We start from the raw sequence: 121,896 nt of genomic DNA, 5'->3' as shown, positions 1-121,896 counted from the left end.
CAATGTGTACTGTTTGAAAGACATTTCCCCCCTCTCCCCCTTGTCTAAATCAGTTTAAAATACTGTTCTCCCTCATTATAAGGTGACCCTTTATACCACTGAACAGGTTATAAGGTGCTATGGTCATGGCTTTCATTTGACGCATAGTGCCAATACACTGGCACTTCCAATGCAATGTTAAGTGGAACACAAATTGCATGGTCTCTTATCTGTGGCTTTTCATCGGACATGAATCTACAACATTGAAACTGAACTATCATTAAACATCTAAATTTCCAAGAAAGCCTTAGATAGATTGCAAGGACAGGGCAGCCAGTCAGTCATTCATAAACAAGGCTCTATTTCAGTGTGTATATCCACGGTATTCATTACCTGCTTTAGTAATTGACTGGAAAGAACCCCCCCCCCCCCCCCATGCAATTTAATAAACAGGCAAGAAAGTAGCAACAATCTACAGGTAAAAAGCAAGTAGAAAACAAATCACTTAAAATGCACTGGAACTACCACATAACAGCGTGCTAGATCTGCCAGTTACAGACTGGCAGTACTGTATAGCACCCCCCCCCCCGCCCCCGCCCCCGCCCCCACAACACCCCCCAATTGCATTATCAAGGGTAGGCATTGAGATTGTCCTTTGTCTTAACATCTGCTGATGAGATCCCAACACCACTGGCAACAACAATACCCGTTACGACATTCAAATGAAAACCGTTATTGTTTTCTACGCGAAAAAAAAGAGATCTGCTACACACACTGGTTACCGAGCCATCTTTTATATCTATTAAAAAAAATATCCCCCTGCAGTCTAAAATTCAAATCTTTAATGTATACAGTGCTCTTAAATATATTTTTACTTGGTTTCAGATATTTATTAAATCACTATTGCTTTTTGGGTACCCTCATACAATATCCAATACTGTGGGTATTACTGGTCATCTATAAAAACATTTGGGTTTGAGGTAGTACCTTCGTGAAGACTGATACATAAACAGTCTACATACAGAACATGACAGATAAGACTGTTGTAAGCAGAACTGGAGAGCCTACCTGTCCAACAGAACATTCAGTTAAACATAGGAACAGCAAATCTTATTTCCAAGTCAAGAGAAATTGCAATTGCTTTTACCCCATTGCACATCACCACACAAGCAGCAAAAAAACAACCTCAACACAGAAAAATCATCTCAAACTGCTTTTTATTACATCTTAAATAACAGTACATTTTAATATAGTATCTATCTTGCATCCAGCTTTCTGTAGTACACTGACTGACTTTAAAATTAAATACAAAAGGTGAAAAGGGAACAGTGGGGTGCAGAGAGATCTACAGTTATTTCATGGAGAGAGATAGAGTACGTTTTATTTTTTATATTTTTTTTTTGCCAAGTCCAGGCCTAACGCACAATTACAGCACATTTTTTTGTACAGTATGTCGCAGAGAAAAAAACAGAATGAAAAAAAGAAAAAGCCACTATTGCTAAGGAAAGAGCGTTTCAGTGAAAAGGGACTAACAGAAAACTCTGCCATCCAAACGCTGCAGGTTTTTTTTTTTTTGTTGTTTTAATTTTTTATATTAAAAGAAAGCCAGAAAACCTGTTCATTACAAAATGATTCTAGCATTTAGGTATTGGAAATCTTTCACTACAGCAGGAATTGGATTATATTCCCCAAGTTCTGTTACAAACAGGATGGACTTTCATCATTTCTTTAAGAATCATTCCGTAGGTGTCGATCATAAGAACAGGCTTGTATGTTTCAGGGTTTTTTTTTTTTGTATATACGGTGCTTCTCCTTGGTGCATAGCTTTCCATTTTAAATTTAAAGGATGTATGCACAGAGTAGCCAAAATATGAGTACAGCGGCAATGGTTACAGTTTTAACAGGTTATTGTCTTAAAGAAAAACATCTAAGGACTTAGTTTCATATGCACTTTTTTCTTTTTTTTTCTTTTTTTTTATTAGCAATTCTACAGCATGCAATTCTAAGAGTAAACCCACCCATGGCAAACAACCAAAAGTTTTTTTTTTTTTAAACTTAGAAAGTTCAAGATCATTATTTTCAAACATTGATTTATACAACATTTCATACAATGAGTATTAACTGCATTTCCAAGCACGGAACCGGCACCTCTGTTAAAAACAGGAAACTCCAGGAGAGTAAACTAGGGTAAAAATGTAACCCCCTCCCCCTCCCAAAACAAAAGGAAAACCAACACAAAAGAAAACAAAACAAATTGAGGGGTTCATCTTCATTTAGTTATTCTACATTACCCAACAACAGAAAAAAGGTGAAGAAATTTTTTTAAAAACGAGCATTCATTACCACAAACAGCATGTGCTTGGTTAGTTTACGTTTTCAACATTATTCTACATTACGCAAAGTTTCTTTGTGCAAAACAAAGATCTGTGACAAGACAGAAAAGAAATCTGGGACTAAATATACAACTCTGAATGCTGGGCTTGGACTCCCTTGTGTTTGTTTTCAAGTGGATTTAAAAAAAAAAAAAAAAAGAGACAGGTAACTTATTTTTATTTTAAACTCAGCTGCAAACAGGATTCTAAAATCCTAGACTGTGATAAAACAAAGCTTTCATTATAAATGTTAAACAAGCCAACAAGTTCACGGATCTAAAATTTAAAATGAAACTAGCAAGAGTTAGATCATTTCATGATTAGGCTCAAACATTTGTTTCCTAGTTACATTTTGTATGGGATGATAGTGTTTTTTTTTTTTCTCTCAAAACAGAAACATAAAATGGTCCCAAAAGAAATGCACAATCTTTTGTTTTGCTTTAAAATACCACAGGAATTCTTCTTTTGTTAGGTGATAGTTGTGCTCTTCTTTTTAACGAGAGAAGGAAAGGTAACATTTTGCCCTTTGTAGTTTTGGGGGTGTTTGAGTCAGTATGAGTGGATTGGATATGCAATGATTTTTAATTTTATGTCGGAATGGTCTTCCAGCCACGTTGGAGTCCGAATGCCATCTGAAAAAGAAAACAAAAAACTTAAAGCGAGTCAAAAAATAAATTAAAAAACCCACAATAGAGGTAAATAAACTTTTTTTTTTTAATGTTTCAAAATACTACCTTCAGGCTTTTTAGTTCCAGATCTTGAGGAAGCTGTCCCATGATCCTGTTGCAACAGCCATGCCATCATCAGTTACTCCCAAGCAGCTGACTCTGTTATCGTGCCCAGCAAGAACACCTATAAAAAGATCAAATACAGCAACTGATTAATCACACACAGTGGCAGCTCTAATATAGATTATTTACCCCCAAGTTTGATCTTAACCTTTAAATTAGAAATAAGAATTACATTTCACATCTTGTCATCCTGCTTCATAAAGTGTTGTGGTGAACAGTCCTACATCTGTACAGATGTCAAATATAAAAGCAGTTAAAGATTATTTTAAATTAAATGTCTGCATGTTTTTGTAAGATGATGCAAGCCCAGGTTTCAGGGTGTGTGCAACAATCAGGGTGTTCATTTCTGTTGTCTGCTGTAATGCCTTCACTTCACAAACGCAGTCAATAGTGCATTTAAAAATGAATGCCGCCGTCGGAAGCCTTCCCCTGCACCAGATGCTGAAACGGCTGGAAGCGGTTCCAGAGTGAATTAGAAGCCCCAGTCTGTGGTTCTTTGAAAGCAGAGTGCTCTTAATTTAATGGTGCTCCATCAGACCTGCAACATTTTCTTTATTCACCCCTTCCACCACGCCTGAGGAGAAAGATGCCTTTAACCCAACACTTCATAGGCCAACAGGACCAACACAGACGATTGTGCAAGCACACGCAACACTCCAGCAACGTGGCCCGGTTTATTTATATGCCACCGAAATTAGAACAGAATTGTTAGAAGCCAGCTTGAACAAGAAGAATGACTTTGTTTATCCTCCGTTTAATATTGAACTAAGCTGCTATACTGGGGTACTAGAAAACGTTTATGCAACAAAATATTAGGCTGCCAATGTCCTTATGACAGTTTTTTTGCTATCCTTACAAAGGTTTTTATGGATGTAAATATTTGATGTCCATTATATTACTGACTATTGCACGCTTTCCTCAGTATGCTCACTGTCATGACTATCCTTTAAACACATCCACCATAGTTGCCATTACTACTCGTTCATCCACTAAGCAACCTGCAGGAACCAATTCTGGATTCTTTTTGGGCCATTGCATCCTGCATTAGGTACCAGTTATGTGCTATCTATTGCTGTACTCCAACACTGTTGGTCTCCATATTTTATTTTATTTTTTTTACATTTCACAGCAATGTATAGATAAAGCTATTTGTTTATTTTCTTTGTAATCTTGCACCAGTGTAACACACACACACACAAATCACTTTCTGTATGAAAAGGTCTTTGCGCTCAGATGATTTGTGTCGAACTATTCTGGTGCACCAGTACGCTTACCTGCACGGTCAGCTTTGAGGGAGTCCCAGACGTTGCAGTTGAAGTCGTCATATCCAGCTAGCAGCAGACGGCCGCTCTTGGAGAATGCTACAGAAGTGATTCCACAGATGATGTTATCGTGAGAGTAAACCATCAACTCCTGGTCAGCACGCAGATCAAACAGCCTGCAGGTGGCGTCGTCTGAGCCCGTTGCGAATGCATTGCCATTAGGAAAGAACTAGAAATAGAGAAAGATATTAATAATATCACTTTGCCTAGTTATGATGCAATCTTAGATTTGGCTACTTACATAATATTTTCATCACTATTGCCACTTATTGTAAAAATTATAAATAAAACGTTTAAAAAAAATCCAAATGTTCTGCGTTGCCATTGCCAACAGTGGCTCTTACTTACGCAGATGGCATTGATGTCGGACTCGTGTCCGGTGAAAGTTTGTCGGCACATTCCTTCTCTGACATCCCAAAGCTTGGCGGAGGCATCGCAAGCACCAGAGACAAAGCACCTGGTATCAGGTGCAAGCGAGAGACTCATGACGTCCCCAGTGTGGCCAGCAAATGTGGTCGTCTGCTGGCCAGTTTCAATATCCCACAGAGCACTACAAACAAAAGGGAACATATTTTATTTAAAAAATAAAATAAAAAAAAGGTATGAAAGTCTCTCAAAGCCAGTTAGGCTACAAACTAAACAAGTGAAAATATTTGGTCATGTGGAAGTGTCATTTGAAAGATTTGCATGAGTGATTTTATAGTCATTAACTTGCCTTCAGGCAACCCCTGGAGTTTAAATATGACACTAACAGTGTCAAATGATTTTTGGTAGGTCATGTGCAACAAGGACTTTCAGTTCCTGATTCCTTACATGGAACTTTGATTCCTTACAACATGCATCCACAGCATGCTTATTTTCTAAACCTGTTCATTATAATTATTCTTTTGCATTCAAATCGTTTTATAAAATAGCAGCTCTTAATTGTCATCTCCCAGTAACCTATTCTATTCATAGTGCACTCGTACTTTACAAAGAATGACAGATTACTGAAACAAAGCAGTAGAAAACTTCACTGAATTTCACTGGAAACTTCTGCCTCTTCCTCAGGTCAGAAAACAGTCTGCTTTGTTTGTGATGAGTCTCTCCCACGCATCTAATTCTCACATATAACAAAAACCTATGTACAGTTTGAGTAGACAGAAGGTATTCATTGATTTAAAGTAATGCAACGGCCTATGGTTTCCCATGTAGCGTTGGTTCAAGAAAAAACATTTACAATTTTGCTCCATTACAGTATAAATCTCTGCAGTAGACAATATAATTTTTTTATTTTCAGCCATCAGAATAAGATTACTAGGAGGTTTCCGCCCTGCTGCTCAGAGGGGAATTTGACATCGCTCAGGATTCTACTGCAGTTCCCCTTACTCACCAGGTGGTGTCTCCAGAACTGGTTACAATCTGGTTATCATCCAGGAAACGACAGCAAGACAGGTAACCTGCAAATTAAACAGACCAAGGAGGAAAAAAAATAAAAAATCACATCGGTCCTAATTTCTCATGATCATACATAAGCTAGAATGCAAAACACACAGGTATGCATATACAGGTTTAATTTTTTTTTTTCAAATAAAAATCAGCAATGATGCAGAATGTGGGATTCTGCATCAAAGAGTATATCCTGAAAACTGCAGTGATTAAATGCTGGCTAGGTTTGGGATATTAAAAGGTTCTTAAAAAAGGGGAATATTGAGCTCTTGCAAACTTGCACTTTAGTAGAAATAATACTAATATAATATAATACTCCTTACCTGTGTGTCCAGCCAGCTCACGGCTCACACGGACATTTCCTTCACGCGTTTTCAGGTTGTAAATTGAACAGACGTTATCAAGTCCACCACAAGCTACGTAGTTTCCAGAAGGAGCATATGCACAGGTCATGACCCAGGAGGAGCGCAGAGGGATGGCGTGAACCTGGGGACAGATACAAATCCAGTGACTCAAGACTGCTCAAAACGTTTTAAGATTCCAGTACAATTAAATTATGCAGTCCTTGTCGATAGAAGCCATATTTTTGTACTGCAAAGCTTCTCAATGCACATTGTTTTGGAAGCTCTACGTCACATAAAATCATGCAGTCATCTCCGGTCCCTCCCTCCATCTCTGGGATGTGCCCTAAATTTGCACAGCACCATGCATTCTGTCTTGAATTCTGTATAATGGTGCACTTGCAGTTTTAAATTCTGATAACTACTGCCGTGGATTTCAAATTAAAACTTCAGTGAAGATGCATAACGATGAGCTAAATCAGTTTTGGTTCAGATGAATTTACCTCAATTATAAGCTGAACCCCCCCCCACATCAGTGTGTCATTATATGGTTATGAATTTAGGAAGAATATTTTCAGTACACTTCCACTCTATATAAAGTTGTATGCTACAGTACAGCTGTTAGGGTGCTATAGAATACATGGTGCTACATTAGATCTTGTAAATACTGTGGCTACATTTTGTTGCACCCGATTGACAGTCATAGTTTTTTGGTTTTTCTATTCCACACTGTAAAAGTGAGCAATGCTAACAGTGGTCTCACCTTGTTTGTGGTGTAGCTGTCCCAGATGATGAGTTTACCATCCTGGGAGGCACTCACCAGCAGTCTGGGGAGAGAGACGAGAAAACATTGATGGTGATGGCAGGACTGGTGCTGGTCCAATGAGCTTTCAGGCAACATCCCAACCTAGTACAGAACTGGGAACCATATAAATTGGAAGAACTTCCCCTAAATAATAATTGAAAAGGACATGAAGTCAACCCAGAGCAAGTACAGGCAAATTTGAGAAGATATTTTTGGTTTTGTGGACAACAGCGCCATTGTACATAAACAAAAAAGTTTCTAAATGAAGGTGGGGAGCAAGTCATTATTAATGCGCAATTAGTTTAAAAGAATACAAATGAACAGATGTTTAATATAATCACTTGTTTACTGGAGAGACTGTTGCAATGTTGCTCTTGTCTAACTCAAGAGATTAACTCAATGTTTTGAATAACTACTACTTTGAATGTCGGCAAACCCTAACAAGTTGATGTTTTCTCTGAATGGATACAATGTTTTCTTTTTCAATGAGACATCACAGGCTACAAAATTGTAGGGAAAGTATAAGCAGGTTTGTAGTGGTAGCATAAAATACTTCCTAATTTACCATTGGTTATAAACTTTAGGTAAAAGGAACAGAAAGGACACCTTCCAAAATTGATAGCCTGTGCACAGAATCTTCTTGTGTTTTAGATCTGTTCAGTTCTTGCCAAAGGCAGAAAGCAGCAGTTCATAAAACGCCATCATTTCTGCAAAATACCTTAGTTGGTTGAATGTACACCTCTAGGGAAACCATTAACCTTAATACTAAAAATAGTTATTTTAATGAAGACCAACCTATTTTAGTCATAAAATGATTGCCTTGGTTATATAAAAAAGTCAAGGGAATTTTACGTCACTGCATTCATGACCATATTACCAAAGTCGCCAATCACACTCCATAAGTGGAAATGTGAGCAGTATTTAAATTGATACAGAATGCACCACCAATTCATTTTTTTTTTTTTTTACCCCTTTACGAGAGCACAGTCCTAAAAATGTTGAAAGCTTAGTCAATTATATCTTTATATCAAATCAAAAGCTAATATTTGTACAGCCTGTCAGATTATAGACTGCACACCTCACATATTAGCCTTATTTCCCGGACCCTGAAATAAACTAATGCAAATCCTGGCACTGCAACAATCTTTAATTGATGTCTTCTGTTTGCACTTATTGAATGCAGCTTGCAAGAGACAGTGTGGTAAAAATTGCATATCCTTTGAACAGAGTATTGACTAGCAAAATTTGTTTGCCACTGGCTGAACATTGTCTGGGTGTGGCCCCTGGGAGGGATCGTAACTCCAGCGAAGCAAGCTTCTATTCTTGGATGAAATAAGCCCAACTGTACGTAACATGGCTTTTATATTTCTACAGGTCTTTATGCGGATTGTTCTGTTTGGAAACACACACACAGGATCAATGTACATATTTGATAATGATCGACTTTCCTCTTATAATGTTAAAGGCTAAATAACTCTCTCATTCCCCAGACAGATGCAATCACACCTTTGAACATATGTCCTCAGCACCTGTAACGTGGCAACCCCACATCCTTTATTCACTGTAAGATACTTAACAGGGATTGTCCAGTATTATCTCAGTTCACAGACAGACTGTATTAGAGATACAGGAATTAACTACCTCTCTTTCATTAGATTAACCAGCTGCGTTTTAATTTAATTTACTGATTAATGCATTAACACTAGGATACTCTCGTTTTTTATTTCAGGTAAACATTTGCACTTACTTATCTTGCGTTGAAACAATGTGAAAATTCAGGTGAAGTACAGCAGAAAAGAGTAAAATGAAAACACACACCCCTAACCATGACCTACAAGCTTTAAGATCTTATTGTAAAAGTGGCTTAAATGCAAAAAGCCTTTGTCTAGTTCCATGGGCTACAACACTAAAAATAACTGAGAACATAGCTTGTGTAAAAATAAAATGCAATTTAGAGTATTAACATTTCTGTTTTCCCCTCTAACAATGTAAAATCAATTTCATCATATGAAATACACCCCTTAAGACAGTAACCTAGCTTTTTCTCCCCCCCCCCTTTCTTTTAGAAAGTGCAGAAGTTGAGCAGAGCACCTTGACAAATCTGTTTCATTTCCTTGATGGCTTGCTGCTCCACGTAAATTGCTAGTTCATTAGTTTTTCAGGGAGTTCACTTCAGTCAGTTATGTGAACCACAAGTGCCATACATTAACCAGAAGGACCAATCTGTCAAATTCTCTTCCCGTCACCATTGTTCACTACACAGCATCATATGGTTAACAAAACTGGTTTATATCATTCTTTCACAAACTCTTGCGCCCCTTTAGCATCCCTTTCCTCAGTATTACTTTAAACCAGCTGATACTCACCTGGAGTCAGTGCCCCAATGCATGGCATAAATTTTAGCCAGATGACCCCTCAGTGTTCGTCTAGTGCGCATCTGAATTCTACCGACAGGATCAATATTAGCTGTGACCTAAAAAAACAAAAAGCAAGTGCCAACAAGTCATAGCATGTACACAATTGGAATGATCTGGTCTCATTAGAACATAAATGCACTGCAGTGATCGAAGTGCAACAATTTTACCCAGAAAAGGTAAGCTTTCTGTATTTCAGTGGGGGTTTGGGTTAAGATATTTGTTGCTACCCCCTCGCCCCTCTCTAATTCTGGATGCTGAAACACTTCAAATTTTAGACGAACCATGCTTCAATCATAAGCTTCAAGTAGCTTTGTAGGATTCCTTTTTTCTCCCCGTCATCTTTAGAGCTGGATTCCAATCGCTGTGTCTCCCATAGCCCCAACATACACCCCTCTCCCTTTCCCAAAAATAAATAGTGGAGGTCATTACCGTGGTCAAGGTGGCATCTGCACAGGATTTCCTGGCATCCTGGAAGAAAAAGAGGAATATAAGACCAGGAATGCTTTAAACTTTTGAAATATTGCAGAATTTGCCAAACTTCATGAACTGAGGCCCACTTTGATGTTCATTAGACAGAGTTGTCTACTCTATAGCACTAAAACTTGAATGTGAAAACAGTCCACCTTTGGGCCCGGGCCCACCAGTCTGGAAACCGCTTGTTTATAATACATGCACTTTACTATCGTTTTACACATCCTGTTTCACAGCGATGAAGCACAATACATATTAAAAGAACTTCAGTGAGCTTAAACTGTATTGGAAGTTTACTTCTCCTTTCAAGCTAACTGTACCAAGCTAGGTTTTCTTGCCAAACTGTTGTATAAATGAGTAAGTGCTGGAGGGAGAACTGCCAAAAGTAGAACGTACACAGGTTTGGAATTGAAATTTTCATGCAAAATGGAGATGAAAAACGGGTTTTAAATGTGGCACATTCATCCCAGCAAAGTACCTACATGCAATAATCTCTAGAACATAAAAAGTGATTAAAGTCCTGAGACATTGGAGTAAACAGGTTAGCAAGATCTCTAAACAAGAGATAATAAAATCTAAAAAAAGCAATGTACATTTTGGAGAGAAATATTTGATCAAAACCAAAGAAAAGTTGAATACGAGCGCTGAACAATCATCTCCTGTAAACCTGGTCTTTGTTCTATTAACACAGGGCAGGTCCCTCATCCTGTTTGGGCCATTTCCAGGCTCAAGTACACAACAGGATCTGGTTTAAATCACTCTCCTGTAAAGTTTGTTTAGATTCCTTCTCCAAAAAGTCCTTTTCAAATCTATATCCAGCATTCTGCTCACAGTAACACAAACCTAAAAGACAAAGGACGCATCTACATGAACTCTCCTTCACTCCTATAAATCTGGTCATGTTTGGATTAGCAAGTCTTTTTTCCCCCCCCATTTAAGAAAGCGTACTGGCTCCCTTTTATTGGCAGATGCAATACACAAGTGAATACATACTCTGATCTGGTTCCTGAGCTGCTCAGACTCCTGGCGTAACTGGTCAAGTTCACTCATTTTGCTGTGCTGAAGGTGCGCGCGTCACTTCTGCTGTCGGGACACTCAGATCTGAAAGAGACGACCCAGTCTTGATAAATATTGTTGCAATGTCACATTTCTACAGTTTCGGTGTTGGTATTATTTTGACCAATCACATATACCTTATACACAATTACAATTTTTTTTTTCTTCATGAAGTTCCATAGAAGTGCATAACCCTATCGGAAACAGACACAAATCCAAATTTGGTGGGATTGTTAAAATGTTCATAAAAAAAGTTATTGGACAGACCATTTAAAGCGGTCTTGTAGGGAAAGTATAGAATTACCAGAGTTTACAATAAAATGAACGTTGCTAAATTAACAATATAAAACAATGAAGGGTTTAAAGTGCTGTCTTGGTATACACAAAAATGTAATGGTCAGCTGCTCCAAGTTGAGACCTCTTTACATTTTTCTAATAGGTCTCAACTTCACAAATGGTTTCATAGCTTACAGGGCACTCAGCTGCATTTGCTCATGAATGACAGAAGAGTTTGCTACATTACTGCAGTGCTGAATCCCCACAATAGGATCTGCTCGTTTTGGATCACCACAATTTACAAGCACATAAAAATAAGTCACTTCACAAACATCACAACTACAGTCAATTTATAATACAATCAAATTAATTACATTATGCATTAAAAAGAAACAAACCCTAAGACCTACTGTAGTAAAAAATAGCAAATCTTACCATTTTTTTCTACACAAATACATTACTTCTATCTGTCACAAGTTGGCAAAAGTAGTTTGAAAACCATCATCCAAGTCAAAAACAAAACATTTACAGTACCTTATTCCTCTCAACTATGTTATAAGCAGAATCTGCTTGCTGCCTCCAAGTCTAGTATGCTCCAAAATTCAAGTGTCTAGTGCTAGTTTGCTAGTGGCCAGTCCTCTCTTTCTGCATCTTGTCCCAATGTCATCCATAATCCCTGGGACAGCGTTGAGGTCAGCTCCTCAGCTAAATCCAGTTAAGACAAAACCTGCTGATAAGCCTAAAGCAAAGAAATGATCCTTCTGACCCCAATCCTCCAACACGGTCTCAGCCCCAACACTCTCACACACTCCAGTGAAACCTTCTATGATAAAGAAAAACAAAACAAAACAAAAAAAGCCTCAAATATGGAGATAGGGAAATACTCTGTTACTGTAAAACTTTGATCTATCTATCTCTGTCTATACAAGGTAGAACTTAAATCAAGCACAGAATTGTTTCAACTGGGGTCATCAGTGAACTACACTAGCTGAATAATTGTAACTATTTTACCTTTCAAATATTAGTAAACCACATAATCTGCAGCAAAAATACAAGCCAGGAGGGTGGTTTTCCATATGCACAAATTGCATGTTTAGAACAGCTGCATTTGCTACAAATTGCGTAGACACAGAGCTGACTAGCCTTAGGTCATGTATCGGGATAAAAACACACATCATCTTCATACAGACTTCATACTGAGGAGCACTTAAAAGTACAGAAGCCAGGGTGATGCACTGTGGCACAACAGCCCACTCAACTAGGAAAAACACACCCAGTGTAAAACAGGGAGAAGTACCACCACCCCATCCCCTTTCCTTATAATCCAAAGCCACAAGAACAAGCACCTCTTTAACAGTACTTGCTAATAGGAGCCTGCAGTCTTGTGCCAGTCTTCAGACCCAACACTGAAGCCAAATTTTGTTTCACTATTATTCACTGGTGATGGTGGAATCTACAAGCTGATCAGAACTCAAACAAGACGAGGCACAGAATCTATGTTTTAGTTTATACCATCACTATCAACTACAAGCAAAACAGGCCTGGGATACATGAAGCAGGAGGAAGAAAGATTGTGGCAAAAGAACAAATAGCCAACTGGAGGTCTAAAATGTCAAAGCAGGACATATAAAAACACCAAGGCAGCTCCTGGAGCCCTTTTCAAAACCCAACAGAAGAAAATAAATCTATTCAGGTCCCTTACTTTACAGTGCCTTTTGAAACAGTTGCTCTCCTTGGCTGGGAACCTGAATGACCAGGTTCTCCTGCACACAATCTGCCTGTTCTACAGCTAACTGGGTCTATATCTGTGCAATGAGCCTAGACCTCCTAATCTTGTTGATAAAAAAATATATGCCACAGTATGTAGGTAATTCCCTCTCTCTCACCTTGCATTAAACAGAGGTGTGCTATGCTGTCAGGACCATTTATCAGGACCTTGTAAACGGAATGACCTGGATATTGCTTTAATCTCATCCCTAAGTGCACTGATACAGTACGCTGGTAATTAATACAAACTTTAGAATTTAGCTAGAACCTTGTTGCACTTTCTCAAAGTCAAGCCTTTGATGTCAACATCGAAAGATATTCACAGCTGTTCGGTCATGCTTACTACACAATCCTCAAATATTTCTTCATGGGGGAATTGTTTTTGGCATAATAATGCCCAAATACTGAATTTAAATACCAAAGAAACCTATTGCTTTAAAACTGGGAGACAGTGCCTTAAAACACAACCCATTTGTAAATAGACTTGCTCTGAAATTTAATACAGAGTGTTTAACATGGATTTAAAAACCCACACAGTAAAGCTCTACTGATACAGTGCAAGAAAGGAAGTTACACCAAATGCATGAAATGGATGCAGTTCAGTAAACCATGCTGATATGCACATGGAGACCTCCCTATTCTATGGTCAAGTTTTACATGATATTTCAGTGTTCTCGTTTATAAAATAAACGATTGCACCAGCTTACATAATATGTAGCATCATGTGTCACAATGCCCTTCTTAATGATAGCCATTTCACAACCTTAGTGTTGGGACGGACCCTACAAATCTTCCCACAACAGCCTTTAAAAAAATAAAGCAAGCAAGCTGATTTTTTTCTTCCCTTCCTATAGTTACCTTTAGTCTCCCAGAGTGCTGTGCAGTATGCAAACTGTCAAAAGTATGAGGCTTTTACTGTAAAGTCATAAGGGAAATTCTTAAACTTCTGGCTACCCTGTATCATCTAACACATTTTTATGTGCGTTCACAATTGAGGAACAGCTTTGTTTTAGTGCAATGCAAAACACAGAATTATTTCAACATTGGTTGTGCGGAACTAAAGAGAAATACTGGAAGATCCAATTCTATCCAAGATGATTTGTGTGTGTTTGTGGTGTTTTTTTTGTTGTTTTTTTTTTTTTAATTTTAAACTTCCTCCAGTTTTTAAACAATACATTTCCTGGCACCTTGAAAATGTGTCGAAAGAGGACAGGGAGATTTGTACTTTTTTTTTTTTTTTTTTACTAAAGTGATGAAGATCCGAGATCTCGCGGTGTCAGGGGACAGCACAAGATTAAACTAATGAGACTGAACTAGTTAAAGCCACTGGAGAGAAGGAGGCGGATAGCTAATTAACTACCAATTAAAAAGGTTAAATTGGGTTCAAAATGAATAGAATTTTGTATCGATTCAAACATGGACTATACAACCAATAAAGACGTATTGTTTTCACCATTTCTGGTTTACCATTATTCTGTTCCAACAAGCATTATCTTGGCGAAAGCCTAGTCCAATATTACCATGAAGTAAACAGATACAAATCTGATGGTACTGTTTTGTCTATTTCTGAATTACATCTGGTAGCGTTTATGACAAATATCCAGCATGCAGGGTCAGATCAAGCCAGGTCTGGCTGTAGTACACATTATTAACACACGTACCACGATATAAAATGTTCAAGTAGAATATTCCTAATACTTTCACTCAACGTATTTCAGAAGAATGGGTTATACAAGAAGTAACGAGGATAGTGTAGCCTCCATAATGACCATCATGAGCATTTCCTGGATTTAAAATGAATGACATAAAGTAGCCCTGTGTGTAATTTTACCCAGTTTCTCATATCTAAAGCGAATTTCTGCAAAAAAAAAAAAAAAAAGAAAAAAAAAACAGCTAAGCATTGAAGAAACTCTGCCTTCTCCCATACTGTGCCATTTATAAAACATGAAACCCCTGATTCTAGAGAGGAATTAATAATTAAATGGTCCCCTTCCTCCCTCCCAGCTGCCCGCCATCTACAATAAAAGCTGCTTTAACTGCTTTCTAAAATGTTCAAAGAGATGTACAGTACATCTAGTGTGTGTGTCTATGTCTATATATATATATATATATATATATATATATATATATATATATATAGACACACACACATAATTACAGTGTAATAACTGACAATAGGTTGACCACAAGATGTCCCTGATCCCCAGTTTAGTCAAAAGGTGCCTAGAGCTTTTGTCAGCGCTGCATCCGTTTTATATACCTGCCACCCGGGTCTTCCATGTGGTGGAACCTCAACCTTTCGCTCTCTCGTCTAAATCGGACAAAAAACAAAACACTGTGTTGCTTATTGTATTTAAATAGATGCTTTACATGAAAATCTGATCAGTTAAGGAGAGTCAGATCCACTGGCATTCCAGTACCATTAGAGTTAACACATTAGAGATGTATTGTTTTTAACGCAGCAGTGTTCCTCCACTCACTAGCGTGTTGCTATTCCTAGTCTCCTCTCTATATATAAGCACCACGCCGCAGTATCAGCCCACAAACTACAAACAGGAAGCTGTGGCAAAGACCTGGGTGTGGCTTGTTACAGCGCAGTGCTCAGAATCCACCTTCCAGTGAATCTCCCTACGATATGTTATTTCACCCCCCTTCTGTTGACTGAATTCTGTTCACCCCATTCCATCTCAAGTTAACCGTAGTACCGACACTAAAATGCACTGTTAACAGTGCACCACCTTTCAGCAAGGTAATCTGTATTACAAAGCTTTTTTTTCTACTTCCATTAATATATATATATTACACACACACAAAATACATAGGTTTGTGCCCTCTTAAACACTGTATTAAAGAATTGTGCAGTTCCTGGTATATACAGTAGCTGTATTGCACAAACTGTTTAACTAAAAAAATTATTATTCCAGCACAAAATCTAGGTGACCCTCCAGACACTAAAGTATCAATCTACCTGGATAAACATTGAGACAATTTTTCCTGCAACCCAGATTACTGGTGTCTCTTACTAATAAAGCTTTCTCAGCAAAAGCCTTCAGTACTTCAGGATATCTCGCATCAGTGTGCTGGGTTAACACCGACCTTACACAAAAGCATGTGTGGCTGGTGCTACCAGTCTCTAGGGTTGATGAGTGAAGAAATGCCCTACTGTATACACAGTGTGTCAATCTGTGTACACAAAGTCTTTTCTACTGTCTGCAAATCATTTTAAAAGATCACACTGCTGTATTCTAAACCACGGCTGGTTTGGAGACAATGCCAAAGTTATTATTACTTATCACTAGGTTATAAACTGTGTCCCGCACAGGTGCCTTTCTTGGAAATCTGCCATTGATTCACTTATGTAGCATTTCTGTTGTGGCATTGTATTGTATACTGTAGTTTATTCTGGGAGAATATTCCACACAGTCGATTTGGCTATTGTAAAGTTTGCCAAGTCATATAACATTGCCTGTGCGGTTACACTATGGCATTTGCCAAATGCGTTAAGGTGGTCTTAGCTTGACAACCACCGTTAACAACCACACACTGCAAAACCTCCATGAACAAACAGCGTTTCATTCGAGGCAGCCTAAGGAAACGAGCTATGTGAATAAGAACAAGGCAGAGGAACAGTTGGAAGGCAGGGTTTGGCTCCAAGCAATTTCCTTCATTTTGTTCTGCAACGCATATTGACAATAAAATGCAAACAAGCATGGCTGCTGTAATCACATGAATTGTGTTACTGACGTACTTTAAGCAGGAATCCAGAAGCTTGAAGTGTCAAGCATTCCACTGAAATGAGCAGCGCTACCAGGTAGGATTTGTATTGAATTTTTTTAACCTGAAACCTTATTGGTGGTTTTCTGGTCTAACGGATATATTTTTGTACAAGTGCCTAACAATGTATCCTATCAGTTTAAGAATACTGTATGTTCTATTGGCAAGTTTAACATCTAGAAGAGCTCTCCATTACTCCAAATTACTATACCTATACATCAAATATCTGAACGGTTTAGATGCATTGATGATTAAAGTCAGTCTCCTCTTGGCAGTTCTCAGAGAGTGCTTTTCTTAATGTTTATGTAAAGCAAGCCATTATAATCGCTTCCATGCAGATATGCTGCAAAGGGGGGAAATCTCAGGGGGGTTTTCTACCAACAACAACAACACTTAACTCCTTGCCTTGGGAGGAAAAATGACAAATTAATCATAACACAAAACACCTGCTTACCTCTAAACCGAACTCAAGACAGGCATATAAAAGAAAGGGACACTTCCTTTTATTCCTCTTTGCACGCCCTAGATTCTTCACTATTGTTAATACAGGATTAATTTCACTCAGTGCAAACATATATGGGTCACTCTGATGCCCATTCAGCGGTGTCCCGTTAACCAGCCAATGTCTGCATCAGAGCACTCCACCTGGCAAGCTGTGAAAAAGCCGATACTCTTTCTCTATAGGACAAGCTACAGTGTTCACGGCTTTGGTGCCAGGGATCCAAGTCAATCATAACAATAAAAATCAAACAATCATTTTAATGGAAACAGGGACCAAGGAGGCTGACAGATGGGGAGACATTCACATGTACCAGCTTGTTTAAGGGCAGGCTAATTGTTGTAGGCCTATGCCATAGGGAAATCAAGGTGGTTATTTTTTTACCACCATACCAAAAAAAAATAAAGTGCTTACCTATATTCATTAACAGGTATTACTAAATCTTTATTTGCAGGAGCTTGAAAGTGAGATGTGAAAGAAGTCAAATCAAATAGACTGCAAGCCAAGCCTCACACCTTCTATCAAGACATTCAATAACTGCAACCAACACAATACAAAGTGAAGCTACTTTGTTTAAAGAAAAAAAATTAAAAAAGGTCTTGGCACTGTCAAACCAAGAACCATTAATACAGTAACAAAACAGTTATTATGCAACACCAGCAAATGTGCAAGATTAAAAACACAGGATATTATGAAATAGACATTAATGATATGATTTGCTGCATTTTTGTCAAGATCCTTGTGCATGTCAAAACCCCTGGATTTGAAACCTCGTAATACAAATCAGTGTTCCAGATAAGGTTTTGGGTCTGGGAGTAACTTACCCTCTAATTTTAACACAGAGTGTAGAATGTATTTTCAGGGGGTAAAATGCAACATTACCTTGAAGTCATAAGTTGGGGGAAGTAGGTTCTTAGAATACAAGGAGAAAAAGAAAAGCCACGCCTTAGGATTGCAGGCAGCTAAAAGCAGCAGCTGAACCTACTGTAGGGCTACTGATTTTCAGCGATCATGGAATTAGGCATTTTGGGAATAGAATTTTGCAGTTTGTCTTTTTCAACAAAAGACAGAGCTAAAACATTTTCTGATTATCTATAGGGGGATGGTAGGGTACTATTCTGCAAACGTTGCTGTAATTTGATCATGTACAGGTCAATACCATTAAGATAATATTGCCAGTCATAAACACGTAGAGAACAAGAAAGCCAAAGACAGTAACAAATGCAAAGCACTGCATTCTATGCTGAGAAATATAGACCCAAGGTACTGTGCTCAAGGCAGGGCTTTCCATAAGTAAGCTAAATTATTTGTGTATTTAATAAGTTTAGTTTAGTAGCAGCAGAAGACACAAGTCTCACACATCTATTACCAGAGAAAACAATAAATAAATTTACATTTTATATCCAGTAGCTTAAATGAGGTTGGGTAAAAAATAGTAAGCTGAAATGATTGTGAGCTCACTCACTGTACTGTTGTGTCTTGCATTTCCACCCAAACATGCACATTCATACACCAGCAATGCCTAACAAGCTACCTGCAGTAACAAACTCCACTGATACATTAGCATTACACTGAGGAAATTGCCTCAAATAGTGGAGCTAATGGAGCTTTGCGGCTGAGGCTGGATTCTGTACTTCCTGCCTGAAGGCTGGTTGGGGGTGGGGTGTGGAGAAATGTAATGTCTGGAGGATGACAATAGCTTTTCCTGATCCCAAAGGAAAAGCTGCATTAAAACAAGTGCGGCTCCCATTTCCGAGATGGAAGAAAAGGAAAAATTATATAAAAATCATAAAATATTTTAAATAAAATCTAATATTTTGTGGTGGAAAGAAAGAATGGAAATAAAGCATTAACGGATACAAGAATGACCATTTATATTGGCATTTAAATAACAAGCCGCAATCACTGACTGAAGAGGCATAGGAGTCTTTCAAAAGCTTGTTGCACGAAAGAGGGATTGCTTTTACTGTTAATTACATAGTTATCTAAATCAGGAGAAAATATTGAGATATGGAGGACCTGTGATGAAACACATGAGGTTAACGGAACACACAAATTGCATTTTAGATTATAAATTCATAGGTCACTTATTTTGCAAATCTTTGATTCTATATTTCTGAAATCAATGCATCAAACTGGTCCCCTCTGAAAAGTGTTCTTGTTGTTTAACTGAACAGTCACTTGTCCAGCGGTATCCCACAATACTATTCTCCTGTAACCAAGATACAAGGTACCTCAAAGGCAATGGTAACCAGGAAACAAGGGCAAAGTTTACATGTTGCAAACAGATCACAGCAGAGATTGCATCCAACAAATATAAATCGGTGTTCAGCAGTTATGTTCCATCTACTATATCTTTTCCAAAAGTCTTACAATATGTAGCTTTTTAATTTTTTCTTTTGGAAGGGCTTTGGACAATAGTGTTCACAGTGCAATCAGCACTCACCATTAGATCCTCCATGAATCTCCTTTGCACAGTATAACAAATATTCATTACATCAAACTGAGAAGCCGATTTAGGCATCCAACTTCAGATTTTATTTTCTTTCTGTACGGTTTAAAAAAAAAAACCCCACACACACACACACACACACACAATCCAACTATTGACTTCCAGTAAAGTGAACTCTTTCAGAGGTGGCTTCTTTGATCCCAGTCTAATAAAGTCTGGTTGACTCTTCACATGCAGTAAAAGCTCAGTGTATTCTCTCTGTGCAGGGCAGTGAATAGGAGTGATCTCACTATGGGTGTGGTCAAAACAGGCCAGCTGAGCACACTCAAGGAAGCCTTCCAGTTGTCAGAGTACAAGAACAATGATGGAGAAGAAAATTGAAGATAACCCAATTGAAGGTGGACCTATAATAATAATTATAATACTAATAATAATAATAATAATCAGTCACAAGGGATATTTTTTGTGAAGATCATTACCCCACAGTCTAGCCTTTTCCCTTTAAATCAGCATGTTTTTGCTCTGTATTTTTATTTGCTGTAGTCTTTTATAAACTAGGCCCATATAAGCTTGTGACCTCACCCGCTGGCAGGTGGCTACGGAGTGTGGATGACACAAGAATCCAGTAAAATCCATGATCTTAACAAAATTGAATATAAACTGGATCAGCATACAAAGCCTTTTTGCAGCTCAATTAGGTGTATTTTCTACTAAACCTCCACGGGGTGGCATATGGTATGGAACAGCGAGAGAGATTAGTTTTTATAGGGCCGTGACGCTGAAACAAGACAACAAATAAAACTATGCATACCTGTCTAGTCTGGGTCAATAACTTAATATTTATATGCAATTAGGTCGACATAAAACACCAATTGGGAACAGAATGTTTCTGAAAATTAAGCTTTTTTTTTTTTTTGCTCTTCAATTCAAAAGTTAGCAGCAGTTCTCTTCCAGAAATCTAGTATGGAAATATTAAGTTACAGTATCTCAGGAACAGGAAAGAAAACACTAACCTTTCCTGTTCAAAGCAAACTCCTTGCTTCAAATGCCAGCCCTGACTGGGATTCAGACCATAACCATGACAGTTAAGCACTACACTCTGTTAACACATTGCTGTCTAGTGTTGCAGCTACACTTCATCTTAAAGTTGACACATAACTATGGAAACCCAACGACGAGACACCAAGAGACGTGTAAGAGTCACTCCCCTTCACCTCTTCTTACCTAAAGCAAATAAGTTGAAAGACTTAGGCCTATACCAAGCTTCTGCAAGCCAGGCTTTTACAGAGGTGAGCCCAATTTCATTACGACATCTCTAGTATAGGTGTTAAGACCTATGAGTTTATAGTGCCATTTATCGAAGCAGTCTGTGAATTTGATGTCTTCGGTTTAAAGTGGAAAACTAAATTAGAATATTTTAGAAGTGGTTTCCTTGACGTTACAGGCGTCAAGCACCACCCATAATAAAGAAACTGATACCAGGCTTCAGACAAATAGACGAAGTTTAATTAATTTCACCAGAAACACTTCAAGTTAACAAATGTTTCAGCTAATGAAGGCAATAAATTATTAACCGAGTGACCATAGGTATCGGGGCTGCATTACAGATGTCCAGTCTTTGGATTAGTGTGTTTGTATGTGGGATTGTGGTAGTATTCACCTTGATACAAGCCTAAAAGTCATACTAAAACTGAAATGACAACCACCTGTCCACATGGATAACAGACAACGAATCCTACTTCACGAAAACGGTAACAAACATCTTATAAAGGCTGTATTTAGACAGCCAGTGGTAGAAAGTTGCAACGCCACAGATCAGATCTGGGAAATGCCAGAAATACATTTTTTTCTCCCCCTTTAAGGCTAAAGTCACTAACCTTCTTCAATGGTAAACATCAGGGTCTGGGGGTTGGGGTTTTTGCACATTGTCCAGCCACCAGCATAACATTAAGATAATGTTGGAGTACAATAGAAGAACTGTATGGATTATATTTATAAACCAGCTCCCATTCTCCTCTGCATGACAGTAAGACCTGGAGGGGGAGCACAGGGCTGAAACACAGCAATTACATCAAGACTCTTTGTAAAAAATAAGGACGACAAAAAACTAAACAGCAATGCTCAGATACCATGAACTAGTACCAACATCACACACCATGAATGAATTCCAGGTTAAACGTAGACTCAGTTAACAATTTATTCCCATCAATCCTTTGTATAAATTGCTAAATAATCTCAGAATTGAAAAGAGAACTGAAGACTGACCCAATAGGGATTGAAGACCAAATATATACAAGACTAAGGAAAATGTCCCAGCTTTTGACAAAACAAAAAGCCCTGCTATCATTTTCATACATTACTTGCATGTAAAACCTTGCATAATGTATCCTTGGTCCCTCCTTCCAGCAAAGCAGACTAGTCACCCCACTGGTTATGCATAGACTGCTGCGTCTAAATTTTTGTATTTTAAGCTTACTATGTTCACCGATAAATGGTAAAACTTTACAGCTAAAAGGGGAGCGGAAACAGACTGTGCTTTTAAAATTCACAAGGGTGGTGCTGCTGCAGGTAATCATGGATGCAAGGCAATTTGCTAGCAACTGTATGCATGGATACCAGCTATGAATTGCCCTGAAAGAAGTCCCTTCACAGGATCTCCCATGTGTGCCAGTTCTCAGCTGTAAAATCATACTTATTTTCCACTGGAATATCATGATGAAACAACTTGCCGCAGGATAACTATCAAGGTTTTTTTGTAGGAACTTGCATATTTGTCACCTGCTTATCACAAATAAGTTTGTTCAGCAGGACATGCTTTAACAAATCTTCAGATGTTACAGCGTAACCCTCATCGTACTGTGAACCACCTTGGAAAGTGACTAAACCTGCCTGAAGCAACCAAGTAGCAAAACCGGCAGAAATGCTGCTCAACTACAACACTACTTCTATATGTAAATGTCATTTCTAAGTACAGTAACTGCAATTGAAGGGGGTGAAGGGGCATTCGAAAAACAAAGTCTGGTTGAAGGGAAAAGGCACTAAACACTAAAATTAATACATTTGGACAATTTAAAACAGTGTCAAAGCAAAGATTACTTTGTCCTGAGAACACAGTATGGGTCACAAAATCATTTTCAGACAGATAGTACAAGCCATAGGGATGCATGGGAAAAGGCTCAGAGTAAACACTATTCAAACCAGAGGTCTGAGGTTTCACATGCAAAACAAGACATCCAGTTAGCATGCCACAGCTCTGCATGTTTAGTGTACTGTTGCCCCTCAGAGAAACAGTTAAATATACTCTACTTTCCAATTACTTTGCTTATTATTCAAAACAGGACACAAAGGCAGCATCGTTCTTTTACAGTAAAGCATTTGAAAAACAAACAGCTTACTATTAAGTTTTGACAGTATTGCGGTGCTTCCCAATACACACCAACAAACTAAATTCATGTTATTCTTTTCATCTTCAGTCTGCTTCCAGATTTAACTTGGATTAAACCAGGACAAGAAACTTGTGAATATCTATCCAATACAGAGCGCCAAACAAGTACAATACTCCCAAGGCAGCAGTCCATTAGACTAAGAACTTTAACGCAGAAATTCAAGGTGATAAATTTGTAATTTTGATTACACACTGCAACATTCAGTTGTGTAAAGATCCAACAATGCAAGCAAACAGATCAAATTTGAGGTCTTCTAGTCCTTCAGTTCAAAATTCAAGACACTAAAATTGCGATTCGCCAGTAAAACAAAGAACAATGTAATGATGAAATCCAAAATGTATTGGATCAGTACCAATCTGAGGAGTTTTTGGAGCCAGTTTTTACTCCTACAGTACCTAAAGTCTGAGAAAGAGGACACATGATATATTTCAGATGACCTAGACAGCCAGAATAGAGGGTCACTGACTAGCAAACTTAATCGAAGTCAGCTGTAACAACAATACACACCTAACACAGGGTCTGAAATAAACTACAGGTGTCTCAAAGTGCAGTGCAAAACAGGACAAAAGCATTCAGACCAGGTGGGTGGGTCACTCCAGCTCTTCAAAAATAGCAAGGCATGCAGGCATCCAGTTTGTTGTTTTTAGTTTGTTTGTTTAAGTGGTCCGCTAATTTAGCACATAGCCACGTTGTGACCATATTACTTATTCAGATACTTTGGGATCTAACAGATTTACCACAGAGGCGTGCGCTTTGTCTCTAATGGAAATACAGTGCTTTGCAGACAGGACAACACTAGAAAGGAAATACTATTAGTTCTACTAGTTTAGCACGAGTGTGGGTGAACATCTACTATCTCTTACAATATCCTGAATTCCTGCTGGCATCCACCCCTCAGAACAAAGATTTTAGTGGCTATTGAAGAAAACGGAAACTATAGTTTCAGGCTCTCAATGCAGAGATGCTTTTTATCGTCATCAGTTTTGCTTTTGTGGAGTCAAACCACAACCCTAGACAATCAAAAATCTGCACCACACCACAATTATTTAGGAACACATGTCAACAGCCCTAAGGTGGAACCCTTAGAGTTATTTTCTGATTGCAGGGGCAGGCAAGCCAGCGAGTCAACTCCTCACAGCCTGTGTGTAAAATCTCTCATCGTCTCTCTGAAAACCCAGCCCTGAAGGAATCACAAGGGATCGAGTTTCAGGAAAATGTTTACGCATACTCGTACGAAAAAATAATGCTAGGGTTCCATGGATTTTGTCTGTAGCCCAAGTGATCCTCCCTCACTTAAGTCATAAACCATTCTTTCCAGTCAATGAAGTGACCCAAGTTCTGTCCGAGTTCCTGTGGAAGCTAGTCCTCCCCCCTATTGTATAACAGACATATTACATTTAAATACCAATACCAATGATGAGAACAGTCCAAGCAAAAAACAAACTTAACATGTGAATAACCTGGAAATCTCCCCTGATTAGTCAAATTGTAACTAGAATGTATTTAGGTGTTACTTCCAAGCTTAAGGGTGTCACCAGAAGACTATCAAAAGCATGGCATTACAAAACAATTTTCCAATCAATATTCACCAATATTGATCCACAGAGCTGGAAAGAGTTTTATTTATGCAACTTAAGTCCATAAGCCCTTGATTATATGGATAGTACTACACCCAATGATTACACATTTCTTTTTGAGGAGCACGTGTCTAACACCTCTATGGAGGTGTTGCTGGTGGAGTATTTAAGAGCAGCATCGACACAAACAGACTTTGCATTCCAACTAAACCGTACAAAATCAGTTCTCCCAACATGTTAATTCCGATCTAAAAAAAATAGTTCTTCAAGAACTGGTTTGCCCACTTGCCTTTCTTTTAAAAGTATTGTGTATGCTGGACTCGTGCCTGTACTATCCACACACATCACCAGGCCACTGTACCTGCCCAACCTCTTGTCTCAAGACAAATAAATAACGAGGCTTGTTAGTAGGCCACTATTATTCACAATTCCATGTGACTGAAGCAGGATAGTGCTGTTTTACTCAAATAGTACTATCACTGACCAGTCCAGTAATCCTCAAATCTGAAATCCATGAGCAGTAAGACTTTAATCCAATTCAGAGACTGACAGCAAAGGCTGAACAATGGAATGTAGGGTCTCAGGTATGGGGCCCTATGCAGAAAACGAATGAATGTTTTAAAAATGTTGTTTTTAATGACCATTTTGATAAACTGCAAAGAATGTTAATAAAATGCTTCAACAATATTCTTTAACACGGTCCCTTAAGTTTTGGGTGTAGGACCGATGAAAATATATTTCCAAATAAAAGTGATGCTTCAAATCATTAGCCTACTCGTTAACTGGAATCTTGTATGAGTGTCCTCATTTTAACTCAGCCTCTTTGATCTCCTGATGCTTTCAAGCAGCAAAATATTTTTTAGAAGTTACAATTACAGTAAAAACACCATTAGTAACACCCAGAATGAACAGCTATTTTGAATAATGAGTATTCTTGCATAAATAGTGTAAAAAGAAAGAACAGTCCAAACTACAGTGATAATCTTTGTTTTCAAAGAAACATGGTGCTGTTAGTGACCCGTTTTCCTAAAAAATAAGCCTGCTTTCCACTCCCCCCAAAAAAGGAGCCTATATCTTGAAAAATTAGATCTGCAGAACATACAGCTGAAGATCAGAGTCCTCTGCAACATACAGATAGCAATACATAGAGACTATACCTCATATTTTACCACCTAATTAAATAACAAAAGGGTGTACCGTGACCAGAGAACAACATGGGGAATGTGGTGCTTTAGTGTGATCTGTATCCATCCAGTTACATACAACCACCCTGAGAAGATATGTGTTTAACCTTTTTATTTACAAAGAAAAAAAGATGCAAAAAAGAAATTACATATATATGATATTGCAATCAACCAAAGAATTTGGGTTGGAAAGGAAAAATAAATCCTCTTTGAAAAAACATAAAAAATAAGATGCAGTGGCCAAAAATAAATGTGAACCAATTAATAATCTTAAAATGAAGACAGGCTTTTGAGTGAGGCCTCCATACACAAATTACCCACAACCTGGTCAAGCACAGCCCACCTTTTCATTTACAATTAAACCTAAAATGAAATACCACACTCGCATCTAAAAGACTTCTACATCTCATCTTTGTTAAAACAAATAAGGATCTACTGATAACTGACTTACTGTTCCTCCCCTCCACCCACCCCGATATATACAGCAAGCCTTGCACTAAAAATAGCAAAAATAGAACTCAAAGCAGTGATTTTAAACCAGTGAAAACCAAGCGTGTCGTAAATTAGCTGTAAAAATCCAAAAACACACCGTTTAAATAATTAACGCTGTCGTTTCATGAAACCCCTGCCCAGCTCACTCCTCTTTCCTTAAGTGAGGATGTTGCTGATGGCTTGCACTGAAAAGAGGAAAACGATAAAAGCTGCAAACGCCATCTTGTGCATTGCAGCTGCTTGGGCCCGGAATAGAGAAACTCATTCATTCAAACAGAGAAGAACTTAACTGGATGCATTCAGCTTTGTAAAACTAAACAAAATAGCTAATTTCTCGAATTAAAATACAGCAAATCTCGCCCTGGATGCACAAACAAAAGTTGTTTGCGGTTTATAAATAAATAAATAAATAAAAAGGAGTAAAGGTATTTGCAGTCTACCGTTTCTATGTATGTAGTAAAATCAATATACATCCTGCTTGCTCTCTGCAACAATGTATGTATATGCAACATTAACAGCATCAAAAATAAATAAGCAGATTAACACCCGTGGAGATCGAACAGCGTTTTTTTTCATGCAGAAATCCCCTCCCCAGATTGATTCGTGTTTATGCAGCTGGAGTATTCACAGCTTCCTCATTTTAAAATGCATGTATTTCCTCTCCATATTTTATAAGCGTTACAATACTAAACAGCTAAAGGTAGGCTAACAATGTTCAGAAGTCAAGCCAAGATGACACCCCCCTCCCGTTACCTCCCCTCTATGACCGTAGCTGTATAAAATAATGTCAAAATCATTCTCTTATTGGCAGCTAATTAAAATCAGTATTCCTGGAATTAATATAGCTACATGAGTGGTAGAAAACACGCTCAGACACGCAGAGTCTGCAAATCCACACCGAACACTAGCAAATCGTGAAAACACCATCCCACTGTCATGAATATTAGGGTGCACAATATTTCTGTGGTGAAACTAAATCGTTAGACCCGAACGTGTACCAGTATGGGGGTGATTACACATATTCTTCCTGTTTGATCACAATGCTCTCATCATATTTGATTCAGAGGCCAGACAGTATGAGCACTGCCACTTCAGTTATTTTCTAACACAAAGCTAAAACGTATTTAATTACGCATTAACATCGGTTTACTAATACTATCAGCACACTCACTATTTTGCAGAAACTGACCCTCGCTCAGTCTAAAGTCGTTTCTCCATTTTTATGATTTTCTAGAATGCATTTCCCCCTTTCTACCTTAGATTTTAAACTTTCAGAGCCAATTAATTAAAATTCTAATTAAATCACAGCTGAACAGATTTTATAGTACACACCCAGGTAACCCAAGCAATTCTACGGAGCTGTAGTATAGTAAATAAGTATTTTGATACTATTCTCAATAACTGTCATATGTCCATTAATCTCCGTCATCAAGCATTTTTCAAATTAATAAAAATACAAACGAGTCTTACATTGCTGATATTAAGTAGATTATCAGACCATTTAAATAAAACAATTTAAAAATACAATAAAATGAGGAATCCGAACCAGCCACATTACAAATCAAGACATTTCTTTTCCGCTCTCTGGGTTAATACCACAATGCTTCAAAATCTAGTAGTAATAGGGTTTAAGTAAAACCCGTTAACGTTTTTGTATTAATTCAGTACGATTGTCAAGAAATGTATTTAAAACGGCAATATCACTAACCTACTACCGTAAACGCATCTACCACGTCTGTTATTTAAAATCACAGATCTCAACGAATAATTCGTTGTATATCAATAAAAAAATATTACTGCTGTTTTGTGGTACAGATTATTGGTTTTAAAACACCTTTTTTTAATGAAATCTCGTCGCAGCACACACCACAACGACCCGACCAACCAACCCAAAATTAACCCTTTCTCCAACAACCACATTATATCTCTATATATGCATTCTTTTAATTTTTTCTGTTTTCTTCGGTGTTATTTTCCTTACCTGTTCTCAGTCAGGGTGCCCGTTGTTTATATCGCATTGACTGGGAACAGCTATATCGGACTCTCCTCTCCACTCCGCTCCGACCGACACGACAGACAGACAACGCTCCCCGAACCGAGCTCTAGATACGCCAAGGGAAAAAACACCGGCACAGTGGCGCAGAGAAGGGCAGGGTTCACCGCAGCAAAGACAAAAATATATATGTTGGTTTGCTCTTCAAAACAACGCCGAATGCAGTTTTGTTTAGTTCGGTTTCGTTCAGCCCAGACCCCGCTTCTCTAGCCTTTCTTCCTTCCTCACTCGCTCTCTTCGCCACTCTTTCTCGGCTCTCTCAGGCACATCAGTCGCTTCCTCCGGCCATCAAACAGCAGAGATGGGCGCGGTAACCCTGCACTGAGCACCGGGAAACCCCACGCTGCGGTGGCGTCACCGCGCACTCGCGGAATCGTCAGCGCGCTCGCAGCTCGCTGCAATCCAAACGCAGCGCGGGAAACGGTGACCGTTGCACTATCACCACCAAATCAATGTGATTTTTTTTGTAAACCGATTTGAAAATGAAGGATGATAATTTGTTCATCAATACCAAAAAAAGTATTAGGTACATTTACTTATTTTTTAGTTCGAAACGTACACCAGATATACAGTAGCACGTGACTGAAGTTATTTCAATATTAAAACAAAGATAAACTACCACGACAAAACAATACGGTGCAGTTATTTATTTGAATAAACATAACCATTAAAGTAACAGCGTTACATAGCAACTAGAACAGGACAGGAAAACATCGAAAAGAACACGATGGAAAAGTCGCATATACCTGAATGAACATTTTAGTGGTTTACCTTTGTATTTCATCTATTTCCAACGAGAGAATTCATAATATATTTGATTTGACCTTAATGGAGTAGTGAGTGGAAAAAAATATATTACTATTAGATGAATTAATGCGACAATACTATACACGGTGGGGGGAGCAATATGGATCGGACTGAATTGCAGTAGAATGATACTTTAAAATGCCCTGCTACAAAACAAACAGCTAATCTGAAAACACGCCAAAACAGTCATGACAAAGGATTGCTGGCCATTTGAAACTGGAAACATGACTCATGGCGACTGTGTGAAAGACGTAAAGATAATACACTGGGTAGCCTATTTCTTCTAACTATTCATCAGGTTAATCAGTGAGGTATAGCTTTATAACAAATCAGCCATACACACAGTAAATGTTTGAAAATAAATAATACAACATTTAATGTTACAAGTCAGGTTTATGAACATTATCCAATTTTACTTGTTATGGTTCTCCGTTAAATCATAAAAACATAAAATGCTGGGCAGACAGGGCCCCTGCTGGAGGCCGGGAGATTGAAACAAGCTCTCAGGAGAACGCACAGAATTATAAGAGGTGCTCATTATCACGACAGCCAGCATGACGCCCTGTGCCAATGGACCAACATGGCACACTGGGGGCATCGTTACTTAGAGACGTGAAGACAACACTGCACTAGAAACCTCTGTAAAACAGCAGAGCAGGCACGCTCAGACCTTGCATAAGGGAGAATATGAACCCACTTACTACCTGACAGCTCACTTGGAAGTGTATTACACCTTTGCATTGAAGCTTGAAACCCAGCTGAGTAATACAGTGTCAGGATCAACTAAACAGATCCCAGGCTACACTTATGAAACACTGTGGGTGTGGTACGGACTTCCTGATTACTTCTACATGCTGTGAGGGGATAGATGGCTTCACCTGAGTAAACACCAGCACCAAGACCATGAAGGAATGTTTTTATGCTAAAAAAAAACAAAACAATTTTTTTTCCTTGGTTATATTACTACAAGAAAGGAGTGCAAACCAAAGTTTTAAACCCCCCTTTCCTACTTCCCTACTCTTTAGGTTTAAGATATTTTAGTTCACTGCTTGTTCTCTATACTTTAATTTGGGATACACAAATATTTGAAAGGAAGCGGTGTTGTTGAAAAGTTGTTCCTGCTTCCTGTTACGTTGCCGAAAATCACTTCACGTGTTCAGACTCACCCCACGTGCTGTAATCAGATCATGTGACCTACAGCAACGTTACCAGGTTGCCGCAATCGGTCTATTGCGTTGCATGTGAAATATGTGCTGAATTAACAAAAATAAAAGGTGGACCAGTAACAACGTTAATACAAAAGCAAACGAGGGATTTTAGAGCAATTGGCTAACTCTCTTAAAAGTGCAGATTTGAAATCCTGTTCGGCTGTTTAGGATCCCTGAGAATTGCAAGCAGTCTTGTTTGTTCTGCAATACTACCAGTAACTGTAAACATGGTTACTGTAGTGACGTCAGTGCGCACTGAAGGGGCCGAGTAAGAACTAGGTTGAAAACCAGATTTTCTAACCTGATACAGGTCACTAAATCACTGCCTGTTTCAAATGTTGTAACAGGATTACAATGTGTCTTTTTCCAAAGAACTAACAACCCAGTAGTCTTTTTTTTTATCTTAAAATTATGCCAATGATGTCTAGCCGTGTGACAGGAAAAGGACTAGGAGTGGCTTCTCTGTTTGTGTTTTATATTAACTGAGAAATAATAATTGTTATAAGATATTCCAAATGATTTTGTATGATTTTTTTTTCATCCTAGCCTTTGCCTAACCCAATAATTACTGTAAAACTGAGATTAAAAAAAAACAAAAAAAAAACTGGTATTTAAGCACGATATCTGTGTGTGTGTGTGTGTGTGTGTGAGTGTATATATATATATATATATATATATATATATATATATATATATATATATATATATTAAAGTGTGTGTTTCCTCATGAGCCTCCTTTTGAATGTTTCCCCAGTACAAGCTACCCACAAGGTTAGAAGGGGATGAATTGTTGACTTAGGTGACCTGCTATCACGAGAGTTTCTAAGAAACCAGCAGCTCCCCACAGAGCATATGTACTGGCGGTTTAGTGTTTTGCTAATTAACGCAGTTGGATGTAAACTGCGTTTCATAAACAAATCCTGGCCTGTTTACACACTGGCGTCTCCCTGGAATTTGGGCACAGTAGTTGCAATTTCTAAACCTTGAATTCTAGTATTTGCAATCCCCTTTAAAGCGGTCGTAGATAACGAACTGATCCCCTAAATTCTACCTACCAAGCGCTTCTTTTGTGTTATATTGGTCTAAATGTGTAGTTTTGAAAGAAACACATGATATGGGAAACCTGGTATCTGGTACTACACTAGATTCGAAATGATTTGTTTGCAGGCCAGAGTTGCACTTCCTTGGTCATTTCACCTGGTGGGTGAAATTGTCCCCACCCCTTCAACAGCTTCTTTCCTGTCATTAACCAATCAGCTGCTTCCTCTATTGACTGACATGTTTTCAGCCAGTAACATGCTTTGTCCCAGGACACACTGCTGAGGTGAACAGACATGGAATGATCCAAAAAACAATGGAAAAACAGTATTTCTAGGAAAAAAATCTAAACCAATTTGATGACAGTATATTAATATCAGCCTCTGATCATTAGAAAAAATAATAAAGAGGTTAATTTATATCTATACAGATGATCAATTGATGTATTGAAAACAAACAAACAAATCGGTTTTATTTTAATAGCAAAAAACAGCTTACACATAATCAGTAACAGCTCCAAGAATTAAAGGCAAATGGTTATCTCAACAGGTCAATTTATGATGAGTACATCTTGAATGTCAAGTACAGGGGTGTCCAATCCTGGTCCTGGAGGGCTATTCCGCTCCAGGTTTAACAGGTAAAATGCTATGATGAACTACGTCAGGTTCTGGATGGAGTTATAATTGGCTCAATTAAACAATTTAGATCAGGGTTGAAACAAAAACCAGGTCTGGAAAAGCCAACTTTGGCCACACCTAGCAAACTATAGAAGTTGCCTTTTGACTGGTAGGTAACAGGATGTGCTACAGTCACAGTTTGAGAGCGCTTGGCCTACATGTAAAGTTTTCCTAACTAGATGGCTTTATAAATGATTGACAATTGAGAATGGTCTCTGTTTGCATAAGTATTAATATTATCACCCTGTGATTGCAAAACTCTAGACATCACTGCATGATTCATATTAATCCTATAATTTATATTCCACATCCACTCATTTGTGTGCTATACAACGACAAAATAAACAACGCGTTCAACATTTTCGATAATGAAATAGTATGGCAGGGCTTTGGGCATCGTTTCATATTGTAAAGGGTTCATCCATTTGCAATCAGGAGAAAGTGTTCTGGAGAAGCCAGGGAGTTTATCCTCCCAGTGGCGAAAGGAAATACTGTTTCAAATCAATATGGAGGGAGATTCTGGAAACACACTTAGTAGGTCTTGATATTGGTATTACAGCGGATTACAAGAGTTTAATAACTGATCCAACTGTGATCCCATTGGTATGTCAAATACAAAACTGTTACCATTCTGACCCCTATTCTGACATAACAAAAGCCCCCGTGTGGTGCCACTGTATTGCCATCAAAGATCATTTTGTAAAGGATTACTGTCCGTGACAGTGGCTTTGTAGCCTATTTACTTCTCTGAGCTAACTTCAGTTCACAAACCCAGGTAAAACGCTGGCAGCAAAATTCAATGACATTGTATTTATATTATAGTTGTAATATTGCTTGCTTGGCGGGTTGGATTGCAAGTGGGTTGAGATTCCAGAAACCTCAAGTTTCATTGTGACATGATATTGGAAAAAGAATGGTCATCGCAACAATCAATAAAAAGGTTTTGCACTAGGTTTGCTCAGCAATTAATGATTGATTATTGATTACGAAGGATACATCGGAAATCAGCAAAGGAACTGTACGCCACGATTAGCAGGCTACCCTAACTGCATTGTGAAAGTGCAGTTGAACATAGTCAATTATTAGTAAATGACTGATAGGTATGGTAAAGCCTGGTAAATTCCTATAAGTTCCTATAAGTGTACCACCTTTTCCACTGGCCTATATGACAAACTGGAGGTTCATTCGGGAGTTAGCATCTCCACCAATCCCCATCTATACCACACTGAATATATATGCATTGTCATAATGAGATCAGTGCTAAACTAGATCAGGTCAGAACATGCTTAGGATCACAGTCACACGGTACAGCAAAGAAAAAAAAAACACACATGCTGTAATGCAGGCTTCATTTTAACCACATGCTTAACGTATAGCCAAGTGTAATTAGAAAGATATTTCTACAATGACTTATTTTTAATGCACATAGCTCATGATGTGATTTCAAACATGACCTACATCCCCTAGAAATGAAAGAATTACATTAGACTCTGCTAAGGCTCATAATTACCATACTTTTTTTATATATATATAGCTGGCTTCAGAGATAATATGATAATCAGATTTTGCATAATCTCTCTCTATCTCTTGAAAATGCTGACAGCATGCTTCCCATAAAGAAGGCGAAAGTTATTGGCTAACGTAAGCACATTAGCGACATCTGCTGTTGATAAGCTGCACTTTATCTGTGTCAGTTTCTGTTATTATTAAATACCTCGGGATTCAGTTTAATGCTGCATAATACCGTTTAATGCAACAAATACAATACACTAAAACTGACTTAATATATAAGGCTATAAAACAATAGAAAAAAATAATATTCATGAACTTAAAATAATTGACTGTACAGGAACCTGCTTCAAAAGTACCTTAAACATAAAAAACAACAACAACAAAAAAAACCCATAATAATTAGTGTGGAAGTGCTAGATATTTGTATATTAGACTCCAACAATCTGGCAAATGGTGAGTAACATGTATTATTTATGATTTCATATATCTTCTAATTACCTTCACGAGAATAGCTTACCATTTTAATATGTATACATTATATACTGACTATTGTAGAAGATATTAAACTATTGTTTAATATCTTTTGGTTTAAAGAATGGCATGGTTATAATGAAGCACATCGTTGCTTTGGGAGCATTATTTGTCAAAGAACAACTTTAATGAGCTGAGGTATTATTAAAATCCTTTAAGACTGATGAACGAAGGCCAGATACTTGGAAATCTTACATTATTGTTAACACTGAAGCGTCATATACCCAAAGGTGCTGCACCTTAACTGGGTTTACTATCAAAATGAAAAGCCTATAAGACTCTGGTATTATATTCTCTTATAAGTTCACAGTACACCCAACTCATCTATCTTTATGAGCTGCTTCTGAGCTAGAAAACACACTGTTAAAAATGAACATGTTTAGATGTATGGTTATAAATATATATATTTTGCATTGGTTTAATTGATCATTACCAGATGATCTTCAATGGCAATGCAGAAGCTCTGCTAGGGATTCCCGGTTGTATTTTGCTCTGAGTGGCTTAACCTTGGGCAAAGTAAACCTCTATCTAGGCTCATGGTTTTAACCATACCGGGTTCTTGTCTGTGTCCCACTCAGGACCCTCACAGGCATCAACGCCACCAAGTGGGAACTGGGGGATGTGGACAAGCAAGGGAAGATTATTAGAACCTCTTACAACAGACAGACAAACTGGCAAGAAAATGTTTTATGTTCCATTAAAAAAAAGAAATCTTAGCTGTTCTAAACTCATCATGTTTGTTTTTTAATTTTTTTAATTGTATTATTTTTTATTTTTTATCTGATCAGAACTCAGAAATGTGGTAAACAGACACACAAGAAATTTAGGAGTAAAAGCCAAACCAAAAAAAGAGCTGTGTCATATCACCATCTAGTGGGCGAATGCTGTAAATGCGGCTTCAAATTATGGCTTGAAGGGCACTCATGCTTCCCAGTGGTAGCAGTTCCTTATATATCTGAATTTACAGCACCCTCCTCCTGAATTGCATGTTTGTTGCTATTTAAACCAAACCGCTTAGAATGAATTGGGAAGCCCTTTTACAACTCAGATTGAAATACAGTTATAGTTGTTCAGATGCAGTCAGAGACTCTGGTTTAGTGTTCCTTTTTACTTATGTTATAGTGACATCTGGTGGCCTACATGAGGCATGACTATTGTATTCCTGATCTGTTCTTTTGAATGGTGTTTTGCAGCATTTTGAATGATCTTCTCCAGGACCAAATCTTTAATTGCTTTAGATTCCTCAGTGGAGAAGAGATAATGAAGGGAGCTGACAAGCACACAGATGGAACTATTGATTACGAAGCTGCCTATCAGATCAGATTAGAGTTGGCATCATGTGAATCCGCGTTTTGGGATAATACAGATAAAGAAAATACACGTGTAACCTTGAGGTACTTTAAATTGAACGTTATTCGAGCATTTGAATTACCTCTAACCTTGGAGTCAAAACAGCATGAATGTATTTTATACACTGTATTCCAATCAAAGCATTCCAGTATTGAACGCACAGTGACGTCATTTGAAAAGGGTTCCAAAAGGCCCATGCAGTACTCGGCACCCACAGATTATTTGTATGTACATATCTTTTCTAGAAACGTTACACTGTAACCCAAATAGGCAAGAATGAAACAAATCTTGTGGGACGGTTTTGAAACCAGTTTTTAGATCAGTTTTACATTTTGCATTGGGTTTATGTTTAATTGTTAAACATTTGGGTTCTCAGCATTACAACAGAATACCTAACTATATACAACGTTTCACTCCAGCTGAATGTGTTGCCATGACGACTGGAGAGATAATAAATACAGCAAATATGGGACAGGAGGGGGGGGGGAAGAAAAAACACCACCTGGTTTAACAAGAGAACTACCTGAGGTACAGTCCTTTATTTCCACACATTGGTTAAATGTTCAGATTGATGCAAGATAACGTAGGGCTGTTCACCTGTTATTAAATTAGCTTTATATGTGTAGAAATGGTTGTATGAATCATACATGCCAACAGTCCCTATATGGTCTCGATTTCCTATCACGTCTATTATATGATAAGGAGTGTTTTCTGCGTGTGACTCCTCCTATGTGTATGATGCATATGACCCCTCCCCGACGAGCGTCCCGCTGAACAGTTTCCAAATGTTGGCAATTGTTTTTATTTAACGATCCAGAATTCTAAAAGGTGTAACATTAAGAAGACACTAGCCGAAACGTTTGGTCTACTTGACTGCGTTTTATAGCCTACTTGTTACCGCATGTAATCATATTTGATGTGAAACAGTTATTTACATAAAGATCACAACAGTTTTAATAATCAATTTTTATTGTTAACCACCTGGGTTTATATAAATACAAATAAAATAATGACATTTTCTGTAAAACACACAAAAAAACAACTTGTAAACCTCAATATAAAGTCTTAAATGTACTGTAACATTCAAATAGGTACAATGAAATCATTTATAAAAATACTGGACTACAAAAAAAAAAATCTCATTCATATACAGGTAGGCCATGCGTGTTTAATTTGAATACAGCAGGTGCATTTTAATTCCGCAGTATTTAAACAAGGAGACCATTGCGCTTGCAGGTCTCATTTTCTGCTAAACTACAAGCTAATTAAAACATGTATAAATGCATAGGCTATTGTTCAGTGTACTGCAGCATCAGCGTTTTCCACATACATTACATTAATTAGTACTCCGGCACTTGGCAACGTTATTATTAGAATCTAGCAAGTTGTGGGAGAAATGCCCACCTTTTTCACAACAAAAGAAGGGTGTGTGCATTGAACAATTACACCCTACAGGCGGTGGTAGATACAGCCATTGCATAACCCGTGGAGTCTGTCTGCTTTTTGCTGTGTAGTCCTTTCACCAGGGCAGCTGAATTCCATGAAAAAAGATACCGATTTATGCCATTCCAAATAATTTTGAAACGACAAGAGCGTGGAGAGCGGGGGTTCCGTATAGCTCTCATTGTCGACAGTGACCTGCCAACAAACCAGTCTTTGACAATGAAACTTATTTACTGCTCTGGTCTTACGTTCACTGCACCACGCAGCGTAACAGAGCAGTAGCAGCGTCATGGTAAATTTGTACATTCCCTTCCGTTGCATTTGGTTGCGCTTGAAGAGGGCCAGGCTGTTTTTTTGGTGTTCCAGCTGTCAGTGTTCTCGATTCAAGTCGTTTTCATCTTCTTCGGATATGGGGCTGCTGATATCATGAAGCTCGTACCGCGGGGGATCGTCCAGCTGAACCTCGTCGAAATGCTCTTGCGGGCGGCGCTGCGCATTTAACACGTTCAGCTCTTCCTCTGAAGACGGCGGCGGCGGCTGCAGGTGCGAGTCACCTGCGTGTCCTTGGCTTGGTCGGTTATCGGCTTTCCGGTTCCCCGGGGAGTTTTCGTGTGGGTCAATTGACATTTTCAAGGCTTCATCGTAGGGTGGAGGCATCTCCAAAGCGTACAGGTTGTAGGGCGGGGGCGCGAAGCCTTTGTTCACCTGGCCGAATGGAAAAGGCACGTAGCGGTCAGGCGGGAGCTGCACACTGTTAAAAGCTGCAAAAATAAACACATTATTAACAACCTTCTACTAAAAGCACGTTACAAACTTAAACGAACCATGTTTATAGTAAGAAAAGAAAGTTTAATTCCTTATGGATCCCTCCCCACAGCACGTCGGTAGTCTATTGGGCTGCTATTGTGTAATCATGGGCACGCTTTGTGTCGACAGCTTTACACAATTAGAAAGACTAGTCCATATAGATTATTTTTATATACAGAACTGCACTCAGGTTGCGTAGTTTGAGATCAAAGTGAAAGGAACGTACATGCGACGGTGCTTCTGCTGTGAACGGTGCTCTGGTCGTCCATGGCAACGACTGAGATTTCACAGGGAAGTTCTGTCAAGGATTGCACCGGCGGCTTTTCCTTCCTGCAGCAGAACTTAACGCAGCTGACAATAACACCGCACAGCAGGAGTACTAAGATTGCCAGCACAATGAACCTAAGGCGGAAAAAAAAAAGTTTTATATTGTATATGACAAAATTACTTTTTTTTTGCACACACTCCTACGTCGTAATAAATTGTAGTATTCAAGTATGAATATAATTATAAACTTACCAGACATACCACAGATTAGTCCATTTGACGCCCTCACTCTGACACCTATGAAAATGGTACACGTTACCGTAAGTTTTAAATACTATGCAGCGTAGAATATATTAGTTATTACCTTTTGCCATAAATAAATGATATCAGTTGTACTCGATATCACAGTAAGAAAACTTACGTGTTATGCTCCTCACATTCCTCATCGCCTGTAGTGAAAGATACCTATAAAATAGAAAAAAAAAAAACAGTGTCTAACCAGCTATACATATCGACTGTTTTAATGAGGATATCGAGGCTGTCTAAGAACGACACTCACCTGGAGGAACACACTTGTTAAAACAAGATTGCAGTTCACAATGGAGTTCATGGTTATGTTGTTTTTACATCCAAATTGGTTTTATCAGAGCGAAAAAAAAGCAGCATGTAAATGAAGTTAACAAAGGTTCTTCCAGTGTTCAGCCGCGTCCTTTTAAATGTTATGTAGCCCTGACAAACATGGCCACGCCCATTCTTTCAGAACACACGCCTCTAAACGATGACGCGTCCTCAGTGCAACTGAACCAGAAGCCAAGCAAGCATTCTGTGTTTTACATTATTTATTGTATAGAGAGTGGCACTTGTCTAGGGGGGACACGGTTCACAAACAAACAGAAAAGCAACACATTTGGTAAATGCACGACAGCTGAAAGATGCAGTCAGTCAGTCCCCTTACTTATGAGGTTTCTCCTGTGAGAGAAGCTGACCAAATTCATAGCTCCTACAAGACAAAAAAAGCTCGGAATGTCACATGACCATAAAAGAGTTGAAAACCAAATCACATGACAAATGGAAACGCCTGACTATCCTTAGACAACTAATACAAATATCACTATTAGTAAATGACAATAAAAACAACAATAATGAATATATTAGATACTAATCTGCTATTCGGAGTGGAGTTGATTTTTTTTTTCTATAGCGCTGTATGCAATTTAAATTAGTTTTATATAATTACTGCTGCACTCAAATAAACCCTCTCCAATAAAAAGTTGCCCAAGCAATAAGGAGCATGTCCTCACAAGAAAAAAAGCAGTTTTCAAAATGAACTCCTTCAATATTTTGGTCACCCCTTTCATGAAATATTTTTTTCATTTAAACTAACTGTATGCTAGCTTGTTTGAATCCAGCACGTCAGTCTTAAAGGCCTGTCAATTAATTCAGTATTGTTGCTCAGTAATGTGTACATTCAGGGTTTATATGCCCAGGTTCAGCAGAGGGAGATGGGCTGTAGCACTGGGTTTTCAGCTGTTTGTTTGACTTTTACTGTAACGTTACTTCACTGCAATACATCAGTCACTGGGCTCAGAGGCATTCTGTTAATTCCATTCCAGTATTTATAATTTTTGTTACCATAGTACTCTATTTGGCGGATACGACTCAGCCTGTATATTTACATTATAAAGACTAGCAGCCCATTAGGACTAGCTAAACTACCTTTGTACAAGCAAATAACACAGGCACATACAGTATATATGAATATCTATCTATATATAAATCTTAAAAGGAGTGACTGCAAGTAACCTTTTCGTTGTTGCCTGCCTATAAACATTGTGTATTTTATACATCAGTTGCCAATTTAAGCATACTTATATTTACAGACTGATATAATCTGCTGGTTTGCTTTTAGCTGTGGTGCATTTATTAAATCTTTTTTTTTTTTTGCATGGGGTTCTGGACTATGACCTAGCACATTTTCAAACACCCATTTTAATAAATTCATTCTTCAGGGGGCTACTGTGTGCCTCATGACTGACAAAGTGAACCCCTGTGTCAGGTTAATAGTTCATTTGTAAATAGCAATGTACTCCCGACCTGCTCTGTCTTGAGGGTATTACCTATATAAACGAGGCTTGACAACTGAGTACTGGCTGATCGATAAACAGGTAGCTCCGGGTAGAAAAAGCTCTTGCTGGAGAGAAAGTACTGTGTCTGAGTGGCAGCTAATTAGCAAAAGGACTGAGGTTACTCCACCCCAGAGGGCTTGGGAGCAACAAAGTTCGCTATTCCCCACCCAGGGTTTGTTTAGAGCAAATCTTAAACGATGTGTTAAAACAGGCTGTGGGGAAAGTGACAGCCTTTACGTACAAAAAAAGTTCCCCTTGCCCCCAGCATTCCTTTCCATCCATTTCCTCATTGCATTAGTAACCTGCAATGCTTTCTAATAGCCTAGCTTTCCTGGTAGTCACCAAAGCTGTCCAGAGGTCACTGCAAAATCCAGGAATCTCTATCTAATACATTCACTCACATTTAATTTCTAGGGAGCCCTCCCAAGGTTACTCCACCTTGACGTTTTCTATTTCTAGGGCCTTGTGATTAGAGAAATATTCAACTACTTGTGCAAGTGCGTCACTGTGCTGTGCCACAGCATCTAAACTGGTCTATTTTGATCACCTGGCATACAGTAAATCTAAATGGCATTCAAGCATGTCAAATCCGTTAATGTACAGGGGAGGATTTCAGACTCCCATTGCATAGTAGTGTGAGAGATTCCAGGTTTTACTGTGAGCTTTCATTGTACGTTAGCTGTACAAAAAGACGGTGGTCTGTCCTAATAAGCTCTGGTGTGTTTATTTAAGCCCCTATAAAAACTGCAATGGGACGCAATGGGCCACTGTAGAAAAGCCTCAATTCTTGCATTGATTTCCAGTTCAGGTGTTTGTCTCCGAAGTTCAAATTCCCATTCCTGGATCCAGTCTCACTTCAATGCTTCACGGCCGCAGAGTTAAACATTAACCATAGTGCTAATCTGTATCTGTGGACTCATGTGTGAATGCACTTAAAACAGTTAAGATTACCCAAGAGAAAATCACTGCAAGAGCTATCTTTTTTTTTGTTTCCTTGTATTTCCATGGAATTAGGTCATACCGGAAACATTAACCCTAGCAGTTTTATTTGAGAAATGAGTGTGAGACACCAGTCTTTGAAATTTAGTTTTAATGTCTGGGATTGCTGGTATTAGAGGCATTATTGAGATTGGATGCCAGCTAATCGAAATAGGACCTTGTAGAGCACATAAATGACTTCACATTTTTTAGCATTATTATTATTATTATTTATTTCTTAGCTGATGCCCTTATCCAGGGCGACTTACAATTGTTACAAGATATCACATTATTTTTACATACAATTACCCATTTATACAGTTGGATTTTTACTGGAGCAATCTAGGTAAAGTACCTTGCTCAAGGGTACAGCAGCAATGTCTTCCACCTGGGATTGAACCCACGACCCTCTGGTCAAGGGTCCAGAGCCCTAACCACTACTCCACACTGCTGCCCACTGCTAATAATATGCTTTTACCGTGCTTTACCGGGATCTAGGGGCATGCATAAGACTAAGTCAAATGCCAGATAAAACAATGTCTCAAAAACTTGAATGATCCCAAAGCCTAGTTTAATTTGATCTCTCAACAAGCACTTAGAAATTCAAAGGAAGCCACAGGAAAATCGACTTGTGTGCGTTTTTGTCTGTATCATGCTTATCAGTGATGGGAAGAAGAGGCTGCTAGTAAAAAAAATCACACAGAAACACAAGCTGCAGGACTCAAGCTGACCTCACTTGCTATTGGATTTTCCAGGATTCTCCCAGGATGTTGTTTACTGCTTGCTGTGTGGCCGACCACGGTAGCCGACTAGCAGACATGGGTGGCTGGCGACACAGCTCTGGCGTTCCCACAGGATCATGTTTTATTAGTGCTTCCCTCACTCTTCGATGCTATCACGCTTGTCTCCTCTTCCTATCCGTTTGATCAGTTCAGATTGCTGCAGGTTTGACAATTCCCTCTTCTGAAGTCCAACCAAGTGACTCACCTGTAGCTCTTTGGAAGATATACTTTTCCATCGGACTGTTCCAAGAAGCTGTATTAGAGGGCCATTCACACCAAAGCCATTGTGGAGAAAAAAAACAAAAAGCTGAGCTTTCATTGTTCCAAAAAACTATTCAAGTACAGTCATTTAGATACTAGTGTCTATTCCTGCAGGTTTTCCCTTTCAAAGAACGAAATTCAAGAGGTGATTCCTGCCAGCCTCCAGTTATAACTAGGGGGTTGTATAAATCCAACAAAAGATGAGTTTGGGGTTGGATCAGATCTTAAAGACACGGATCCCTGAGATGGCAGTAAGATTATAGGAGACAGTGGCGAAAGTATTCCATTGACCAACAATGCTAAATAAGCAATTTCTGTAATTACAACAGATGATGATTACTCTCTTTTAGTGGTGCTTTACAAATGCATCCTGTGAATGTGAACAAGTTGGGTAAGTGACTATTCTGTAGACAAACTAGGTAATGGAAAAAAAAACCTGTTCCTCCACTTCAAATAATAAAACAAAAGTGACTTAGATCTAAAGCACTGGAAACACCCCACAAAAATACTAGAGTCTGTGCTTTTATTAGTTTTTATTGTATGTATTTATTTAACCAGGAGACTGATCCATTGAGAATGATGCCTCATTTACAAGGGGGTCCTGGAAAACAATTTAAAAAGACTATTACAATGTAGAAAAAACAATTACAATGTACAAACAACACCCCAGTAGATGAGAATGGTGTGCTAACAAGGGACGAGACTTGACAGGTTGAATGGCCTTTTCTAGTTCCCAAACTTTTCTTATGTTCTTATGTTCTAAGAGTGTTTCTACAATTCAGCTGGTCAAATAATGGCTCTAGAATGAATGGAAGCTCCTTTCACAGACTTGTATAGTACAACGAGCAGGTTATTGTTCTGCGAATACCTTTGGTCTCGTTACCGCTGTCACTGAAGTTCCAATGTCTGATCAAAAAGTCTTTGAGTTTTTTGGAAAAATGACTGTAAAAAATGGAAATAACAAGGTTCTGTACTATCTAAATGCATATTTTAAAACTATAACAAATATAAATACTAAAATGCACAAAACTCATAAATGATCGAAACTTTGCAAGAGTAAATCTGGCTATTATGCGTTTCTGAAGCTTTTTTTTTTTAATCTGAACTGTGCTCTGTTGTCATTAAAATTGGACAGGCATTCCTTTACCCATTGTTATGCAAACAAGCTGAATAATTGGCATTGTTGGGCTTCATCTGCATGAAAGGAATCGGACACTGAAAGGGGGAGTCGTTAGCATGTCTTGTGACGATCACGCTCTTAGAACAGTAATTATCGCAGCAGTGGTGACAAAGTGAACAGGACTAGAGTCGTGAAACTCACTTCAGAACCCTATTTCCCTCCACAGTGTTTAACCTTGAAAACGGTATAAAACCAAAACGGTAAAGATGAGATTCTCAAAGAATAAAAGCAAGTTAGAAGTCAGTAAGCAATCTTTGATAGGAATATGTTAGGAAATTCCTAAAGAGGCATCCTTCTCTTTTTTTTTTTTTTTTTTTTTTGAGCTCCCCTTCAGAGAGCTCCCCGGCAGAGCAGTCTTCATTGGCTGCACCTCAAAGACTTCTCCCAGAGCCTCCCCCCCTTTGTTACCCCCATGTGTTTCTTGGGCGGGCTCTTTGAAGTCAAACCCCATTCAACTAAAGAGCAATCTCTGTAGTGGAGAGGTGAGTACGTGTCTTATACTGACGTTAACATTATGAACTCACCAGCCTCTAGGAGAAGGTTCTTCTGCATGCAAACTGTGAACCCCTTTCTCCATCACATTCACTTCATGTTACCAACAAGAAGCAAACACCAGCCCAGAATATGACCCACTGGAGCTGGAATGACTATAGCACAGCGGGCTTCACTAGTCATGCCTACTGTATATCTTGAAACTGGTTCCACAGCTTGTGAGGGAAATGTGTGCGACTGAAACTAGAAAAACAGAGAAACAATGTTGTTATGAATACAATGATTTCCATTTACGTGTAAACTGCACATGATTGACATTGTCTGATGGAAACTAAATTTAGAAACCAAACCACAAACCGAGCCATATAATTTAACTGTTTGAAAGGATTTGCCAGGACTGTGTTTGGTGTCATTATCACCTGTGGCAACTACTGAACTGCAGAGTCACAGCCAGTTTGCAAAAGGCTCAGAATTTGACACCTAAGCATTTTGCTAATCACAAGGCTGGAAGACATTACAAAGCAGAACTACCCTTCTTTTTTTCCATCTTTTAACTGGCTGATGTCAAGTTGAGTCTTAAAGGATTCAATTTTTTTCAGCATCAGCAACATGGTAAGCCACTCCACACTCTCACCCCTCTGTGTGAAGAAGTGTCTGCTAAAAACATCTTATCAAAGTCTTTTTCAGTTTCTTTGAAAAACTGACAGTAAAAAGACTGTACTGTCGATCACTGCTCTCTATTCAGAAAGAATAAGAATGGGATTTCCTGTCTGAAGGATTGCCAAGGCGTTTCTGTATTCACAGGTCTGCTCAACCTCTTTTGTCTACACCAGACTGGATTGCATGAAGATTCAATAACCTTAACACCTGTAATGTATACCTCAGAGATTAAGGTTTAGCACTGGCTTTGTTAAATGTGTTCTGTATTACCTATCATATTCTGTTAATAACAGCATACTAAGCATGACCTCAGCAGGTTGCCTTGTGGAGACTGTCACTATGACCTCACTGCCTGTGCAGTGCTTGCAGACAAGGACTATAGTCATTTACTGACTCAGTCATTTGAGACGCACTCAGGTCTAATCCAGTGCAGTATTATCTACACTTCTATTACTCAAAGTCTGCTCAGTCAAACTCTACAGCACCAACAGCAGGCATATCAAGTAAAACTTTGGTCAAGCAGACGTGGGTGGAAACGTTTGTTCTTGACATTTTAGTTTTTTCTAGTAATTCTAAAAAGCTGACGAATGTTATGCACGACCTACCAATGGTGTTTGAATAAACAACATGGAATTTCCATCACTCGTTGAACAAATGCGTCTCCGGGACCACGCGGAGTTCCATAAGAGATCGGATTTGTCCTTTAATGACGCTCCAGGGAGCTTCTACCTTTCACTTTGTTTTACCATCTTCCCCTGTAGCATTTACCCTAAACATCCGTATTGATGATCTGGAATGGATCCTGTTATATTAGTAACCAGTCAACCTGCTGTAATAAACACAACCTCCTGTTCTATATAGTCAGAATAAACACCCTCTTACTCGTGCTCCATGTTTGTGTACAGTGTCCTATATTTCACGTACTGTTCCCAGTTCTGGTGTTTTGCTTTGCAAAAGTCACTTATGTGCTGCTTGTGCTCGGAGTCTAATTTCACCCAAAGTGTTTGCTGGTATATTTTGCTTTTATTCGTGGTTAAAGAAGAATGTCTAAAAGAACAAAACAAGGCGTCGCTGAAATGGAAAAAAAAATCCAATAAGTATAATGTGGGCTGATCAAATATATCGGACATATATTTTCAATACATTTACTTTGTAAACGGTGTACAAAACAATTAAAAAAAAAAGTATTCTCTGAGATCTGTGTTTGTCCAAGGCTGAGCTGAAACTTACCAACCGACAACAAAACATGCATATAAGCTGAAAGCAATTTGTAGGTTGAGTGCGTCGACCCGGCTCTCCAGTACCATTAACCATTTCCTGCGTCATCTCTTGTGTCAGCTCTCCTGGAATGTCACACACAGGCGCATGCTGTTTTGGCAGGAGAGTAATATTGTCTCAAAAACAACTTGAGGGTGACAGACACATTGACCTGAAACCATGTCATGCAGTTCCAAAGACGTCCTCTAGGTGGTACACCACAGCAGCTCTCTGAGAAACCGGAGATGATCAGATAGCGGAGTGCAGAAATGCAGTAAACAACTACGTAAAAGCTATTTAAAGGTTATCTTGGACATCAAACCGGTTTTCCCACCTGTATTCACATTTCTGTACAGGTACGCTTTAAAAAAAAAAATGCGGGCATAGTCTTTGGGTTCCTGCGGGATGTAGAACGTTTTGAAATGAATATGTTAAATAATTTAATTAGAAAATGTCAAAATAGTTGTCAATAATAAATAGCCACATGGTATAGCTCTTGTTTATGTGTGCCTGTAAGCATTTTGATCGGTTGGCATAGCAACATCATATTAAAAAAACAAAACAAAACACAGTTCTGCAAGTGGCAGATTTATACCTACCTGTTTCATAGAGCCAGCCTGCCGTGCTTTTGCCATGGTAGGGTCAAATAAATCATTTTGAGTAATACAATAGTCTGCTAAGCGTAATACAAAATCTCCCCTCGATCTACAGTCCTAAAGTTGAATTGGATTGTGATCCTGGTAAAATGAATTATAAGCCACGTATAACAAACCCCAGTTAAAGATTGGCATTGAAAATGCAGTGCATCTTCTGATGTGTCACAATTCAAAAAGAAAAGTCACCACCCAACGCACATCAGCATGCAGCGAAACACCATGCTGCCCTTGGCAAAGAGGCCATTGCATTGCCAGTGTAACACAGCGATACCTGTTTTGCAGTGGCTGCATTGTCACAGTGAGAAAGGCATTCTGTTAAGTGCAGTATTGTATAACCAATCGGATGGTATTTTTAGGTTTGTTTGGTTTGTTTGGTTTTCAAACACTACCCCACATACTCTTACAGTTTTAGTGATGCAGGAAGTAAATATACTGTGTGTGTTTACTATCAGCATCCGGAACTGAGCAAGAAATTGATATGGATTCTGATACTGGAGCAAGCATTGTAGTACAAACAGGTCTTCATGGAAAATACCATGCAGAAAGACTGTGGTACATTTTTATAAGGGAAGGTTTTATCATAAGACTGACTAGAGTTTTAAATTATTTTACAGCACTGAGTCACTTGAAAACTACAGCTATGGCCAAAAGCTTTGCCTACCCCTATATAATTAAAACATTTTGCTTCATAAAGTCGAATGAAACCTTAATAATGTTACGTTAACATATTGAATTACATACCGCTTTGTAGTTTTCCCATATATTTGACAAAAAACGGACAAAAATGAACTAATTCTTAGTTTAGATCGGCACACGTTATTTATTTATTTCATTTTTAAAGTGGCTGTAGTTTAAAACATGCTTACTATTCGCTTCTGCTTACGACATTGGTGCAAATGTGCAGTTTTGATAGAAACATATGACACATATGTATTTTCATTTTAAAATGTTCTTACACTTGCATTTCCTAGGTAATTTCACCTCAGTATCTTCAGGTACAAGTTGTGAGTGTATTTTAATGTTTGACAGTAGCATGGTCCTTTTTATTTATTAGTTCTGGCATTCAGATCCACAGAAATCTTGAAACAATAATTGAACAAGAATACCTTTTTCTTTTTTCTTTCCTAGTCAATATATCTTTTTATGTGTGACGGCTGCATCATTCTCCACTGATACATGCTTGTGCAGTTTTGACCTTCTTACAGCATCAGTTTGTATAAAACCTTATTATGCATTTAGTTTTGTACAGTATATCTCTGCAACTTGCAACTGTTAATTAAGAAATCATGTAGCAGTAGGGATCTGTGTATAAACTTTCCTTTGTTACACAGACCAGCATGTTATCAGGGCACGAAATTCTTAATGTGAACTGCGATTGAGTTCCCCGACCCCTGTATCAGCTTGGCAAAATGACAGGACATTATGTTTTTTTACAGGGCTGGTCAATGGATAAAAACAGCCTGGTTGATATTGCAAGGAGAGTGAAAACATACATATAAAATGATCACTGTGTGTTCTATGACACAATGAACATGATTTGGGGATTAGAACTGATTTATGATGTTTGAAATCATTCTGTTACTAAAATAAGGAGATTGAGCCAATATATTTCAAAGGTTGCTTCATCCCGTTACTTTACACGAGTCAACGCAATGTGGTTTCAGAGAGACCCTGCCAGGAATCATACCTGATTCACCTTCACATTTACTGTATATGAAACTCACACCACAATGACATGGTGGTTGGCATTCCTGCTAATATTTGTGCCACATGGCACCAGACCGTAACATATGCCCCTTTTCCCATAAAGACACAAACAACATAAACAACAGATTTGAAGGGAAAAGAAACAGAGAGCCTTTACAGAGTTGTTGTTCTTTCTAGTTTTATAGAATTAAAAACAGCTGTTGCATGGTGTGGAAGGTTCTGCCTTTCTTTTATTTGCGGTGTCTAGTCTTGTATTACAAATCACAGGAGCATGGTGCATACAAGAGCTGCTGTTGAAGAAGTGTGATACCTGGACAGGTAGAAACTTCCATTCCGTGCCAGCCATTTCAGCCACATGGTTTAAATTCTTTACGATTTCCTCCCTGTTTCTTGAGATGCTTTAATATGTTGTGTCATAATGATTCCTAATTTTTCACTGTGCTTTACTGTTTCTCATCACTATCAGCTGGCTCAATCTACATACTTTCCAAACTTTTTTCCGTTCACACCTTAACTTGTTTCCCATAGTAAAAGCAGGGCAAAGTGTAAAAAAGCAAGGTAAAGTCTAGGTAAGCATTACGAAGCACAGCTGTATGGTAAAGCATATTAAATGGCATAACACTAAAGCACTGTTTGTTTTTCATAACCCAGTCAAGTCTAGCGTTGATTAACAGGGTCAAATCAAGGCATGTGGTAACACAAAACCCACTCCCACCTGTATACGGTTTGCAAAACATTCCCCTCCCATCCGTACTTGTGCATGAAGGTCCAGAGTTCAAAGAGGTTGTGCTGGTTGGTACGTGTTATTATTATTGTTTGTTTATTTAGCAGACGCCTTTATCCAAGGCGACTTACAGAGACTAGGGTGTGTGAAATATGCATCAGCTGCAGAGTCACTTACAACTACGTCTCACCCGAAAGACGGAGCACAAGGAGGTGAAGTGACTCGCTCCCCTGCCTGGACCACATGGGGCAGGAACCAGGATTGAGTTCCTTGTAAAGACACAGTGGGAGTTTGTTTAAAATTCTTTGAATTATATTATTAAGTGTTGTAAAAATGGTTAAACGATAAAGTGTGCTCCTTTTTGTTGGCTTTCCTTATCTAGCCTTGGATTACATCCCTTGTATAATGCCCACCTCTTGTCTAATACCTAAACAGGAAGACTATGAAAAAAGGACCTTATCTTTTATTGGACTCCACCTCAAGAGTGCCTCTCGGGAGATGTTAAGACCATAGTTACACTCTCCAGGCTTAGGGATAGAAACTTCATTATGTCAGAGAATTCACCATGAATAGTGACTGAGGGCATCCTCACACAACCACTCACACACATGACACTCAGCTGGGCGGGTCACAAGGTTTTAGACAGCTCTGCCATTTGGGGGTTGGTTTTTATTACCTGGCTCGGGGTCATTTGCCAGAGGACCTTTTCCACTCAAGATCAGTCTCAAATCATGGATTGGTCCTGATTTTCAAATGCATACGAACATTTCAAACAGGAGGCTGTGTGGTCCAGTGGTTAAAGAAAGGGGTTTGTAACCAGGAGGTCCCCGGTTCAAATCCCACCTCAGCCACTGACTCATTGTGTGACCCTGAGCAAGTCACTTAACCTCCTTGTGCTCCGTCTTTTGGGTGAGACGTAATTGTAAGTGACTCTGCAGCTGATGCATAGTTCACACACCCTAGTCTCTGTAAGTCGCCTTGGATAAAGGCGTCTGCTAAATAAACACATAATCCATACAGAAAAATAAATATAATAATAATAATAATAATATAATTGTCATATAAACCTCATAAATATAAGTTAAGGACACCTTAAAAAAATATCCAAGGATATTGTGTCCAACCTGACACACAGCAAGTGTAAAGAGTGTTAGTGTTGAATATGTTTTTTGTATTCATTGCTGCAGAGTGAATAGCATAATAAGGCACAATGCAATTGCTTTATGAAGTTCAGCATGGCTAGCTAATGCACAAGAACATATTGTTGCATAGGAAACTATGCAGAAAAACACCAGGACAATAATACATATATTTATCCATCAAAGGCTTTTTTATTCAATTGCATGACTCATAGGAACCTCCCATTTAAATGTTTAATGTCTGACTATGTAAAGTGTATCAGATTGAATCAGTGATGCATTAAGCTTTATGTTTACAGAACACAGCTCACACACAACACAACAATTTGAATGATATGAATGATTGTGATAACTAAGGTAGCCAGTGCCCAGCTAATCAAATAGCTTCTGAAAGACTAAGCACAGTGACTCCATCTAGTGGCTTCAGTCAAGAGGTTTTCCAATGGTGTTCCTTATCACTGGTCAGATAAACTAATTCTATTACTGTACTTTCCATGGCATATGGTTATTTTAGAAGGCTGAGTAAAATTAAAGGTGTGACCTTTTTATGATTAAAACTGTGTGTTTTATAACAAAAGGAACATGATTTGGGGATTAGAACTGATTTATGATGTTTGCAATCATTCTGTTACTAAAATAGGGAGATTGAGCCAATATATTTCAAAGGTTCCTTCATCCCATTACTTTGCACGAGTCAACGCAATGTGGTTTCTATATATATTTTTATGTCCTTTTGGATTCTGAATAGTTGTCCTATTAACTTTACATTTTTTTTATTTCAAAGTCAGTTGAAACCATAGAGTCTAGACAAATGTGTGACACCTTTTAGCATTTCAGCACTTGAAGACATTTTTACAAACCTGTTTCACAATTGTTTAAAAATGTGAGAAATGTGTGAAAAAATGTCGCTTGTAACCTGCTATTGGAGTCCCAGGTCTGGTCAAACCGCTTGTTTTAAAGCTACAGCTCGAGGACTTTTTCCACTGTTAAATCAAGCTCCAGTTCAATAATGTCCTCCTGGCTATCGTTCCAATGGCAAGATTATCCCGTGGCGCAGAATATACTGCAGATGCACATTCAAGACCCAAAAACCCCAAGCTGTGTTTGTATTTATCTGACTCAAAAACAGAATCACCAAACCGATGTTCAAAATATACCCATTCATCTACTACAAGTCCTACAGAGGAGCAAAGACAAGTGAATCTTAATAACCTTAAATCAGTCTTCTACATGTGAGCAGCTTGTTCGCTAAACCAAACAGAGGTTCTCAACAAATCCCAGGTGTTTCACCTTTTATCTGCTGTTTGTTTTTCGAGCTCCATTCTATAAATACTTCACACAAATTACTTTATAAGCAAACCCTCTATTTAGAAGCTGTAATCTTAAAATCCACATGGTTTATAATACCCGTGGGTTGTGCTGATGTTATCTGGGGGGGGGGGGGAGTGGAAACATTTGCAGCAGATAAGGCTGATGCTCATTCCAGTTTGACAACTGATTACACTATTCAGTGCCATAGGACTTGTTCCACTATTATCGCTACATAAGTACAGGGTGTAAGAATACCATGAGCATTGTACTGTACCTTCCAATAGGGCGTTAGAGTTGAGTTTTTTACCCTTTTTTTTTTTTAGAACTGTTTAAATTTTATAAGGGGCATGATAAAAACAAAAAATGGTAATTCAATGGAAAAAAAACAAACGTACACCATTTTTTAATTTAAATTTTAATCCAATGACAAATCTTTTTTTTTTAAATCCATAAATGTGTTTTGTACAAACGGTGCTATTTGTTTGAATCGATTTATTTCCACCACTTAGGAAACGCAGAATGAAATCGAAGCGCGTGCCTTTTCCTTGTGGTCTCCCATTCCCAGCCCCAGTCTGCTGTTCATTCATGATGATACCAGTGCGAATAGGGTTAGTTTGTAGATCTCTGTAACATCTCCTTTGAGGGTAAGCTGTGTCGAGATTGAGACAGGCTGGGTCACCTAGAAAATAAATAAAGCACAATCAGCAAATTCAACAGCACAATTCACAGACGTTTTCTGCAGTGTTTTTAAAATGATTTCAGGCTGCAACAGGTAGGTTTTTCTATTTTTGAAACAAAACACAAATAGAAAACTTTGTACACTTTGTAACAAAATCATGGTTGAAAAAAAAAAAAATAGAAAATAACTAAACAAGCCTGTCCACATTCCAAAAGGAATGACGTGAATGATTCCACATTCTCATCTAAAACAATGAACTCACTGTAAGCTTAAAGTTTACAAGAAACTCATTATGTTACCTCTACTGTGTCCCGCGCTGCACCTATCACAGCAGCGTTATATTTTCAAACCTATTGACTCTTCTAAGCATTAATCCACCCTTTATCAACATCACACGTGTTACAGGAGTCACAATAACTAAAGACTGCAGTAAAGAACACACGTGCTGTACGCCCCATTGTATGAAACAGCCATAGACCATACAATTGTTATTTCAAAGCCAGTTGTACCACACTTTACCAGGATAATAAACTACCAGTATGGAAAATAAAATGTGTGTGTTGCTTTGTAGACTCACATCATGGCCACTAGGTGGTGCCCAAGTCACAGTAATAGACTTTTTCTGACCAGGATCAACAGCTCCCTTCCCTGGATCCAGGTTGAAGCCTTTCTGCTGGAAGGTGTTTAGATTATCGAAACTAAACTCCACGTTCTGCCAGGGAAAAGGATTGCAGAGTAAATGATAAGCTGCTTATGGGACAGAAACACAACCACAAACTCACCGTGCCGCGTAATAATCCACAGAAATGTTTACACAGTAGAAGGAAATAAATAACAACCCAAAAGGTCAGCATTCACTTTGTTGTGGGACAGTGTGCATGAATGGATTAATCTTTATGCGCATGCCTGGCATTAAGTACAGTAGCAATAGAAATTATAAGGGCTTCAGAAAATTAAATCAGAAATGCATCCACTGAAAGGCCTTCTCTACATTTCAATACTCCACTAGGCAGTGGGAACTATCTTGAAGCTGTGGTTCTGAATGGCTGGGAGTATTATTATTTATTGCTGTTCGCTAAATCCAGGGTATGAGTGTTTATTCAAATCTGGATTTGATATACACACCTCTACAATATGCAATATGCAATTCAGAACTTTAAATAAATGAACACGTTACCTTTTTAGCCAGAGGCTGTGTGGATCGGATACAGCCAACCTTCAGCTCCCGAACTGCAGGTGCCAATGTGTTCTCACTGCAGGCAGCCTTGAGGGTGAGCAGGATTGGTTTCATCAGCTCGACCAGCTCTGAACAAGACACAAGCAGGCAGGCCTTCTTCACTCAGTCAATCCACACAGACAGAGGTACAGCCACATATATACAATGCAGTTTATTCAGTCTGGATATAAACAGGACTGCTAAGAACAGACTACCTATTATAGACAAATACCATTTACTGTTTTGTACAGTGCAATATGTATAGTACACAGTATGGGTTGACACAAATGTGATTTTAAAACACTGAACATCTCATATGAAATGCCCTATATAACCACTGTAATAGTTACCGGTTCCTTCAGGATCTTCCTTTGCAGGCAGATCGGCGAGGGATTCAACCGGAACATCCAGAGGGTCTCCCCCGTCAACAAACATGGTGTGAGTCCTTGATGATCCCTTCAGCTGGATTACATGGGCTACTTCCTGGGGAAGAGGAAGAAGCACAAACAGAATCAGTTAACAATTCAGTTACGCTTATTTGACTGTTGATAAGCCTGGATATTTGTTTTCAGTGTCACTAATGAATATCAGCGATCAATCTGTGATCAAAGGTAAGGGAGGGGTTGGAAATAATGTGTATGTAAATATATCTCATGGCAATTCTGACAGCCTTGAGATATATTTCAGTTCCTAAAAGCTGGACGGCTTCTCTGGTTCTTGTTCAGTCAGAATCTCACATTCATGTAAGATGCCGTGAGGGTGATAATGAAAGGAGATCCAGCCACATTGTGCTGGGAAGTGCATCAGGAACACATTTCTTCCCCAAAACAAGATTTTCTCTTCGGTGACAGATTTAGAAAAAAAAAAAACCTACAAACAATGAGTGGGTATTGTTTTAGTTGTGAACGTCGGGCTTGCCATTTCGTACCACAATGCTACTGGGAATTGATATCGCTGCATTGATTCCTGTAGAAACTAATACTCCCTAGATTGAAGAGGTTCTAAATAGTTTACTCTACTTCCGCAAGTGGTAATTTGTTATGCCTCTTGTTTGTTACCAGCAAGGGCTACAGCTAATACTGGTATATGAATCTAATAATTGACTCTAAAAAACTGTTAAGTTGACCTTCATTTGAAAGAGATTCATTGGCAGTGTATTTATCATTTCATTTACTATACCTTATTAACTATCTCCACCGTCAGTCGATCAGAGTAATACAGACTCTCGTGGTCGGGCTGGAAAGTCACAGTTATATCCTGGCTCGTCCCAGGGTTGATAGCACCCTCTAGAGGTGACACACAGAAGACGCTGAGGCCACTGTTATTTTGAGTACCTGGCAATGGCAAAGATTATTACAGTTTACTGGCTTGCTGGGCCTCACAGAGCATGTGAAAAGTTCTAGTTCCAACTAAATGACAATGCTTTAAAAGTCATCAGCATGAATTGTATTTGAATAGCTGTGACAATGGTCATTAATACAAACAAAGGCAAGGTAAGGATTAAGAATTAAGCAACCCTGCCCGCTCCCTTATAACATTGAAAAGGTTCTCTTTTGACCTCACTTGTGATCTTTTACAAGTCATTGTGCACTGTTCAAAATAAACAAACGTAACAGCAAAGCCCTTACCTACTCGCGACTGTGGTTCCTTACTGGGTGTTAGGAACGATGGGAGTCCCTGCTGGTCTTTATGCTTCTTCACAGACACGCTGTCCTGTTTCACACTGTAGTTCACAAGGATGGAGGAGGTGTTCTGCAGCTAAACACCAGAACACACATTTAACACTGTTAGTTAACACTACAGATTACACTGTTCAAATTAAATCAGTGATAAAGAGTCTTTCATGAAAAGCATCCAAAGGGCTTAGGCGTTTTAGCAGGGTACATAGCTAAGCACTGGAAGCCAAGTAAAGCAGCCAAATGTTTGATTAAAAAGCCTTAATTCTGCCACTTGAGATATGTGCAGAATTCGCCTTCCTGATGTCAACTGTTAATGATCCATAATGTTCTCCTAAAAGACAACATTATGGATAGCCTCTATAATGTAAGTCACTATCTGACTTGGTCTCACTGATTGAAATAAAACTCCCCACTGCATAGCCTCTATAATTTCAGTCACTACCTGACTTGGTCTCACTGATTGAAATAAAACTCCCCACTGCATAGCAGTTTGCACCATTACTGGTTTACTGTAAGCCTAATTAAGCCCACTTAGGCTTTTTCCTCTCAGTGGGTTTACTAATTAAGCTCACAGTTAAAACCTGAATATAAACTGCTATGCAATGGAAGTCTTAGTTCCATCTGTACAGTTAAAATCACAACACAATAGTCTAAGGAAACTGCCATACCATACCATATTATTTACCTTGAATACAGATGTGGCACTCTCATTGGCTAAAACATATCCAAAATCTATGATGCCTCCTTCAACCGAACAGGTCACTGATGGATATATCCCAATACCAGAGAGGTTCAGGCAAAGGGCCACGTTTGAAGTTCGGATCTCCAAGGTCTCGTAGAACTGTAGGGGATAGAACAGGAGTGCAGTTAGTGCAATGGAACAGACAGAAAAGGCTACTGCATACTGTAAAGTATGTTAAAGAACAGAACCACAGCACAGATGTGTGCAGAGGCTGCTGAATCTAATAAAACAAGAAGTACCTCTGGTGCTTGAGCACAAACATTCAGTCATAGCGTGACACAGTTTCAAGCCATGCATTTCAGTTCTGTAGCCAGCACATACACACCCCAGTTAAAACATTAGCAGCAGGTTTTGGGGATGCGTTTTTGAGCCCCACGACAAGCAGGCATGTTCCATTGAAATTCTCTTTCATTAGATCACTTGTCTAAAGTAAGAGCAGGTTTATTGGTATAGCATTGGAATACTGATTCATCCTTACCTTTTTGCCCTCCACAGGAGAGAAAGAGACTAGCAGGGTGTGGGTAGCTCCAGGCTGCAGAGGCCTGAGCGCATTCATTAACGTGAAGGGACCATTGGGATCCAGGAGTGTGGAACTCAGCTTAAAAAACACACCAGTCAAGGATTCAATGACCGTTTTTGATACTTGTAATGAAAGCGAAGGAAAACTGGTCTTATAGAAGTTTCCCAGTCTAAACTTGTGGGGCAATGTTGCACTTTACCATGTTTTGTTTTGCTTTTTTTTTTTTTTACTCAAAGAAAAAGAAAAAAGAACAAAAGAAATAGGAAGAGAAAAAAGAAAAAAAGGAGTTATTTTCTGGGGTCTAAAGTCAATCATAAAGGATACTTCAAGAGGTTCATGTGAGATATTCTGTACCGTAACCCTCTTTACCACCGTCTGCCCTAAAAAGATACAAGTCAAGTCAAGGTTAAAGATAGACAGATCGTTTATATTACATGCTACATACATTGTGGGTATTTAAGATACCATGGTGTCTTGGATACATCCCAATACAGGCAACCTGACTAAATCTGCTCTACCCCCAGAAACCAGTCCTCAGTTGGTCCTGCCTGGTTAACAAAAAAAAAAAAAGGATTTGAAAATAAAACAAATGCATGAGTTAGTGTCTGGCTCCATAGTTCTGCCTTTTCTGTACTTGCCTGTCTTTTCACTTCACTGGGTCTGTCTCCTTGCATCTTTGAAATCTGATATCTGTCTTCTATTTTATTTCATGGATGACATTCACAGTTAAAAGATGTCAAAATGACTGCAATATATTTTGCATGCTACGTTTCAAAAAACCTAAATGCAGTACAACTCAATTTGTTCTCTCCAGGCTTATACATTAAAATCTGTCAAGGAAGGATAGTTACACCAATTTCTTTACTGTATCATCAAAATTCAAATTGAAATAGTTTTTTTTTCTTGTTTTCTTTTTATATGAGCAAAGTTTGCAAAGATTTTACATGTTGGACAATAAAAACAGAATATCACATTAATTTTTATTTAACACACTTTGTCACTCGATGTATTTTTTGCAACTTTTTAAAGATGCTTGCAGTGAATCGAAAACACAGATACACCTTCTTTTTAGATTATCAATTCAGAAACCTCAATATTTAAACTTCCACCTGAGCAAGTCCCAAAACAGCTAATTATTCTGCACATAGATGATATCACTGGATTGAACACCAGTAATAATAAATACAATTACTGGATATGATACTTGATCAAGCAGGATTATTAACATTGTTAGTGTGGACAACAGTTTTATCAACATGGTGACTCATTTTACATAACTAATACCATTATTACCCACCTGCTGCCACTTCTTTGAAATTCACTGTGCTCCTGCCATGGTCGGAGATCACCACCAGAGGGGGCACTACTGCAGGACAGTGCAGCTCAAGGTAAAGGGTGTTGTGGGGACTAGTAGGGGAAAAAAACAACAAAAAAGCAGATTTGACAGTCAACCTAGTAGAAAAGTAAAACATTGTTTTTTGTATTATTATTATTATTATAAATCGCAATATTAATTGCTGAAAAAGGTGTGCTAAAAGAAAATGATATGAAAAACCGAGCTTTACCTGTATTGCAAGTGACCTTGCTCATTCCTATTTGCAGATTTTCCACTTGCTACAAAGCAGGGGATGATGTATCTCTTAAAAGAACCTTTGAATGAGCGGATCAATGAAGCCTGGGCAGCAGCAAAGGTATCTGAACTAGAACACAACAGAAAGATAACAAAATGCAATGAATGACATACAGTTAAAACAATATAATGTGTTTAAATGTACACATATGCATGTGGGTTCCAGTAAGTACACTATGTACATTTATAATAACACAAATACTAATGTCAATTAATTCAGGATTAAAGGTGTGTAAATTAGTCTATTAAACACAGTGATTCATTCAGGATATAGATATATATATATATATTTGATTTTGTTTTTTGTTATATAGCATGCATTGTTTTTTGCTATACCCCTTCACACTGGCAGGTAGGACACCTACTCTGGTTGTATGTCCCCTGGTTTAGGAGGGTTGAAGGGGCTTCTGTTCGCACTGGAGTTTGCTCCGGGAGTGTCACACGTTTTGATGGCCTTCTCGTTCGCTGTTTGTTTAGCAGACGCTTGCTTTTGCTTCTTTTTCCCTTTCGATGCAGACGGAGGCTCCTTTATGCTCTGAGTAAAGCCATTGGATAGAAAACGATAAGCCCCCATATACAGTACATTTAAAAAACACTGGCAACTTTTCTCTGTCCTGAATGTTAAATTATAAATAACACTAAATAAACTCATTGGTTTACGGGGTAGAACATCCAGGGGAAAAAAGCAAGAAAACACACAGTTCAAAACATGTCAGTTTGATAACTGAGCTACGGTGAAGGCAGACAACTCTTTGTGAAATAAAGCCCCACCATTGCATCCGTCTCGGTTTTCTTGGCATTTGCAGCCTCCTTTTCGTTCTTGTTCTGCAGTAGTAATCTGGTCTCCTCAGCACGGCACAGCATGTGAATAGCCTCCTCCTGGATCTGCTGCTTATAGAGACTGGGTCTGAAGCAAACCTGGACCGGGCAGCTCTGAGGACACACACACACACACACACACACACACACACACACACACACACAATGTAACTACATTGCCACTTCCAGCTTCAAAAATAAACGGAATTACAACACATTAATGAGGACAAGTGCAATACCTATTAGGCTTCTGATTGATGTTGGGCCTGTATTGGTTGCCACTGTATTTCTGAGACTTTTTGCTGTATTGACGTGAAACTTGGAAGGTACGACTACCACCGATGGGGAATATGAATGTCTATGCAACAGGGCTGTCTGAAAACCACGCTGGAGGTGTATGCTGATACCGCGATTGCTCTAAAATTAAATCTTTTAGAGACAATCTGATAAAAAGTGTGCACATAATATTGTACCCTACTGTAGATGTGCCATAACCCACAGGTATTATTATTATTATTCTAAAATATGTATTTCTCTTACCTTCCCCGGCAGTACTGTCCCTACTGCTGGAGTGATGGTGATATCTGAGTCCTCTGGATATACAAACTCGAAGGAAGTTGGTCCCACGGGTGCAATCGCCCCCTTGCCGATCCGTGGCACAGGGTGGGTGAACTCGTTACAGCTGGTGTGGGAGTTCACCACGTACAGGGTGGTTGTGGACTTGTCATTCACCGCTGTGGCACCAAACTGGACCAGAGAGTGAGACAGCTCCAGGGGAGGGTGGACTCCAACTGCTTGGCAAGACAACTTGAAATCTCTGAATCGAAATGGATTTACAGTAAATAAATCATAGCGTCTTCCAGGTAAATATAAGACACATACAATGTTAAATGTTAATATGTGCAGAATGCATGTACATGTACGATTTCACTGGAATCAGTCCGATTGCTGGAAAAACCCCCTCTTTAAACTCCACTTATTGGAATGAGAATACTGTTCCGGACACTGCTTTAGCTACCTGTTGATTCCTGACTTGCAGGTGAGCTCAAAGCTGTATTCTTTTGCCTTTATGGCACTGAATATGATGTCAATCTCGACTGTCTCCATTGGAAGAAGGATCCCAAAGCCATCATTGGGCTGAACATCTACATACTGAAAATGAAAACAAGTAATAATACACCATTATACCACAAGTATGTGTGTGGGGGTAAAAATGGAATAACAATGTGATTTATTACGATTTAACTTTATACTGGTGAATACACCTTTTTTATTTTGATTCATCAATAATCCAAAGCATCTTTCTAGGATGGAAGTTAATTCATTGAAGATCAATCTGTGATGCTGCAGTGCCAATACGATTTTCCTAGATGGTGCTCTAATAATTTAAAAAAGGCGCAACGTATGTTCAAATTGAGAGATATACAGTATGGCTACATTCACAAAGCCACAGATAGCTGGGGACTAGAACTGACTGTTTTTTGTTCACATTATTACAAAGAAATCACTGGGACATTAGAAAGCTAGTAGTAATCTGATAAATGTTTTAGATTTTCTGTTTGTCTACACTGCTTACTGTAGATAGTTACTAGTATGTTAAAAGGCAGAATTCCTGATTACAATTCCCACCTTTGGAATTCCGACAAACCCAAACTCTTGCGGAAGAAGAGACTTGTTTGTGAGGTGCACGCTGGCTTGAACCGACTCATGGATGGAGCAATGTCCGAAATCCACTTCTTTTCTGTCAAACTCCAGGTCAGAAGCTGTGACAACAGCGTGGACTGCAAACAGAACTGGCCGGGTCTGTGGGGAGAAGTGTCAATGTCAGCTTATCCAGCAAACCAGAACAGCAAGACCAACATTAAAGAGGCTAGACATGCTATTCACTGGCATGCTGTTTGTACCCATCCTTTCCCCTTTCATCCTGAATGGTTCTGTTCTGTTGTTTCATATTGAGATATATTTTATCATTCTCTCCATTGCTCAATTTAACAGGCAGCAATTTTCCTTGAAGGCTTTTTGCCATTTTATTTTTGCTTCCTGGTCTTGATAAATCAAATGATATTTAGACCACATAGGCCTGCAATGAAGCCAGATAGGTGTGTGTGTGTGTGTGATTATATATATATATAGGTTTATGTAGCTACATTTCTTTTTTAAAGCACATCTTTCGCTTCCCACATTTCAAGAAACAGCGGGTGATTTAAATGTATATTTCTTCTAATGCAAAAATTATTAGAAATGTTCCTGGCTCATTGCCTTCCTTAGCCACTAAACTGTTTCTTCATTAAAACTGGGGCTGATAGTGTGAATATGCGAAAGTAGTGTAACGCTTTGAATCTGTAAAGCTTCGAACAGTCCTTCAAGTTCCCCCCAAAAAAATAGTGTTCCACGTCCCCACGTGCTGCTACAACTTTAAATAACTTACCTGTAGTTTTTTCTTGTCATTGTTAACATCCTGGCAACTTTTTACACTTATAACTTTAAAGTCTGTTTCAAAGCTCTTTTCAAAATGTCTGCTCCAGTGCACTGACAGTGTAAGGATTAGTGCCCTTGTCAAACAGGTAACCCCAGTGCACTAGAGCGGAAATTTTGAAAAGGGCTTTGAAACAGACTTTAAAGTTATAAGTGTAAACAGTTGTCAAGATGTTAACGATGAAAAGAAATGACAGGTACATTATTTAAACAGTTATAGCAACACGTGGGGACGTATGACACTATATTTTTCAGAACCCCTCTACTTACTCTTTAACCCTTAACTCCCAGAACTATCATAATATGCATGCAATAGTTTAAAAACCTATGCATTTTGGTCCAAATGGGGAAGATTCATGTGTTAAGATAGCAAGATATTTATGCTACCTAGTCAGAGTACCTAGGTACTCTGGGCAGATTAAATAGGATGTGGGTACAAGAACATAACAAAATAAAACTGCAGCAAGCCAGCTTACATTTTAGCAAGACTATAAAATATGTATTCGCAGCACACACAGAACAGCACTGGAATTACAAAAATGATTAGTACTTATGGCAGGATGCTAATGCGCTGCTTGTGAATGTCTGGCTGAGACAAGCTGAGCCTCGCTGATCACTTTGACAACACTTCAAAGACTTTGCTGTATGCAGTTATAAGACTTGGCTGGAATCAAATTCGTTTTCAGCTGTGCAAAAAAAAAAAAGGAATTAAAATACCTTGTACTGCATCTCCCTCTAAACATGCGACTCACGGATAGAAGAGTTCTGATCCAACAGAAACCGAAATCCACCGACTGCGTGTTCACCGACTTATGAGCTCAGGACAGTTCAAGCTTGTGAGGCATCTTGGAAACTCAAATCTTATATATGCTTGCAGAAGCAGAACGGCCACATTTGTCAGTTAAGGGCTTTCAGAAATGTAACCCCGAAATATATCTTAGGTTGAACAGTCCTTTGAAATCTGAGAATAGACTTCTAACCATAAAAACAGACCTCAAAGTGTTGTGAATAGGGCTGGCATTCCCTGAACATTACATAAAAACAGAACTGTAAAATGTTTAAAATAGTGGATATCCAACTAGGAAGGCGAAAAATGACAAATACATTTGGAAACACATGTATTCTGGCATCTCAATGCTAAATACTATGCTTTGCTCTGTAAACATGTCCTGCTGGTAAGATTTTAAGGGCTGCTTGCAAGTTCGTCAAATTCCTGTATATTTAGAGCCTTGGGGTAATTAAAAAAAGTAATTAAAAAATATATACATACAGTATATATACATTTCTATGCCTTGACCACAAGAGGGAGCTATTTCCCATCAGCTGGCAGGTCTATTATAAAATTGCAGCTCTAAGGGTTTTTCTTATAAGGAATATGTAGCTGTGAACAGAAAAGTATGCACCAGTATATATGACTGTGTGGGAAGGAGAAACCAATGACTTATGAAGCACAGTTATTATTATTAATAACCTTTTAACAGGTAAAAAGAACGCTGAGATCATAGCATCTTTTTCAATGGTGAATACTGTACCTACCGAGGTCACACTAAAACAACACTTTGCTGATATAATGAATGTTTCAGAACCCGCTGGGAGCAATAGCTAAAAGTTTGCTGTATATAAAAAAAAGTACATTAATAATACACTGTATTTAGCCTTATCCTCTCAAGAGTCCATATCATGCTGTACTCAATAAATCTGTACTTTCTAATAAATAAATAAAACCCATTCTACCCTCATTATGAATTCTGTATTATAACACTGTCCCAGGCTTACATTTGAACTCGTAACCACACTTGAAATTCAAACTGCTGAGACCAGCTCTTTCAAAGCAACACCACAGTGCATTGTGAACACAGGAAACATTGAGGTCATTTCAAACCAGAGGGCCTTATCATGGCATAAATAAAATAAAACAAAGTCCACAACAGGAAACTACTTAGACATAATCTGGGATGCTTTGTTTTTATTCAAAGTTTGGTTCATGCAGAAAAAAAATTAAGGTCATCTTATGATTTGCAGGTATTTCCTGTAAAATGCTATGAGCATAATATACAGAAAAAAAGAAGATCCACATTTTTCGACTATATAATTTGCTTGAAATTGTAACAGAGATTGTCGGTGACATCCATAACCTCATGATGCTGTTTGTAGTCTGTTTTGATGGATTAATATAAAGATTCATATATACTATTTATTTAAGAAAAATAAATGCCTGCACTAAACACTGTTTAATTCACAAAAACAGACATAAAAAATATGTAAATAATTCAGTTACATGAATGTAACTCTGCTTTCCAGTCTAAAGGTTACATCTTTATATATAACACTCATTTCAATATGCTCTTCGTTATGCTTCATGCAGAAAAGCTGGCACCCTGGGATGCTTTTATAATGTGGGCCCAGTGCATTAGAAACATTAACCTTTCTCAACTAAATGTTAAGGGCTTTTACAGGAATTGTGCACATTTAAACCAGGTCAAGTGTAATGAATAGAGGATGGGTTTCTCTTGAGAGGTTAGTGGACTGATAATAGTCCATCGCTGTTTAATAGGTTAGGTGTAGGACTTGTAACTAACCTGATCTGCCACATGTATTGTCATGGGGACTTCCAAAACTCCTGTCTCCTTATCAAAGTATCCACCAGCATCTTCCGTCAACGATAGCCTGAACAATTAAAAAAGTGCCATTAAAAAAATAACGTATATGAATACCAAGATAAGCAAGATACAGTATACATTTTTCAATCCCTTGCAAGACCTCTGATTTAATGGTGTCTCAGATAACTCTTTTTAGAAAGGATTTCCCAATGGAAGCCCTTTAGGCTTTCGGCTGTTAAATTTGTACGTGTATTTTTGCCATTTAAGATGCAGCAACGAAGAGAGCATTAGGGGAAACAACATGTTAAATAACGTGAGTGTCTGATCTGTGGCAGGAAAGAGGATTGATACAATTCTAAAGCCATTAGGTTTGTGTCAAGAAATCCATACCCTACCCTGCTTCCCTATATCTTTGCTATGCTTTTAGCGTGTGGAGCATTTAAAAAACGAATTCTGTGCAAGTGGAGACGGGGGTTTTAGCAGGTAGTGATTATGCATTTTGTAGATGTTATCTGGCAATGAGAATTGAATGATTCTCTCTTTTTTTATTTTATTTTTTGTGCACGCTATTTTTATTTGGTTATGCTGTGCTGCGTCTCTAGAGTAATCTAGTAAATCAGTAATCAAAAAAAGTCCAGGGCTGGAGTAGCTTCAGGCACAGAAATACATTACATTTTTGCCAAGCGAGGCTCAGCAGTTAAGTGGGACCCAATCAGTGGAAGCGAAGCTGAGCTGTTAGCAACTTAAAACAGGATAGAGGCGTTTGAGAGGGTTGTAATCAAAACAATCTACTAGTGTTCTGATTGTTGGGAAATAACTGTAACAGTGTGGAAGACTGATCAAGTTATTGAATCATTATGCCAAAAATGAACTCCGGTTTTAAGCACTGGAGAGAAATGTGTTTATCTGTGCAGTAACCATGGTCATGTCAGTTTAAATGCACGAAGAAAGCAGAGCAGGGAACTTGAAGCGATATCTGCATTCTCATCTAAACGAGTCAAAATCTAGTGATGGTACTTCAGTTCTTCCGTTCTATATTTTCATAGAAATGAGCACAGCTGAAGTCAGCTTTAAGAACGATAAGCCCTATTCATAAAACTTTAAAGTTATCTGATAAATGTTCTTTCGAAGGCTGGTTTAATGGGTAAAATGAAGTGTGATATAAACTTTCCTAGATTGTCAACAACGGGACTAACTATAACACTTTTTGGTCACAAAGTGCCAGGTTCTGAATTATGTGAGGGTCCCTCTAGTGGTTTGTAATGTCATCAGAACCAACCTGGATGTGACCAAAAACGTGTCGCAAGAGTCTTGTGTTATTTATTATGAATCACAATCAGGTATGAGAAATCAACCAATCACTGTTAAGGACCTACTATTTTTTCTAGTACAGATGCCAATTTGTTTATGTTTAATAGCCGTTCCTGGCTGCATTATCATTGTAGCCAGGATGGCAGGCCATTATGATCTTCTACACAGTAATCCATTATGGTCAAATGTTCAACACTTCTCAGCCTGTAATTAAAGACCTTTTTCATTAGGCTGTACAAATTAAAATGTTCTCATTTTTGCTCTCCAAATGCTCATGTATCTCTTTACCCTGGTTGTCCTAGCCAAGAGCAATAAACTAGATGATATACAGTGTGTTAGTTCAAATGGGAAAACCATAGGCAGGTCATCTAAATACAGTGGTAGCTTTACATTCAATGTAACTTCCTTAGTTATTATGAGATTTTTAATAGTAAATTATAATATCTATTCCATTAAGTTGTCTCCTGCCATCACTGCCCTAAACTGCTCCCCAAAGAGGCTGGCTGAGGGCTAACATTTTTTTTGTGATTTATAAATAGTTAATATGTCACGACATAGTTTTGGGCAGTTTGAGCAGACAGAATCTCTTGCCCAAACTGCGCAAGATGATACAACAAGAGACTCTACATGCAACACATTAGCTTTGAGTTTTTTTTTTTCATTAAATTGTCAAAAATTCAAGAAACAGCTTCTGTGATATGCAAACTCCTTCAAAAAATGTTTTTGTTCTGTCTTTGCGGTAAAAAGCCTATGACGTAACAACTGTAAATGTCTGTGGCTTTATATAAATTTAATGAAGTTTCCAGATGTCCGGTTTTCTAAATAACAGAAAAGCATTTTAAACTAACTTCTGTTTCTCAGCAGCAGGAGCTCACGCTGTGATTTTTATATTTTTCTTGGGGTTACGTTGCATGGCAGTAATCAGACATCTGCAACATTTTTTTTAACTTTTAATAATTTGCAAAGAACTAATGGCCTCAGCTCAGCAAGAAAGCACCTTGAAGGAAGACACTCACAAGCTATTCCTGACATGCCTTTGTTTCTCCTCGGAAAAGTAGGATTCATTTGTGTTTGTATATCGGCACAGTCATGTCTACCTGACATTGATGATAATTTATTAACAGAATCACTTGTTCTCTGCTAATAGAATCACGACTGGAGCTGGGCACTTGAATTAGCTTGGCTGTTGAAAGTGGAAAATCCTTGCAGGATAGCAGAATTCCATCTGTCTGCTCAAAAGGCATGTGGCTTGACATTACCCTGTTACCATTTTTAACCACTTTACCTCTGAAAACAATTTACTGTTTACCATACTAAGTTTGCACTTAGCAATTTAGCATTGTCCCTGTACTTTCCCCATGAATCACCATGTATTACCGCTATTTGAAAATCAGGTTCCCTAGAATTAAAACCCTAACCAAAATAATACCAGAGATGGAAAGGGCTGCAATACTGGGGTCATAAGCATTCAATGTTACATCTGAAAAGAACCCCTTTTAATTGTCTTAAAAGGACAGATTGATGTATTTTAATTTAAATATTTATGTATTTAAATCACAGTATTTTTTTTTAGCTAGGTATACTTTCAGAATACTGTATAGGACAAAGATATAAAAACACAATACGCTAGCAACACCAATTTAGTCACATAAAAGTTATTTTAGATGCCTTATGTTTTGATGAAGCCCTTAAACTACACTTCCTCAAAGCACTTGAAAACCAACACAATGTCTTTAGCCCTGTGGCTATTCTACAATCATATAGACAGCTGTGTACACATGTATTTAGCTTGTTGTAGGTTTGCTTATTCACCCTTTGCCTGCAATGTGCAATCTTATGATCTTATGGACCATCCGTATCCCTAAGGCCATGAAGATTTCATGACTCGGTAACAACCATCGTAATCCTTGCCAGGACAGACAAAAAAAAAAAAAAAAAAAGCAGAAAGCTCATCCAAGATACATTAAACGGAGCTACAGATTGCGAAATACAGTCTGGAGAAAGCCTCTCAAACAATTAGATCAGATTTGTACCCCTTAGCGTTTTACAGTTCACTGGTTAGGTAACACTTGGTACTACAGTACTATACTATCAGAACAAGACAAACTCTGTATACACAATTCAGCTTTTTGGCATTCCAGCCAGTTATTACGGGAAACACGTGCTCATTAACACCAGCAACATAGACCAAGTAGAGTAAACCCCCCCAGAGATTATAAAAAACTACTGCATGGGGTACTGTGTGATAAATTACAATTGAATGCCCATCCTCAGGGTGGGATGCTTGGATAAACTCCTCTGGCTTTGACCTCTGGGTTTATGTAGCATACCACCCCTCGGGTGGGCATTCAATTCTCATTTATCACACACTACCTCGTGCATTATTCTCTATTTAATCCATCTGAAAAGAATACGACTTTACAGGGCAAGATAAATGTGGGAAAAAGTTAACAGTGTACTGTAGAGCAAGAGATAAGCGGACAGTGAAACACTGTGATATTATTTAACAGATGTTTGTCCCCACAGATATAAGATCTAGGGAGAGACAAGAAGATCCGCAGTATTTTATTCCTAATCCCCCCCCCCCTTTTTTTTTTTAAACCTTCCATTCCGTGAAAGAAGAATAAAGACACTCAGCATTGCATTCATGCTTGCGCTCTTCTTGGCTCTAAACCAACAGGGTCGGAAAAAAAAAACAACTTGTGTCCCGTAACGCCACAGCATCAGATTGCAAATCTTATCTTATCAATATGCCTCACTGGCGCTAAACCAAAAAGGTATGGTGGATGAAAAATCTGTTCGGTCTTTACCGCAGCCAACTTACCTAAAAATAACCCTCCCCCCCACCTCTCTGAGCTCTAATTTAAATATGCCCCCTCAGTTATTAAACCCAGTGATGACAGGCCATTCTGGTCACAGTAATCCATTATGGTCAAATGTTCAACACTTCTCAGCCTGTAATTAAAGACCTTTTTCATTAGGCTGTACAAATTAAAATGTTCTCATTTTTTCTCTCCAAATGCTCATTTATCTCTTTACCCTGGTTGTCCTGGCCAAGAGCAATAAACTAGATGATATACAGTGTGTTAGTTCAAATGGGAAAACCATAGGCAGGTCATCTAAATACAGTGGTAGCTTTACATTCAATGTGACTTTCTTAGTAATTATGATATTTTTAATAGTAAATTATAATATCTATTCCATTAAGTTGTCTCCTGCCATCACTGCCCTAAACTGCTCCCCAAAGAGGTCGGCTGGGGGCTAACATTGTTAAAATACAAAATATTTACCTGGGAAGGAATTTGAGCTGCACATTGAAGGTGGACCTTGCCTGAATATAACCTGATTTTGGAAGCAGCTCCATGTGGTTTCTCAGTTCCTTGCACACTTCAAACGCCGCACGAACAGCTGTGTTCGCCCTTAAAAATATGGAATATTGAGAGGATTACATAAAGAAAGTATATATACATATTAAACACATGGTGTGGAGTAAGGACAAATGTATTACATGATTTATATTAGAGAAAATACATGTTAATGCTTTACATTGTTGCTTTTTTCAGCTACATAATGATGATATGATAATGATTCATTATATATATATATAAACACATATTTTTTTAAAGAATAGTTTTCGACAACACATCTAATGAAATGTAAATACAGTATTATTTTTGGTGCCACAAGAGTTTAACCTTGAGGCAGCTGTGTCACATTGACAGCATTTTCCCTTTTGTTAGATTTTCTGGTAATACAAACACTCTTAATGCTTTTTTCCTGGGGTTGAGGTGACCCAATTTCAATAGGATCCAGCATATGGTTCCCCCTGTGGCAAGGACAGGCTGTAACTGGTGTTAAAAATGGGGCTTTACTGTGGGAATTCTTAATAGTCATGAAACTCCTGTTATACCTCTTCAAAGATCCAAACACAATAACCCGCATGAACAATATATTGTTTAATTGCTGGAAAATAAATCACTTACTTGAGGGTATCTTAATTTCTGAAAGCAGCTTGGTGCTACACTCATTCAGCGCCTGTCTTTGATTTATGTGAGCAGCACAGGGCATGCTTACTGGTATGTATGTATAGTGAACTGGTATATATATTGTATATATATATGGAGGCTGTGTGGTCCAGTGGTTAAAGAAAAGGGCTTGTAACCAGAAGGTCCCTGGTTCAAATCCCACCTCAACCACTGACTCATTGTGTGACCCTGAGCAAGTCACTTAACCTCCTTGTGCTCCGTCTTTCAGGTGAGACGTAATTGTAAGTGACTCTGCAGCTGATGCATAGTTCACACACCCTAGTCTCTGTAAGTCGCCTTGGAAAAAGGCGTCTGCTAAATAAGCAAATAATAATATATATATACAGCTATGGCCAAAAGTTCTGCATCCCCCTCTATAGAATTAACTAATTTAGCCTTATAAAGTCGAATGAAACTGGTTGAATACTGTTACGTTAACATATTGAATTACATACCGCTTTGTAATTTTCCATACACTTAACGGAAAATTGAAAAAATTGGAAAATGTGACATTTCGAAATATAACATTATTATTATTTGTTTATTTAGCAGACGCCTTTATCCAAGGCGACTTACAGAGACTAGGGTGTGTGAACTATGCATCAGCTGCAGTCACTTATTATTATTATTATTATTATTTATTTCTTAGCAGACGCCCTTATCCAGGGCGACTTACAATCGTAAGCAAAAACATTTCAAGCGTTACAATACAAGTAATACAATAAGAGCAAGAAATACAATAACTTTTGTTCAAGTAAAGTACAAGTTTGACAAACCACAATTCAATAATACAGCAGGTAATAGTGATAGTTACATCAGGATATGATTAAATAGTGATAGTTACATCAGGATGTGATTAAATACAAAGTACTACAGGTTAAAAACTTGGCAGATTACAGTATTCTGAAGTACAGGATTAAATGCAGTAAAATAGGGGCTGATAAGAGCAAAATAAAGCACATTTACATGAAGGGTGATAGTGTCCCAGGATACAAACAGAGGAGTTCTACAGGTGCTCTTTGAAGAGGTGAGTCTTAAGGAGGCGCCGGAATGTGGTCAGGGACTGGGCAGTCCTGACATCTGTAGGAAGGTCATTCCACCACTGCGGAGCAAGGGTGGAGAAGGAGCGGGCTTTGGAGGCAGGGGAGCGTAGCGGTGGTAGAGCTAGTCTTCTAGTGCAGGCGGAGCGGAGAGGTCGAGTGGGGGTGTAGGGAGAGATGAGGGTCTGGAGGTAGCTGGGTGCAGACTGGTCAAGGCATCTGTAGGCTAGTACAAGAGTCTTGAACTGGATGCGAGCGGTGATCGGGAGCCAGTGGAGCGAGCGGAGTAGTGGAGTAGCGTGGGCGAAGCGAGGCAGAGAGAACACCAGGCGGGCAGCAGAGTTCTGGATGAGCTGGAGCGGACGGGTGGCGGACGCAGGGAGGCCAGCCAGGAGGGAGTTGCAGTAGTCTAGGCGGGAGAGTACCAGGGCCTGGACCAGGAGCTGGGTAGCATAGTTGGTGAGGAAGGGTCGGATTCTTCGGATGTTGCTCACCCGAAAGACAGAGCACAAGGAGGTTAAGTGACTTGCTCAGGGTCACACAATGAGTCAGTGGCTGAGGTGGGATTTGAACCGGGGACCTCCTGGTTACAAGCCCTTTTCTTTAACCACTGGACCACACAGCCTCCACCGTACTACTATTATGGCTTCCGGTAGACTTTTGCAATATAATTTTACACTTTAATTACATGATGTTAAATAAAAGGATTTAAATTATGTCATTATATCTCAATCCTAAAAATCTAGGTGATGGCCATAGCTGTATCTATATAGGACATTATGGTTATGAATTAGACTTTTGGCATCCCCAGCATTTGCACATTGTTTGCATTGGTAAGTTTGCAAATAGTCCTCGACCCTTGATGAACTCATGTCCATCCCTGAATAACAGCCCTGAACCTCCTGAGGTAAACTGGCGTCCCTTTCCATTTTCTCACCTGGTTTAAAAGCTGTCGGTCCAGATGGCAGCCTGTGTCTTTCTTAGCCCTTACAGAGCCCAGGGGCTGCTTTGATATGAAACCCCCGAGGGGGAAAGTGGATAATTACTCTGCGCCACCTCTGCAGCCTGGTATTAGAGGTGAGTGGAAGATTTAATTCGGAAAAATCTGTGAATAGTTTCAACCCACTAGGGGGATATTTGAATTTTTTTATATTAACAGTTTAGCATCTTCTTTTCAACGCCAACTCAAAAACTATTTATGCAATTTATTATTATTATTATTATTATTATTATTATTATTATTATTATTATTATTATTATTATTAATAATAATAATAATAATAATAATAATAATAATAATAATAATAATAATAATAATAATAAAAGTTTAATATGGGATATTTAGGAATGTTTAAATGTTTGATTTCAGCTTCTGAAGCATATTTTAAACCAGTTGATTCAAAGATTCAAAGGTTCTATTGATTAATCCGGTTTAACCTTGAAACTTCCAAAACCAGCCAGAATGATTTGGAAGGTTCTATTCCGTCAGTCTTCTACCCCAATCTGCTGGATAAATGAACAGTACTGATTGCCCTTCATGCTTTCAGACAACATTACTTCCTACAGACGTGTAATTGAGCTCCAGCTGGCACCTACACACTGCTGCACTGCTCAAGGTTCCCTTGATAACAAGGAGAGCGTGACAAAAGAAAAGTTTACTTAAGTTTAATTGAATAAAGGATATGTGCAAGTTACAGAAATGCGATATACAAAACATGTTACAGTTCTGCTTTTGGGAAAGAATGAAGTAGAATCCTAATGGAACATTCATTTTACTTGTTAAAAACAATAAAGCCTGTTAAGATTTGTTGTCAAGATCTACCCAGCACACATCTGTTTGGCACAAGAACAGCTTACAGATCGATTGTGTCACGGGGCCCAATTCAATTATCGCTTTAGCTGGTGCAAAAGCATTTGGGAAAATACAAACGTATGCTGTGAACAGAGGGAATGTGGGGCAATAATTATTTTCATTTGATTAACACATCACTGCTGACATAATATTACACGATAAAATATACCTTTCTTTGATCAGGCCATTTACATCTGTTATTCTGCTGGATAGCAGAGTGATTTGGAGTCCTTCCCGGCTAAAGGCAGTCTTTTATCTTATTTGATCTGATCTGTTTGGGTCTGCCTAGTTTATGTGTTTGGCTTTTGAATTAGTCTCAGATCCTAATGATGGTTTAAGTGCTGTTTCTGATGTGCTTAGTCCACACTATTTTCCATTGTGGTGAGTGCTCTCTTCATACCCATAGACATCACAGCAGATGTGCTGGTAAGCATCAGAGAAAAAGCCTACTGCTGTTACTTGAAAATCTCTTAATGATGGGGAAATTGTTCAGCACCTTTGCTAGGCTTACCTGCTGTGCACAGGAATGCTATCCTGGTAAAGGCGATCATACATGCAGATCTTTAGGTCAACATTTGGCTTTGAAACCCACACAGGCACATCTATGGCAACTCCTCGAACTCTGACTGGGATCTGTATTTACACAAAAAGACTGCATGACACTAGTTGTAAAATTGTATACACAATGCTGAGAAACTTGTCTTGGTAACTGATACAGAAACATTTCTAACTTTAGGCATAATACCAGGTGAGAAAACCTGGAGAAAATGCAAACTTACAGCCTGAGAGTTTGGGTCAGAAAACTTGATGTCAAAGTCCATCTGGACCTCTCCAGGGATCGTTGGCGTAAACATTATTTGAAGTTTGACAAAACCGAATGGTCTGAGTTCACCTTCGGTCACCTAAAACAAAAGGAGAGACCTTATATAATGAATATATCTATTTATAGGTACACAACATTTTTTTTAAAATAGCCATACTCTACGTCTAGGGTTACTCTAGATACCACCGTTGGCAGGCATGCTTGATTTCGCTTTTTTAAATACCCATTGTTGTGCTTGACATAACTAATGAGTTCATCCTTTAACAAAAAAAAGGGGGACATATTGTTTTTAGAATACGGCAAAGAGTTATGAATTCCTAAATTAGAACAAAAAAAGTGTCAGTCATGCAAACAATCCATTAACTTTATTAATGTGCTTTAGAAAGCTATGTAGGTTGAAATTACACAGATTGTTTTCCACATTAAGTGCTCAACGTCAAGGAGCTTCACAGTAGGGAACTCCATTCGGAATAGCAGATGATTAAAATTGAGTGGATGCATGAAAACAGCAATGCCTCATGTATTCTGAGGGAAATGGAGGTTTTCATTCTTACAAAAATCAAAGATACCCCCGTATAGAGTAAAATCTTACTAAAATCACTTGTTTAAACGTAAAGGGACAGTGGGGTGATCTGATGGATTCTTTCAGATACTGTTTCTATTTAATGCTATGACATAACTAATTTATGCAGTTACATTTTCTTTTAATTGACACTGCAATTCAAATTTCTTTGAAAGGGCAATAAAGCTCAGTTAAAAATAACAAGTGAAGAGTTGCAATGATTAAAAGTATACAGACTGGTTTTCCATAATGTAAGAAATTTGCTATGATCACAACAGGCACCAAACAGTCGCATGTTGTCGACAAGCTGGACAGAAGATTTCAAAGTGTACTAGTGTATTTCAAACTCTGACAGACTATACAGTCTCGGAGACATGAAGGATTTCATAATTGACAAGTGAAAATAATCCCATCAAAGGGTACTGAGCATCAGCATCTTCTTAATTTTCTTTAAGTGTCAGAAACAGTATCCACAAGATACTTACTTTCAGCTGCCATGGTTAGCATAATGCCAAACAAGCTCCAATGTCTAACTGGGTATCCCTTTGATAATATAGACGAGACATCTATAAAGTATAACTACTTCCAAGATTAAAACTGAATTTTGAAAATTAAAAAAAAAAGTCTGCAGCCTTATTTTTCTTTCTTTCTTCATTTTTTTTTACTTTTTACATATGACCACAGCTGCTATATGCTTACATAAGCTTTGCATGGCAATAGACATGGTTCAAATGATTATTTTGGATAAGCACATAGCAAATAAGAAACCGTTTTCAACAATACCTTAACCCTTAATCTCTTTATGACCCATGCTGTTTGCATGGGTGCAATTCAAGAAGAAACGTCACCAACATACAACATGTAATCACTTTATTGGCTAGTTATTCAACACTTCCCCCAACCCCCCAGGAAATGTGATTTCATTTGAGCTTAAGGAATAGGGAGATGACTGAATCATTCATTGATTGACGCCACCCCTAACAGTGGCAAGTTAGCAAGTATCATCCTAAAGTATTTACCCACCTCTCCAGGCTTGATCTCACTGGTTTCCAGTAACTCCTGTGCACTGGACTCAAGCAATTCCTCCCTACTTCCGGTCGTCGACATGAGGTCAGAGGTCACAGCCATGTCTTGGTTCTGCTGTTCTGGTACGAGGGGAGTTTGTTCACTTGAGGATAAAGACGCTAGAAGAATTAAAATAGGAGCTGTTTCCGAAACCACAGCCTCTCAGCTTCAAAAAGCTAAACATGTAAATCTATCAGACACAGGTTTAACTGTTTTTTTTTTTTTTTTTAAAGAAAGAAAACTAATTTCATTAGAAGTTTTTTTTTTCTGCTATTTTTTTTTTTATTTGCTCCTTACGCATGACTCTTTACCACATTTTTCCTTGGCTGTCTTGTGACTGCGTGTCTCACTGGAATGGTCAGGGCCCTCCGACTGTTCTTTGCAGCTTTCTCCTGAGTCCTGCGTTGTGCTTCCCTTAGCTTCTGATACAACACCAGCACAAGGGGAATCCTGGGGGGTCTATAATAACACAAAACACATCATGATATAGCTGTTACAAGAATGTTGTTTTATTGCCATTTAATGAGCAATGGGATAGAAGCACTGGGTGCACAGCATATTTTCTGATATGAATGATAGTATATTTTGAGTATATCCCAGGGAATATCTTAACACTCCCAATGCATAGCAGTTTGAACCACGCCACTGCTTGTCCTGTGTAGTGGAAGTTTTCAGTCCCCCTTGAACCTAAGTATGGTAAGGGGGGGGGGTTATCCTTCCCGGTCCTTTATCCCAGCCCGCGTATTGACTCAATGAGGAGACGTTGTAATTCAATCAAAAGCTTTTTATTTTCGTTTGCAAACGGGAGCGTTCAACAAAGTAACGCAGACTCTGTTAGCAATAGCAGACTCGCTCACCAAACCTGTGTTTGGTGTTTCTTTATATAGGCAGTTCAATTAATGTCTACGTGGCTTTAGTCACACATAATCAAATTAATCACATGAGAGTTTATGTAATGTTGATTCAGGTATTAACATACCTCAAAAACATCTAGTTAATCACATGAGGAGCAGGTAATGTTGATTCAGATGCTAGCATATGAGAAAACCTATTCATTGCTGTAGATAAGCAAGCAGATAGCAGGATGGTAGTTTGAATGTTCGTGCGGAAAGCCACGTCTAACTCATCCTGTTATCTCACGGCTACAGTCAAAAGCACAAATACACTTTTTATACCTATTACACATAAAGTTATTATTTCTTATAGCTCATGTTCCGCTCGTCCTATTGACTCGGGACAGGTCTTTATTTAAACCTAACGTTGCAAACTGTATTGTTATCTGAAAACCTATTTGTTTGCCATTGAGCAAGCTAAGCAATTGCAATGTTACAAAAATTCCATTACACCTGTGAGCCTTAATTCAGATTAAGTTACTTGCACAAAAGGTGTGTGGTGCACCTGACTAAGCTGTTACGTTAAGCTTGCACTAAAAGCTGGTAAAATGAATTACATTCTGATATATTCTATTGCTGCTAATCATCATTCAGAAGCCCTTGTGTTGTAGGATGCCTTCCATGCATTGCATCTTAACCCACCGGCTGTCCCAGGGGGGAGGGCTCGGGAGTGAGTCGGACAGCACTGGAGCTCGCTGACGTCACCAGATTGAACTTTGTTCCCAGGGCCCCTCGGTTGGACAGGGTGATGGTCCGTGAAATTGTCTCGCCCACCACATGGGTACCAAAGTCAATGAGGCTGCTATCGACAGCCAGCTGTGAGGGGAAAACAAGGCAAAAAATAACAAGGCAAGCGACATTAAAAAAAAAAAAAAAGGATGCATCTGTCTGCTCACTTCACTTCTTTTTTAACCTATTGCTCCGTTTTTTTCGCTCCGGAAGAAAGTGATGTGGTTTACATTTTTTTTTTTACATGTGATGCTCCATATTAAAAGAAGTAAACAATATTAAGAAGTAAAAACCTGATGATTCGGAGAAAGATGCCAGACATAGAACGAACAATGAACAAAAAAATAACATTGAACTGAGAAATGAGAACTGGTACTGTTGCATGTATTTCTTTAATGAAATCCAGAAACTATTCCATTTGAACATCAGATGTAAGTAACCAACAAGGGTACAATACTTTTTCCTTCTGTATGCAATCTGGAAAAGAAAGGCAGTACAGCACCTTTAACTTCTTCGCTGAAGTGCTCCCCTATAGTATATGTTGTCAGAAATAGAAGATTCAGTTTTGGTCTTATTGTTAGAAAAGTCTACTTGCATCAAACATTTTGAATCCTTAGACATCTCACAAATGTATGTGCATATCTTGTATATTCAGTAGTCTCATGTTACTGTCATACTGTTGTAATTTAGTTCAGCCTACATCACATTTCTTGATGATACATTTCAGGGGAACTGCAAAAGGGCCGGTTTGAGCCAGAAACGTCACTTCTCCAAACAGATCCTCATTTATCTGTAGAAAACAAAATAGACAGTATGATGCTTGACGGAGTACACAAATGTACGAGAAGTAATTTCATACATCCCAAGGTCTTAAGCTTAAGCATCAATTCATTATTTTTTATTTTTTTATTTGCGAAATAAATGAATAATTGTATTCTATAAACAGTGAGATCAGTAAATGGGATGTAACAGGGACCACAACACTGCTGTGCATTGTAATGAACCGATATAAGGGAAAACTAAAGACAACACATGCTTTTTTTTCCTTCTGTATCTCTATCTATGTCAATATGAATGAAGACAGAAAGCATACATAAACATGCACTAAGTGCTTCAAGGCATCGTAAAGAATATAAAATGTGAAAAGCTAAGGACTCAATCATATTCCCACTTTCTTACAGGGCTTTTGCTGTGTCTTACCATGGGTTTAAATGTCACCCCCAAGTCACAGGCCATTCCCGCAGACATCTGGCCAGGAGGATCGAAGCTGGATGGGAAATAAATAATCAGATTTGCGATAGAAAAAATGCTTGCAGTAAGATTTTCAGACATCCCTGGGGGCTAAAGGGTGACACGACCCTACTGAATAAATATAAAAGAGCAGATCTGTTGTGCAAAAAACACCAAACAGTTGAAGATACAGAAAAGTAAGTACCCTGCCGAATTGTTTCCCTGAAATAAGATGCACTATGGGATTCTAAAAGGCAGGCAGCTGTTGTGTTATATTAGTGATAGATTTGGAGTGTACAGTATCTAATCAGATTAGGAAAAACTCAGAACATGTACATATTCTATATGAAGCTCAGACACTTAGCTGCAGCATCAGTAAGGGAAAGATAGTGCCAATCATAATTAGGACAAAGTGCACCTGGATTTTAACCAGGAACAGCAACATTGCAGTTAATATAACTGGATTAGAGTTACTGAAACCCTGATGGCACAAATTGACAGCACATTCAAAAGGTAATTCATTGAAAGCTTTTTTAAAACAGGAACATCTAATCAAAATAGCATTGCTTGGCAGCAGAACACTTGTAAATGTACATTCTGTACAAAGTAATACTCCAAGATAGCAATGCCCTTTTTTCTCAAAAAGTAGACAGATTTAACCTTTCTAAACACCCAAAATAATAATATTTCTTATTTGGAACTTTTCTCATAAAGAAATAAAATAGAACAGCAGGAAATAATAACCTTTTCCTACATGCAAAAGAGTCCAGTTTATTTGTAGAGCTATTTGCAGTATGCTTTTAATGTTGCAAACTTGTTATGCCAAAATATGTGAGAATTATTGAAAGCATATTTGCTATAAATTAGACAATATTTTCTATAAATTAGAGAATCTGGGCAGCAGTTTTGAAAAAATAACAAATGGCTTGAGGAGTAAAGATTGTTTCAGATCTGGCAGACAGTCGGTTTAACAACACAGCAGCTTCTAGACAATAACATTGGTATTAATCACCAAGACTGCAATGAATTTACCAGAGGGCCCTGTAGGTGTCAAAAATGCAGCGAGGTAGAACATTGCGTTCGCTGTGTATGAAATACAATTGGACCTGTCCATTTCATGGGAAATGTTTTGTGCCACTCAGCTGGAGCGTGAGCGAATGGCATTTTGCAATAACAAAAGATAAAATAATAATTCAGCAACTGAATTCTTACGTCACAGAATCTTGGGAGTAGCTACCTTTGATTGGCAGCCAAGGACTAGAGCCTGTGACTCTATTCAATTCCTGTCCAAGATCAGGTTTAGGCATTGCTAGTGACCACCATTTTTACGTTAATTAAAGTGGTTTGCTTTTTTGTACACCTAAAGGAATGTGTACACATGTTAGAACCTTTGGGCAGTAGTCAAACACCCATTCTTTAACCTTGTGAAATTCACTTTGTTTTTTTTTTTCATCTGGCTTTGTTCCCAATTGGGGGAACTGTTTCAATCACCAACCCACTGTACAATTAAAGCAAAAGCCTACAGTCATTTATCAAAAGCAGCGAATACAGGGAGAGAACTGGAGAAGGGACTGGTGTTCTGTGCAGAGCCTAATCCACTCTGGATTGTGGAATTACAGGGTACCGAGTATAACTCTTCTTCCAGTATTAGGCTGTGATGACTCTGTTTGCTGAGAGGTGGCTGTATCTTTGCTAGACCAACTGGATAAGACTTAAAGTTGTATTTGTCATTTTGTATTAGAGTGCCCATTTATCGCTCATCGTTTTTCTAATGTACGGCCCCCTGGGAGGCCAGCTCCTGAAAATTGAAGAATGAAACCCTGTTTATTTAGTGATTTATGTAGAAAAGTACAAGACTCCCAGTGACTGAGCTCACCGTTTAGCGGGAGAGAATATGTTTCTATATTAAAACCAGCATTTACAGTATTTAATTAGCCCTTTTATACAGATTCTTGTCCTGTAATCAAATGTATTCAAAACCAAGAAGTAAATTTCTCTGAATCATTACTGCGACTTTTATTGTATTGATGGTGTGGTGCATTATACTTTGTAAAATATTATAGATATTGTAGATCTATACCTGTTTGAAAAACTTAAAGTTTAAACATGTGTACAGCAAAGTTGGTGCAAGATGCAATTTGACTTTTCCTCAGTTACATCCTGGGTAAATCTGGGAAAAATGCACCTGCCATACTTATAATTTGGGTCTTTTCCTTGTGAATGCTTCCATTATTCTGGAAGATAGAATTCAACTAATTTCTAATTGATTCATTCAGAGGGTCACAAGTCCAGAAGGGTCCATTTAATCTTCTTAACAGAACAAAAAAAAACCAAGACGAAGCAATGGTGATGGATTACCACGAGACATATTAGACTTAAAGGACGAAGAAGTATGACTTTAAACATTTAATTCTCTATCTTTGAGTTGTGGTTTCAGAAAGTCAGGTATAGCAGGAAAATGCAGTGCTAGCAAAACCTTATCTTGATGTTCGCCTTGCACTAAAAGGAAGGCTCAAACGAACCTGCAAAAACCTATAACAGGAAAAAAAATACTGCTTCAAATTTCTCCTACCTGCATGTATTTCTGTTGAATTTTTTATATGTATGTTAAAAAAAGCTCTCTTATCAGTAACATATATTCATTCTTCTTGACTTGCTCTGATTTGTGCTGTCTGTCTGTGTGCCTCTTAACACAGATCAATCTGAGGTCACTTAATGCTTTTTTGATTACTTTAATAAACAGCAGCGGTACTCACTGGAGATAAATAAAATCTCTTAGGTGCTCACTGACTCCCACCAGCTTGCAAAAGTTGATGGTGTATGTAGAGTTGGTCAGCGTTATTTTCTTCTTATATGTTTTTCCAACTTCGAAATCCTGAAACAAACTGGGAAATCAGCTATGTTTGCAGTTAAATATCATCAGCCTGCCACCCAGTGATTTTTAGCAATTTTGTCAGAGCTGATCAGAGTTTACGTTAATACACAAGTAAACTTGAAAGTTCAACTTACAGATTTTATCAAAAGTGGACTGTCTTTTGGTTCCAGTAACTTCAGTAAGTCTCTGCACAGTCAATGCAGTAGACAAACTAAAACAGCTCTTACCTTGAAGTGGATGACGTCCGGTTTGCTGTAGAAAGGGCATCCCTTGAATTCCCTACCAACCACAACCTGCTTTTGGATGATTCCACTCCGGTGTTTCTCCAGAGTTCGAGCTAAAATCTCTTGCTCCATTTTGTTTGTAGTAATGGGTCTGGGTCGAGTCTCATCTTGCGGTATCTTGAAGAACACATACAACACAGAATCATGCCACAAGATGTTTAAATTGATGGACCTTTAAGGGTCAAGACCTCACTTGATAATGAAAGGACCTATGAAAAGCTATGCAAGTTTGTGTTTTCAGCATATTGGTCCAATAATAAAATTGTATGGGATATTTTATCCTGCAAAAAAAAAAACTGACCACTAGAACTGTGCAGGAGGGATTAGTTAAGAAGGACTTGAGGACTGTTGTCCCCCAATGGCAATGACACTGCCTTCTTGAATAGGGACAGTGACTTAACACAAAGAGGTGAAATGGCTGGTTGCTGACCAATCTGAAATGTCCTAGAGATAATTATATGAAAAGTATTGGCAGCATAAATGTAGCACATTACATCACATAAACAAAAAACATTGTAAACTACCAAGTATGCAAGAAGTATACATAAGAAATATCAAACGTGTGGTTCTCTAACACTCACTTAAAGCTACAGTAATAACTTAGGCCATATTTACGCTAATGTACTATATTTTGTACTGTACAAGAGCCTTTCGTAATTTACAGTAGTGTTTTTTTCACTATGTTTGATGCTTAAGTCAGATAGCGCAATAGTGGGGGGGGGGGGGGGGCTTAGGTTGGCCAGGGTGTCCTCGGCTCACAGCGCACAAGAGACCCCTGTATTCTGGCCGGGCGCCTGTGGGCTTGCCTGTAAGCTGCCCAGAGCTGCGTTGTCCTCCGACGCCGTAGCTCTGAGGTGGCTGCATGGTGGGCCTGCAGTGTGAAAAGAAGCGGTCGGCTGACGGTACACGCTTTGGAGGACAACGTGTGATCATCTTTGCCGCTCCCGAGTCAGTGCGGGGGTGGTAGCGGTGAGCTGAGACTAAAAATAATTGGCTCTTCTAAATTGGGAAAAAATGATAAAATACAAAAAAATTGGCGACTACTAAATTAAAATAAAAAATAAAAATAACAAAAAGACATGATTTCTTGAACTAAATGCTAAAACTACATTTTCCACTTGAATTCCCTCCCACAGGAATAGCATGGCTGCATGTCATGTTCTCTTGTAACCTTCAAACATACCAGCAAATGGGAAGCGATGCCTGTAGCCAGAGATTTCATCGCTGCAACAAGACAAGCTATTTTGTGTGTTTGAAATAATTGAGTTAAGAATTCCATCACATTTCCCCAAACTAACGACTTAATAACTGCCTTACAAAAGTGTCATAACTACGCATCCTTTCAAAGCATAATTCTTGTGTAGAAATACAATTACTGCCTCCTTAGATGGATCATATCACAAAGCATTTGGGCTTGTTTACCTTATTGGTGTCTGAGTTTGAGTCCTCCTGCTCAGTTTGTACAAAACTAGGAATAAAAAATTGCCTGACCAGTTCTGAGTAGTTTCCAGCTAGCTTTATGCAATACAAAAAATTATTTTATACCTCTGAAATCTGCCTTTGCCTTTGCACTTGCTTCAAACATGTGTCCCTCTATTACTAAATAAAATACCCTCTACCTTGTATGTCTTGTGCTTCTGATCCCATAATCCTGTGAATTCAGGCTGAGCAAGGCTTTCTTCTGCCTCTTCTTCACTGTCTCCATCCTCAGTGTAGTCTTGGGAGCCAGGTGGTAAATCAGGACCAGGGGACACTTTTTCTGATATTGGGCCATCATCCTCGGACATTGGTGAAGGGGAACGCCACTTCTGTGTGGGGGAAGAAAATAACAGTCAAGCCATGGGAGTGTAATAAATGGTTAAAGTGTTAAGAGTTGCCCATTAATACAAACCACAGCACACTGAACAGAACATTGATTAATCCTAACAATCAGTTTCAAATATAAGAAAGATTATTTAAAAAGATATGTTACTTAAATTACAATATAAAAAGTGTTAATTTGAATAAATAACTTGGATGTGAGTCCAAGAAGTAGATGTGACAGAGAAATATTATACTCCCAGTCAAAAGCTAATGACTGGAAGCTATAAAGCCTTTTGTAAATACGGTTAGCCCTCTGTATCAGACTGCACATGTATTTAAGCAACGCTGGCACCATGATTCAATAGATCTAAACAAATAATCTATCTTGTTTATATGCTGATCAGATATCTGCAGTCTTTGTACGCCAGGTTATTGAGAAATTATTCTTAATTATTCACAATAAATGGGGGACAGTGTGTCATCTGTTAAAGAGATTCCCTGAGTTAATAACACTTCACGTTTATGTATGTATGTAATCCACAAGAACCGGATTTCATCTGTTTTGAGACTATAATTAATTTCCAGTTATGAATGCTTCTGTACAACCTCAATCCATTTCTGTGCATTATGGTGCTTTCAGTTCTGCTCGGCTTCACTTACGGGTCTATAATTTTCATCATCTGCCTCCCCATACGTCATCTCTAAGTACTGCAGTAATTTATCACTAGGTTTCCCAGACTCTGGCATGAAGTCCTGGCTTTTCTGCATTTTTGGAAAAAGATCAGGCAGGAGTTTCTTGCGTTTTTCCATCTGGGCTTCTTCTTGCAGGATCTTAGAGAGGATTTCAACCTTACGGGATTTTTTCTGCTCCTCGAAAGCCCTTGAAGAAAACAAGAAGAGGTTAAGGTGGGCAGGAAGCTTGGTGGCACAGGTAATTGGCAATGGGTTATGAAGCCATTCCCCTATGGCTTGCTAGTTCAATTCTGGCTCAGCATGGTGGTGGGCACATGTTATTTAATAGCTGTGAGGGCAAGCAAAAATTGAGTTCTCAGCCCAGTTTCTACAGAACAGATGGTCGGTTATGTTATGTAACAAAAACAGCACTGCATTTGGCGCTTTGTTGACAGGTTTTCAGAAATGGCAATGATTAGATAGGCATGGAAACTGAACTGACAACAAACAAAACAGCTTGAAGGAATCACGTTCGTTAGAGGGCATGCCTCCATTTAAGAAAGACTCACTGTTTCTGTCTCTCAAACTCCTGCAGCCTCTTTTGTTGGTACATATATTTGGTGACGTCCCCTCCTTCTCTCCTCACTGACTCTCTGATCCGTCTCTCCTCTTCCTTCTGCACTGCAGCCTTTGCTTGATCACGGGCCTGCATAGCACGAATATTTTCCTTAAACAGACAAAAAAAAAAAAAAATCAGAAAGGAGACAACCACCAATGGAATTAAATTAATGATTTATTGAATTTATATATAACATGGCCCATGGCCTTGCCCAACTATGCTACTCCTGTAATAGTGGTATGGCACATTATACCAATTTACATAATCTTACTTTGGTAGCTGTGATCTTGCTTTTCAGTGACAAAACAGCTTGCGTCCGTCTTTCCATCTCCTCTCGGCTTCGTAATTCTTTCTCAGTTTCTTTCTGATGAATTCTACAGCAAAAGGACGGGTCGATAATTAGCTGAGCTCTGAATGTCAGAGATGCATCTCTCAAGGGTGAAAAGTATGTTCAATGTTAAAACCACTGACAAGAGTTGCACAGCTTAGTTGAAAGCACAGTGAAGCATTGTTAAATCAGTTCCCCAGCAAGCCTATATGTTAGGGCAGTATCATACACCTGTTCCTACTTTATAAAAAGTTGGTCAAAATCTGCCTGCGGCCAAACCTTTTTGACAGTTCCATCAAAGCCCGATAATACATCACCAGCTTTCACAGCGTCCTGAGAGACTAGAAATCAAATCTGGGACAAGAAACAGCAGGCTTCACCTGCTGAGCCAGTGTGGAGCAGGGAAACTATTTGTTGTTCACTATGCGCACAGCTTGTTTAGTATGCCAATGGCATACATTATTGAACAAAAAGCTTTTAATGTAAAATTCATTGGCTGACATCATTTTTGGTGTTGTTTGCAACTTGAGAATGTAAACAACATTTCACTGCCATATTTTACTCATGCTCTTCTCATGTGTTTTTTTTGTTTAGTTTTTTTTTTTTAAATCAATGATAATCAAAGTAAGGCCTTTAGGACAGGAGGACTACAAATGAAACTTTGGGTTTCTGGCTCACTGCCATTTGTTTTTAAGAATACCTACATCCATTTTTGGTTGTTTTAATATATATATATATATATTTAGACTTGCTGATGTGTTGTAAGGAAGCAGTAACACAAATTGCAAATGCATATGCCAATTCTGTGTATCCCATGTTGGTCCTGTGCTGTTCCAGTTTGATTTATGGTGTAATAAATATGGCATCATGTTGTCACTCAAGAGATACAATACAAATCATCATAGCAACTATGAATGTTTTCTGCAGCGTTTAAAGAGCCTTGTAACCATACTCAAAACAGAATCTTTGGCTATACGAATCTCCTTGTAAACTGTCTTAGAACTTAGCCATACTGCAAAGTAAAGTAAAAAATATAAATAAAAGAAAATCCATTGCAAAAATAATCATTTTTTTATTTTTTGGAAGAGACTGATGATTATTTTGAATTGGGTTGCTTTTTATGTCTAATCAGGCATTTTAAAAAGAATATGAGATGACCAGTAAGACCTTCAGCTGTTACTCGTGTGTGCAATAAATGCTATGATAAATACAAGCTTATTAATGTGGGCTTTGTTTGTGCTGGCAGCGTGATCACTGCCTAGCCACATGTGCTGTTTCAAAACTCCATAAATCAGCAATGTTTTAGCAGGTGCTACCTTTTGTCCCTCGATGATAAATGATGACCTTACCTGCTCGTCGTCTCCTTCAGAAACCGAACAGCTTTCTTGTGGTTTTTCATTGTGTCTTCCACTGCCTTTCGATGCTGCACCTCTTGCTCCTTCAAGCAGTTCATTTGTTTCCTAGCAGATGTAGAAGGAAAATACATAAATAACTCAAGTTGTTGACAGTGTTACTGGAATCAGCAAGTTCTGTATTATATCATGGTAAAAGCTGTGTCAATGGGAAGTGAGGATATAAAAAAAAACATGCACTAAAAGTAATGAAACAATAAATGTGCAGTTTTTTTTCAATGGCACCCATGGAGCTAAATTAACTTTTTATTTCCCTCTCTCCGTGGGTATCGCCTTTTAATCTCCTTTTTTGTTTCACCATGTCTCCTTTAATTGGACATTTTACTGTCTGTACAATATTGCATCTTGGTTGGTATAATCTAGTGCCTACTTTCTGTCCAGCTGTTTCCGGAGTTCTGCTCTTCGCACAGCTGCCTCTTCCTTCTGAAGCCTCTGATTGGCCTCCCAGCCTCGCTGTGTCTCGCTCTTCTCCTCGTCTCTCTGGACCTCACGACGAAGCGATGAGAATCTGCCCTGCTCCACCTCGACCTGGCACAGCTCGTATCTCAAGGTAGCAGAAAGAAGAAGCAGTTCAAATACAGGCCAAAAAAAATAAATAAAACACATGCAGAAACATGCAAAGTAAAGAAGAAAAAAAAAAGATATATCACCACTACTGTCACTGGCCGGGTTCCACGCAGCTTAGAAAGTCGTCACATACCACGTGCTATAGGAAATGCGCTTCTATACATTGTACGACGTCAAAGGCAGGGGAAATCGCATTTTCACGCAAAAAATACGTACAATTGACCAAAAAAAGTGAAAATCCAGTTTGTGAAAATCCTATTGGCAAGCTTCTTTGACCAAATAGGAAAAAAATAAGCATGCAGTACGAGGAGCTAAGTGTTTGGTTTTGTTTTTTGTTTTTTTACGTGACACCATTTATTGAGCGTTTCAGATTATTACCATTTGACTCATAAAAACTGTTTTATAGTTGTTTTATAAGCAAGATTTGTTTTAGGTTATTTGCATTTGGAATGAGAATTTCTCAGGCTAAAAGAAAAACTACATGGAAACACACACAACCTGCCAGTACTACCAAAATAGAGTGAGAAAACAGTGAGACTTATTTTTCTTTTTCCATGGAAATTGTATTTCACAAATCCTATGAAATAGGATAACAAAATGTATTTCGATTTTATGACCTCCGTTGCAACTTCAAAAGCCTACAGTATGAGGGACGTTACATGCTAGCGTATGAAAAAATCCATCACACAGATGAAAGCTTGCAACGCTGGTCAACTTCACTCACTCATTTTCTCCCAGCACAAGTTCAATCTGCGACTCAAGGTCCTCCTCCCCTTGCAGCTCCACGCAAAGCCGTCTGTGCAGTGCCCGCAAGCGAAACAAGGCCGCTCTGGATATAGAATGAAAAAAATAATAATAAAATAGAAAGAGATATGATGCATATTTAACAGGAAACAATTTGGAATGCCTCTGGGCAAATACAACTGTTTCCGAATTCAACCAGTGTATGGAAAGTAATTCAATGTAAGTTCACAATGTATCGCTTGTCACTGGGAACAGACAGCCTTTTAACTGGATTCTGTGTAAGAAAGTTCTCAAAGTTAAAAACTTAAAACGCTTGCTGCACAAACTTTTTTTCCGAGCTGTGTCTCAATTACATAGAAGAAAAGAGGTAATGGGGGCTGACTTTGAAGCTGTTTTATGGATCACCACTGAAAAAGGAAAGAAAGGGATGAGCTGAAAACAGAAAACCCTCCCTAAATGGCATCCCATTTATTCAGGCTAGGGTCAAGAGACATATGAGAAGTAGTATTCCCCCCCCCCCAGTTATAAGGAATGGCCACCTACGTATTCTGTGCTTTTTCCTGCTCGCTGATTTCTTCTTCCACGTCGACTCGCTGTTTCTCCAGCTCTGCGATGCGCAGCCGGCATGTTTTTAGTTCCTCCCTTTTAACAAAATCACTCAATATCAGTCACATTGCAAGGCAAGCGCAGGAAAATAGTAACAGGATCCATGATTTTTGTACTCAGACATGTGTGTGTGCATGCATACTGTATGCATATCAATAGTTTATAGATTGAGAGATGCACATAATGAAGTGTTAACAGTCCTAAAATGTGCTCAATAATAAGCAGCCCAACAAAAATTCTGTCCACTATTTAAAATTCTCCATTAGACCCACTTGATGGTGTTAATGCATAACATCTAACCATATATTATTCTCTATATATTTAGCAGCAAGCCTTCCAATCTCATTAGATCACATTACATCATATTCAGTTTATCGTAATGTTCTGCATGTAGTAGTTTAAAAAAAATAAAATAAAACTAAAAGTCTGTCTTAAAGTTTTCAGATACTGAGTCAAGCAAGGATAACTCCTCAATCTCATTCAATAAAATGTACTTGCAGTAAATAAAAAGAAAGTCTGAATATGGGAAGATCATAGAAAAGCCTGATAGCCTAAACCTGGTATCTCCTTATTGGATCTCCCCCTAGATTCTATTGATTTGACAGTTCTTTAACAAAGATTCTACTCTGCTGCAGCCAGATCATTAGACACGGAATTTCCAAAGTAAACTGAACCCAAGACTTGTAGAGAAAACTTTTTTTTTAAAACCACTAATAGCTCTGCCTTTTTTTTTTACTTCCTTGGTATTTTTTATTTAAATGTAGCTGACATACCGTAACATACCGTTTAGACATTTTGTTTTGCCTTTTAAATGTTTCTTTAAAATACATAGTAGGTTGCTAACGTATGTTAATACAGACATCCAGTATAAGAAATTCTCCAATTGCACAACATTAGAACAGATGAAGGAGCTGCAGTGTGGGAAAAGCTCCAGAAACATTTTCTAATCACGGCTATAGATCAGCTCTTGGTCCCATAATGTGAATTATCATTGCCACCAAATGAGCTGCATCATTGCAATCTGTTACCAGTGACATAAAAAGATGAAAAATGATGGCTCTCTTCACTCTTCCTGAGATGGCTTAATGACAGAGTCACGAAACAGAAACATTGTTACATTTTTTTCACCCTTCCTATTTGTATTGAATTATGATATAAAGCAATAATGAATTAGAGTATTCAGTACAGGATTTTGGAACCAGTGCACACAAATACTCTTGGAATACAGTAATTTATAGGTTAAACATAAGCAAAACGTTGTATAAAATTAACTGTGTTGTGGATTATACCCAAAACATTGAAATGTTTGAAGAAGAAAATACAAGGTAGTTATCGTGTTCACCTTGTCGTGTGACACTATGCATGAGGGTCCACATTTTAAAATAACTGAAAGCATGAAATTCTGGGGTTAAATGAATTAAATGACTGAGGTTTAGGCAGATAAAGTGCTGACCAAAAAATAAACAATGGGATTTAACAGATGAACCAGTTCATGTGGAAATTAACCTTCTGTGCTTAGCTGGTGTAGACGCAGTGTGGGCAACACTGGGGCTACATGGTAGGTTTAAGACTCATTCTAACAGACGAACCTGGCTTTCAGAACCTCATACTCCTTCTGTTTGTGGAAGGAGTCCAGCTGGTCCAAGTTTCTGCGCAGCTTGTACATCCGTGATCTCTCAGCATAGCTCATCTTCTTATTGACATCGAAATCGACAGCCAGATTGGCCTCATCGCCATCCCTTCATGACAGAACAGGAAAACATTTAGGTATGGAAAAACATTTAGCAGCCAGTCATAATGGAATAATGCTGTACAAAATCCAAACACATTTGTTTCAGATAATTGTGCTGCTAAATCTAATCTTTTATGTGGCTGTCGAAAAACATATATATATATATATATATTGACATCGCTTTAAGTTTCAAACTCATTGTGCAGCTGCTTTATTTACTTTTATCATTAATGTTTTAAATACATAAATCAGCTTTTCTAACTTGAAGTCAGTGTTGGACCTCACAATAGTCCCAGTGTCATCTTGCGTGTTTCATCGAAAAAACTTACAGCAAAGCTAATTTGTCAGCCCTTGAAATGCAATCATGTAGAACAAAATGAAATTGAATGTACCCAGGAAAAGAACTCGTATTTTCTTTTCTGCATTCAGATACGTGGCATGGTAATGTAGTTTGTATCCCCAGGTTGTTTGCTACCTTCAGAATTTTAGTCTACTCCACAGCATAGTATAAAAACAGAATTCCTACAAATTGCATTGGGATTTCTTACACAAAACTAACTGTGATCTGTTGTTAATGTGACGCCTTTTCCATGCATAAATAAAATTATAGATTTGTTATTAGAATAGGGGCAGATATGAACACACTCATGCATAAACACATTAATACAACATTTCTAACACCCTAACTGCTTGCGCTTAAATACCCATACCTGACCCCCCTCTCCACAGACAGACAGGTGGACCGACACAAACAACCCACTATGTTTCCATACCATATAAAAACATATCACCCACCAGCTTGACTCAGAGCTGAACCCGAAATCATCCACAGATTTCGGAAACAGCGTTTCTTCATCTTTAAATCCTTCTTCTCCTGTCTCCTCATCTTAAAAAAAGGAAGGAAATTGTCACAAACACTACAGCACTACATTTCTACTGGGTGCCTGTTTTTGGGCCCATCAAACAAAACAGATGTCAAGGCAATAATAATAATAGTACCAGAATTGTATCGGACACTTTTTTTTATGTCCAAAGTATCAGGTTAACAGAGAAATGAATAGGTATACCAACAGAAAACTGAGCAATATAGTGTATTTTCACAGCTTATCTGTCTGATTCAAGTTTCTTCATAGAAGCCTGGATACAGACAAAATGCTGGCCTTGACCACCTTGTGTAATTAGTGAACCTGCAAGGTGTGAGGATATTATGTCTTGATTTCTAAATAAATGCTGTTGTTAAAATGTAGGCTACGAAAAAATGTAGGCTCTGGAACTGCTGTGGTAAATATGATATCAATTGCATATTTAAGAACTTTGTTATTTAGAGATAAAAAAAAAGTTATGTGAAATGTTTTCATTACATTTTTACTGAAAAATGCAGTTGCAGTGATTCCCTGAGTTAATGTAACTGTTCTGAAAGGCACATTCAAACAGTGCAAAACGCACATTGCAAACTGCTCAACCGCTAAAACACAATTTGGGAAGGAAAACGGACCCTGGAAAGGTGCTTTGCCTGATTGCAGAGAAAGCAATTATCATTTGTTTCTGAAAAACAATGAAACCGATGTGCTGTGATTAGATATCAGAAAAAGAGTATATCTATGGTAGCACAATATTACCAGAAAATGTTACTGTTACTGAACTCAATTTGATGAATAGCATTGTAAAATGAATACTTGATTTATACAGTTTACCGTACATCGCTACTACGATCACTATTATAAGTATTGCAAAGACTTATCCACTTTTATTCTTATGTAACATGGGCAAGTGCAAATGATTCACTGTATACAAGCACAATACAGATTCTTGTAAATAACAAAAGCTTTTTTATTGTTATTATTATTACTGTGTGCTATGGAGGATGCAAGCAAAGGGGCCTATTCAAGTATCTACACAGTTATGGATCTAGATACTGTATTAAAAACTAGTGCCCTTGAAATACATTTAATAATGATACTGGCTTTATTTGTCTAGGTCTCCACATGGAACAAAAGCTCTCACCATGTGAGGCATGAGTTACACAACCACTCTTTAGCATGCACGCCACCCAGCAATGGAGGAAACTCCACCCCAGAATGTGGCTCCCTTGGGCTGGACTGACCCTGTATTTCTGAAGGAAAAGCAATAACCTTCTGTTTCTTCATCTGTCCACATTTTCTGCGTTGGACTCTGTTCCTCTGAAAGGAGTGCATTCTCCCCCTCTGAACCAGAAGGAAAATCTGGAATTTCCATGCTCAAACCAGGCTGAAAAGCAAGGATACTGTCGGTTACTCATATCACAATTTATTATACATTAAAAGGCAAAAAGGTAAAACGAGATATTATTTTCTGAACAAAGAATGTAAAGTTCCTCATTTACTTACAACAAACACAGAAACACTGACCGTCAACCGCACTCCCTGCACACAGCTACCAACAGGTTTGTTTAGAACGTCTCCATGGAAACCAGACACTACCAGTAACGTGCAGGAGAACACGTTAACTAAATCTTCACTATGACTTATTTATCGTTCGTTTTTGGTAGAAAAGTGTACATTTAAAAATATACAGCTATTTTCTACAAAATAAATACATATAATGTTTCTTTAAGGTAAGGTCCTATCTTTTTCCGGGTTCTGGCGAATGGTTTCTGCAGCTCAAGCTAATGCATTAAAAACAGTCACAGAGCAGTTTTTTTATTTTTTATTTCTGCAGCTGCGTTTTTGTAATCCTTTTTGGCAAAACACAATAAAGCTATAATATAGCCGACTGTACGTGTATGCTTTTTAGCCCCTCTCACCCGAGATTTGAAATGATGCATTAAAAATACTCCTTAAATGTAGCTGGACTACTGTTAAGATGCACTGTAGGTGACATTTTAAAGCATTCAGTTTACTGTCTTATCTCATAGTGTGTGTGTGTGTGTGTGTGCGTGTGTGCGTGCGCGCGCTACACTATACTGTATCATTTTAGCTGCTGCCGGACCATGCAGCACAGATAAATGATTATAAATGTCTTGATTTTATGCTGTTGCTTTTTTGCTCTTTCATCTCAAAACAAGATGTAATATAGGTTGTTTTTTATTCTGAGTGAGTGAGTGAGTGGTGGCTTGGGGTTAGCTTGAGCTCATCCTTCTCAGTACATATAAAATGCAAGCAGATAATAACAGTTAAAGACCTTTCGTGTCTCAATTAAGCTGCAAAGGTTTAATGTCCCCTTTAAGACTTTAAGCGCTGGTTTCATTTATGCTGGCAAAAAAAAAAAAAAAAGTAGGTCAACCTGACTGGTACCACTACATTGCCCTATCAAGGAGATTGCATGGAAGAGTGTATGTGGATTATATACAGTATGCACATAATAGAGAGAGAGAGGGTGTGTGTGTGTGTGTGTGTGTGTGTGTGTGTGTGTGCGTGCGTGCGTGCGTGCGTGTGTGTGTGTGTGTTGTAAACCATAAAAAGATCATACAGTCTGGGGAATAGCTCAATATCCAGGGCACTCCAGGACAGAATTTCCATGCAATAGCTTGGTTCCTAAATAAAGAAACATGCAGTATGTTCTTTATATAATAAAGTCCCTTGACAACCAAACCTAGTATGATCAGCTCTTCAGTTCTTGTAAGACGCTATTTGTTTAGTTGTTTTTATATAGTACAAGCTGTGATTTAATAATATTGACATATGTTTATTTTTTTGGAAGACGTGTGTATACACAGTTTATACCAGCCCCACTAAATTGATCTATCTAACTCAATACAATGATTAGTTTCTGTTTATGGATACACCTTTTCCATAAAGCATAATGAGGACATTTTTAGGAGTAAACCAGTAGAGATAATCGAATAGCCTATTTGTATTTCTGAAATGCACGTATTTATGTTGCATGTTAAAACGAGGACGTCATTTAAAAAGCATGAGGGTTCCACTAAAGGCTGTCTGAATTGCAGGTTAACAGCTCTAAAGGGCTAGATTGTTTTCACTGCAGAAGCAGTCATCGCTTACCTTCGTGCGCAATCGACTGCGATTACAACTTTTGGTCTTACCGGATGTGCCTTTGGCTAGAAGTGAAAAAAAAATGACAAGCTAAAAAATAGGGAAATGGAAATAAAATGCTGTTAGTAGGAGTGTACAGATATGTGATATAGCGTTGGGTTATGGGTCTTTTTTGTTTTATTAAATCAGGCTGGATTACTTTAAGCTTTCCATTGTGTCCTACGGGCTTCACTGATTTTTTTAATTTTTGATGTATGAAACAGCTTTTATACACAGTAGTAGGCTTTATTGCCACCATTGGTAACATATGACGTTTGAAATTGCAGTTGAGCCAATACAAAAAATATGATATTCAGTTCTGTTTATGCCTTTAGAAACAACTAAGCCCTTCCTGTTAAGCAGTATTGGACATTAATTCAGGTAAAGGTAGAGGATATGTAGGGCAGCTCAGGTTGAGTAATTATTCTGTCTCTGTTTTTTTTAAAAAAAAAGGCTGAGAAAGAGGTCTAGCTGGTGACATTTTAAAATAAGTGCCTCCAGCTCATGATGAATTAGGATTCAGGTTATACGAAGCAGTGTGGTTGAATAATATCTTGTGATCTTTCACATTATACACTATTAATTCAATATTGAAATCTTAAACCAAGTTATTGTATTTAGGAACCAAAACCTTTAAAGAAGTGAAACTGCTTGGCTCAGGTATAGTGTTATGTGCAGACAAAGGACATTTTTAAACACAGTTATCGGGAAACATGAAGGTGTGCTTCAGATCGTTTATACGCGTACAACAATTCTCTTTATAAATCTGCTTCAAATAATTGGACTAGGCATCTAAACTGGCATTGTGTCAAACTATGTTTTAGCTCTTCTTTATCAGAGTGCTGCCATGCCGTCCTGTTTGATTGCCAGAAGATCGACAGGTCCATTTGGCTCCTCGTTTTAGCGGTTGTCCAGTGCAGTTAAGATTGCTGCTGTTTTTGCATCAGAACAGGAGCTGGAGGGGGGTCTATTCAATACATCTAAACAATGATGTATCTAAATGCAATACACTCAATTATCAGGAAGTTTACTCATTGATCCACTAATGTGGGTTTTGCCGGCTTCAGAAGGGTTCATAGCTGTCAGTGGAGTGGTTTTAAAGCATGCAAAGCCAGAGGCTTGCAGTACATCTCTGTTACTGTCACAGTTTCGGGTCATTATACTGGACCGCCTCTGTATAGATCATTAATATAGTACCTTTTGTGCATCAAGGTTCGAAAAATCAAACCTCTAACAGTCAGTAAATCTGTTGTTTTGAGCTTGATTATAGCTAATGGTTTCATTAAATGAAAAAATAACAGTAAACCTGATGCTCTGTACACCTCATTCACCAAGGCAAATTCGTTTCCTATAGCAGTAATGATGTCTCATAATGGCATTCATTACTCTTGGAATATGTTTTAGATAAATGATACCCATGGGGTGAAATGGCTAAATGCATGGATGGTGTAAGTCTCCACAGCTCAAAGTATTAGGGGATGGGAGTAGACATCAATCCATGGGACATCATTTTAAGCAAACCGGCCAGTGACCAAGCCAACTCACACACAACATGCACACACACACACACGCACACACACGCACGCACACACACACACACACAACAAAACGGACTTTAAAAAATATCTGACGTCACACATTAATTAAACATGCCCATGTCAAGACCCATTAATCACAATTATTTCTCAGTGAACATTGGGTAAACAATGTGATTTTTATAAAGTCATAAGCTGCTCTCTCCGTTGAGTTTCAAAAGTAGATGACAAGAATTTTATGAGCTTGTGGAGCTAGAGGGGGAATTCCTACTGTGCTTGAGTGCTTTTTATTGACAGTGACAATTTAATCACTGCACAGTTATTTTAGAGGAAAGGGACGGCTGTTTGTTTGAGCTTAACAACCTTCCATTTTAACAAAGAAACAAACATTAAAGCAATGAAAGCAAAAAGGGTTTTTCCTTTACTGCTGGCTGGATGTGGAGTTTTCTTTTACACTGTGGTTTGCGTCTTTCAAATATTGAAATATCGATATGGAGGGTAGTAATCTTTAAATTAGATTAAACACTGCGTGATTCATATGTGCAACAGCATTATGCTATTTATTTACTTGTATGTGCTTTTATTATGATGGCTAAAATCAATGTCACTGGAGAAAAAGTTCAATATTTCTCAGCTCACTCCCCAATGTGAGTGCGCATTCAGTGCATACAAAACAAAACCAAAAAAAAAAAAAACAGAAATAGGAAATTTGGGTCTGATTGCGGAAGCTGGCAGGCACTGGTTTCTCTGGTTAGTGCCCAAGGGAACATTCTCTCCTATTTTGGGCCTTGATTAACTGATGCCTAGTGACTAAATATGAGTGTGTGTGTGTGTGTGTGTGTGTGTGTGTGTGTGTGTGGAATCCACATTAAGCTTCTTAGCTGCAGATGTTTACTTTGATTCCAAAGTTGTTAGACTGAAGAGTTGCCGATGACAGGCGCTACAGTACCATGTGACTGAGTAGATCCTGACCAATTCACTCCCCTTCTCCAGATGAGGCAGAGACACACTTTCATACAACAATCATACAAACAGTAATACAAAATGAAAGCATACAAAAATAATTCCCATTTACATGCTTCTGGTCATAGTCAGTATTAACAGGATTTGCAACCCTGGTCAGCTTTAAAATAAATATGTATGAGTGACTTAAAAAGGTATTGCGAAGAGGCTGTTTTTATGTTCGGAGGCAATGAGTTCAAAGATGAGATGCTTCATATACAAAGGCACGTTAGTCCATATTAGATCTCAATTTAGGGATTTTAAAAGTAGGCACATCATTTGATCTTAGTGCATAGGGAGAGTTACCTGTGATAACTCAATATGGAGAAACTCAGAACCCCTCACAATGATTGTAACTAAATAAATGAAATTGGATTTAAAGATAATTGACTGTACCTTTTCTCAGGGTTTTACATTGCATTACAATTGTAAGTGTTGCATAAACAGCAAAAGCTTCACCATCAATACAAGACTAAAACAATGACTGCACTGGTACTGTATGTGAAACATTTTGAAGCTCTATTTTTTTTTCCTACATCAGATATGCTGGTACTCTACAGTATAAAGAAAACATCAGCTGTAAGGCTTATTCATTTGGAAATATTAATGACTGCAAGGCTGAGGACCACAGATGCAATTCTATCTGGCCTAGTACCTCATCTGTGATAGGGTTGCTACTCTGTGTAAATGACAATGTTTTTAAGTGTCGGACAGCGCTTCAACCATGCAGACATAAACCACTTAAAAAAAGCACAGAGAAACAAGGCTACTCTGTTTATTTCAGCTGCAAAACAGGCCACACAAAATTAGAGCTACCTTTTGTGTAAATCTTCCACTAACTATTTATATGCCTCTGTGCTGAAGGGACTCTACAACAAAAGGAGACACTGAAATAGCCCAGTAAGATTATGCTCACTACACACTAGCTGTTCTGTTCATAATATGCTTTGCATTATGATTTCAAACATCAAATTATACAGTGTTGGCAGCTTTCACTGAGACTGGTTTGTCGCCTTCCTCGGGTTCACTGACCGGTCCACCTTTCTCTAATTTCTGAGCCTTTCATTAACAAAACGAAACTCCAGAACATGCAATTAAATAAACAAACACATACACCTGACATCGTTAAAATACTTACTTAAAAAATTGCACAGGGAGAAAAAAAATTCTAAATTGATGACACTTTATTTGTCATGACTATAATTGCACACGACCTTGCAGAAAAATCAGCACGTTTTATATTTCTTGACTTAAATTCTCCCCCTCTGTGAGCTTATAAACAGCTTGAGGAGAACACAGACAGCACTGGGAGGGTTAAGCTGAGTTTTTGGTCCAGTCGGTGTGTGCTGAGCTAGTGCAGAGCGGGTATGAATGTGTGGAGGATAGCAGCCTGTACTGCACAGGAGTTCAGTCACTGCGCTACAACGACTACATAAGGGAACAGCAGCAGAGCACGAAATGGGAAATCTTAAGCACAGTCCAGGTTTAACTACATGATTGCATTGATTTGATACCGTGCGGCAGAACTTTCTGTGGGGCTGAAGAGATGGAGTTCCTCACTTTATTTGTGCCATCCCTGCTTGTACTCTCCATCCAGCAGTATAAGTTTATCAGGTAAGTTTCTTTAGCAGTCACAGAACTGCACGATTGCAGGAGCCTTTATTTATTCATTGAGATTATGTTATTTTCCTTTTTTTTTCTCACATTATCTACATTGTTTTTGTTGTTGTTTGATATTTTAGGTAATGTACTGCATTGCATGTGATAATGATGGGGTTTTAAAGGTCATTAATTTGGACTAATTTTCTTCATTTGTTAAATTAAATGCATGCTGAGAAGTGCTGTATCCTAAACATTACCAGAAATGAATAATGCACATTATTATTATTATTATTATTATTATTATTATTATTATTATTATTATTATTATTATTGCAAGAAAAACATTGCCATCCAATTGGTTTTGTTCCACTCCACTATTCACCTTGGAAATACAGTCTGACAGTGAATTTAACACTAATCTCTTACACTTTATAAAATGAAAAAATAAAAGAAAGGACGATTACACAGATTACACAGATTACACAGATTTCATATCATCCTGACTCTTCAGCAGTCAGTCAACCCCAAAATATGAGCCTTCATAACAGTACACTATGGAAGGGTTTTGCAGCATGACAAACTATCAATGACAGTCGTTCTTTTGTGGAATGATCATGGTGTAAGTTCCATTCTGTTACAGATGACAGACGTTCTTTTGTGGAATGATCATGGTGTAAGTTCCATTCTGTTACCAATGACAGCCGTTCTTTTGTGGAATGATCATGGTGTAAGTTCCATTCTGTTACCAATGACAGTCGTTCTTTTGTGGAATGATCATGGTGTAAGTTCCATTCTGTTACCAATGACAGCCGTTCTTTTGTGGAATGATCATGGTGTAAGTTCCATTCTGTTACCAATGACAGACGTTCTTTTGTGGAATGTCAACTTTCCTATTGTACCAGGAACTCTGCACCTTGTCAACAACTTTCAAGATGCCACTGCAAAAAAAAACCAACCAAATAGAGTAAACATTAAATTAACTTGGTCACTGAAAGAACCGAACATTTTCTTGTTTCTTAAGACAGGTGTCTGCTTGTTTAAGGTGCTTTATTCTTTACACTAAGTGTCTCTAATTACTGTGTATTTACATAGTAGCTACTTAGTAAATACATGCATACTTACACACAATTGTATTGAAAAACAAACATATCTTTAGTACTACAGCCATTTCCTATCAAGGGTATTATAAATTGCTGCTCCCAAACTAGCTGGGTTATCACACATTAAAGTTAACTTTTGATACAAGCAGCTTTAACATCATTCTCAGTTCCCTTGATTCCACTTTTATGACGACGACTGATTCTAGAATCAGCAATGGTTTATGTAAATGTCACATTTCACAGGAGAAGATTCTTCTTTGAAATGAGGAGCACTGAAAGGGTTATACCAGTTTATTTCAGAATTAAACTGAATTAAAATAAACCATTTGTTAATAAGGAGTAAGTATGTTGCATGCATCAAAGTGTTAGCCCCCTCCTAGAATATATAGTAAAAAGCTATAATCATCTATTACAAGATTGATCTCTGTCAGAAAGGATTGACTTGTCAAGTACCTGCACTGAAGGCTTCTCTGTCTCATTCTCTTGGTTTGAGAAAGTATATGCCATCTTTCTGTGCTTCCTGTTTTACTGTAGGGCAGAATGATAGCTATGATGAGTCCTTATCAAACTAAAATAATATGCTTCGTAATGGTCCTGCACATTATGTAGAATGGGTGTTAATGGAAATGTAAGATCTACAATAATAATCTGAAAACATGAACAATGTATAAATAGTTTATTTGCGATTTTATGAACGGACAATAGATGTTTCCTAAGTAGCTCTGCATAACAATTAGTCCTTCTCATTGTGATTGAACTGTACATTATTCATGGACAGTTTAATATGTACTTGCAGCCTGAAACCGCCCCAAAAACATCAACTAGACAATGACTGGCTTATATGTAAAATATGTGCTGATTAATGGCCTTTCACAGTGACTAGATGCTTCGCCCCTTTAATTAAACCACTGTTATCCAATGTGCTAAAAAATAATGATAGTTGAAGTCTAACCTAGAATTATGAGCTCTAAATTGGCATTGCTGTGGACGACTAGAGTAAGTGCACGTGTCACTCAGTGTCACCAGCACAGGTATTTTTAATGTGCGACACACTAATGCTTATACAATTTCAATATTATGTACAGATTTCAGTATCTATAAGGTTCCATCAGCAAAGCATTATTTTTGTAATGTGTTCATGTTTCAAGAAAAAAAAAAACACAGTAATTAGAGACACTTAATGTAAAGTGTTACCCATTTTCTTCCGTGAATAGCTAATCTCTGTTATCAGTGAGATATGGAAGTATGTGAATCATGCTTTTATTCAGGACTGATGAGACTTCTGATACACTACATTGAAAGTTTGCCCCTTGCCCATCTCCTGTCAAGCTGCTCCTTTATCTCGTACTTTTGTGTTTATTGAAGTCTATCCTCAGGTATCGATTTTTCCAGTACCAAATACTTCAGGAGCATCCAGCAGTATCCACACTGAAATCTAATCCTTATTTTAAATCACACACCCCAAACCCAGATGGGAATTAAGAACGAATGCGGCTGTTTAAATTATTAACCAGTTATTAAAATAGCAAGATTTCCCAGCTACATACCTAAAATAATCTGGTTTCCTTTTGCACTTGCTCTCTGGAGAACAGGTCTCAGGAGAAGCTCATAATATCCTGAGCTTTGTATTAATGAGGACAAATACTAGGGTAAATTAGTTATTTATAACCCTGTTGGATTTGAAACAGACAGCCCGGTTTTTGGAAGTTATTGGAAGAAAAAGATAGATAACCTGTCTGTAGTCCTTAGTGGCACATCTACTAAACTTGGTCCCACAGGTAGCGTTGCATGGATCTTTGCACTCTTGCAGGGATAGCGAGGATCATTGGCAAGGGATATTTCTTATGGCAAGTTGAATCAAACTAATATGACTATGTCTGTTCTGTGCCTGCATTGTGAGTACAGAGGACTTCAGGATTCAGAGCTGTCAATCATATAGCTTTCACAAACCCTGGGCCCTTCACAAGCAGAAGAACTGCAGGAGGAGTTTTTCTTTCAGACGTCTAAAGACGTACCTGAGGGCTGAATCATAACCAGTGAAGAGACACTGGTATGGGTTTCTAGACAATGCCAAAACATACTGGGAATAAATGAAAAAGAGAAGTCTGTTTCTTTTTAAGTTTGCAAAAAAGCGATGCAGGGCAGACAGGCAGACGTTCAGTTCACACTATCATTAATTTACCTGAAAGAAAGAAAGAAAGAAAATAAAAACAGCGATTTCAGAATCAAGACTCGCTCTTTCCTTTCTGTTTCATTCGGTGTGCAGCTCAACCCATTGAACGAAACCGTGCAGAAATACCAAAAAATTGCCTTTAAGCCATACCTATAAATAAAATGGTAAATTAAACATCACTGAAGAGTACTTATTCGGTTCTTGGCAAATTCAATCCTGCAGGCTTTTTTTTTTTTTGGTGGGGGGGTCTTGCTACTCACAGACTAAGCCAATTATATTTTCTTAATCCAAACCACATTGGAACTAATTAATTTTTGTACTTATTTTCAGAAATAAAATTGCATTTCTGTTTCATTTAGATAAATGAAAGGATTAGTGTCTACATTTCTGCTGAATTTAATTGAGTAACAGAGGGTACTGAGTTATAAATTAGTTGAAGCAAGAGCAAGTTAATTGAAGGCACTGTTTTTTCACATTCTGTCCAAATGGTTTGGAATGTGTTGCAATGTTCCAGAATCCACAGTTTAATAGTATAATTCAGGGATTTATTTAGAATGTCCTGAATACATCCACAAAGCCATACATTCATTTTTTTAAATTGTCAGACCCTTTGACTAAATTGTCAGCTTGTTTACTCATGGCTCACAAACACGAAAGGGCACTTAGGAATGGCTGCTTCACTTTTTAAACCTTGATATGAATGAATAAATGAATTAAAAGCAACTGAATTAAAATGAAATGAAAAAGCACTAGAAACACATACTTTTGGTGTTTGCTGGTCAACTGAGGCTGGCACAGCTCAACTGGGATGTAACAATGCTTTTGTCAGGTATTCCGGCAAGACCTGAAGATCACACTGCCCTCTGGTGCACAAATAAAGGGTTGCTACTCTAAATTTACTAGCAGTTAAAATTAGACTGATAAGAAACCGGACTGCAATGTATTTGTGTTTCCTTCCCTTATATACACTTCAACCTATAAAATGCAGCGCCTATAGAAAGGGACCTTAAGTTTTCTTTTTGTTCTTTTTTTAGGGCCATGAATGACATTGGCGAGTATATCGGAACAGACATTGAAATATACTGGCTCCCTAATCTGGATGATTTGATGAAGGGATATGCTAGGAATTTCCGCCCTGGGATAGGAGGTGAGTTTGAAATATATTGTCATCATTGCATAAAGGGTACAGAAAGGTGGTGCTTTGTAAAAATGCTGTTTAAATGCTTTGCTTACATGCTGCTCACAAAATCAAGGAGATAATAATAATAATAATAATAATAATAATAATAATAATAATAATAATAATAATAATAATAATTATTATTATTATTATTATTATTATTATTATTATTATTATTATTATGTTTAATAGTTACACTCTATTGTACAGTTCAAGCTCAATTTGAGGAGAGATGTATTGAGACCATTAGGTTGCTTTTAGCTTCTGACATTTAACCCCCCAGAATATGAGGGCTGAAACACAAAATGATTCTATAAAAGAAGAATTATCCAAGTTGCTCAAGTCGGGTTTGATTGATTCAGTTCATTGTGGGCTTGAAACTTTTTAAAAGTTCCCAAAAAAAAAAAAAAAATGATCTAAGACTAATTAGATCAGAGCTCGTTTTCCATAATTAACTGGTCTATTAAGCCACCTCCAAGTGTAACTATCATTTGTAAGAAAGTAATATTAATAATATACCAGAATAAATTACATTAACGAGAGCGGTTACAACGATTAAGCAGATTTGTCTCTTTGTCTGCGCTACACTAAAGTTTATAACAGAGCCCATCTGTATTGGCTTGAATAGAGTACAGGTAGCTATGACGACTACTTATTGCTTTAAATCTTTTATGAAAGGTGTTCTTTTTTCAGCAATACATTAAATCAAACAGATTTTTTAAAATAAATTTTACCCGGAGACTTGACTGGCTTTGGAAGTACAGAGTTAGCTGTGTATCAACATTATATTCTTTACTAAATTTGGATAATGTCAGTTCAATAGTTCAACATCCTCGAGGAATCTAGAGTAAGGGAATTTATCAAGTGTCACACTGATCATTTTAAACAGGCTGGTTTCTACAGCGCGCACTTTCTATTTTCGGTGTATAATCTCTTATCTCAAAGAAAACGATCCAGTTCATATCAGACCTGCTTACAGTACTGGATATAGATCGCAGAACACTTCTGATTTATTCTCTGTCTCTGCCCATCATGCTGTAACAACAGTGTAGTGATCGCATTACATTTTTGACCTGTGAGTAATTAATTGAACTGGGCTTTTTTCCTCCTTTTAAATAAAAGCCTAAAGCTGGTCAATATTTTTGATAATCTACCAATCTGTCTATTAATGCCACCAAAATCTAGAATTCAACCTTTGGTAATAAATATATTTTGAGATATTTGGACAATACCAATATAACCTGGCTAACTCTTAATTATTATGTGCTGTGTGTTGTCATAAGAAACTCTTCAGTTTCAGTGACTTTTGTTTATTTGAATTTTGGTGTATTTTGCACAGGTCCTCCGGTGAATGTAGCCATGGCTATAGAAGTTGCTAGCATTGATCACATCTCGGAAGTTAACATGGTAATGTACCATTTTCCCCTTTTAATAAGTGAGCCCCTGTCTTAAACAGCAAGGAACATGCTTACTAAACTGACCTGCTGAATAACAACAAGCAAGATATGTCTTTTCTTTTATCAAGAAAAGCCTTGCATGTAAATCTGTTCATGAACAGTTTTATTTATGGTTGATTCTCAAGTCACAGCTTGTATCCCATTCTAATCAGGTCAAAACAGTGATACAAAATACAATAGGCTTCAATAGGACAGCCTTGGCCATATGCTTTCAAACATGTATCATTCTGACAAAATTGCACAGTTGCAGGGTGAACACATTTTTTCTTGTAAGATTTTTTTTAGCGTCACTGCTTATCACTTATACCACTCTTCTGTGTCTCTTTGAAGGAGTACACAATGACAGTGTATCTCCGTCAAAGCTGGCGGGACGACAGGCTCTCGTACAACCACACCAACAAGACTCTGGGGCTGGACAGCCGCTTCGTGGAGAAGCTGTGGCTGCCGGACACGTTCATCGTCAACGCCAAATCCGCCTGGTTTCATGACGTCACTGTGGAGAACAAGCTCATCCGCCTGCAGCCCGACGGAGTTATCCTGTACAGCATTAGGTACAGAGATCCCAAAGATCACGTAGATACCTTGCTATTGGAATCATTTACTAATGTGTCTGATTGGAGATGAAAATGCCTTTTGCTTTAAAACATGCTTTGAAGAACGGTTATTTGGGCCTGTCAAGTTCCCCATTCAGGATGTGTTGATAATTATTATTATTATTTATTTCTTAGCAGACACCCTTATCCAGGGCAACTTACAATTGTTACAAGATATCACATTATTTTTATATACAATTACCCATTTATACAGTTGGGTTTTTACTGGAGCAATCTAGGTAAAGTACCTTGCTCAAGGGTACAACAGCAGTGTCCCCCACCGGAAATTGAACCCACGACCCTCTGGTCAAGAGTCCAGAGCCCTAACCACTACTCCACACTGCTGCCATGCGGATGTCAGATGCACACCTGTTGATGATTCCATGTGAAATCATGTAATGCATTATAAAATATATGCATGGCTTCTATTGTTCTTGGAATTCCCTCCAAGCTCATTTGAGATCAGCTTTACTTGCAGGATAACATACGTACTGTTATTCTCTTTCAGAATTACCTCGACAGTTGCATGCGACATGGATCTCACCAAGTACCCAATGGATGAACAGGAATGCATGCTGGATTTGGAGAGCTGTAAGTTACATTAGGAGGCTACTAAACCTACCAAAGAGTACTGCTCATATCAATTCATCTCACAACAATAATGAATGTGCACTTAATGATGTGGCTTGGCAGAGGAGTCCTTGGAAGTCTAAAGCACCCTCACCCTCGAAGAAGAGAGTGGTGCCTCTGGGGAGACACATGGGGCAAAGCGTAAACCTCACAGCGCCACTGCTTGTGCTGTCCCTGCTACCTGCGTATAGTGAGGCTTTCAGTCTCCAGCGCTGCCTTCTATCGAGCACCAAAAATTAATCTGAAAAATGAAAGCAAGAGGAAGTGACATGTACTGTAGTCGTAGATTAGCCACTGTATAACCTCCTACAGTATAATGACTAAGACTTGAATATATTGTTGTGGGTAAATACCCCAGGTAAGAGGTATTCAGAGGTGCGTGTACTCTATTAAGAGGTATAAATCCACAAATGCCACAAATTCTGTATTGAAATAATGCCTAATACCCATCCAGAGTCATTTCAGTGCAGTTATCAGACAAGGTGACAATATCTGGCATTACAGTGCATGCTGAGAAAGGGGGTCCCAAGTGCCCACCCTCTATACTGGTCCTACTACCTGTGGTCAACACTACCTGTATATATATATATATTCATCCCAGATGGCTACTCTTCTGAAGATATCGTGTATCACTGGTCGGAGAACCAGGATCAAATCCACGGGCTGGATAAACTCGAGCTGTCTCAGTTTACCATCACGGACTACAGATTTGACACAGAGGTTATGAATTTCAAATCTGGTAAGAACATGTCCAGCTGTTGTTCAGACAGTGGAAGGTTTTATATCTTAATCTTGGACTTGGATCACTTACGTAGTCTAAAAACGTCCTCATGTGTCTGCATTTAAATAAAACTGAATTATTTGACTCTTTTAGACCTGTACGAATATAATCAGTTCTAGCACCAGAAACGGCTAAAATGACCTTTATGTATGCTGAACTGCCCTAATTAAAAAGAAACCTTCATATATCTCCTTAAGAGCTTTAAAACTCTGCATGTTAAGTGCATCTGCTAACTGAATGGTAAAAGGCCTAATAAATCCCAGTTATAAAAAAACAATGAATTGCTTTAAACCCAAGTCCGTATGAAACTGTGTTAAATCAGCCGTAATCACAGCAACCCTCACCTGTATTCAATTGTCTAGCAAAGTGAGAAAAAAACAAACTAGTTAAATCATGTTGTCTGTATAGAAACCATGTGAATTTGTCATTATTTTACATACCTGTGCTTTTGCCCAGCCGGTAGGTTTCCCAGGCTAAGTCTTCGTTTCCAGTTACGGCGAAATCGAGGAATTTATATCATGCAGTCCTATATGCCTTCCATCTTATTGGTCGCCATGTCTTGGGTTTCCTTTTGGATTAGCCAATCAGCTGTGCCTGCAAGGGTATCGTTAGGTAAGTTATGTATATATATATATATATATATATATATATATATATATATATATATAAAAAACTAAAGCACCATCTTAGTCTTGTACAGTAGAACAGTGCTAAGATTGGCTCTGTATTCAGTGTCAGACAAGGAGAAAAGGAGACACTCATATCTTTAGTTTTTTTTAAGGATTCTGCTCATCTGACCCTTAGTTTAAACGGTGGCGTCTCTTTTCCCAGGAATCACCACGGTCCTCACAATGACCACCCTCATGGTCAGCGCCAGGTCGTCTCTTCCGAGAGCGTCTGCCATCAAGGCCCTGGACGTTTACTTCTGGATCTGCTACGTGTTCGTGTTCGCCGCCCTGGTGGAGTATGCCTTTGCTCACTATAATGCCGACTACAAGTACATGCGGAAACCGAGAACGAAAATCAAGGCAAACAAAACGGGAGCAGAGGTGGGTTTCTTTCTCATTTCACAGTACAGTGCGTCCATTCAGCATTCACGGGTTAATCGTGTGGACAGCAGATTGCAAATGTAGTATACTCCTCTCAATATACCCCAGATCCCCAGAGCAAAATAACATGTTGTCAAATTGGACTTTAAATTAGCACAATCTGCCTTTGTGTGTCAGGTACTGTAATTAACATTTATTATTATTATTATTATTATTATTATTATTAAGCGAGTTAGAATCAATCCTAAAACCCTTTTGAATGGATTATTTCCAAGTTTCTAATAAAGTGCCATAGCAAATACTGATTCATTAATTTTCGATCAATTCAGCCCAAGCCACAAATATCAAGATTTATATGTATTTTATGCATTACAGCTTCTTTTTTTTTATTTTTTACAGTCCATTATAAAACATGGCACACAAGCCATGGTGCTGTTCTCCCTTTCAGTGGCCAGCATGAACCAGGACTTGATGATTTCTAACCGGCAGCACCGGGCCCAGAAGCCCCCTGGGGTTCCCTACGGCACAGACGAGGTCGAGAACGGCAAGACAAAGTCTAAGAAGCATGACAGCAAGACAGAGAAGAAGCCCATATTCAAACCCATTGGCGCAGACACCATCGATATCTATTCAAGAGCCGTGTTCCCTGCAGCCTTTGCTGCTGTCAATGTCATCTACTGGGTGGCCTACACCATGTAAATACGATACATATATATATATATATATATATATAATGTACAGAGAAATCAAAAACAGCAAACTCATCAAATCACTAGATATACTTCATGAAGAAGAAAAGTGATTGATAAACTGAAAACTCACTATTTTAATAATTAGCTGCTGTACAGTACACGATAGAAATAGCCAGGCAGGCTGATGCAGTTGTTACGAACATCAATCTACCTAGCTATTTCTACCATGCGAGCTGAAGGAAGCGAAAGCTGAAACGCTGGAGCTAATAGTGAGTTTTCAGTTTATGAAAAGTTTATGACATTTCATCTTTGTTCAATATAATAATGTACATACAAAAAGCAACAGATATTGATCCGATACTGTAACCCAGAATCCAAAGACACGTGTACAGGTAACGGCTTGCCCATTATAAGACATAAGACTCACAGTAATGTATCATTTATCAGTTTTTTCCTCTGTTGTGGTGCATGTATTTTCTTCTTCCTTTGCCGTGCAGAAGACACTTCGCTGTTAGTGAACTGCCTACAGTTCTTTTTTCTAGTTTTACACTTTGGATGTTTTCTCATACCCTCTCTGTCTGTATTAAAACACTTAAGAGCTGTTTCCCTCCGGTCCTTCAGTTCAAGAGAAATGTAGTAAGTAACCACGGGCCATATTATCAAAGCTTTTTACTCGTTACATTAAAAAAACATCAACTGCAATTGTAAATAGCAGGCAACCTTTGACTACCACTTATTTGTTATTTCAGGTTTGGTCATTTTGGTAAGGGTGTATTTTTCCTTTGTTACTCATCAATTATTTATTTTTCTGACCAATCCAGAACCCTCATGTTTTCTGCCTATCCTATTTGAAAAAGTTAAATCCGCTAAACTGAAGCAGCTACAGTATTGCAAAGACATTATCTGTTTTGATTTGCTCATTAAAGAAAAACAAAAAAAAGATGAAACATCATTTGGCTATCAGTGTTTTTTACCAGATGTGATATAATATGTGGCACATATTCGTTTAGCTTGGGTTATGTTATCTTGCCAATGTAGAGTGTCGAGTATGGGCAAGCAACAAGCCATGAGGAACACAATGATGCAATAAAAAATGACAACTAGAATGCAATTTATGTCGTCTGTGGGTGAAAGCAGTCAAAAACTACCCCACATGCTCATTGAAGTAAGGACAATGATGCACAGTTTACAAACATTGAAATTTGCAGGGATGTGAAAGTTTGCTGTTGCTTGTATCAGGAATTGCAGGACTTTTTCCATAAGTCCTGTGTTTGAGACGTATGAGCAATTCAAAACACACTGTCTGAACACGTTTATCTTGAAGGGTATTGATGGGTCGAGACATCTCTTGGGTGGGGAAGGGAATAACCCTGATATAACTGCGAGGTTTACTACGTGCTGTTATTTTTACATGGAGATAGCTTTGTTATCCATAGTTCAAATGATGACATAATAAGGGCTGGTTTACATGTTAACAGTTTCAAAGCAGCTTTGGTCAATGCTTCTTTATCTCTAAGCCGTTCATTGCAAACCGCACACATTTTACACCCCATTTCCTTTAACATGAAAAACCCCAGACCCCTTCAACCTTGTCCTTTTCAAACACAGACACTGGAGAACCTACTCGCACAAACCAGAGAATGTTCTACGGGTCACACGCATGTGAACCAGTATTACTAAATATAAACAAATCTGTGTTTACGTTTTTTTGTCTAATTGGATATTGCAAAAGAGGTTTTGATGGACTTTTGTGATGGACATATATTTTTTTCAATTGCCTGTCTGGATCTGTGACAAATAAAACTTCTGGGAACATCTGGAAACACCTGGAAACATCTGGGCACAGGTACATTCCTTGTAGCCTCATAAATAGAAAGTGCCAGTAAAAATCATCTGGATAAGGAGATCAGGAGCAGAGAAAATCAGACTGGAGATCACATACGGTAAGTATTTTATATCCTATATCACTTCTTATATACAGGTAACATATTTACATGGTCAATATTAATGTAGTCAACATATTTCAAGTTTAAAATACTAAAAGACTACAATAATCTGCTGTTATACCCAAGTAAAGTTTTATTGCCAAAATATATCTGTACACACAGTAGAGACCACATAATTAACAGCTGGCCAATAGTTATATAATAGTATACTTTATATACCGTATTTATTCTTTTTAGGTTAGTTTGTGAAGATGGCAGATTAATGACTGACTCATGGTTTTTTTATATACATTTGTTACTTTGTTATATATGTAAACTATATAGTTTTAATGGCAGAAATGGGCAGGGTACTTTCTAAAATATTTTCTTTCCTACTACAATACAATTGTTCCACTTATCTAAAATTTGGGAAAATGATTTAAAAAAACATCAGATCTTCATACAGTATAAATCTATATACAGTCAACTGTGATACCCACTATGACCTGTTCCTAGTACAGCTAATATATCGAGTTACAATACACTGCTTTTATAAAATGACCGCTCTCTCAATCCCTTTTAATTCATAGATCTGAAGAGGGATTCCCTGTTAGACCATTTGCAGAGGTCTTTATATATATATATAACACTTATTACGGCTCTTTATCACCCACCCTGGCTTTTCTGTTAGAACTCCATGAAGATGTGTAAGTTGCTGAACCTCCTTTTGGCCACGCTCAGTCGAGTTTTGTTTGCTGTCCACGGCGTGGTGACAGTGTGGAGGGTGGTCTCGGTGAAAGGAGACCCCATCTACTGGCTCCTGCTGATCGGAGTGGGGCTCCTGGGGGTGGAGATGGCAGTCACACTCAAACGCACACAGAACGGAGAATGGAAATGGTAAGAGCAGGTCGGAAAAAAGATTACAAAACATATTCCATTGATTTGCACAGCGGCAGAACTAAACACAGCAGTCATTTAAAACGTTCAATAGGAGCCACATTACTGGTGATTGAGATGGCTATGTCATCAATGGCTAAAGATCTGGAACACCTGTTCATCTTGACTAATTAAGCCAATAATTGGTGCAATTAAGTAACTGAGGGCTCGGGTGAAACGAAAACCAGAAGACCCAGTAGCTGGACCAGTGGTGCAGACCCCTACCTTAAAGGGTAACACTTTAAAATAATGAATTCCTGCTGAACACCACAGGAATAACACCTGAATATGTTATGCACTTCCTTTGAGTTCTCAAGTAATTCATTTTTATTCAGCCCTGTTAATTCCCTACATTCATTCCATGTTCCTTTGTAACAAATGATGTTGATCGCATGTATATGGCATGCATTCATGCACAAATTAACACTTCTCACAACCCCCTGGTGGGCGAGTAATACAAGGATCTGTAATAAATATACATTAATATATAAACAGTGGCTGATTGACTTTTGCTGCGTCTTTTACATTGACCCTAAGCTATTTTGTAATTAAATAATTCAGCATAACTACAATATTTGAATGCTGTAGTCCTAATGTGGTCTCATTATCTTAAAGCAGCAAGCAGTTCCCTTTTAATGAACCTACCCTTATTAAAATGAGATGATTATAACTAGGAGTAGTTATTCAAGCCGTTGGGTTTGTGCTTTCCAATTTGGGTTTGTTTTACTGATAATATCAATGTTTGAGTCCCTTGGTAAGTGGAATATGGTATGTTTTTAACACGTACAATGCCGTTGATAAACATTTGTTTAAATGTTTCAAATATTTTGTGATTTTAGTGCTGGTGAGTGGTTCTTTCCTTGACCATCATAAATGGCAAAGAGACTATAGTACCTATTTTCTCAATGTCTGTAGGTTCTCCCCTATGGTGTTTCTGTACTTGAGCACAGTGATCCCTTCAATCTGGTTTCTGGAACTCAATTTGTTGCAGTCGAAACTGTCAGCCAACGTCTCTCACGGGGGTACAACTGATCTGCTAGCCAATCTGCCGATACCTGTGGTAGGTAAAGCATGTGGTGCATGAACAAGAATTACAATGTCTGTATGCTTTTCTTACTTTAATAATATCCATATATGTGGTACAGTGCTGTATCACAAACCCCAGACACCATATTAAGGTATACCTAAAAAATAAGTTGAAGTCTTTGTGTGCTTCCAGTGTCTTCATTGACCTGGCTGCATTTGATATAATATACCACTGGTCACAAATTATGAGAGGGGGGTAAAGGAGGTTACTACATCAACCCTATCAGCTGCCTTGCCTCATCAATAAAATATGACAGCTATTTTCTAATATGTTGTTGAACCAGGAGCTGATTTGCCTGAACCCCCAAAACTGGGCTGCCGGGTTGGAGCAGACGATGCTGATAGTATTAGTTTTGGGCCGATGGCTCATGCCAAAGGGGGACATGTCCCGGGACCAGCTCTCCCAGCTCCTTATGGTCTATGTGGGACTGGGGGCCGACATCCTGGATATCTTTGACACCTTTAAAGAGCCGGAGGTGGAGACCAACCGCGGCATCCTGCTGATCGGCTTGAGCCTCTTCACCTGGGCTCTCATGCAATTCCCTTTGGTCTTGACCCAAACGAAACCCCACAGCTCTCCCCTGGATGTCAGCGTCCCCTCGGAGGCTGGCAAAGAGCCACGGCCGGAGAGTCCAGTGGACAGCGGCTGTGTGTCCTGCTGCTCCAGCGAGGTCTGGAGTCTGCTGGTCACCGTGGGGATGCAGGACGGCCCCTTTCTCTTCTATCGGCTCTACCTGATGGCTCGGGAGAACGTGCTCAACCAGCTCATGATCTTCTTCACTTGCAAGAACATCCTCATCGTCATGATCGAGATCTACAGGATCGTTGTGGTTCAGTGTGAGAAGAGCCGCAGGGGAGGGCAGCAGGATTCCTCCTCCGACGAGGCTGAAAGACCATGAGAACATTTTCAAAGGGTTTTTACAATTTCAAACCTCTAACCCAAGACAAGGCAACATTGGATCTGCCGGCCGATCCATTGCATGACTTTGTTCCAACCGGTTTCTTAGTCATTTAATTGCTAAATATCAACCAAGGGACCTGATTGAAACAGTCTTGCAGTGGATGGACTGTAAGAACCAAGGTTCCCTAGCCCTGCTCTAACACCTTCTGGGTTTTAGTTTAAAGTATGGTACACCCTCAAAACGAGATGGTCCATCTCAAGGGCCTACCGAGCATTCACATTTTAAAATCATTTCTTTTTAACATTAGGTAACGGTATTTGAGAATTTAAGCACCACTAATAGTTGGATATGGTAACTGTGGCCTCACTATATATATATATATATATATATATATATATATATATATATATATATATATCGGGATGTACAGAACATTTAGATTCAATCTTTAAGATACATTTTCTGCCACAGGAAAAAATACAAATATGTTAAAGCAGAATAGAACTCCTCTTTAGTGTTTCTATATATCGAATATTGCCTATAATATACTGTAACTACACAACTACATTCAGATAGTGTACCAATTCTATAGATTGGCATCTGTGTAATTGCATTTGTATAGCAAAAATAACAAAATGATTGACATGGTTTGTACAACTACAATTGTTGAACAAATAAAGGAATAGTAAAAAAAATATTCTATAAAAATAAATAAATAAATAAACTACAGTATGTCATTCAATTTGTATTAATTTGATTAAAGTTTATTGGATACAACCCATATCGTAATAACTCATTGAACTGCTGAGAAACCAATTACCCTGCTATTGTGAATGTATCTGTACAGCACCATGCAGCGTTAGAAACAGATAAAGTAATCTAGTTATTGATTCTGCACACGTGTAATTGTCTTGTACTTGGACATATTTCCTAATATACATATTATAGATGTAACATATCAATATTTTCATCCAGACTGATCGGATTTTTCTTAAGTAGGATATATTTATTTCTCTGTTTTCCTGTTCTATTTGTGTTATAGTACCGGTACTGGAACTTTATCAGAAGTAATGTGCTTTGCTGGCTTACTGAAGGATAACTTCTGTATTTCATTACCATTCACTGTTGATTAATATTGCGCCTATTCCAAGATAATTAACAGCTCTGAAGAACTGCAGTTGCACACATCTCCATAAGATGGTACTATAGTTCCACCTGATGGAAATTGGTATAGATAAGTATATAATAATAATAATAATAATAATAATAATAATAATAATAATAATAATAATAATAATAATAATACAACACATATGGTTCCGTTTGAATGTTTTTAATACAAACAAACAATGGGGGTGACAGTTTTTATCTCCAACTGTAAATGAGAAATTTCATTCAGTTTTAGGTGTTAAAGATACCTGTGATGTCGACATAACTGACACCAAGCACAAGCAGATAATATTATATATTATAATTAGACCAATGCTTTAGCAGTTAGATTTGCATCAAAGAAACCATTAAAAGAATGATATTATCTGTTTGTTTTTCCTGCACATACCTAATAATAGCTTAATAATAGCTGTACTAGGATATAATGTAATATATTTTAAACAGCCATAAAAATCAGAGTGTGGTGAAATACTCTATTAGAAAAAGCTAGTCATTGTATTTGGAATCAGTAATAAAATTATTATTATGATTATTATTCATAATAATAATAATAATAATAATAATAATAATTTTTGTGTTGGTGATAACAGAAAAGCAGCACTTCACACATTTACACATCTTTGAAACTCAATTGCGGCATGTTTTTTTTTTTTGATAGACACCAGTACATTTCTGTCTCTATGTCTAATTCAACTCAACATGAGTTTGTTCCTTTTTTGTTCTGCCGCACATAACCTGCTTTTAAATCTCTCACTCTTCATGTCTGCTGCCTCTGCAGAAAGCCTGTTTATTGTGGTGTTTTATGATCTGTGTAAAAGAGTCATCACTAACTTAGATGTTTCAAGAGGCCACTTGCCACTAACCTGAGTAATAACAGGATTTCTGTGGCGTTAAAGCTGCGCTGGAGCTGAACCCATGAAAATGAGCTGTATAAATTGGTCTCCTTATGCAGATTCCTGCTTCCTCCCACGCACAATGACGCATTATGGTTTTAGTATGCCTTTTTTGCTCATTTGCTTGAGCATTACAGGCAAAAACAAGACCCAAAGGACTGACTGTTTTAAAAGATCACAGACACCATGATAGGTAAATCAAAGGGTTTGACATCGCGCTGTCCTAGGCATGGTTTCAAAGTGATAGCCCTCACCTCCCAGTTCCGGTGTACAGGGAATTAACCCGTTTCAAAGTAACTAGAAGCTGATTACTAATTGTGCTGTACAAGTCAGTCTGTGTAGGTGTCGCTTTCTGAAAACAAATTCATTAGCAATGTTCTGTGACTGGGAACAGCACAATAATAGTCCAATATGTGTTCCAGGTCTGCCTTTTGCTGGGATTCCATTGGGTAACACTTGTGTATTCACATGTGTATTTACATAGTAGTTACTTAGTAAATACAACGCTATCATGCATAGTTACAGTGCACTTAACTTGTAAATCTATTTAAGTACTCAGTTGTATCAGAAATATGTTAGGGGGTTTAGGGTTCGGGTTAGGCTTAGAGTTAGGGTAAGGGATAAGGTTAGGATTATATCATGCAAAAACATTTACACATTAAGTGCATTGTAACTCTGCACAATAACCTTGTCATTATGTGTAAGTACACATGCATTTACTAAGTAACAACTATGTAAATACACAGTAATTAGAGACACGTGATGGAAAATGTTACTTTCCATTCATTGGTAATATCAGGGGGGTCTGCAGGTGGTGCTTTATAGTGGGGTGTCACAGAGGGGAGTAGTGTTATCATTTATTAATTGTTTTGCACACAGTTGGGCATAGGTACCAGTAATAGGTACCAGAGCTTGGCTGTGTCAGCACCTTTTCAAGCAATCCACCTGACTTTCCATCAGAAACTCCTGGTTCATCACCATACTGCTTACGAGTGCAAAATAAAAACAAAAAACACCCAGCAAAGAAAGGGTTAAAGATATCTGTTCCTAATATAAATATTCAGGGAGGAAGTGACCTTTACAAGAATCATGCCCACTGTACTGAATCAGGAAACTCCGAGATAGCAGAAAGGGTTTATTTTTTAAAATAATATGGTTTCAGAACTAAAATGCTGTCTTACTTTCATTCTTTATTAGCCCATCAGAAAAATCATATAAGACACTGTCTCTTTTGTAAGGTGCTCCTTGGGGAGCAATATTGAAGACCACAGGACACGCACCTGTTATATTGTCTTGTAAGAACTGTTAGTGGCTTATATGACTGGAGATTCCAATGATCAACCACTCATTAAACAGTATATGAGGAAGCTGACCATAACAATGACCTCAAATTCTATTCAGAGCATTATTCTGTGTGTATATATATATATATATATATATATATATATATATATATATATATATATATATATATATATATATATATATACATATTTACAGTCATGCCTGTATCTATTATTATGAAACTATATAATTAAAGACAGCACTTTGATTGGCAAAGATTAGTTAAAGACATTTCCCTCTTGGTGAAGCAGTTGCTTTAATTCCTTTCTTTAACTCCACATTAAAACGTTCATTTAGTCAGCGTGGCATGACAATAGTCATCACAGTTAGGAAGGTTTAGGAAATGTTTTTTTCTTTCATTAAAAGCGTTTAACGTGGTATATTTTGAAAGTATCAGTCTCTAATCATAATGATTTGGCAGCTTCGTTCTGACGCGTTGGCCTACCCACTGTAAACACAATGGCAGTTTAAATTACACATTTCTGATCTAAAAGGGTTTAGCTATAATGAAATTCAGCACTAGAGGGCAATATTTACTTAAATATACCTTTGGAAGAAATTGCAACAAATATTGTTTCATTTAAAACAAACATTTATGAGTTGTTTAACTGTTTCTTTTTTGTGACAAGTAAAAAAAAAAAAAAAAAAAGGATTTAGATTTTTGTGATTGTATTAGTACACTCATAACAGACATCCAAATTAATTATTAATTCCATGCAAGCATCCTTTAGCAAACACAACTAAATAAACTTCAACGATCCAGGTTTGGTTTGGAGAATATTTGAATGCATTGCTTTGTAAACCTTGTAAAAGGCACAGCAACACCTAGTAAATAGCATTCAGAGCGTTGTGTAAGCAGGTTACAACATCATACAAACACACCAATGGCAAATGCTTAGAACATGATAAACTGTAAACTTAGTTTGACATTTTCAGCTTTCAGTGTTAACAGATACCTATTTTCCCAACATGCTCCCTAGATGCACTGTTTATCTGTGTGGGTAGGTGGAAAGGCTTGCCAACAGCTCATAGCAATACTGCATGATCTGCCTTTGATAGAAATCCATTAAAACTCCCCCAACCTGAGCCTGACTTCATTTAAAGCCACTAACCTTAAATGTCAATTTTTTTAAATGTATTTTGGTGTATCTCCCTAACTACAGTATGCTGTTTGCAAGAATTCTGAGTGGTTCTGGGTTTCTGCTGTTGCAAAATTGAGTTCATGTCATTTGTGTCTTTACCAGCTGTTAGCTGCCTGGAGCTTGTCTGAAGAATCTCAATACAGTGACTGAACCACCTTTCTCATTCTATTCAGATCATGTGACAGTGTGGCGGTTCAACTCTGCCAGCTCGCAGAGTGGGTATCACGTGATCTGAATGGAATGACTAAGGCTGTTCAGTCCTGGCACTTAGGATACTCCAGACAAGCTAAAAGCAGCTCAAAGCCAGGTAAAGGCAGATACAGACAACACTAATAATACCTCAATATTGGAGGAACAGAGCCTGGAACTCTAAGAATGACTACAAACATAATTTAACAGTAAGAGGAATGTAAAAAAAATGATACTTGAAGCTTGTAGCTCTTTAGATCGCACAGAAATGTTAAATATTTTAATGAGCACATTTTGCTTGGAACCTGTCTATGCCTACCATACCCCGTTAACACAATTATAAAAATCCTGTTTAACATTCAACATGCTCGTCACTGAAATCCCATATTATAACACTCCTATGAAGGTGACTGAATGACAATATTAAACCGGGAGAGTCACATGCCGCTGTATTTGTGACACCACGCTAATGGCCTACATGTTAATGGGCTGGTCCCTTTTTATTTAAATAGCCATCTGTTATGAAGGCACGTGTTTACATTTTTGATGGGGGCTCAGACACCTTCATCCATAATGAAGCACTTTTGACACCTTTTGACGGCTTGCTGCGCTACATAACGACAGGGTTTAAACAACACATGAATCAACTTGACATTATTAGCTGTGACTCAGAGTCGACCTGAAAGACAGCTCCTGTAGCCTTGGCACGATGAATAATGTCAAGTGGAAAACAGTGCTCATTTTGAATGAGGCGGCCTGATTGTTCAAAGAAGCCTGATCCTTTTTCTTTCTTTATCATAATCTCCTTAATGTAAACATGGGCATACAGTGTTGGAACTTTTTTTTGAAAGCTGCCACTAAGCAGCCTTAGAAAAGGCTTTATGTGATCAAAACATCATTTAAAACAACTAAGCTTCCTGGCCCCCAATGCTCTTTATTATCATCAAATACTGCACATGCTCAGTGTGATTCCGCAATGTATCTGTTTATGAATCGACTCCATTATCATGAGCCTAGAACAAAGAAGGGAAAGAAGGGACTTGATTGAAGTCTTTAATATCATAAATGGTACAGATAAAGTTAACCCAAGACGCTACTTCAAGTTTAGAGAAAAAAACAAGAGGGCATAAATGGAAGCTGAGTAAAAGTAAGTTTAGAACAGAAGGAAGGAAGCACTTTTTTACAGTAAATGAAAAGTTCACAACCAATCAGAGACGACTTTTCCTTTCCATTAGGTTTATAATACATGCCAACCAAATGTACAATGAAGGTGTCATTTTCACTGTATGCTGTTATGCAGCATGCAGTAAGTATTGTTATTTTCTAGAAGCGCATCTGCAGTAATGCATTGACTCGCCTTTCTTCCTCTGAAAACGAGATGTCTGATGTCTAATATTAAAGTGTCTAAGTATATGAACATCAGCCTCTTAATAAAGGTTGCATTCAAACAAGGGGTCCAGAGGTTAAAGACCATCTGCATTAATCTGCTGCATGTGGTATTAATCAATGCTTAATATCCATAAGTGTTTTCCAGTAATTCCTACACAAGGGAAATCATGCTGCATGGTTTTATGAATTAATCTGAAATGAATGCATTTACTCTGATGAGTTTTTTTTTTTCTGGGGCCAGAAACATAAAGCAGAAGATTCTCCACAGATTAATTAATCAAAATAACCCAAATCTACATGCACTTCATTAGGACTTCTCTATATTTATAAGGCTCTTGACATCTGCACTTGAGCAAAATACTAAAAATCCCTATTTGCTTTTTAACCAATAGTGTTATTTTCAAATCCTGGGAAATTATAATGCAATGCAAGTGGAGGCAATTTGTCTTGCATTTTCTTCTTTACATATTTCATTCTGCAGTTCTGTCTCCTGTCAATAGTTTGGTAAGGTAAGTAACATTTATTTTGCATTCCAAATAGCACAACTTAAATCTACTGTTTCCATTCATCCTCGCAGGTTTACTTTTGTATCCTAGTATCTGTTGAAATGACCATTCCCTGGGGAAATTCTAAGCATAAACCTTCAAACATCATTGATAAGATCCTTTATTTAACCAGGCAGGATAAACTGAGTAGGAAAACAGGAGGCTTGTTTTGTAGAATTACTTAATGTAATTTATCCAAGTCAGAATTTTACTAACCTCTACTGGGAATTAACCATACTCCATGTGACACATTCTTTAGAAGAGTGACATTGGTTTCTTTAATGCCCATGGTGTAGTTGAGACCAACCCTGCCGGGATGAGATACAGCTGGATTATACAGTGCTGTGGAATCACCCTGGATCTGTGGTTATCTGCAGTTACCCCTAAATATATGTGGTTGATGATCTCCAGGTGGATTCCATTTAAGCGATAGTGCCCGTTGATGACGACTCTACGGTGACAGGAGTTATGCGTCCCGAGCTGAAGGCGAGGGCTCTAACGAAAGTCAAGGTCAATTATCACATGGCAGAGCCATCATCCAAAGGGCACTATCGCTATTAGAAAATTATTTTTTACCATTGTTTTCTTTAAAAAAACACTTTAAAACCTAGATTTACCTTGAACTTGTACTGATTCGTTGGGTACCTTTCTGCTGAGTAAAGACGTTCAAAGAAAATAGTCCTGAAATTTTTTTTAATAAATAACAAGAATGACATACATATAATGAAAAAAACAATGAGTTGCAAATCAGGATATATGAATGGAGCAATATTACTGAACTGTCCGCGTCTCGCTTTGTTGTTGTTGAAAGATGCTGTGTCTGCTCCAGTCGAGCTGACAGTCTGTGATTGGCTCTCGGCAGTTGCAGGTTCAGGATTGGTTGCTTTCGTCGATGCAAAGTATTGATTGGCTAGTTTTGGTGGACAATAAAATAATTTGGACCAATTGTGTCTTTGTTTAGAATTTACTGTCCAATAGATGTGAACTACGCTGAAAAATACACAAAGTGAAAAAGAAAAAGGCAGCACTTGCTTTGATTCACAGTTGGTGCTGAGACGTTCTAGCGGGCATCTATCGTCTATTAGAGCCCGCTAGAACTGGAAGCTGATTGGCTGACGGTACTGATTCGTTTTCTAATGTACTGTAAAATGCTGTAACATACCGCCTATATTTCTGTATCAATCAGCACAGACATTTTCAACATTGGTTCATGTTCAGCATTAAGAAACATGACGACCTGCCAACCTCAAACAATATTACGCTCGTTCCCTCCCAAAATTTAAGTATTTTGAATTTTGATCATCGTTACTTTTAAAGAACCAGCAAACGCCAAATTATAATGTTGCACGTCATCCTTAGTTCACTTAACAATACTTAATCATGCTTATTGGCTAGCTTTCAGTATTCCAACATCTGTCGATTCTCATAATCCATCTGTTCCTGTATATTCTAGAGCTTTTGGGACTTGCTTAATGCTAACACCACTGGGAAAAATAACTTATTCTGCCGTATTTAGAGCCACTGGATAAAAGCCCCCAAACCATTGAAAACACAACTAGGTATATTCTATTGATCTAAACAGTGCTAGATCTTAGTACTGTCATCGCTGAAACACATACAGTCCTACTAAGGTTTTGTGAAGCTGCCTCTCAAAAGACACTCCAAATAGCTCACTATTTCCACTACACTTTAAATAATGTATTTTAAACCTGAAACAACTCCTGTCACCTGACCTTTTAAAATGAACACGAAACTCTGATGAATATTTTATACTAAATGTACAAGAAGCCAGCTTCCCGCTGCTTTCCCAAATTTTTTACTTTAATTAAATGGCAGTAAAACCACTGATCCAATTACAGTCCACAGAGTTTATCTGGAAACCTGTCTGTGTGGAACTTTTATCATCCTACTACATCATTACATTCACAGGGAGAGCTATAGCAAGTGACATTTATAGCCACGGCTCCCTGAAACTGAATTGGCAATTTTTTTTTTTTCAAAGTTGAACTTGGGTGCTCTGTAACTTTCTTTTGGAACAGCACAGTAGAAAGAAGTCACTGTTTTTTTTACATTGTTAAGTATATTGTAACTATGCATAATAACAGTGTAATTATGTGTAAGTACACATGTGATTACTATGTAACTACTATGAAAATACACAGTAATTAGAGACTCTTAATGGAAAGTGTTTCCCACTTTGGAACACCCATAAGAGTATAAAGTTCTAACTTCCACAGCCTGGGCGCCACCTCAAGTTAAGTTTTCACCTTAATCTTTTAAAGGGTTGCAGAATCCAATTTTAAAATAGGAAAAAAAATGTTTAAGTGTTATATTGTAATGTAGCCCACTTACACAGTGTTTTATGCAACCAGCCACCAGCTTTGTCGTGCAAGTCTGAATACACATTTTGAATTCAGCCCCTGTTAATTCATCACGATTTAAAAACATTTAGGTTCTCCTTTCCCCTCCATCCGTTCCTAATGAATTCACTGTTTATTCTTCAGTAATTCATACCCTCTTACACGCCTACCAGGAGAGTGTGAGGAGATTTAATTCATGCTTGAAAGAATGCCTAATACATGTGATCAATATGGAATGAAAACGGGTAATTAAATCCACATGAATTAACAGGGCTGAATTCAAAATGAATGACTACAGAACTCAGACGAAGTGTATAATAAGATAGTCAGGTGTTATTTCTATGGTATTCAGTTGGAATTCATTAACCAGTTTAGACTCAACAAGATTCTTACCAATTTCTTGTCTGATTCCTCAGTGAACTGACATCATTTCTCCCCTTCCTCCTCTCTATAAATATCATTTCAATTATTATTTTTTTGCTCTTTTATCCAAAGTGCAGTACAAACTAATTTTTATTCACTGGAGTTTAATTATGAATATTTCAGTTTATAGAGTGAAGAAAACAGCAAAACTGAGTACAAAACAGTGCTGAGTAATACTTAAAAAGTTTCAGCTTTACACTGTTAAGGATCCCAAGGCATCGGATGTGACAAGTGAGCTTGTGATGTAAAATGTAAGTTAGAAATGAATCTCTATTAAATATTGATGGTTCTCAATTTAATGATGCATTAAAACCTCTTTTTTCTTGAATATTTGAAAGCTTTGCATTCCAGTCCATGTTTTAGTGTTTTTATGAAGATGTGTTCTCGTCAGCACATCAGAGAAAATCAGTAGAGCAAATATGACAGAGAGGTCTAAATAGCATTTTTATATGAAATGAATTATGTAAGCCTATGTCAGCAGTACCGTGGAACTTTTTTTTCTTCATGCAAGGAGTATTTCCCCTGTGGGCGTTGGCAGGTTCGAGCAAATACACTTTACCTTCAACACCTTGGGCTTTGAACAATAGTAATATATTGGAAGGGTTATTGTAGTTGTAGTCCTAAAAAGTTGACCTCAACTGGATTTTTAAAATGCATTTTAAAGGGGCACTGAGACATGAAATGGGATCAGACCAAATTAATTCAACATACTTCCAGAAACATAGAGATGCAGAATCTGTCTCCTACGATTCTCTTTCTCGACTGAGGTGCAGCTTATGTTAAAACTAATATATATATTATAAGACTAACAATTGAAAAAAAAATACCTTGAAACAGACAT

General features: G+C 38.1%; 5 protein-coding genes and 1 long non-coding RNA gene across 9 annotated transcripts; 2 read left to right on the top strand and 4 right to left on the bottom strand.

Annotated features, from left to right (window-relative positions):
- Positions 1 to 1,179: 1,179 nt before the first annotated feature.
- On the bottom strand, positions 1,180 to 28,896 carry LOC117425564 (guanine nucleotide-binding protein G(I)/G(S)/G(T) subunit beta-1). 3 transcript variants are annotated; one of them, XM_058993128.1, is made up of 11 exons: positions 28,431 to 28,896; positions 10,920 to 11,027; positions 9,885 to 9,923; positions 9,405 to 9,511; positions 6,997 to 7,060; positions 6,216 to 6,378; positions 5,837 to 5,903; positions 4,813 to 5,014; positions 4,417 to 4,633; positions 3,086 to 3,203; positions 1,180 to 2,983 (listed from the first exon to the last, which is right to left on the bottom strand). In XM_058993128.1, exons 2-10 carry the CDS (start codon positions 10,974 to 10,976, stop codon positions 3,097 to 3,099), a joined length of 1,023 nt encoding a protein of 340 aa, XP_058849111.1. In that variant the 5' UTR covers positions 10,977 to 11,027; positions 28,431 to 28,896; the 3' UTR covers positions 1,180 to 2,983; positions 3,086 to 3,096. The 3 variants fall into 3 exon arrangements, with proteins under 3 accessions (XP_058849111.1, XP_058849112.1, XP_058849113.1); XM_058993129.1 differs by lacking the exon at positions 28,431 to 28,896 and adding an exon at positions 11,793 to 11,949; XM_058993130.1 differs by lacking the exon at positions 28,431 to 28,896 and adding an exon at positions 11,694 to 11,717.
- A 7,680-nt stretch (positions 28,897 to 36,576) lies between these two features.
- On the bottom strand, positions 36,577 to 38,948 carry LOC117963707 (transmembrane protein 52-like). The gene is made up of 5 exons (XM_034904715.2): positions 38,702 to 38,948; positions 38,564 to 38,607; positions 38,395 to 38,439; positions 38,102 to 38,277; positions 36,577 to 37,829 (listed from the first exon to the last, which is right to left on the bottom strand). The coding sequence occupies exons 1-5, from the start codon at positions 38,750 to 38,752 to the stop codon at positions 37,438 to 37,440; spliced, it is 708 nt and encodes a 235-aa protein (XP_034760606.2). The 5' UTR covers positions 38,753 to 38,948; the 3' UTR covers positions 36,577 to 37,437.
- Positions 38,949 to 41,509: 2,561 nt separating this feature from the next.
- LOC131698967 (uncharacterized) lies at positions 41,510 to 46,069 on the bottom strand. The gene is made up of 3 exons (XR_009307960.1): positions 45,852 to 46,069; positions 43,994 to 44,204; positions 41,510 to 42,890 (listed from the first exon to the last, which is right to left on the bottom strand). It is a non-coding gene; the product is annotated as an uncharacterized LOC131698967 (long non-coding RNA).
- Positions 46,070 to 51,827: 5,758 nt separating this feature from the next.
- LOC117425884 (cilia- and flagella-associated protein 74) lies at positions 51,828 to 91,411 on the bottom strand. 2 transcript variants are annotated; one of them, XM_058993126.1, is made up of 39 exons: positions 91,314 to 91,411; positions 91,080 to 91,194; positions 89,743 to 89,833; positions 88,805 to 88,954; positions 87,153 to 87,251; positions 86,590 to 86,694; positions 85,669 to 85,842; positions 85,236 to 85,346; positions 83,830 to 83,932; positions 83,509 to 83,666; positions 82,928 to 83,147; positions 82,084 to 82,272; positions 80,408 to 80,581; positions 80,062 to 80,180; positions 77,276 to 77,342; positions 76,776 to 76,865; positions 75,989 to 76,162; positions 74,765 to 74,912; positions 74,412 to 74,572; positions 72,783 to 72,905; positions 72,515 to 72,636; positions 68,377 to 68,505; positions 63,755 to 63,842; positions 60,330 to 60,503; positions 59,719 to 59,852; positions 59,241 to 59,517; positions 58,653 to 58,814; positions 58,247 to 58,416; positions 57,817 to 57,951; positions 57,549 to 57,658; positions 56,576 to 56,631; positions 56,210 to 56,329; positions 55,675 to 55,830; positions 54,939 to 55,068; positions 54,490 to 54,644; positions 53,661 to 53,793; positions 53,272 to 53,399; positions 52,672 to 52,806; positions 51,828 to 52,094 (listed from the first exon to the last, which is right to left on the bottom strand). In XM_058993126.1, the coding sequence occupies exons 2-39, from the start codon at positions 91,180 to 91,182 to the stop codon at positions 51,999 to 52,001; spliced, it is 5,169 nt and encodes a 1,722-aa protein (XP_058849109.1). In that variant the 5' UTR covers positions 91,183 to 91,194; positions 91,314 to 91,411; the 3' UTR covers positions 51,828 to 51,998. The 2 variants fall into 2 exon arrangements, with proteins under 2 accessions (XP_058849109.1, XP_058849108.1); XM_058993125.1 differs by lacking the exons at positions 91,080 to 91,194; positions 91,314 to 91,411 and adding an exon at positions 90,952 to 91,036.
- A 5,307-nt stretch (positions 91,412 to 96,718) lies between these two features.
- On the top strand, positions 96,719 to 107,355 carry LOC117963638 (gamma-aminobutyric acid receptor subunit delta-like). The gene is made up of 9 exons (XM_034904460.2): positions 96,719 to 97,108; positions 101,404 to 101,516; positions 102,889 to 102,956; positions 103,337 to 103,557; positions 104,108 to 104,190; positions 104,831 to 104,968; positions 105,467 to 105,622; positions 105,842 to 106,059; positions 106,459 to 107,355. Exons 1-9 carry the CDS (start codon positions 97,041 to 97,043, stop codon positions 106,756 to 106,758), a joined length of 1,365 nt encoding a protein of 454 aa, XP_034760351.1. The 5' UTR covers positions 96,719 to 97,040; the 3' UTR covers positions 106,759 to 107,355.
- A 140-nt stretch (positions 107,356 to 107,495) lies between these two features.
- Positions 107,496 to 112,454, top strand: LOC117425637 (transmembrane protein 26). Its single transcript, XM_034042745.3, has 4 exons — positions 107,496 to 108,694; positions 109,368 to 109,573; positions 110,528 to 110,672; positions 110,983 to 112,454. Exons 2-4 carry the CDS (start codon positions 109,374 to 109,376, stop codon positions 111,595 to 111,597), a joined length of 960 nt encoding a protein of 319 aa, XP_033898636.1. The 5' UTR covers positions 107,496 to 108,694; positions 109,368 to 109,373; the 3' UTR covers positions 111,598 to 112,454.
- Positions 112,455 to 121,896: the final 9,442 nt, after the last annotated feature.

The sequence above is a fragment of the Acipenser ruthenus genome, chromosome 20 (assembly GCF_902713425.1).
Source record: "Acipenser ruthenus chromosome 20, fAciRut3.2 maternal haplotype, whole genome shotgun sequence".
Classification (NCBI taxonomy): Eukaryota; Metazoa; Chordata; class Actinopteri; order Acipenseriformes; family Acipenseridae; genus Acipenser; species Acipenser ruthenus.
This window is presented reverse-complemented; position numbering and strand designations above follow the sequence as displayed.

Coding starts and splice junctions, on each gene's coding strand:
- LOC117425637 (XM_034042745.3), top strand. CDS start 109,374: ATGAAGATGTGTAAGTTGCTGAACCTCCTTTTGGCCACGCTCAGTCGA. Junction 109,574..110,527: donor CAGAACGGAGAATGGAAATG/GTAAGAGCAGGT, acceptor CAATGTCTGTAG/GTTCTCCCCTATGGTGTTTC. Junction 110,673..110,982: donor CCAATCTGCCGATACCTGTG/GTAGGTAAAGCA, acceptor TTGTTGAACCAG/GAGCTGATTTGCCTGAACCC.
- LOC117963638 (XM_034904460.2), top strand. CDS start 97,041: ATGGAGTTCCTCACTTTATTTGTGCCATCCCTGCTTGTACTCTCCATC. Junction 103,558..104,107: donor GTTATCCTGTACAGCATTAG/GTACAGAGATCC, acceptor ATTCTCTTTCAG/AATTACCTCGACAGTTGCAT. Junction 104,191..104,830: donor CATGCTGGATTTGGAGAGCT/GTAAGTTACATT, acceptor TATTCATCCCAG/ATGGCTACTCTTCTGAAGAT.
- LOC117963707 (XM_034904715.2), bottom strand. CDS start 38,752: ATGAACTCCATTGTGAACTGCAATCTTGTTTTAACAAGTGTGTTCCTC. Junction 38,440..38,563: donor GAATGTGAGGAGCATAACAC/GTAAGTTTTCTT, acceptor CCATTTTCATAG/GTGTCAGAGTGAGGGCGTCA. Junction 38,278..38,394: donor ACTAATCTGTGGTATGTCTG/GTAAGTTTATAA, acceptor TTTCCGCCTTAG/GTTCATTGTGCTGGCAATCT.
- LOC117425564 (XM_058993128.1), bottom strand. CDS start 10,976: ATGAGTGAACTTGACCAGTTACGCCAGGAGTCTGAGCAGCTCAGGAAC. Junction 9,512..9,884: donor CAGATGCCACCTTGACCACG/GTAATGACCTCC, acceptor TTGTTTTTTTAG/GTCACAGCTAATATTGATCC. Junction 5,015..5,836: donor AGTTCTGGAGACACCACCTG/GTGAGTAAGGGG, acceptor TTTTGTTTGTAG/TGCTCTGTGGGATATTGAAA.
- LOC117425884 (XM_058993126.1), bottom strand. CDS start 91,182: ATGGAAATTCCAGATTTTCCTTCTGGTTCAGAGGGGGAGAATGCACTC. Junction 59,853..60,329: donor GGTTTGTCGGAATTCCAAAG/GTGGGAATTGTA, acceptor TTTCATTTTCAG/TATGTAGATGTTCAGCCCAA. Junction 52,095..52,671: donor CACCACCTAGTGGCCATGAT/GTGAGTCTACAA, acceptor TTTATTTTCTAG/GTGACCCAGCCTGTCTCAAT.